The following is a 120654-nucleotide window of genomic DNA, read 5'->3' as shown; positions in this document are numbered from 1 at the left end:
GCAATCATTGACGAAATTGAATGTCTCATATCTCCCATCCAGGTAATCTGCTTCAATTCCTAGCCGTGACTCCCCGTTCCACATCTGCAATGACGTTCCATGCTGACGCTCCTTTCTTCTCATTGGTGCCTCCTCAAGCCATGCATCCATCTGCAGACCGTCCAACAGCACTTAGCTCTCCGCTGAACAAAGTGGAGCTGTGAAAAATGCTGCCCATTACAGGCGCAAAAAACACAAGCGCAGTCTCAATGGCACCGACATTCCTCCTAATCAAAAAGAGTGCTGGTATACCCATGCTGCCGAAAAGGCCGAAAACCTCTTTGATTGCATTACATTGGATTTGCCTTTATTAGTCTCGCAGTGGAGAAATTTACATTTCACAGCAACAAAGTTATGAAAGGAATGAAAGTAGAAAAACAAAATACAGGAGCAGCCACTTTTGCGGCGCCGTCTTGAAGTCAAAAGAACAAAAAAAAAAAAAATAACTAACAAATAACATGACAACACAAAGACAGAGAGAGTCATTCATTCTTAAGCACTTTCTGAACCCTCTTTGTTACATGAAACAGTTCTAGATGAAAGAGGAGAGGATCAAAGCGTCTTTCCACAAGTGGATCAGGGACATCATGGTGGAATGTGCACATTGACTACAAGCTAAATGTTGAAAGCAAACAGGCAGCTGTAGCATCCATTGACGAAAAGAGATTGTCTCACATCTCCTGTCCCACATAAATCCGCTTCAATTCCAAGCCACGACAGTTCCACATACGCATCAGTGCACTGCGCTGACGCCCCTTCTTATTGCGGCCTCCCCAAGCCATGCATCCATCCAGCCGCAGACTGTCCAACAGCACCAACCTTTCCGCTGAACAAAGCGGGGCTGTGAAGATGCTGCCCATTACAGGCACAAAAAAGCACAATGACCCCAGAGCTGTCCAGGAATGATAGTCAAATGGCACCGACATTTCTCCCATTCAAAAACAGCACTGGCATATTCATGCTGCCAAAAAGGCGCAACCGCTCAGCACAGTCTCCTCCTTAATGAATGTTTTAAAGCCAAAAATGCTGAAAAACAAGCCGTATCCATTCCACATGACGCACAACAACACAAAGTGACAAAGGAAAACACAAAAACAACAAAAAAAGCAAGGCTCATGAGAGCACTTACTGATGGCTGCCTACTCGGGCGCCAACTTGGACTCCTTTTGATGAGTGTTGTCGCCAAAAAAAGGCTGAAAAACAATCCATATCTGGTACAGGTGGCACAAAAACAGAACAAAGTGACAAAACACAAAATAACAATTAAAAAAAAAGCAAGGCACACTCCAACGTCTGCTTACTTGGGTGCCATCTTGGACTTTCTAAGTAAATAAAATTATTCTCGTCTATTTCAACATACACGTGGACAATCACATCCTTTTTCTTTGTTTTGGCTTGTAACAGTTTGCAGACCTCCTCCCTCACATTAAAGATCATACCCTGGACCTGATTTGCTGCTCTGGTCTCAATCCTCTAAGACCACTGCTGATGAACCACAGATAACGGATCACTTCTACATGTTTACTTTTCCCTTTCACACTCTATCATCAAACCACCTCATATCATCTCTTACCGCGAAATATTCAAGACATCAGCATTGTCTCTCTCACTACAAGGATTTCCACACTGACTCAGAACTCAGACTTCTCTCCATATGAGTTAGATTTCCAATAGAACGCAAACCTCACCAACATGCTCAATACACTCGCTCTTGTCAAGTCCTGTTCTTTTACTCAGTCTGCCCTCTGGTTGATCTCTCTCCTCCGTTCCTTTAAATATGAAATGCGGCAACTTCAAGGACTACAGAAAAATCGTCTGACTGTACACAGGAACATCTACACAGCTCAACGTTACCATTACAAGGACTCTATATCACAAGCAAAATCACATTATTAATCTTGATCCATCTCCCTAATACTGTAAATACTCTGACTCTCTTTTCACTCTGGAACAAAATCAATAACCCCCCTCCCCCACACACAGACACACACTTTTATTCCTCAGACACCTGCAACAACCTGCTATATTTTTTTTTGTGAAAAAAGTAAACAAAATCCACCAGCACCTGGGTTGTACCCCTACAATGACCCCTCCTTCCCTTGTAAACTGGTATCCCCTTTTGAACTCCCTCAACTTTCAATAATCTCAGGCTTCATCATCAAATCCAAGACTGCTTCCTGTCAGCTAGATCCCCTCCCTACACCCTATTTGTCGACGACTGCTTCCAGTCATTTCAGTCATTATTCATTCTTCACTATCCACTGGAATTGGATTGGATTGGAATGGATGAGCCTTTCTTAGTCTCACAGTGGAGAAAAATAAATGTCATCAGAATCAGAATCGTCTTTATTGCCAAGTATGTAGAACACGCAAGGAATTTATAGTTGTGTTAAATTAATCCTGTCTACTTGATATCTAATTTACAACAGATTATTTTCTTACAGACAGTGTCTTTCAGGTGTTCAATTAGGTCACATGTTTTGGTGTATGTCTTCGTCAGAGTGTCCGCAAGTATACGCCAAAACATGTCAGGTATACTGAACATCTAAAAAACACTGTCTGTAAGAAAATAATCTGTTGTAAATTCATCTCATCTCATCTCATTTTCCGTACCGCTTATTCCGAACCGACTTTTTGATTGCTTTGGGCATTTCTTCAACGCCTTAAAATACACTTGCAGCGAGTCAAAATATTAATAAAGTACGCCGTTGCTCAAGTTGACCGAGGAGTTCTGCAGACGTGTTTCTTACTCCATGACCCGGAAGTCCAATCAGGCCCAGTATGTTACTTTTTAACACTGTTTTATAGACTACTCTGTCTTTTTATGGAGTTTAAGTATGGTACATTTTAACACAATTTTACATTTCATCTGTGCTGTATTGGATTGGATTGGATTTGCCTTTATTCGTCTCACAGTGGAGATTTACCAATCGAGGTATGGAAGTGTGTTGGAGAGGTGGCGGTGGTGTTCCTGACTGGGTTATTCAACAAGATCTTAGATGGTGAACAGATGCCTGAAGAATGGAGACGAAGTGTACTCATGCCCATTTTTAAGAACAAAGGAGATGTGCAGAGGTGTACTAACTACAGAGGAATAAAGTTGATGAGCCATACAATGAAACTCTGGGAAAGAGTAGTTGAAGCTAGACTAAGAGCAGAAGTGAACATTCGTGAGCAGCAGTATGGCTTCATGCCAAAAACGAGTACGACGGATGCAGTGTTTGCTTTAAGAATGCTGATAAAGAAATACAGAGAAGGTCAGAAAGAATTGCATTGTGTCTTTGTAGATCTGGAGAAAGCGTACGACAAGGTGCCCAGAGAAGAGCTGTGGTATTGCATGAGGAAGTCTGGAGTGACAGAAAAGTATGTCAGAGCAGTGCAAGACATGTATCATGACTGTAAGACAGTTGTGAGGTGTGCTGTCGGTGTGACGGAGGAATTCAAGGTGGAGGTGGGACTCCACCAGGGGTCATCTCTAATCCCCTTCTTATTTGCTATGGTGATGGACAGGCTGACAGACGATGTTAGACAAGAATCTCCTTGGACCATGATGTTTGCAGATGACATTGTGATGTGTAGCGAGAACGGGGAACAGGTGGCGGAGAAACTAGAGATGTGGAGATATGCCCTGGAAAGCAGAGGAATGAAGATCAGTCGCAGCATACATGTGTGTGAATGAGAGGGATCCAACTGCAAGAGTGATGCTACAGGGAGAAGAAATAAAGAAGGTGGAAGATTTTAAGTACTTGGGGTCAACTGTCCAGAGCAATGGAGAGTGTGGAAAACAGGTGAAGAAGGCAGGCTGGAGCGGCTGGAGAAAAATGTCAGGTGTGTTGTGTGATAGAAGGGTTTCAGCTAGGATGAAAGGAAAAGTGTGTAAAACGGTGGTGAGACCAGCCATGATGTTTGGACTGGAGACAGTGCCACTGAAGAAAAGACAGGAATCAGAGCTGGAGGTAGCAGAGCTGAAGATGTTATGGTTTTCTTTGGGAGTGACCAGGTTGGATAGGGTCAGGAATGAGTACATTAGAGGGACAACTCATATTAGTGGTTTTGGGGAAAAAGTCAGAGAGACCAGACTGAGATGGTTTGGACATGTCCAGAGGAGAGAGAATGACTATATCGGGAGAAGGATGCTGAGCCTTGAACTGCCAGGCAGGAGACCGAGAGGAAGACCGAAGAGGAGGTTTATGGATGTGGTCAAAGAGGACATGAAGGTAGCTGGTGTGAGAGAAGAGGATGCACAAACCCCGGATAGATGGAGGACATTGATTCGCTGTGGCAAACCCTGAAGGGAAAAACCAAGAGGAAAAAAAGAGGAGGAGTCTCACAGTGGAGAAATTTACATTTCACAGCAGCAAAGCGATGAAAGGAATGAAAGTAGAAAAACAAAATACATGAGCTGCTGGAAAGGCTTCCACTCTCGCGGCTCCGCCTTGAAGTCAAAAGAATTTTAAAAAGTACATAACAAATAATATGACAGCACAAAGACAATATGACAACACAAAGACACAGAGAGTCATTCATTCTTAAGCACTTTCTGTACCCTCTTTGTTACATGAAGCAGTTCTAGATGAAAGAGGAGAGGATCAAGTTATGTCATGCATATTAGCATATTTGACAATAAAGCTGACTTTGACTTTGAAATGCATTATAACTTTTAAAATAATTCTAGCAGATCCTCTCGACAGGAAATTGCTTTAAGAGCTCTCAGTTAAACCATGTGGAATGCTAGGTTCGAGGACAGGCTGAAAATCCCAGATGGTAAATGCTCAGGCAACACAGGTCGGATTAAAACCGGACATAAAATTGCTTTATGTAACACATGGCAGTGCAGATGACAACTAGCAGCAGTTGTTATGCAACTGGCTACATTACTTGGAATCAACACATGCACGCAAACACGTGGCAGCAGGCGCACACAAGTGCCCTCATATGCACACACGCACACAAAAACACTCTCACACACATGCATGCACACTCACACTCATAAACAAATACAGACACACACAAAATAGATGAGAGAAGGACACAAAATCACACAAATAAAAAGATTAGAGGGTGCTCAATTAAACAACAATCAGATGACCACTGGATAGCACTCAAAAAGCCAACACTTTCTTCAAATGGAGACCACAAAAACAGTTTTTAATGCAGATTTCAAAAATGTCATCAGATTTTTGAGCAGTACAAAAATCTCCTTTGTGCTTAGTCTTATTCTTTCATTCATTATTCCCCAAAAAATACTAAAATAAAATAAAATCTGCTGGGTCAAAAATATACATAGAGCAGCACTAATATTGGTAACTCGTCCCTTGGCCATCTCATCTCTCATCTCATTTTCCGTACCGCTTATTCCTCATTAGGGTCGCGGGGGGTGCTGGAGCCTATCTCAGCTGTCTTCGGGCACGACGCGGGAGACACCCTGAATTGGTTGCCAGCCAATCGCAGGGCACACAAAGACATACAACAGTCACTCTCACACTCACACCTAGGGACAATCTGCCTGCCATGCATGTTTTTGGAGTGTGGGAGGAAACCGGAGGACCCGGAGAAAACCCACGCGGGTCCGGGGAGAACATGCAAACTCCACACAGGGAGTACGGACCTGGACGCGAACCGGCGACCTCTGCACTGTGAAGCCGGTGTGCTAACCACTCGACTACCGGGCCGCCCTTGGCCATGTTTACTTTAATTAGGCGCTTTTGGTAGCCATCCAAAAGCTTCTGGCAAGCTTCTGGTTGAATCTTTGACCTCTCCTCTTGATGGAATTGGTGCAGTTCAGTTAAATTTGATGGCTTTCTGACATGGACTTGTTTCTTCAGCATTGTCCACAAGTTCTCAATGGCTTTAAGTCAGGACTTTGGGAAGGTCATTCGAAAACTTTAATTCTAGCCCGATTTAGCTATTCCATTTCCACTTTTGATGCATGTTTGGCGTTATTGTCCTATTGGAACACCCAACAGCGCCTAATACACTATCTCCGGGCTGATGACTTTAGGTTATCTTGAAGAATTTGAAGGTAATCCTCCTTCTTCATGATCCCATTTACTCTGTGTAAAGCACCAATTCCATTGGCAGCAATACAGTCCCACAGTATAATACTACCACCACCGTGCTTGACGGTAGGCATGGTATACTTGGGGTTAAAGGCCTCACCTTTTCTGCTCCAAACATATTGCTGGGCATTGTGGCCAGACAGTTCGATTTTTGTTTCTTCTGACCACACAACTTTGCTCCAGAAGGTCTTATCTTTGTCCATGTGATCAGCAGCAAACTTCAGTCGAGCCTTATGGTGCTGCTTTTGGAACAAGGGCTTCCTTCTTGCATGGCAGCCTCTCAGTCCATGGGGATGCAAAACACGCTTGACTGTGGACACTGACACCTGTGTTCCAGCAGCTTCTAAGTCTAGGCAGATCTGGTCTTTGGTGATTCTCGGTTGAATCTTCACCCTCCTGACCAATTTTCTATCAGGAGTAGGTGATAGCTTGCATTTTCATCTTGATCGTGGCAGTGACGAGAGTGCAGTGCACTTTATAGTTACAAACAATTGTTTGCACTGTTGCTCTTGGGACCTGCAGACAGGGGACCACTGCTTTAAACCAGAATTTGCCATTGATTACAATGTCCGCACTCTGTGATTAAAAAAAACACATCTCAAACTATTCCCTTGGGTCAAAAGCCAGGTCACTGTGAGATTATTTTGATTGAGCAGTTTACATACAGAAGTGGAAAAAGGAGATGGAGTGCAAAGTTCACATTGGCCATCTCTGATCATAATCCTGTCGGATGAAAATATTTTTAAAATGAATCATCAAAAGCATTAAGTGTTAATAAACAGTGATTGTGTGTGGGGGGGTTTAGTGTCCGTCTGTGTCTGTGTGTGAGTCTCTCTCTCTCTCTCTCTCGCTCTCTCTCTCTCTCTCTCTCTCTCTCTCTCTCTCTCTCTCTCTCTCCTCCTCTCTCTCTCTCTTCTCTCTCTCCTCCCTCTCTCTCTCTCACTGACTTTCTCTCTCTCTCTCTCTCTCTCTCTCTCTCTCTCTCTCTCTCTCTCTCTCTCTCTCTCTCTCTCTCTCTCTCTCTCTCTCTCTCTCTCTCTCTTTCTCCCGCTTTCTCTGAACCCCAGGGTCCCACCCCCTCTAATTTGTGAGACATTATAACATCTGCCATCCTTTCAGGACACGTGCGTGTGCGTGTGTGCGTGTTTGTGTGTGTGTGTGTGTGTGTGTGGGGGGAGGGGGGGGCAGGGGGGGTGTGCGCGCACATGTGTGTGAGCGTGAAATTTTAATCATTGCCGGCGAATGTTTGTATATTTTGTTGATTGAACACACAAACACTCTCCTATAAGACAAATGCCTTTGCATATTTACATAGGGGATGTTTGAAGTCTGTGACAATAGTTTCTTGCTTGTCTGACTGGTCATTTCTCCATCGGACAGCCATGGAAAGAAGATTTGAATTTGAGGAGGCATTTGCTGCAGTCTTGCAGTCCTTTGAGAAGGGTGACAAAACGTTTCTGAGTTTATCAAGAAGAAAAACCATCGATCAATTATCCGTAACGCTGAATGCATGATCAGGAGGGTCGCAGGGGGAGGGGTGTCCTGGAGCATATCAGAACAGTCTTCAGGCACTCGACAGGGGACAGCCCAAATAGGTTACCAGCCAATTGCAGGGCTAATCGACAGGGCGGTGAATGTGACACTTGACTCCCAAACCAAAAATAAAAATGACAATTGGTCCCTTTAGTTTGTAATGGCTGTTGGAGTATGTACAAATAGAAGAACAAGCAGTGAAACTGGGTGAGAGTTTTTTTCAACTGAGAAAGGGTATCCTCTGCAAAACATGCAGCAAAGCTATATAGTTGTCAGTGAATTTGCTGGTGGAAAAAGGACTAAATGCAGTAGAAGCCTGTCACAGAAAAATCAGAACCTGAGCAAGTTAAAGTTCTAATTGATTATATTTTTCTAGCTATTAAGGCGAATACACAAAATACTGGATTGTTGATTCCAATTCAATTTGTTAAAATTGTTTATTAATGTTAAAGAAACGCTTATCGTAACAATATAACACTTAATTGTTCTAGTAAGTGTTTTTCACATTGTCAGATTGTGGCTTGTTGTGGGATTTTTCCAATGAAAGAGATGTGCTTTGGCTCAGAAAAGATTGAGAAACACTGGTGTCATCCCATGATCCTGGTGTGACATCTAGCATTAGGCCTCGGCAACAACAGCAGCACTATCTGAAGGCAAAAATCAAATCAATGCTCCATTGACTCTGTCAGCACACAATGGAAACCCAATTGAAGAACCCCCGCCCCTCTCACACGCCAGCAGTGCCAACTCTTACCAGCACCATCAATACTCCCTCTCTGACAGAAAGCTGTGAGTGTTTATGGTTCATCTTTCACATGCAATACAATCGTCATCTAATGGCGAGAACATTGGCACAGTTAGAAATGAGATCAGTGAAGCTGATTCTCTTCATCATTATGATGTTCTTATTTGTCTACAAATAGAGTCTTGATTTCATTTGCATTTGATTTCTTTGTAGAAATTAAGACATTGATCATGAAAAAAAGACCAAAGAATCAGAATCAGAATCAGAATCATCTTTATTGCCAAGTATGTAGGACACACAAGGAATTTGTTTCCGGTAGAACACGCTGCACTAGTATCGTTGTCAAAAAAACTGCTAAGTGGCACTATACAGTTCCATTTTGGAAAAGTAAGCTATATCCCAATCAAATGAGGCAAGGATGCAATGAAACAATTAATGTATGCTATTTGTAATTCAAACTGACACGAGATACAATGCCATTACTTTTTTAATTTCCTGTTGTAAATTGATAATGTTATACTCACGCCACGTTTTGTGATTTGTTTTGTAAAAAAACAAATAAAAAACGTTTTGGTTTTGAGCAAAGATCATTTTTTGGTTTCCTAAAATGATCAATTAAAATAGGAGCATCATATATCGCCCGGTGGTTAAGCACATCAACATCACAGTGCAGAGGTTCCGGGTACCTTTCCATCTACGGCCTCCATGTGTGGAGTTTGCATGTTCTTAGCGTGCCTGCGAAAGTGTTCTCTGGATATTCCAGTTTCCTCCCACACTCAAAAAACAAATGTGGCAGGTTCATGGAACACTCAAAATCACATGTGTCCAACTCCGGTCCTCAAGGGCCACTGTACTACATGTTTTACAAGTCTCTCTGTAGCAACACATCTGATTCAAATGAACATTTTCAATGTCAGGCTTCTGCAGAGCAGCTGATGATTTTCTGATGATCTGATCATTTGCATGAAGTGTGTTGCAACTGGGAGACTTGGAAAACACGCAGGACAGCGGCCGTCCAGGACCTGAGTTTGACACCCCTGCTTTAAATTGTCAAAGTGTGTGAGTGTGAGCGAGTCTGCTCCAAGCAAATATACTTTACATTACATGACATTCGATGGGTCTTTTATTGGACTCACAGTGTAGAAATTTAAATTTCACAGCAGAAAAACCAACATGCAGGAGCTGCTGTAAAGGCATTCACGCTCACGGCGCCATCTTGTAATCAAACACAAACAAAAAGATATAGAATAATAAATAATGTGACACAACACAAAATACACAGAAAGTCATTAGTGGGAGTATGCATGTCCCGTGCAACGTAGCTCTACAGATTCCATGAAAGTAAGGCAGCAGTAGCTGTTATTGGCTTGATTTAAGACGCACGGTAGCTTCATCAAATGACCAGCTGTGCCTGGGGGACATTGTCCCATTGAGATGCAATCAATGCACACATCCTGTAAGCCTCGCAACTAGGAAGAGCACTGCCAGCCTGCACTCTGCAATCACAAACACGATTGCATGGGCACGCACACACACACACACACACACACTCACGCAAGAACACGCAAGCACACACACACAAACACACATGGACACACACTAACGGTGAGCAAGAAGCAAGGAGCAAAATATTGTGGATTTTTACTTAACATCAACAAATTTTGATCTCCATGGACTAGCGATACAGATGCATTGGATTCCTTGGATTTTGAAATGATCATCATGATGTACAGCAAGAGGCAAAAGGGACCCCATAGATTTGTAAGTACAATTGAAAAATGGTTGGTTACGATTGTTTAGTAGCTGAGAGAAACGTCATTTTACCGTTGATCATCCATACATTTTCACCACCCCTTATACACTACAATACAATACATCCTAATTTATGTAGCGCTCTGACAACAGCCGCAGCTGTTATGCTGATACTGAAGAGGGTCATGCTGATAGTTGTATTAAGTTCATCCTGTCTACTTGATATCTAATTTAAAACAGATTCTTATATTACAGACAGTGTAATGTAGGTGTTTCAATACACTGTTTGTAAGATAAGAATCTGTTTTAAATTAGGGTCATGCTGAATTCAGGTGAAGGGCAGACAAACCCTGAACAGTCCTCCAGTCAGCCACAGGGCAGATGTCGAACAACCACTCACACCCACATCTCACTGAGTGTACCAATCCGAAAAGAAAAGGAAAACTAAATTTTAACAAATGCTTTCACTGTATGTGTGTGATAGTCATCGATTCATACAAACTTTGGTCTTTATAGGGCAGGTGACTCCTTCCCTTGACAGACCAAAGGCAACCTAAAATGTAAAAAAAACTAGCATTGGACCAAAAACAAAAAAACAAATCAGAATCAGAATCAGAATTTGTTTCCGGTCGAACACGCTGCACCAGTATCATCAGCAAAAAAATTGCGAAGAGGCACTATACAATTCCATTTGGGCTACTGTTCAAAGAGTTAATGGCTTGGGGAAGAAGCTGTTTAAATGTCTGCTGGATTTGGTGCGCAAATCTGTATGAAGCTGCAAAAAACTAAACAAAAAAGCATTATATAAGCCTTATAGAGGCAACATATGTGGAGTGTATCTATATTAGTTATGTTCGTCTCCTATCAAAGTTATTTCCAAATACAAAATGAGACTTCATCATTAAATTAAATCAATAAATGTGTGCATCGCCTGATAACTCTGTTGTAGGATGCCTCACGTTCAACTACATAATGAATGAATTACTGTATGTTTCATTGCTTTGAAATCATAATAAAATGCAATAAGAAATATTTTTCAATGTAATTTTTATTTTGATGATTAGAAAAAACAATAATAAAATGGAACATGTGCAACGTGCGCGTACATCTTGCAGGCAGAAAACACGCTTTTGAGTTTTAATAGTCTAATGCCGTGGGTTGTCAGCATATATAATAATAATAATAATAATAATAATAATAATAATAATAATAATAATAATAATAATAATAATAATAATAATAATAATACATTACAATTGAAGTGCCTTTCAAAACTCTCAAGGACACTTTACAGTCACAGACAAGCCTAGGTACTATAATAAATAAAATACAATCACAAATAGAATGCAATAAATAACATAAAATCATAAATAGAAACAAGAGAGAGAGCTACACAGAAAATTCAATTTTAAATAGGTGGGTAAGATCTCGTCTGTTAGGGTCATTATTAATGAAGCAGGAATCAAAAGTAAGAACAATGGAAGAAGAAGAAGGGGAAAAAGCCAAGACAGAAAATGAGGGGGGCTTTTATAAAGACGGACAGCGTGTGACGTCATGACAGGAAGTCAGAGAAAATAAAACGATGTAAAGACGAACAGAATGTGACATGAGCACAGGATGTCCGAGAAAATAAAAAAATGTGTAAGGAAATACAAAAGATGTTTAAAATGTGTTTGTATCGCGAATTGCCCGAACATCGTCTTTTATCGAATAGCTGCTTGTAAACAGCACTTTAGAAAAAAAAAATGCTGAAAGTGATGGTTCCGAGTGTTACGAAGTGAGAATTGGACTAAGGCAGGGCTGTCAAAGTCAAATGGACTGCGGCCCAAATAAAACATTTTGCCATAAGCCGAGGGCCGGACTGATTGAAGGTTCATTGATTATTTTTTTAAAATGACACATATAGTCTAGTGCAGGGGTGGGCAAACTTTTTGACTCGCGGGCCGCATTTAGTTCTAAAATTTGACAGAGGGGCCGGGCCAGGAGCATTTGGAGGGAGTGTTTGGGCCGAAAATACTCTGAACAAGTTACGTCCATAATTTATAAAATCACTTCAAATGACTTCGACTAAGCGTATTTTACAAAGATTCCACAGCATATAGCTATAGTATACGTTTTAAGACTTGCGCTGAATATTCATGAAGTCTTGTTTTCGAGTTGATGACGATCCCCATGTGACGTCACGTTTGGACCGCCCCTGACCGAGAAAGCGACATACAATGCATTTTGGGTACTTTGTTTGGTCTGAAAACTTCGTATTGATCCGTGTTGATGGCGAAAGGAAAAGGAAAACACATAAATAACGCCATGGTGAATCGTTGTGTGTTGCACCAAGACAACTATTTGATATTCTCTGACACACATTCCCAGCTGACAAATCAGCCCATTTCCAACGGAGCTTGGGTGCCATCTTCTGCATTTTCTGGGTGCTACATTGCTGGCCTTGACGGCTCGAATTGATATGGGAGGACTCCTTGAATCAATTGCAAACATTTATGCTTTCCTCTTCAGAACTATTTGAATCATATTCATAACTGGATGAGTAACAAGAAAACATCTTCTCCAAATCTGAAGCCATTGTTTTGATTCTCGAGCAAGGCAAGACGTCTTGGCGTGACGTCACAAACAGGGGGGTGGGACCTTCTGAAACTGACCATTTCCGGATTCATTTTGAAGTCATTTTTATTGGTGTTTTTCATTTAACTAAAAATATTAGCCTGCCTGATTTGGGTATTTTAGATGCTATAAAACGTTTTTCTAATGTCAGTGGGAAACAAAAACAAAAAATGGTGTCGGTTGTCCTTTAAATGTAGTATGTACAAACCTCATAGCAGAGTAAGAACACTACAACCCAATTTGTTAACTGTCTTTCAAATGTGAAAAATATCCCTGATCAGTTAATAAATTTGTCTCAAGGAATATGGCGTTTACATACTATTTCGCAGATACTTGGAGGAGGAAATGGAAATAGATTAAAATAACATATGCACTGTGATTTATCAAGATTGCGTCTGTTTTTAATAAGTTTCCATCAAAGGGGCAAAGTTAAAGAAATCAACATTTATCGAAAAATTGAATCACTTTCAACATTCAAAACATATTATTACAAACCGAAATATTCAAGCTCAATAATACCTACTTGTGTTAAATTCCGCCAAATCATAGATGGTTTGTCCTGACCGCGCGCTCAACAAACTCCTCACTGACGCCCTCGCCTTCACGCGCAAACAGTACACGTGTACCGTCGCCGAGCACTGAAACATAGACTACCTGCAGTGAAATTTGCATACTCGGCACGGCAGCCAATCAGAAGCCTGCTTCTTTCTTCCAGACTTTCGCAAGCGTTATAAAGTCGTGCAATTGCATGTCATTTTCCAAAATAGATGCACAGAACCTCAGCCCAGAGGAAAGATTCAAAAGAAGCTAACAACATATGCGACGCTACAAAACGCAAATTTACATTAAACCGTGACTGTAAAGTGTACTTGAGACTTATGAAAGAGGCTTAGTGGCTCGTAGGAAGCAATGCAAACGTTGCATTGTGCACCGCAATGACAATCGACTACTGCAGCAAAATCTACAGCCATGCACATTTACCAAAAAATTAGCAAGGTAGCATTTGATTAAAAAAAAAAAACTTTATACTTTGTGACAATGTTTTTTAATGGGATTAGTTGTCTCATTGTGCTTCAAGTTGTGAAAAATGGGGCAAGCAACTTTTCGGTTATCTGCCTGTTGTTCGCTAACTTTTTGTCATGAGTTTTAGACACTGTTAGTACTATAATTTGGGCAAGTTCGGCGGGCCGGATTAAAAAGCCTAAAGGGCCGTATGTGGCCCGCGGGCCGTAGTTTGCCCATGTCTGGTCTAGTGCAATGGTCCCCAACCTTCTTTGTGCCACAGACCGGTTTAATGTCAGACAATATTTTCACGGACCGGCGGAAAAAGAAACTTTCCAAAGATATTTGTTTTTTACTCATTTTGCTAGTTTACGGTGGGCTAATTTTAGCAGTATGTATCACGTGACCTAGACAAGCTTTTTGACATGCGTCAAGAGTAAGTCATTGTCGGATGTAATCTGGTATTTTTTCATTTTTCATTCATGAAAATTATTTATTCTTTCTGCACGGCCCAGTACCAAATGACCCACGGACCGCTACCGGTCGGCGGCCCAGGGCTTGGGGACCTCTGGTCTAGTGAACCTTATTGAACCGACTGAAAACTTAACAAATATATTCCAATATGATGAGATAAATAAAGCAATATTTTCTTATGTCTCTGTCAGTAATCTTTAATTTTCAACAGACACAAGAAACAAATTTACTTCATATAAAAATCCCCATAACATGACCATTAAATGAAAGAAACTGGTATTATTCAAGGTACCAACAGTAGCCTATATTTTCTAATTTGGCAGAAGTGGGCAAAATTTACTTCAAAGAAAAACAAATTAATATCAATTTTCTGAGAGAGGAAGAGCGAGGAAGTGATACCAAAAGAAAAAGATGGCGATGGAGATGAAATTGAGAAGAAAGAGGAGTCAGATAACTGCCGCACTGACTCACAGCTCATCTACTCTAACATGAAAATCACAAAGTTGCCATCTTGCTTTTTATTTATCTAGCTTTCCAGTTGTATATCTATGTAGCTAGCTATCTGGCTATTTAGCTAGCTATCTATTTGCTATCTATTAGCTATCTAGCTGGCTCGCTGGCTATCTAGCTGACTATCTATTCGCTATCTATGTGTGTAAGCTCTCAGTCGTACAGGAATGGTCCATCGATGAAAAGGTTTCTTCAGCCGTCATCTGTACTTCTTTGAAGGTGTCTTCAGTTTGCTGACGAAGTTTCTTGCGGAACGTCCAACACCTTCAAAGAAGTACAGATGACGGCTGAAGAAACCTTTTCATCAATATTCGCTATCTACTTACCGATCTAATAACTATCTATTAGCTAGCTAGCTTTATATCTATTTGAGTTACTTCCCGGTTGAGTGAACGCTGGCGCATGTGGCTGCGGCTCCTCACCCACAGAAAAGCGTATCCTGTGACTGTAAGTGCCATGCATGCTGGGTCCGAGAGGACAGTAATTTCATATGTGCTGTATGTCATGCATATTAGCATATTTGACAATAAAGCTGACTTTGACTTAGACTTTAAAGTGACCTTGAGAGTTTTGAGAGGCACTTAGAAATGAAATGCATTATTATTATTATTATTATTATTATTATTATTATTATTATTATTATTATTATTATTATTATTATTATTATCATCCACTCAACTGAAATATTTTCCAAATATAATTCGATTGAAATACAATAAAATAAAGAGCAAAAATCTGTTCATAAAAACACTCTCTTCAAGAAGTAACATTCAGTGAAAACAAATATTAAACTTTAATTTTTAAACTAGAAGTGAGTAAAAGCTCAAAATATGTGATTGCACAGTAATGTTCACTTGTTTGAGGTTGAGGCTGGGTGGTGTCCCATCTTTTCCATAAATTCATCAATGTTCGGGGTGAGGCTCTGAGCTGAGGAAATCCTCAGAACTGAGAAGGTGTTTGGCAGTAAGTCGACTTCTGTGTGATGTTCTCTTCCAGTTCATTAAAGAAAACAGTTGTTCACACAGGTATGTGCTGCCTAACATAGACAACATCTGAGCAGCCTGGATGCGCAGCTGGGGCATTGTGTCGGGCAGGAAACGGGCAAACTCCGCAGCACCCACTGCCGCATATTCATTGCATTCATATTCATTAAATTGGAGGTCAATTAACTCCATTTGGAAGTTTGGTGGTGAGCTTTGAACGTAAACAGCAAATTGATTACCAAGCAGTTTAAACCTGCTTTTTTGTGTCAGCAAATCTGCGTCGGAATTCGATGGCGAGCATACCTATATCAGCAAACGGTGCGCTGGGGAACGCAGTGGTAGAGAGCCTCTCTTTCACGGTCTGGCATTTGGGAAAGTGGCTCAAACGTTCTTATATTCTTGTTTTTGTCCACGTGATATGCTTCATAATGTCGTACAGCCGCACTTTCTCAATACAGAAGACACACAGGTTTTCCAGTGACCTCCGTGAACATAGACTCGGACTCCCACCTTATTTGAAACCCCCGGTTATCAGCGTCCACCTTCTGTTTCGCCATTTTTGATGGGTATCTGACAGTTTATTTTACTGAGAACCAACACAATTCTGGCCCTGCTAATACAGCTTGTATTGAAATGAAGCGGCCTACTGTTCGGTGTGTCACCGTTGCATTGTGGGAAATGTAGTATACGGTATATGTCCTGAATGAACGTCCAAGTATGTACCCAACAGATGTGTTACAACACAAGCAACAAAGTGCTCTGTTGCCCAAAAACTATAGCATACAGTACAAGTGTATAAAAATAAAATGCTATCCAAAATATAACAGAGTTAGGATTGTTTTCAACAAAACGAGATGAGTAAGTGCAGTCTAGTAGTTTTCTTTCCAGTCCAAACTTTATAGACCCACGATTCACACTGAGCATGGACATTGTCACAATCGGACTGAGCAAGTCTCACTTGTTTTTCAAAGTCTCGTAGATTTGAGTTGTAGATTTGAGTCGTTCCGACTCAAAGTATCTCCTGAATGTTTCGTACTTTGTAACCCGCTTCATTTAATCAGATATATCCCCCTTTCTCTTCTGCTTAATTACTGTTTTTCGTTTGGATACCAGGATCTACACGATGTAAATGTACATTAATGAAATTAAGAATATTTGCAATCACTGCAATCAATAATCACTTACTTGTCACCGTTTTGGTTGTATGGAGGGGGAGTTCCAATCGGCTGGCACTACTGCGGGCTTCCTTACAGCATCCAGAACTTTTATTGTTATTAATCAATCGTTAATGTAATGTAATAGTCGAAATTATAATGCATATATATTTTATAAACCTGGTTCAAAAATTCCCATATGTCAAAGGCCTACAAGAGGTTAGTCAATAAGATGTCTTCCTCGATCAATCTCCCTTTCTCCCTCCCTCTCTGTGCTCTGCAACTTGAAGTAACTCCGCCATCTGGCGTTGAAATGGCGGTCATTACAAGTCCAAATTAAATGAATGTAGTAATTCACATCGAACCTCAGTTGTGGACCAACCTTTGGTGGGCATTATCCGGCCCACGGGCCGTAGTTTGTCCACCTCTGTCCTATGATATTTCGTATCAAAATCCACAGTCTTTTTTGGATCTAGAAAAATTCTAACAGTAATTCTTTATCAATTCTAGTGGCTATTGCATCCACAAATTTCATTGTTGCCATTGAGGTGGTCCGTTTTTCTGTGAAGCTATTTTGATTTTGACAGCATATGTTTCTCAATAAATTTATCAGGTCGCACAACTGACAACTGTTGGAGAAGTAATATTGGACTATGTTTAGTGAACAGGTGTCTCTCTCCAGATTTAGGAATAGCCTGATAGTCCAGTGGTTAGTGTATCAAACTCACATTGCAAAGGTCGTAAGTTCAGTCCCGGCATTCCTGTGTGGCTTTTGCATCCTCCGTTTGCCTGCCTGTGTATGTTTTCTCCAGGTACTCTGCTTTTCTCCCACGTTCCAAAAAACATGCATGACAAGCTAATTGAAAACTCAAAATGGTTTGCGAGGTGTGTCTGGGTGAATGCTAGTCAATGTGAGCTGGTTTCAATGTGGGATAGGCTCCGGCACCCCTTGTGAGGATGAAGCGGATCGAAAGGTAAATGAATGGACTTTAGCCGTGTTAATTTTTCAAGGGAAGTTACCTGCTTTGAATGACAAGTTGAATTTACAGCAGAGGTCTCAAACTCGCGGCCCACGGGCCAACTGCGGCCCCCGAAAGAATATTTTGCTGCCCGCCTTGATATGAAAGATTAATGTTAGTGCGGCCCACATGATTGATACGAATGAAACTTGTGTGTGAAGCTGAACAAGTAGGCAAGAGAAGCCATGTTTAGGACAGTTCATGTTCAATATTTTATTTATGTTAAGACAGCTAAAGGTTCAATAACTGTTCATACAGACATTTGAAACTTTATTAAAATAATTAGTTTTCCTGTGGTTTTCTCAGTCGTCTGTATGTGGCTTATGACCATTATAATTATTTTATTTATTTATTACTGGTTAATTTATTTTTTATTGATTTTTTCATTTATTCAATTCATTCATTTTTTTGTGTGTAAAAAATAAAGATTTTGAGAACATTGGAATGTTTTATCTATGCTTTTCTTGTGGAAATCATGATGCGGCCCAGCGTCACCCAGACTCTGCCTCCAACGCCCCCCGGGTAAATTGAGTTTGAGACCCCTGATTTACAGTATACGTGAAAGGTCACCCTATGTCTTCTGTCATGTTTTACTAATGCCATTTCAATATTAAATCAATATTTGTATTACAGTAAAGTCTCGTTATATCGATATTCAAGGGAGTCAGAAAAAATATCGATATAACCGGGACTATCGATATATCCGACCCTGTTTGCATGTAATTTTCTCCGTGCGTGCATAGAAATAGTATCGATATAACCGGGACTATCGATATATCCGATATCGATATAACGAGACTTTACTGTATTTTTAATGTTTTCACAGTGTTTAACACTTCTCTCTGATTGACAAACCAAATGAATTTTTTATGTGTCTATTTCAAACGTGTTCATTGGCTCATGCTTTGCAAGGTTACAAACAATATTGACAAAATACTTCTTGAGCTATTTCTGTCCTTTTCGCAAATATCCATCCATATTCCGTACCGCTTATTCCTCATTAGGGTCGCCGGGGAGGGGGGTGTTGGAGCCTATCTCAGCTGTCTTCGGGCACGACGCGGGGTACACCCTGAATTGGTTGCCTGCCAATCGCAGGGCACACAAAGACGTACAGCAGTCACTCTCACACTCACCCCGAGGGACAATTTACAGTGGTCAATCAGCCTGCCATGCATGTTTTTGGAGTGTGGGAGGAAACCGGAGGACCCGGAGAAAACCCACATGCAAACTCCACACAGGGAGGCCGGACCGTGATGCAAACCGGCAACCTCTGCACTGTGAAGCCGGTGTGCTAACCACTCGACTACCGCGCCACCTTTTAGTAAATATTGTATTTTTGTCTTTAATGAAGAATTCTGGGCCATCTACTTTTTACAACTATTTCTTATTCTGTGCGTCTTGCTTTTAAACTGGTGTCATAATGCATGATAATGATCTCCCTTGTTCTCATAATATTTATGGGTCTTATCCTTTATTTCAGTGTCTTTAAAGCTTAATTTTATAAACATTTTAAATACAATGTTTTTCATGGTCCTGCGTTCTCCTTCCCTTTTGTTATACATAGCTTACTTTGGACTTTATACTTCCTGGTCACGTTAGTTAATACAAAATGTTTATTATATGAGGAGAGTTTAGTCGACTGAAATGGTATCATGCACAGTATTTGAGTGTTCGTTTGAGTAGACCTCGTCGCAGTTATCTTTGATCTTCGTCTCGGTTAAAAAAAACAGCACAGACACATTGTGTTCTATATACTCACATACATTGCCATAAAAATTCCTGGGTGTTGGGGGGGTAAACCCTACTTCGCGTTTTTTACCTTATCGCGACTGGGTCTCAGTCCCCATTTAACTGTGATAAGTGAGGGGTGACTGTACATGTGTAAAGGCTGATGAATATCTCAATCCCTCGTCTCCTCAGCTTGAAGACATGTGGCCATAAAGTGGTGAAAACCTTACGATGGGTGACTGGAACCTACTGGGCACCATCCTGGAGGAGGTCCACATTCATTCAACCATCGTGGGCAAGATCTGGCTCACCATTCTATTCATTTTTCGCATGCTGATCCTGGGGGCAGCTGCTGAGGATGTATGGGTTGATGAGCAGTCTGAATTTGTCTGCAACACTGACCAACCAGGTTGCAAGGCAGCCTGCTATGATCATGCCTTCCCCATCTCGCTTATTCGCTTCTGGGTCTTGCAGGTTATCTTCGTCTCTGCACCCTCACTGGTCTACATGGCCCATGCCCTCTACTGCATCCGAGCACTGGAGAAGGAGCGCCAGAGGAAAAGGATACATCTGAAGGAGGAGATGGATGAAGCTGAATTGCCATTGGATGAACATAAACGAAAAGAAAGGGAGCTGAGGAAGCTGGATGAACAGAGAAAGGTAAAAAAGGCACCTCTTCGAGGATCCCTCTTGAGAACCTACATCATTCATATCCTTGCACGTTCTGTGGTGGAGGTATTCTTCATACTTGGACAATACATTCTATATGGTGTCCAACTTGACCCACTGTATAAATGTGAAAGGATGCCTTGCCCTAACAGTGTGGACTGCTATATCTCAAGGCCCACCGAGAAAACAATTTTCATGGTTTTCATGATAGCCATTGCTGGTGTCTCACTTTCCCTCAACATTCTGGAAATATCCCACCTTGGCATCAGGAAGATCAAAATGACCATCACTGCAGAAAGATACACAGAAGATGACAGTTTAATTTTGAAGTGCAGGAGGAAAGTATCCTCGTCACATCATTGTGTGATTACCAATCCATTGCCTTACAATGGACCTTTGACTCAGACCTTCAACATAATAGCAGAAGAAGATGTAAAGCCTCCACATTATCCTGGGCTCAAAACGAGCCACAGGTCTCAAAGGAATGACAGTTTGGATCATCTGGGACACATTCAGACCAACTTCATCTGCCCCCAACCCGTAATACAATCAACCCACAACTGTGTTATTTCACAAAATCATCAAGGTCCAGAGGGACCCACAGCAACAGTTGACAACCATTATTGTTTGGACACAGTGATGTTTCCAGCAGAGGGAAGCACATCAAGCCCTGGCAAAGGTACCCATCAGAGAAAATATAGTGATGCCAGCCATTTGGAGGCTTTTCTGCATAGCAGGGCAATGACTAACCTGGAGGATGACCGAGACTCAGTGGGAAGCGGGGTCCTTCTACCCAAACCTAGAAAAAACAGCTTCATGTTCAGTCCACCATCTGAAAGCTTGTCATCAGTCAGTCATTCCACAAGTTCCTCCTTACATTCCTCAGAGGAATCAGATAAACTGGGCTCACTTCAGGGTGACATGCTCATGATGCCGCCTGCCGGGGGGCGAAGAATGTCAATGGCAAGTAACAGAGACTACACATTCCACATGTTGAACTATTTGAATATGAATGCCAGTTTCAAGCAGTGTCTTGTAGATGAACGAAATCTATAAACGTAAATGGGATAACAACTCTGACTGAGATTAAAAGTTATAAATCAAGGATGTAGTATGAGAAACACAGTCCATCTAAACATATGGAAGGCTCCATTAATTGATTTAAATGGGTCTTTGACGGAAAAACAAAATCATTGTTTGGGACCGTGGCAGCAGACAGCTCGCCCTGGAGCTGTTGTTGTTCTTGGAGGATTCTGGTCATGCTGACAAGCAAAAAAGAACATTTAAGAGCATTAAATTTGTGATGTTTTAGGAATAAAATATATTGATTGGGCTTAGTTGTTAAAAATAAACGATTAAAAGGACAGTACAAATGTGGACAGTACAAAGGTGCACAGTTCAGTGCAAACTTCCTGTGTGGAGTTTGCATCGATCCCCCATCGATTCCCGCATTTCGAAAATACGTATGACAGGTTGTTTGAACACGTTATTGTATGTGTTATTTATTTGTTTTCCTTCTAATTTCGCCATCAACACGGAGTTTTCAGACCAAACAAAGTACCCAAAATGCTTTGTGTGTCGCTTTCTCGGTCAGGGATGTTCGAGTCACGTCAGGCATCGTCATCAACTCGAAAACAAGACTTCCTGAATATTCAGCGCAAGTCTTAAAACGTAAAATATTGCTATATGCTGTGGAATCTTCGTAAAATACGCTCATTAGAAGTTATTTGAAGTGATTTTGCAAATTATGGACACAACTTGACGGTTGTCCTTTAATTATAAAAAAAATCATTTTCAATGTGTGATATCTGATTAATACCTGTGATATCTGAATAATACATGTATAATACTATAACTGTGCTATTTTCTTTCATAGAGTGTGTTTCTGGATATTTCATCAATTATGAAGAAATAAAGAAAGTGGGTGAAGCTACAGGAATGGTGTACAACACCCCAGCACCATCAAAACTGATTATCAAGATTGATCTATCAACGACAATGCACAACTCAGGTCACATGGGACTGCAAGAGTCAGTCATGTTGACGCTGTGTCTGCACATTTGATAAAATGTGGTATTTGGGATGAGAAGCACCTTAAATGCTTCTACAGATTTGTCTACCCCTACCCCACATGTTTTTTTCTGTGCCAAACAAACAAACAAACAAACAGTGTGGATTTTAAAGCACAGTTTCAAAATGATGTTTGACTGCTTCTGTAGCATGGACTATTTTTTCTGAATAAGACTGACTCATAAGCCCTTTGTAATTGCGTCCAAGCTTTTTCATACAGTCGATCCATAAAAAATTAATAAGACAAAATGCTTCCTAATGGCTTCTCAAATGGCAAATGCATCAAAATACACACTTACTACACCATAAGTATCATGCTTTTTTGTTTTATTTCTAAAAAAAGACTGCCTAGACAAAACAGTTGGTTCATCTTCAAAACATGGTTGCATATCAAATAAATATGACAGGTTTCATATTTTCATCGACAAAGAAACAAAAAAAACTCTAACCTGAATGTGTCATTTGAACATTCAGAGGTACAAAATTAAATGAACAACATAGAATCTGCATATAACAGTCGTGTGGTATGTAGTAAAAAAACACGTAAAAATGTCCCACCAAAATCTACAAATGCAATAAAGTTTGAATTGTAAAAAGTTAGAAATAACTCCACAGACACTACATGTCTATCATACAGTTCTTACCCACAAAAAGAGGTATGCTGAATTATACAGGTAGATAAGTTTTAAGTCAGTTCAACTGAGGTTTTCAGAAATCCCCAAAGCCACTGTCCGAGAAATCATTGAATCTGCTGGAATGGACCCCGGTTGGTGTAACAGTTTCTATTCCACCCTGGTTTGTCACCACCAAGAGAAAGGCAAAAGAAAGAGCAAACATTTGAAGCGTTCACAATTTTTTGCGGAAGCTGCATTCAAGAGGTGTTCGCCGTTTCCAATTAAATCTGTTTTGTAGATGACATGAATATTGGTATGGCTCACCACAGTAAGAAAAACAAAGAGGGTGTGCGGAGGAGTGGGAATACTGCCCTTATGAAAGCAATCAAAATTAAGCCATTTTTTTCAAGGGAGATTTAAGAATAATTACAGAAACTTGGGTGCGCCCAGTCCACTTGAACATTGATCGAAACACAACGAGGACAGGAATGCATACAGAGGGGCATGCAAGTGTTTTATAGAAGGAATCACAACGTTTACAATTTTGCGGCAGCAGTTGCTCTTTAACAGACTTAATAATCAAAACAAAACACTCAAAGCAGACATTGAAATAAGTCATGGTTTCTCCAGGGTGCGGAAACGCAATAATGTGAAATTAAGTCTTTCAGAAGTGCCAATTTAAGATCCTCCATATTTTATTAAGCGCAATTTGAGTCAATTTTCTTGAGCTCAGTCAATGTTATGGCGACATTGGAGTAGCGTCCCCATTGTCGTTTATATGGAGAAGCAAAATTGTAAAAATGAAATGAATAAAGCTATTCTGGTGTTTTTAGCTTTTACCGTCTTGTGTAAATAAAACGTGAACAACATAGATACTAATAGAAATGTCTTTATCCAATATCTACCACGTATTCTACCGTCTGTGTCAGTGGCGGACAGTTTCAAGGCGGAAAATGCATTTTCAAGGTAAGCATAAGTGCTTCATTTGGATTGAATGATTAGATTATTTATTGGCTGTTGAACAATCATGTTCTTCATATCAACACAAAGGAATATGTATGGTAATACAGCCTGTAGTTAGAGGTTCCCTTTTTCCAGTGGCCTCAGCTCAAGCATTTCATGAGTATCATGAAGCAACTGACATGAAATCCCATATTTAACCTGAGCTGCACTGAGCTGCCAAATTCACCAATTTTTAGCTAATTTAGTGTAACAAAAAAAATAAAAACAACAAAAACATTTACTTAATAATGTGGCGGCGGGACTTTCACAAAACAAAATAAAACTCAATACAGTAAAATTGTAAACATCCTCACTCGTCTTCATAATAATATTAAAATTTACACATAACTAGGAAATAAAGATCAAACTACAACCCCCCATGCCTCCATTATGTAATTTTAATGATAACAGTGGTGTCCAAATATCCAGCCTCCATTTTTGTTTCACCTGATTCAAATGATCGGAATTTGTCATCAGACTCCTAGCTGATGAGTTGCAGCTGGGAGACATCAAACACTTGTTGAATAATCGGCCTTCTAGGACGGGGTAGAGCACCCATGACCTACACCAGACTTTATCACCAAATAAATAAAGTTCACATTTAAGAAGTCAATGACACAGTATGATATGAAGTCAATCCAAACAACTCACATGTCCAAAATTGAGCTTCACATGGTCTTAATGGGGACTCTGGAGCAGTTCATTCTAAATGCAGTGTGAAGGGGAACACTTTCATTGAGTCAGTATCTACAACTGCCGCGATTACGCCCTGAAACCATTGAACCATTCATTCCAGACTAAACACACTTGGATGCATTGCCGCCTGAGCGACACAGCGGACTGTGGAGACACTCAGCCATGCCACGTGTCCCCATTGACTTTTCAAGCAGATGAATGTGGCATGACCCTAATTTAATCACGCGCCACTGTATTTGTTATTACTGTAGCTTTGAACTGCACAACATACACTATTTGGGATGAAGATTACTACATTGGCATCAATACTTTTGTTCGGTGTCTTCAAAAAGGTTTTTTGAGGTGCGGTATGGATAACATAAGCCTCTGTCATACACGTTGTGTTGCAAACTCGTTCATTATGGCTCTTTTCACACTATGAAAAAAAAACAATGGCAAATATAGCTGCCAGAAGTTGTGTTGTAGACATGTATAGTCACATTGGATATTTCCATCACTTATTACATTTATTTGACTCTATTTCTGCTCTTATCAAACACGTTTGATGAAACCCCCCCACTCTATAAAGTATCTCAACATTTTAGAGGCCTGAAGTGGGAAGACGAATTAATCATTTTGGATACTAAATGTTTTGTGAATATTAAAAAACGAACATACAGCAATACACCTCAGTACCGTTTGTTGCTTACATGTTTCATTTCCGGCTCAATGAACAAATAATAACTAATTACATCTTGAATTGTTGATATGATCCGGCGAGTGGAAATTTCAGATTTTGTGGATTGCAAGCAATTGTGACTGTGCATATATTTCATATTAAGCAAAGTGCGTCAACACAAAATGGAGTATATTTTGGTAAATATTTGATTATGTCCTTTTATATGAAAACACTGAAGTAATGAGACTTGGCTTGACATGTGCAGTGGATTTCCCCTGAATCCAAACACGAGAATATTTGCCAGTGAAATTATTCTACCCTTGGAGGTACACACCCTTCTACTGGAGTTGACATCTCATATGCCTTTTGCTTTTTGGCTTGCAGAACAAATTTTATGCAAAGTTGTATCAAGATTGCTTTTGATTTTCTTTGCCCTTTAGGTGAGTCAAGCATCGGTTGCTACCTCAACAATCATGCAGGGCACAAGAATTTTACTGAAGGTTTCTCCTGCCATGCATTCCACTACTGTTTTTGAAAGTGACACTCAAGGAACCAAATCTTCTTTTCAACTAGATACGACGAGTCCCCAAATCAATATTCTGTTCATGGAATAAGAAATGAGCCAGAATAATGGAATCATTTTCATCAAACTCCTAACACTGCCATTTTGTCCTGCACTGCCCTCTGCTGTCAGCAACTCTACAGTTAGAGCTGTTTGACACAAATACCTGCACTTCAATTTCAGTTGAATGTATGTATTTGTAATCCATCAACAAGTCTCCTGATACCAGGCGAGTAAAATGCCGAATATGGACATTTTCATTGTGTTGAGTTCTTTTGAAGAGAATTTACACTCTCCTACACGTCACTGTCACAAAGTGTCATTTCTTCAGCTTTGTCTTGATGAGAATACATCGTCAAAACACTAATATAAATGGGAGGAGTGCAGTGTTTGTGAGACACTTTCAATAAATGAAACCACCAGGGAACTTTTGCATAATTTGTGAGATGCATCGTAGAAATAATGAGATGGGCAACATCTTTCATATGTGGGAAGCCCAAATCTTAGGATGAAGTGCCATTGTTCTGCATTTGTTCAGTATCAGTGCCAAATTCATCTTTTAGAAGTGCTTTGCAGTGCTCAAACTTGGTGTGCCCATGTTATGTCTTCGCATACATATGAGAAAAAAATAAAGAAATAGACACATCCATCGAATGGTACACAACAAATGGAGCTAGATATATCTGAGTATGTATATCTATGAGCTGCACCATTTCATCTAATGTAAACACATCAAATGTATAAATAACACTGACAGTCTCGTGTCATTCAACAAAATACAGCAAGATTGAGATATATTCTGCCCAAAGAAAAGATATAAAAAGTTTCACCGTTTGATGAGTTATGAGGAGTTTAAGTAAGACTATTAGGGGGTCTCATTTAACACAGAGGGAACATTCCAACGTTGATTGCATGAAAAACGGAGATAGAAATTGGTTGATGAACTAGGTGCACCTAAAGACGGCATCTGCTCAGTGTGCAACATTTGCTCGGTTCATTTTAAATGTTCTGCGAAGTGAATATGCAAATAGATAACTGTGGCAGACACAATGGGATTTATCTAATTTATGACAAATTGTGGTTGCCTGTGTGTCTTCAAATGACGCATCTGCACATCAGTTGCAAACCAGTGTGCAATACAGTGCCAGAATATCAAAAATAAAATGGGAAATGGCAGCGAGAACTTTTCCATTCGGGTAAACATATTTGAAATTCCAGAAGCAAGAATTATTGGAGCACATTATCAATTCAGCAATTGCATTTTACAGTGAATAAAAATATGCCCTAATTGGAGCCACTCACAAGAAGGAATGGCACCATATTACAAAACTTGTTTCAACTCTGCATTCTCTCGCAAGGTAAGACAAATTAGCCCTATGATAAAAACAAACCAAAAAACACACATGCATGCTTTATTCTGCCTCACATATGTTAAAAAAGTGAAAATGAAAAGGATATGTGGAGTATTATATACAAATGGACACAGTGCGATACAAGTCAAACTCCACCGCTCTTTTGGCAAGGCTGATATATGACTGTATTTCTGGACCAAGAAAAAAAAGAATGGCCTCTTCGTAACAGGCTTGTGAGCACGGCCAGGTAGGCTTAGTTTGGTGTAATACACAACGCAAAATGCAAAATTATTTACCTTTGTGGAAGAAATGATGAGGATCCTATCAGATTTCACACTGTGACAGTAACCTGCAATGGCAAAATTAAAATTAAAATGCTTCATATCCTCCTGGGTTTGCATTTATTTAGGTTCAACTGTTGGGTTGACCACTACTTAAAGTATGCAAATTCAGTCAAGCATGCTGAGCCCAACAACGATCCTGATGGTCATAATAAAATGACAAAGAGTTTCCATAGGCTCAGCAGTGTGTTTTATGCAGTCAAGTTGCCAGATTTGTTGTCAAAAGGTGAAATATGGATTCTAAAAATGTTAAGAAGGACTTGAGTGAACATTCCGAGAAATTCCTGAGTTTAACCTCCAACAATGCAATTGAGGGTGTGTGGGGAGGGAATCTAACAGGAAGAAACAGGAAAGATGAAATAAGCTTGACAGAAAAAGCTGTAGGTATTTTTTTTAACCAATCTGAAAAATACCTGTGCAATAGTATTGCTGGGCGGACAATTTTAACGTCCATTCCAAAACCTCTTTTAATGAAATATGGACAAGTATGAATGTGTAACAAAGACAACACGACTGAACTTTTAAGTGCAATCATGTCTCCTCTTATGTTGTGCATTTCTTAATCATGTCCTGACAGAAATCCACCGTTACAGTGGGACTAAGTATTTCCTCTGTTGTTTCAAACAGCAGTGGGCCTTTTGGGATCCTCTGACTTGTGACCTCCACCCAAAGCTGCCCATCCTTCAGCTCCCCCGCCTTAGGGCCAGCATCTGGCACACTTGCAACTTGCTTTCCTTGAGTTGACCTTGGGTGGTTTGAGGCCTCAATGGCAGGTGAAGATGGTTGGTTGGAAATCAGGTCAATGCTGGTGGAGATGGGAGGTGAATGACTGTCCTGAACGTCTCTGCAGACTTGCTGGGAGAGGAAGGAGAGGTTCTGCCACAGTTCGGACATACACAGCTTCAGTTGATTGCGCTCACAAAGCAGTTTTTCTTTCTCGCAAACCTGCGGGAGAAGAATATGGCCAATAAGTTGGACACTGTCGTGCAAAGTTTGAAAGGTGCTGCTTATTCAATGACAGAAAATTAACATTTCACGAGGATGATGTGGGTTATTCAGTTTGGGGAAACATAGTGTGTGTGACCCACTGTGGGAATCAAGGTGAATTTTGGAGGAACTTGTTATATTCCACTGGTGATGTCCGTGGGTCTTTTATTTTGGGATCTACAGTAAATTGTATGTGGACCAAAACAGGCCCAATTGAAATTAAACCGCACAAAAAGATTAACCACCAGAGGGTGGTGGAACTGCAAAAATGAAAGACAATCTGGAGTACAGTATTCTGAATCGCTGTTTGTCAATCCATCCATGAATCCAGTGTTTTTCAATGTTTTTCATTGAAAAGTTTCTGTGGCACACCAATACTTTAAAATTTAGGAAAAAAGCTTATTTTAACAATACTATACTACTATAAGTGTTTTTTAACATTGAAAAATAATGCAATAATATAACACATTAAATAGGAATCAAATCAACACCAATCTAATATTATGTGCATTCATTTTTATGGCAAGGAAAATATAGTCAATTAGAAATTAAACTTGCTCAGGGTCTGATGTTTTTCTGTGTGGCAGACGTTTTATTTTTCGACGAGTCCTTTGCACTCTCCCATCATTTTGTCCCAATAACTTTGAACCATCTTGAGTCCTTGTATAATTCAAATATCATTCAAACGAGTTTTTACTGACTAAATGTTGCTTGAGGTTGTCCAACGTCCATTGACAGGGATGACTCTGGGAAATGTGCCCCATTGTGTCTCAAAAGGGGGCCAAATTCTAAACTTGATGGGCCCAAATTAACTAGATTGCCAAGTATACTGATTGAAATAAACCAAAATACATTGGAGCATGATATTTCTAAATTGCGAAAACAACATTATTTGACTAAAATCTATTTTTCTAGATATAAACAATTTTAATTCAAGTCAAATAATTTGTTCATATATAAAATAAACAACATTTTTCTATTTTCTTTAGTTACTACACAATCAATCCTGATCTATTTTTGTTATTCTATGATATTCCAGAGAAGACAAAGAGAACAGACTTAGAACAATATTTCTTTGCTGTGAAGATTTCCATGTGCTGCAACAGTTCTGAAATAATTTCCATTATCCACTAAATTTGAATTACAGTAAAGTCTCGTTATATCGATATCGGATATATCGATAGTCCCGGTTATATCGATACTATTTCTATGCACGCACTGAGAAAATTACATGCAAACAGGGTCGGATATATCGATAGTCCCGGTTATATCGATATTTTTTTCGGACTCCCTTGAATATCGATATAATGAGACATTACTGTATTAAGATTTAGAGTTTTACTCCTGTTCTCTCGCTCCATATTGCAACCATGGGTAAACAAATATTCGATTATCTCTTTCGGCAGTTTCCGGCGGATCACGACAAAGTTAAAACCTCTGAACAGTTTTCAATTGCTGTTTAACTAAATTTGTTTCTTTAGCTACTTTAACAGAAGTATGTCATATGCGGCGCAGATGATGTAGCAATATGCGGCAATCGTGATAGCCTGACATGCGTGTTTTTTTGGAATGTGGGAGGGAAACATACGAACTCAAAACAATGGCTTCAGATTCGGAGAAGATGCTTTCTTGTTACTTATCCAGTTCTGAATATGATTCAAATAGTTCTGAAGAGGAAACCATAAACGTTTGCAATCGATTAAAGAAGTCCTTTTGTATCAATTCGAGCCATCAGGACGCCAATGTAGCGTCCAAGAAAATGCATAAGATCGCGCCCAAGCTCCGTTGGAAATGGGTTCATTTGTCTGCTGGGAATTTCTGTCAACTCGAATGAAATAGTAGTCTTGGTGCAACACACAACAATTCACCATCGCATTATTTATGTGTTTTCCTTCAAATTTCACCATCAACATGGATCAACACGAAATTTTCAGACCAAACAATGTACCCAAAATGCATTGTGTGTCGCTTTCTTGGTCAGGGGCGTTCCTTCAGTGACATAGGGTGAGGATTCGTTACCAACTCAAAAACAAGACTTCCGTAATATTCAGCGCGACTCTTAAAACGTAAAATATAGCTATATGCGGTGGAATCTTTGTAAAATACAATCAGTAGAAGTCATCTGAAGCCATTTTACAAATTATGGACACAACTTGTCCGATATGTCGGTTGTCCTTTAAAACGTAAAATATAGCTATACGCCATGGAATCTTTGTAAAATACGCCTCAGTAGAAGTCATTTGAAGTGATTATGGACACAACTTGCCCGGAGGTGTCGGTTGTCCTTTAAATTGGAATAATGAAAAAAAGTATCACAACAGTTGTGATTGCAAGCTGCAATTGCGGACTGCTGATTGCTAATAACCTTTGCTGATGCTGATCACGTGCTACCATAGGTTAAAGTTGACCTACTTTTTAGATTTTATTTAATATACAGTAAAGTCTCGTTATATCGTTATCGGATATATCGATAGTCCCGGTTATATCGATACTATTTCTATGCACGCACGGAGAAAATTACATGTAAACAGGGTCGGATATATCGATAGTCCCGGTTATATCGATATTTTTTCGGACTCCCTTGAATATCGATATAACGAGACTTCACTGTAAATAATTTGGGGAGAAAGTGTGACTTGATAGGATCATCAGGTGTAGTGTGTGCTAACACTCACACACTCACAGACACACAAATGTTTTGGGTTGTTTTTTTTTCCCTTCCCTTCCACACACCTCGTGATCGATATGGGATAATTCCTAGACCTAGAGGTACCAGTCGATGACAATTTATATATTGCAAATCCCTGTGTAAAGCTATTAAACTCTTCATAGACAGATACATAGACAGAGTACCCAAATCGATGGATCCCGCCTGCCCATCCCGACCGACCGCCCGCCTGTCCGTCCACCCGTCCATCCATCCAGCCATCTGTCTGTCTATCTGTCTGTCTAGCTAACCATCTAACCTTCTATCTACTTGTTTGTTTGTTTTTTGGGGGTACCATTTTTTTTGCAAAATGTTGACAACACTATTTTTGGGTCTATATTTTAGGAGGTTAATTAATAAATGAATTTATAATTGCCATCATCAGTAAATAGTACAGTTGGCAATACATTATATGTGGAGAATTGGTTAAAAAATAAATAAAAACAGGTTATGTAAAGTAATATCCACCTTTAATGAATAGTATAGAGTGCTCCAGTCGGTGGTGAAAGGACAAAACAACTATACGCACTACCTTTGAGAATACTGTGAATTGATATTAGTATGGTACCCTCAAATACACAGCATTTACTGATAAGAGTCAGATTTTACTTTTTGGACCAGGTAAAAGTAAAGTTTAAGGTACTACAATAAGTCTGAGTGTTACCTTGAGGAATGAAAAAAAAAACACATTACAGCTGCTGTAGCGTTATTTCTGTAAGGATACGGATGGTGCTTTCCATATGATGAATGAGGCGTAAAAGGTTGGTTGTGCATACCAACTTGCAGATCTCGCTCTCCAGGTTCTGAATGCAGTCCAGCTTTCTCTTACGACAGCGCTGAGCAGCGATGCGGTTTTTACTTCGACGCCGAATGTCATGTATGAACTCCAACTGTTCTGAGGTTAGTTTGTGCATCTTGATGAGAATTTGGAAGTCATTGCGTGGCAAGTTGGTGATCTGGCCCACGGGAAAAGGTAGCTTTACCTAAATGCAAAAATAATTTCAGGTTATGACATTTTTGGGCGGTAAAATAACAGTAAAGCCATAATGTAATCACTGCTGTAAAAATGTAATCAGATAAAATGCAATTAGTCAGACAATTTCTACCAAATGAAGCCAGCTGATCAGACGCTTTGTGTGACCTGATGTTGGCTCAGATTACGATGGCATCCACCGAGCCACATAGAGGAGGGCAAGGCAATGTTGTCTAGCATCCACAAGATGATGGTGTGGTTCGATTTAGAGGCTTTTTTTTTCGCCCAAATATAGAATTTGTGAATGACTGGTTTAGTTTCCATCAAAGTTGTTTGGGATTTTAATGCAGTTTATTTAGTTTCCTTTCACTGAGGAAAAGGTAATCCAGGGGAAGAAACTAAAATTATAGGGTTTGGACTTCATAATACAATGCTTCAAATCAGTGTCACTTTCCATTTATAAAGTCAAAGTCAGCTTTATTGTCAAATATGCTAATATGCATGACATACAGCACAGATGAAATTAATGTCCTCTCGGACCCAGCGTGCAAGACATGCAAGGCACTTATAACGTGGCTAAAAAAGACATACAATTGACAACAGACAATACATGTAATTTCTGTATGTAAAGTGAGGTAGTGTCGTATGGAAAGTGAGGCAGTGACGTATGTAAAGTGAGGTAGTGACATATGTAAAGTGAGGAAGTGACGTACATAAAGTGACGTAATGTCGTAATTGCAAAACAAACAACTAGAAAGGGTTGAAGTGAGGTCTTGTCTAATGAGAAATAACAAAAAAAATAGAGTTCAGGATGATCGTACAGCATGTAGCGTGTACTCAGAGTTCGGTGAGTGTGGCAGTGGGAAGGGGCAGGCTGGGCAGGGCTGGGAGGGAGTTGAGTCTCCGGACTGCCTGGTGGCAGAAACTGTCCTTGAGCCTGCTGGTCTTGGCTCGGAGACTCCGCAGTCTCCGACCCGATGGCAGCAGGCTGAAGAGGCTGTGGGAGGGGTGGGTGGGATCGCCAGCGATCCGGATGGCTCTGCGGGTGAGGCGGGTGTTGTAGATGTCCTGAAGGGGGGGGAGAGAGACACCGATGATCTTCTCAGCTGTCCTCACGATGCGCTGCAGAGTCTTACGGCAGGACACGGTGCAGGCGCCGTACCACACAGTGATACAGCTGGTCAGGATGCTCTCTATGGTACCGCGGTAGAAGGAGGTCGTGATGGGGGTCGGGGCTCTAACTCTTTTGAGCTTGCGGAGGAAGTACAGGCGCTGGTGGGCTCTCTTGGCCATTGATGCCGTGTTGTGGCTCCAGGACAGGTCATCGGATATGTGCACTCCCAGGAACTTGGTGCTGCTCACTCTCTCCACTGCAGCACCGTCGATGGTTAGTGGAGCATGCTGGGGGCGCACTCTCCTGAAGTCCACAACAATCTCCTTCGTCTTCTCCACATTCAGACGGAGATTGTTGTCCTTGCACCACGTGGCCAGGCGGCTGACCTCGTCCCTGTAGGCTGTCTCCTCGTCGTTGTTGATGAGGCCCACCACAGTCGTGTCATCCGCAAACTTTATGAAGAGGTTGGAGCTGGGTGATGAAGGTGAGCAGTCGTGCGTGAGCAGAGTGAAGAGGAGGGGGCTCAGCACACACCCCTGGGGGGCCCCTGTGTTCAGCGTGATGGTGCTGGAAGTGTTGTCGCCAACTCTGACTGCCTGTGGTCTCCCCGTCAGGAAGTCCAGCAGCCAGTTGCACAGGGAGGTGCTGACCCCCTATAAACTTGGTAGTAATAATCCTGATTGACTACAAATTAGCAGTCCGTTATTTTCCGCACTACAAGACACACAGACAAGCATTCACTTTCTCAAAAACTGACAGTGCGCTTTATAATCCAATGGACTTCATACACTAAATGTATGGATCAATATTCTTCTTTGTTGGACATATAATTTTAAATGTTCTGGGAACCATTTTGTGACTGCTGCATGGTTGTGAAGGATTTATATTACTAAAGCTGTATTGTATAGCATCCTCTTAGGCGTAGCTCTATCTAGTATTGGCTCCTATTCTGTACACCTCATAATGTGGTGCACTCTATACAATCATACCTTGATTTTCAACTATAATCCGTTCCAGAAACCTGTTCGAAAATTGATTTGTTTGAAAACCGAAACATTTTCTATTATAAACAATAAGTATAATCATCAAACTTTTTTAATCTGTTCCAAGTCTATAAAACAACATTTGAAACAATTTTTAATTATTTTATATCATAACCTCTGCACACACATTGTAATAGAGAAGTTCATGTGTGAAATACTGTAAAAACAAACTGTCATGAAAAACAATATTTTCATTAAAAAAAAAACCTCTCTTTCTCACTCTCTGTTTGTTGAGGGCCGTGTTAGAGCCTAAACACGCTGTCTTTGGCAGTTGGCGAGGGACTCCCGGCACTAGTTGCAAGCCAAGTGCAGGGCACACCAAATTTTCAAAACCATCCTCTTGCTTTGCTTTGCCACGAATTGTATGTTGCTCATACTGTCTCCTGTCAGCTGTTTGCCATTGATGAAAAATAATAAAGGTTTCTCCATTTCTAATATTTGTGGGGTTGTTTCCTTTAGTCTCGATCCTTGAGCCAAATCACTGACTTTATCTTGTCTTTCTTTTATCGGATGCTGCTGATGGTCAATTTCGGCATCTCTTAGCCAACACAGACACATATACAGGTGACTTATATTCGTCACATCTTCGTCGCCGTCAGGAGCGTGCCCCTCCCCTCCTGTCTCCTCCCCCGCTGCTCACCTGTTCCCCATTCCTGTAATTGTGCCTTCTGGCTATAAAAGCCACACCTTCCGTACGGTTGTTGTCGGAGTATTCTAGGAAGTTCCCCGCTACTACCACACCACCAGGTCTGTTCAGTTATCGCCCTCATTGTCACCTCTTTGTTTGTTATTTTTGTGCATGTCTCAGTAAAGACTTTTTATTGGAACTCTGTCTCACCGTGTATTTTGGATCCAACCCTTACCTTCTTCCATCGTCCCTCGAGTCTGTCACTACGCCTCGAGTGGACGTGACATAATACTCCGACCACCTATGAATCCCGCTGGTGGAGACAGATTCATTGCCGCATACGCCCAAGAGGCGGACCGTTCGAGCCAGCTGGCCCAAGCTATCGCGGAAGTCCGCCATATTATGTCCACACTGGCTCAACGATTAAAAGAGGTAGAGAAACGCCTCGCCACCCTCACGGCCCCTTCCTCCCCGCCCGTGGGTAGGCGCGAGCCGCAGCTACCTCACCCCTCATGCTACGCAGGCGAAACCGGGCGCTGCACTCAGTTTTTAATGCAGTGCGCGCTCGTCTTCGAGCAACAACCATACACCTACGTTAGCGATGAGACTAAGGTAGCCTTCATCACCAGCCTGCTCACGGGCCAGGCTGAGACCTGGGTGTTGGCCGTCCGGGAGTCCCGGCCGGAGCTGTGTGCCTCGTACCCGGACTTTGTGGCCGAGCTGCGCCAGGCCTTCCACCATCCAGTGACGGAAGTCGAGGCAGAGGGGCGACTCCTCGACTGCGTCCATGGGTCCCGCTCGGCCGCGGAATACTCAGTCGCCTTCCGCATTCAGGCCGCTGGCAGTGGCTATAACGACCGAGCGCTGAGGGGAGTGTTTCGTCGCGGTTTGAGCGCCGCTCTCAAGGACGAGTTCACCACCCGCGACGCTGGCACCACCCTCAACGATATGATCGACGTTGTCATCGGCCTGGATCACTGTCTTCGGGAGAGGGAGCAGAGCAGCCAGCGGTCCAATGAACCCGGAAGCCGGCCCAGGATGACCACACCCGGCGGCAGCGAGCGAGTGCAGTGCCTGGAGAGGTCCCCCGAACCCATGCAGATGGGAGGGAGAAACGATCGCACCAACCCCGGGGCTCATCGCACCCAAGGCCCCCAGCCAAAGACCTCCAGTTCCTGTAAGTCCCCGTCAAAACGGCGACCGCGGCGACCTCTGGAGGCGAGTTCCACGACACCCGTTACGCGATTGGAGCTGGACGGCGACGTAATTGGCCCTTCCAGCTCCCAAACTGTGCGGGCGCTAGTGGACTCTGGGGCCGATGGGTGCTTCATCAATCCCAGGCTGGCCGACTCTTTGGGCTGCGAACTCGTCGATCTTCCCCCCCGCAAGGAGATTCTCGACCTTGATGGCCGACTTCTGGCCAAGGTCACCCACGTCGCGGCCCCGCTAAAACTGAAGTTAGCGGGTAACCATACTGAACACCGACAATTCTTAGTCATACCCTCCCGTAACGTGCCGTTGGTACTGGGCCTTCCTTGGCTCAGTACCCATGACCCGTCCATTTCCTGGGAGGGCCCCACCATACAGGGCTGGAGCCCCTACTGCTACGCCAACTGCCTGCGGTCTGCGACGGCAGGGCGAGATCCCTCCCACGGTGGCCCGCCCGAGATGATCTGCCTCAAGGGCGTGCCAATCCCTGCCGCTCCACCGACCGTATGACTGCGCCATCGAACTGCAGCCAGGGGCTCCGTTACCGGACTCCAGACTTTATCACATTTCTCAACCGGAACAAGAAGCCCTGAGCACATACCTAGACTCTTCCCTCGCGGCGGGACTCATTCGACCCTCGCGTTCCCCGCTCGGCGCAGGGTTCTTCTTTATCGACAAGAAAGATGGAACCCTGCGTCCGTGCGTTGATTATCGGGGTCTGAACGACATCACCATCCGCAATAAGTACACTCTTCCCCTCATGGATTCAGCCTTTGCGCCGCTCCAATCTGCCACCATCTTCTCTAAACTAGACCTGCGAAATGCTTACCACTTGATTCGCATCAATGAGGGGGACGAGTGGAAAACCGCTTTCAAGACTCCCTTAGGGCATTTTGAATATTTGGTGATGCCGTTCGGACTCACTAACGCTCCCGCCGTATTCCAGAACCTCATTAATAATGTGCTCAGGGACTTTATCAATGTGTTTGTCTTTGTGTATTTAGATGATATCCTCTCGTTTCTCTAAATCTCCAGAACAACACAGGCAGCACGTCCGACGGGTCCTGGCGCGGCTCCTGCAAAACCGGCTCTACGTGAAGGCAGAGAAGTGCGAGTTCCATGTCTGCTCTCTGTCTTTTCTGGGGTTCGTCGTGGAGCAGGGGCAGCTCAGTGCCGACCCCGCCAAAACCAAAGCGGTGGTAGATTGGCCCACCCCGAAGACGCGCAAGCAGCTCCAACGGTTTCTGAGGTTTGCCAATTTCTAACCGCTTTGTTCGCGGTTATATTCAGAAGGCACTCCCCCTCACTAACCTCACATCCACCAAGGTCCCCTTCAGGTGGACACCCGACGGGGAGAGGGCGTTCAACCGCCTCCGCCAAGCCTTTTCCAATCCCCCAGTGCTACGTCATCCCGACCCGGACCTCACATTCACGGTCGAGATCGAAGCATCCGAGTCCGGAGTGGGGGCTGTCCTGTCCCAGCGATCCCCTACCGACCAGAAACTTCACCCATGCGCCTTCTTCTCCCGCCGGCTCAGCCCCGCAGAAGCCAACTACGATGTAGGCAACCAGGAACTGTTGGCGGTCATCCTGGCGCTGCAAGAGTAGACACTGGCGTGAGGGGGCCAAACACCCCTTCACCGTATATACCGACCACAAGAACCTGGCTGCCATCCGGTCGGCCAAGAGACTCAACTCTCGGCAGGCCCGATGGGCACTCTTCCTCACACGATTTAACTTTTCTCTCACCTACTGCCCAGGGTCACAGAATACTAAGCCTGACGCCCTATCTCGCATCCACGAGCCGGCAGAGAAGAAGGAAACAATCGCCAACGTCCTGTCGGCCCAACATATCCTGAGCGCCCTGCGGTGGGAAGTTGAGAGGAAGGTCCACGAAGACCAGGGGAGTAACACCATCCCCAGGGGTTGCCCGGTGGATCGCTTGTTCGCCCCCCCCCCCCCCACGCTACGCACCGAGGTGCTACTCTGGGGACACACCTCCAAAGTAGCCTGTCACCCGGGGGTCAACAGGACGATCCAACTCATCGCCCAGCGGTTCTGGTGGCCGGAGTACAGGAAGGACGTGATGGAGTTCGTGAAGGCGTGCCCGGCCTGCGCTCGTGGGAAGTCCTCCCACCAACCCCCGGCAGGACTCCTCCAGCCACTACCTGTCTCCTACCGACCCTGGTCCCACATCTCCGTCGACTTTGTTACAGGTCTCCCCCCCTCCCGTGGCAAGACGGTCGTCCTTACAGTGGTGGACCGCTTCTCGAAGTCGGCCCACTTCGTCCCGTTAATCAGGTTGCCGTCAGCCATCGAGACGGCTCAACTTCTGGTTAACCACGTCGTCCGTCTGCACGGGATTCCGACGGACATCGTGTCGGACCGGGGGCCACAGTTTGTGTCCAAGGTATAGAAACGTTTCTGTCGGCCCCTAGGGGCGTCAGCGAGCCTGTCGTCTGGGTACCATCCCCAGACCAACGGCCAGACGGAGATGAAGAACCAGGACCTGGAGGCGGCCCTCCGGTGCGTGTGCCTTCACAGTCCTGCGTCGTGGGCCCTCCACTTACCATGGGTGGAGTACGCCCACAATACTCTGGTCTCCACAGCCACAGGTCAGTCCCCGTTCATGTCCGCCTGTGGCTATCAGCCACCTCTGTTCCCCACCGAGGAGGGCCAGGTGGAGGTCCCGTCCATTGAACACCCCCTGAGACAGGTCCCTTCCCTATCGAGGCCATCCTCAGCCCGGTCTCGGTGAGGCTCCGGCTGCCACCCACGATGCGGATCCACACCCGCCCCCCCACCTCCCCCCCGGATGTTGGATGACGGCCCGGTCGGTCTACACCGTGCGGGAGATACTGAACTTCAGGCGCATGGGCAGGGGAGTGCAGTACCTGGTCGACTGGGAGGGCTATGGGCCGGAGGAACGTCAGTGGATCCCCAGGATCCTCGACCCATCGCTCACCCAAGCATTCCATTCGGCTTACCCCTCCAAACCTGGTGGGCCGCTAAGAGGCGTCTGTTGAGGGGGGGGGGGGGGCACTGTCACATCTTCGTCGGCGTCAGGAGCGCGCCCCTCCCCTCCTGTCTCCTCCTCCGCTGCTCCTCTGAAACTGCCCCTCCCTTCCTGGCTCACCTGGCTCACGCACATGTTCCCCATTCCCGTAATTGTGCCTTCTGGCTATAAAAGCCACACCTTCCGTACGGTCGTTGTCGGAGTATTCTAGGAAGTTCCCCGCTACTACCACACCACCAGGTCTGTTCAGTTATCGCCCTCATTGTCACCTCTTTGTTATTTTTTTGCATGTCTCAGTAAAGACTCTTTATTGGAACTCTGTCTCACCGTGTATTTTGGATCCAAAATGTAATTTTGGAACCTTCTTCCGTCGTCCCTCGAGTATGTCACCACCCCTCGAGTGGACGTGACAATATTTTGCGATCAAATCGTTCTTGATTATACACTTTTGCATATATCTCAACCAGTGTCCTTGAGAGCTTGGAAAGGCGCTTGAAATATAATTTATTATTATTATTAGTATTATTATTATTATTATCAACCAGAAATGTCTGCTTTTTTTTTAAATCGTGATGTAACAATACAACCTCGCCTACTCACAGTGGAACGCCACACAAAGATAATGTCAAATTTGCGGAGATCTCTGCCAAATATGTCTGCTTTTTAATGAACATAGAAGTGACGTACATAAAGTGACGTAATGTCGTAATTGCAAAACAAACAACTAGAAAGGGTTGAAGTGAGGTCTTGTCTAATGAGAAATAACAAAAAAAATAGAGTTCAGGATGATCGTACAGCATGTAGCGTGTACTCAGAGTTCGGTGAGTGTGGCAGTGGGAAGGGGCAGGCTGGGCAGGGCTGGGAGGGAGTTGAGTCTCCGGACTGCCTGGTGGCAGAAACTGTCCTTGAGCCTGCTGGTCTTGGCTCGGAGACTCCGCAGTCTCCGACCCGATGGCAGCAGGCTGAAATTGATGCTTGGTAGTAATAATCCTGATTGACTACAAATTAGCAGTCCGTTATTTTCCGCACTACAAGACACACAGACAAGCATTCACTTTCTCAAAAACTGACAGTGCGCTTTATAATCCAATGGACTTCATACACTAAATGTATGGATCAATATTCTTCTTTGTTGGACATATAATTTTAAATGTTCTGGGAACCATTTTGTGACTGCTGCATGGTTGTGAAGGATTTATATTACTAAAGCTGTATTGTATAGCATCCTCTTAGGCGTAGCTCTATCTAGTATTGGCTCCTATTCTGTACACCTCATAATGTGGTGCACTCTATACAATCATACCTTGATTTTCAACTATAATCCGTTCCAGAAACCTGTTCGAAAACTGATTTGTTTGAAAACCGAAACATTTTCTATTATAAACAATAAGTATAATCATCAAACTTTTTTAATCTGTTCCAAGTCTATAAAACAACATTTGAAACATTTTTTAATTATTTTATATCATAACCTCTGCACACACATTGTAATAGAGAAGTTCATGTGTGAAATACTGTAAAAACAAACTGTCATGAAAAACAATATTTTCATTAAAAAAAAACCTCTCTTTCTCACTCTGTGTTTGTTGAGGGCCGTGTTAGCGCCTAAACACGCTGTCTTTGGCAGTTGGCGAGGGACTCCCGGCACTAGTTGCAAGCCAAGTGCAGGGCACACCAAATTTTCAAAACCATCCTCTTGCTTTGCTTTGCCACAAATTGTATGTTGCTCATACTGTCTCCTGTCAGCTGTTTGCCATTGATGAAAAATAATAAATGTTTCTCCATTTCTAATATTTGTGGGGTTGTTTCCTTTAGTCTCGATCCGTGAGCCAAATCACTGACTTTATCTTGTCTTTCTTTTATCGGATGCTGCTGATGGTCAATTTCGGCATCTCTTAGCCAACACAGACACATATACAGGTGACTTATATTCGTCACATCTTCGTCGCCGTCAGGAGCGTGCCCCTCCCCTCCTGTCTCCTCCTCCGCTGCTCACCTGTTCCCCATTCCTGTAATTGTGTCTTCTGGCTATAAAAGCCACACCTTCCGTACGGTTGTTGTCGGAGTATTCTAGGAAGTTCCCCGCGACTACCACACCACCAGGTCTGTTCAGTTATCGCCCTCATTGTCACCTCTTTGTTTGTTATTTTTGTGCATGTCTCAGTAAAGACTTTTTATTGGAACTCTGTCTCACCGTGTATTTTGGATCCAACCCTTACCTTCTTCCATCGTCCCTCGAGTCTGTCACTATGCCTCGAGTGGACGTGACATAATACTCCGACCACCTATGAATCCCGCTGGTGGAGACAGATTCATTGCCGCATTCGCCCAAGAGGCGGACCGTTCGAGCCAGCTGGCCCAATTATGTCCACACTGGCTCAACGATTAAAAGAGGTAGAGAAACGCCTCGCCACCCTCACGGCCCCTTCCTCCCCGCCCGTGGGTAGGCGCGAGCCGCAGCTACCTCACCCCTCATGCTACGCAGACGAAACCGGGCGCTGTGCTCAGTTTTTAATGCAGTGCGCACTCGTCTTCGAGCAACAACCATACGCCTATGTTAGCGATGAGACTAAGGTAGCCTTCATCACCAGCCTGCTCACGGGCCAGGCTGAGACCTGGGTGTTGGCCGTCCGGGAGTCCCGGCCGGAGCTGTATGCCTCGTACCCGGACTTCGTGGCCGAGCTGCACCAGGCCTTCCACCATCCAGTGACGGAAGTCGAGGTAGAGGGGCGACTCCTCGACTGCGTCCATGGGTCCCGCTCGGCCGCGGAATACTCAGTCGCCTTCCGCATTCAGGCCGCTGGCAGTGGCTATAACGACCGAGCGCTGAGGGGAGTGTTTCGTCGCGGTTTGAGCGCCGCTCTCAAGGACGAGTTGACCACCCGCGACGCTGGCACCACCCTCAACGATATGATCGACGTTGTCATCGGCCTGGATCACTGTCTTCGGGAGAGGGAGCAGAGCAGCCAGCGGTCCAATGAACCCGGAAGCCGGCCCAGGACGACCACACCCGGCGGCAGCGAGCGAGTGCGGTGCCTGGAGGGGTCCCCCGAACCCATGCAGATGGGAGGGAGAAACGATCGCACCAACCCCGAGGCTCATCGCACTCAAGGCCCCCAGCCAAAGACCTCCAGTTCCTGTAAGTCCCCGTCAAAACGGCGACCGCGGCGACCTCTGGAGGCGAGTTCCACGACACCCGTTACGCGATTGGAGCTGGACGGCGACGTAATTGGCCCTTCCAGCTCCCAAACTGTGCGGGCGCTAGTGGACTCTGGGGCCGATGGGTGCTTCATCAATCCCAGGCTGGCCGACTCTTTGGGCTGCGAACTCGTCGATCTCCTCTCCCGCAAGGAGATTCTCGACCTTGATGGCCGACTTCTGGCCAAGGTCACCTACGTCGCGGCCCCGCTAAAACTGAAGTTAGCGGGTAACCATACTGAACACAGACAATTCTTAGTCATACCCTCCCGTAACGTGCCGTTGGTACTGGGCCTTCCTTGGCTCAGTACCCATGACCCGTCCATTTCCTGGGAGGGCCCCACCATACAGGGCTGGAGCCCCTACTGCTACGCCAACTGCCTGCGGTCTGCGACGGCAGGGCGAGATCCCTCCCACGGTGGCCCGCCCGAGATGATCTGCCTCAAGGGCGTGCCAATCCCTGCCGCTCCACCGACCGTATGACTGCGCCACTGAACTGCAGCCAGGGGCTCCGTTACCGGACTCCAGACTTTATAACATTTCTCAACCGGAACAAGAAGCCCTGAGCACATACCTAGACTCTTCCCTCGCGGCGGTACTCATTCGACCCTCGCGTTCCCCGCTCGGCGCAGGGTTCTTCTTTATCGACAAGAAAGATGGAACCCTGCGTCCGTGCGTTGATTATCGGGGTCTGAACGACATCACCATCCGCAATAAGTACACTCTTCCCCTCATGGATTCAGCCTTTGCGCCGCTCCAATCTGCCACCATCTTCTCGAAACTAGACCTGCGAAATGCTTACTACTTGATTCGCATCAATGAGGGGGACGAGTGGAAAACCGCTTTCAAGACTCCCTTAGGGCATTTTGAATATTTGGTGATGCCGTTCGGACTCACTAACGCTCCCGCCGTATTCCAGAACCTCATTAATAATGTGCTCAGGGACTTTATCAATGTGTTTGTCTTTGTGTATTTAGATGATATCCTCTCTTTTCTCTAAATCTCCAGAACAACACAGGCAGCACGTCCGACGGGTCCTGGCGCGGCTCCTGCAAAACCGGCTCTACGTGAAGGCAGAGAAGTGCGAGTTCCATGTCTGCTCTCTGTCTTTTCTGGGGTTCGTCGTGGAGCAGGGGCAGCTCAGTGCCGACCCCGCCAAAACCAAAGCGGTGGTAGATTGGCCCACCCCGAAGACGCGCAAGCAGCTCCAACGGTTTCTGAGGTTTGCCAATTTCTAACCGCTTTGTTTGCGGTTATATTCAGAAGGCACTCCCCCTCACTAACCTCACATCCACCAAGGTCCCCTTCAGGTGGACACCCGACGCGGAGGTGGCGTTCAACCGCCTCCGCCAAGCCTTTTCCAATCCCCCAGTGCTACGTCATCCCGACCCGGACCTCACATTCACGGTCGAGGTCGAAGCATCCGAGTCCGGAGTGGGGGCTGTCCTGTCCCAGCGATCCCCTACCGACCAGAAACTTCACCCATGCGCCTTCTTCTCCCGCCGGCTCAGCCCCGCAGAAGCCAACTACGATGTAGGCAACCAGGAACTGTTGGCGGTCATCCTGGCGCTGCAAGAGTAGACACTGGCGTGAGGGGGCCAAACACCCCTTCACCGTATATACCGACCAAAAGAACCTGGCTGCCATCCGGTCGGCCAAGAGACTCAACTCTCGGCAGGCCCGATGGGCACTCTTCCTCACACGATTTAACTTTTCTCTCACCTACTGCCCAGGGTCACAGAATACTAAGCCTGACGCCCTATCTCGCATCCACGAGCCGGCAGAGAAGAAGGAAACAATCGCCAACGTCCTGTCGGCCCAACATATCCTGGGCGCCCTGCGGTGGGAGGTTGAGAGGAAGGTCCACGAAGACCAGGGGAGTAACACCATCCCCAGGGGTTGCCCGGTGGATCGCTTGTTCGTCACCTCCCCCACGCTACGCACCGAGGTGCTACTCTGAGGACACACCTCCAAAGTAGCCTGTCACCCGGGGGTCAACAGGACGATCCAACTCATCGCCCAGCGGTTCTGGTGGCCGGAGTACAGGAAGGACGTGATGGAGTTCGTGAAGGCGTGCCCGGCCTGCGCTCGTGGGAAGTCCTCCCACCAACCCCCGGCAGGACTCCTCCAGCCACTACCTGTCTCCTACCGACCCTGGTCCCACATCTCCGTCGACTTTGTTACAGGTCTCCCCCCCTCCCGTGGCAAGACGGTCGTCCTTACAGTGGTGGACCGCTTCTCGAAGTCGGCCCACTTCGTCCCGTTAATCAGGTTGCCGTCAGCCATCGAGACGGCTCAACTTCTGGTTAACCACGTCGTCCGTCTGCACGGGATTCCGACGGACATCGTGTCGGACCGGGGGCCACAGTTTGTATCCAAGGTATAGAAGGTATAGTTTCTGTCGGCCCCTAGGGGTGTCAGCGAGCCTGTCGTCTGGGTACCATCCCCAGACCAACGGCCAGACGGAGATGAAGAACCAGGACCTGGAGGCGGCCCTCCAGTGCGTGTGCCTTCACAGTCCTGCGTCGTGGGCCCTCCACTTACCATGGGTGGAGTACGCCCACAATACTCTGGTCTCCACAGCCACAGGTCAGTCCCCGTTCATGTCCGCCTGTGGCTATCAGCCACCTCTGTTCCCCACCGAGGAGGGCCAGGTGGAGGTCCCGTCCATTGAACACCCCCTGAGACAGGTCCCTTCCCTATCGAGGCCATCCTCAGCCCGGTCTCGGTGAGGCTCCGGCTGCCCACGATGCGGATCCACGCCCGCCCCCCCACCTCCCCCCCGGATGTTGGACGACGGCCCGGTCTACACCGTGCGGGAGATACTGAACTTCAGGCGCATGGGCAGGGGAGTGCAGTACCTGGTCGACTGGGAGGGCTATGGGCCGGAGGAACGTCAGTGGATCCCCCGTCCCCCAGGATCCTCGACCCATCGCTCACCCAAGCATTCCATTCGGCTTACCCCTCCAAACCTGGTGGGCCGCTAAGAGGCGTCTGTTGAGGGGGGGGCACTGTCACATCTTCGTCGGCGTCAGGAGCGCGCCCCTCCCCTTCTGTCTCCTCCTCCGCTGCTCCTCTGAAACTGCCCCTCCCTTCCTGGCTCACCTGGCTCACGCACATGTTCCCCATTCCCGTAATTGTGCCTTCTGGCTATAAAAGCCACACCTTCCGTACGGTCGTTGTCGGAGTATTCTAGGAAGTTCCCCGCTACTACCACACCACCAGGTCTGTTCAGTTAACGCCCTCATTGTCACCTCTTTGTTATTTTTTTGCATGTCTCAGTAAAGACTCTTTATTGGAACTCTGTCTCACCGTGTATTTTGGATCCAAAATGTAATTTTGGAACCTTCTTCCGTCGTCCCTCGAGTATGTCACCACCCCTCGAGTGGACGTGACAATATTTTGCGATCAAATCGTTCTTGATTATACACTTTTGCATATATCTCAACCAGTGTCCTTGAGAGCTTGGAAAGGCGCTTGAAATATAATTTATTATTATTATTAGTATTATTATTATTATTATTATTATTATCAACCAGAAATGTCTGCTTTTTTTTTAAATCGTGATGTAACAATACAACCTCGCCTACTCACAGTGGAACGCCACACAAAGATAATGTCAAATTTGCAGAGATCTCTGCCAAATATGTCTGCTTTTTAATGAACATATTTATTGAAGAATGCTAATGTGCTGGTCACAATGAGACGCAACACGAGGAAGTGGTGTATAAGGAAGGAGAGAGGAGTCTGGTTGTGCCTAGTTTAGTTGAGAACAAATTTTCGGTTGTTCACTGACGTATAAAAAAACCCAAAGTTTTTGGTCAAAAACAAAATTGGTCCAGAATCGAGAAGTTAAAAAACCGAGGTTTGACTGTATATGTAAACATATTTAAAAAAACAGGCATTTATTGAAGGTGTGACCTCTACTCCAAAGTACGGAAAGTACGGTACGTGGCTCTCTTTGCTTTGCTGCTAATATTTACCTCACACGGACATGCTGTGTCTTAATTTATTGAAAATGTGTTTTGTTTTTGGGCCAATATGGACTCATGGAATTCAGGATGGTCATTTAAACATAAATGTAGTATATGCCACACTGCCACATGACGTCGCGGCAGTGTCTTAAAGCAGGGTTGTTGACGGCAACAAGTTGAGAATGACGCAGTTGTAAATAAATACCTTTCACAGGCAAGTCGTCTCCTCTCGTTCCTCCGACACAACATTGGGTTGGCCATGAGAGGAGATGACTTGCCTGTGAAAGGTATTTATTTACAATTGTGTCATTCTCAACTTGTTGCCGTCAACAACCCTGCTTTACAACACTGCCATGAAGTCATGTAGCAGTGTGGCATATACTATATTTACCCCCGCCCGTGGCAGTGTGGCATATACGACAATAAAGGTTGTCTCACTCCTGAAAAATACCTTCCCCTCCACTTCCGATATTATGGATACTGTATGTACCTATCCCTGGATATGTTTGTTAGTCGTGACAGCAATACCATGTACACCTTTGTCTAGCCGGTTTTGTTTTTTAACTTGTCTCGTTGGTTTTGTCAGTATTGTTATTTACTTTCAGAATCAGAATTATAATCATCTTTATTGGCCAAGTATGGAGAACACACAAGAAAGTTGTCTTCGGTAGTAACATCACAAACAAGTAATTTGTGAGACATGAGAAATAAGTATGAAAGAGCATTCCATAATGTCAGTGGTTCCTCTCAGTAACAACTGTGAGACAACGTGCAAAGTATCAAGCAGAGGTAATGTGATCAGTGGTACAATAAAATTTGATAACAGTTGGACAGTTGGTGCAATCATTGAACTAATTTAGAGTGATCAGTCTCTGTATTTGTAGTACAAGTGTGCAATTATGCAAATGTCTTTGAGCGCCTCAAAGTGTCTGGTGTTGGACATTACCGTTTATACAGTAGATCAGTGACAGTAGTTCAAGTGAGTGAGCTGGAGCGACAATGACTATCACGGGATGCCGTTCCGTACGTTTGTGCAAAATTGCAAAGAGGCACTATACAGTTATATTTGGGTTACTGATTACAGTTCATGGCTAGGGGGAAGAAGCTGTTTTAATCTCTGCTGGATTTGGTGCGCATGGATCTGTAGTGCCTAAATGAGGGGAGTAGCTGGAAAAGTTGGTGGGTATGGTGCGGAGTGTTCAGTAGGATTTTCCATGCTCTTGTCTTGATTATTACACTGTACTAGTCCTCAAGAGTGGCGGTGCCAATGATTTTTTTCAGCCATCCTAACTTTCCGCTGAAGTCGTATTTTGTCCATTTTTGTGGTGGCCCCAATTCATTCACACCGGATTCATTTGATGACTGCTGTGTAGAATTGTTGTAGCACCTCCTGTGGCAGGCCATGCTTCTTCAGCAGCCTCAGGAAGTACATCCTTTTTTCGACCTTCCTCAGGATGGAGTTGGTGTTGACCTCCCACCTGTCCTGGGACACTGTGATTCCCAGGAACTTGAAGGCTTCAACAGATGACACCGAGCAGTTAGATAGTGTAAGGGGCAGCTGTGGTGATGGATGTTTCCTGAAGTACACGATCGTCTCACCGTCTTGAGCGTGTTCAGCTCTAGGTTGTGTTGGCTGCACCAGAGCTCCAACTGCTCCACTTGTTATTAGTATACGCACTTGTCATAGTCTTTGATGAGGCAGATGACCGTGGTGTCGTCTGCCGAATTTATGAGTTTGACGGCTGGGTGTGTTTAGGTGCAATCATTCATATAGAGTACATGTGTCAAATCTGGCCCGTCACATCATTTTATTCGGCCAGTGAAAGCAAATAAAACTTCCCAGGTCTGATCCAAAATTTGAAATTGTCATATGTAAACCACAATAACACTCATTATTTTTACTTCAAATTTGAAAACTTCATTTTTTCCTTTCGGGTTTTCCCTTCAGGGGTTGCCACAGCGAATTAGTGTCCTCCATCTAACCCGGTTTTGTGGATCCTCTTCTCTGACACCAGCTACCTTCATGTCCTCTTTGACAACATCCATAAAGCTCCTCTTTGGTCTTCCTCTCGGTCTTCTGCCTAGCAGTTCAAGGCTCAGCATCATTCCCTCGATAGAGTCGTCACCCCTCCCCTGGACATGTCCAAACCATTTCGGTCTGGCCTCACTGACTTTGTCTCCAAAGCCTCAAATATGGGTTGTCCCTCTGATATATTCATTCCTGATCCTATCCAACCAGGTCACTCCCAAAGAAAACCTCAACATCTTCATCTCTGCTACCTCCAGCTTTGCATCCTGTCTTTTCTTCAGTGGTACTGTCTCCAGTCCAAACATCATGGCTGGTCTCATCAGTTGTATACACCTTTCCTTTCATCCAAGCTGAAACCTTTCTCTCACACATCACACCTGACATTTTCTCCAGCCGTTCCAGCCTGCATGGGCATGCTTCTTCACCTCTTTTCCACACTCTCCTCTGCTCGGGACAGTTGACCCCAAGGTCTTAAAATCCTCCACCTTCTTTATCTCTTCTCCCTGTAGCATCACTCTTGCACTTTCATTGACACATATATTGCTTGCTGCGACTGATCTTCATTCCTCTCCCTTCCACGGCAAACCTCCACCTCTCTGGTTTCTCCCCCACATGTACCCTGCTCTTGCTACAGATCACAATGTCATCTGCAAACATCAAGGAGATTCTTGTCTAACATTGTCTGTCAGCCTGTCCATCACCATTGCGAATAAGAAGGGCCTCAGAGCTGACCCTTGGTGGAGTGCCACCTCCACCTTGATTTCCTCCATCACAACGGCAGCACACCTCACGACTGTCTTACAGTCATGATACGTCTTGTACCACTCCGACATACTTTTCTGTCACTCCAGACTTCCTCATACAATACCACAGCTCTTCTCTGGGCACCCTGTCAGATGCTTTCTCCAGATTTACAAAGACACAATGCAATTCCTTCTGACCTTCACTGTACTTCTCTTTCAGCATTCTTAAAGCAAACACTGCATCTGCCGTACTCTTTTTTGGCATGAAGCCATACTGCTGCTCACAAATGTTCACTTCACTACTGGCGCCTGTTTGAAAACTAGTAATTCATAATTTGTTGTGCACTCTATATGTAATATGTGGAGGGGATTAAAAATGCTAATGGCTTCCCCAAATTCATAATGGCCCTCAAAAGGAAACTGTAACTACAATGCGGCCCGTGGTAAAAAAAATGAGTTTGACACCCTTGATGTAGAGCAGTGGAGCGAGGACGCATTCCTGTGGGCCTCCAGAGCTAGTGGTGCATGTTGATGTTGATGTTGTAGCCAGCCTCACCTGTTGTTTCCATCCCGTCAGGAAGCTGAGGCTTAACTGGCAGATCATTGGGTACACACCGATCTGGATAAGTTTTGGGGTGAAGAGTTCCAGGATGATGATGTTGAACGCAGAGCTGAAATCTTCAAACAGGATCCTGTCTTGTCAAAGTGCTCAAGGATGACTGCATCCTCCACAGACCTGTTTGTCTGGTAGGCAAACTGAAGAGGATTCAAGAGGTGTCCGGTGATGTTGTTTTGGTGGTTCAGCACAAGGCAATCAAAGGATTTGATGTCACATACGACCCCGGATGGCAGAGTAACAGGCCTTTTGTCATTCAATTCTTATGTTGCCGGTTTCTTGGGAACTGAGATGATGGTAGACAGTTTGAAGCAGGATGGAACCTCACACTGCTACAGGGATATGTTGAATATTTGTGTGAAGACCGAAGACAGCTGGTCAGCGCTTGCTTTCAGGCAGGAGGGTCTTCTGCTGCTTGAAGAGCCGTCTCACTTCCAGTTTGTGGATGTGTCGGGCAGAGAATGGGGGTTGGGGCGTAGATACAGTAGTTTCTGGTAGTGGTGGGCAGATGTGGGAAATGGGGGTGTCTTTTTCGAATCTGCAAAAAAAATCTGTTCAGCTCATCAGCCAGACCCTTATTGTTCACTGCTTGGGGGATATCGATTGATACTGGGGGGATATTGATTGACTGCTTTCAGGTCATTCCACATAGATGCAGACCTGTTTTGTAAGCCTCTCCACATAGCCTCTCTTTGCCCAGCTAATTTCTTTTGTCAGTTTGTTTCTGGCGTGTTTGTACAGTACTCGATCTCCAAAATACGGCCTCTTCCTGTTTTCTAAGCTGCCCGTGTTTGCGAATGAACCATGGCTTATTATTGTTGAAGGAGTAGAAGGACTTTGTTGGTACACACATGTTCTCGCAGAAACTAATGTATGATGTTGCAGTGACTGTGTATTCATCCAGTGTGCTCATATAAGTTTCAAAGACGCTCCAATCAGTGCAGTCTGAGCGTTCTTGTCGAGCTTACTTTGATTTCGGTCCATTTTCTCGACTTAACAACCGCTTTAACACACTTTAGTTTCTGTCTGTATGTAGGAATTAAGTGAAGACCCAGTGCTGCATGGTCAACTCATCGGTATGCACCTTTTTCTTCTCAGAGCATTCCATGTTTTTTTCCTTCTCAAACAGTGAAGAGCACAACAACGGAAAAGGGGTAAAATGTTAATGCAATCTGTAGTGCTTGACTTTTACTATCTTTCCCAATGTATGGTTCTACAACTAGCTGGATGTGTCTCAACAGCCACACAATAAGCTTGAGATGACAGAGTAGTAGATGGCCATTAATCCACTGAACAGCCAACCGCAAATTATTTATTTGATTCAAGAGCGGATCACTTTCCATTTGTGACACTATGTTTTATAAGCTAGAACTGGGCCAGGGTTTGCTGAATATAAATGCATGTTCAAAGCATTCAATCCACCAATTCATCAATTTTCTTAATCACATATCCTGCCAGAAACTGAAAACATGGAACACGTGTCTTGCCAGTGGCCCCTCAGCTTCCTGACAGGACGGACATGCCAGTGGACCCTCAGCTTCCTGACAGGACGGACACAACAGGTCAGACTGGGAAATATATCATCCACAACACGAACCACGAGCACTGGAGCCCCGCAGGGATGCGTCCTCTCTCCATTGCTCTTCTCTCTCTACACGAACGACTGCACCTCAACGCACCCAGCTGTCAAATTCATAAAGTTCGCAGACGACACCACGGTCATCGGTCTCATCAAAGACGGCGACGAGTCTGCGTACCGACAACAAGTGGAGCAGCTGGAGCTCTGGTGCAGCCGTCACAACCTGGAGCTGAACACGCTCAAGACAGTTGAGATGATCGTGGACTTCAGGAAACATCCATCACCACAGCTACCCCTCACACTATCCAACTGCCTGGTGTCAACCGTTGAGACCTTCAAGTTCCTGGGAATCACAGTCTCCCAGGACATGAAGTGGGAGGTCAACACCAAATCTATCCTGAAAAAGGCCCAACAGAGAATGTACTTCCTGAGGCTGCTAAAGAAGCATGGCCTGCCACAGGAGGTGCTGCAACATTTGTACACGGCTGTCATCGAATCCATCCTGTGTTCTTCCATCACCGTTTGGTTCGGGGCCGCCACAAAAATGGACAAAATCCGACTTCAACGGACAGTTAGGACGGCGGAAAAAATCATTGGCACCGCCCTACCCACTCTCGAGGACTTGCACACTGCAAGAATCCAAACTAGGGCACGGAAAATCGTACTGGACCCTCCGCACCCTGCCCACCACCTTTTCCAGCTACTCCCCTCAGGCAGGCGCTACCGATCCATGCGCACCAAATCCAGCAGACATTTAAACAGCTTCTTCCCCCAAGCCATTAACTCTTTGAACTCTTTCAACAGTAGCCAAAATGGAACTGTATAGTGCCACTTAGCAGTTTTTTTTTTTTTTTTTTTTGACGACGATACTAGTGCAGCGTGTTCTACCGGAAACAAATTCCTTGTGTGTTCTACATACATGGCAATAAAGATGATTCTGATTCTGATTTAAAAATGTACTCCCAATAAATCCTACTTGGATAAATATTAAAGATCACTGATTTTGAGGTAATTTTGAATACAGCAAACAGAGAAAACACTTAATCCTGAGAGTTTTGATTGCTTACTTTGATCAGACAAGATGATTGCTTGACTCACAGTCAAGCAATCATAATACAGTAAAGTCTCGTTATATCGATATCGGATATATCGATAGTCCCAGTTATATCGATACTATTTCTATGCACGCACGGAGAAAATTACATGCAAACAGGGTCGGATATATCGATAGTCCCGGTTATATCGATATTTTTTTGGACTCCCTTGAATATCGATATAACGAGACTTTACTGTAATATACTAATACATTTCATTTACAAGCGCCTTTCAGAACACCCAAGGACACTTTTCAATTAAAAGAACAATACACAGAACAATAACACCATAAATAAATGATAAATAATAAAAGAGCTGATTAAACTAAACTGTGAATGCAATTTTAAACAGATGGGTTTCGAGGTAGGATTCGAAAGTGGGAAGAGAGTCAATATTACGGATTTTGGGTGGAAGTGAGTTCCAGAGTGAAAGCTCTGCACCCTATCGTGGTGAGATGGGCAGAGGGCACACAGAGGTGGAGGGTGGATAAGGATCTGAGGGACGGAGAGGGAACAGAAATTTCTACTAAAGGACACAAATGGCCCACCTTTCAATTGAGGTTCTAAGCAGCTCCTTTGGTGCATGTTCAATTCATGAGACAACCAGGTCAGGGCACACAATTGGGACAGGCAAACACAAACACACACAAAGAAAGCGAGCTGCTTTTCATCACAGACTCCTCGTCAGGAGGATGTTTCTATGTGAACATTGGATCGCAGGTCAGCTTGGTTGATTGACGCTATCTCCTTCGCCACTTTTCCGTGTGAGGCTAGGGGGCTCGGACCATTAACGCACACAAATTATTTAGCGTCAGGTAACGTTTATCAATGTCTGCTGACCGATTTTCCGTCGCTAACAACTCCCGTCTTTTCCAATGCCGATACGAAGCACGGGGTGGAGGAATTCATCCGCACACTCGGCCCGCCAGTTTTTGCTCGTGCTTGTTGCCCCGCGCGGCAAAATTGTCAAGTTCGCAACAATCCAACAGCCTGTGGGCCTCACTATTACATATGGTGCCTAAAAGTGACAGTTAATGGCGGCCTTGCAGTGATTTCAGTCGACTTAACAATATAACCACGTATGACTGCTACCCCATTCTGCATATCCAACATTTTTTCTGCGTGTTTTCCACTATCTTTTGGATTGGATTGGATTGGATTGGATTTGCCTTTATTAGTCTCACAGTGGAGAAATTTACATTTCACAGCAGCAAAGTGATGAAAGGAATGAAAGTAGAAAAACAAAATACATGATTGGTTGATGGTTTTCTGAAGTGGATTTAGTCTGTGGTTATCGCCAGGTGCCTGTACAGGCGGAAGATGTGCCTAAAACTGCGGTGATAACCCCTTCGGGTTATTGAATTCCTTCGCATGCCTTTTAGACTGAAGGGGGGGGGCGGCACAGACTTTTCAAAGACTGATGGACTCCATATTACGTGGCCACGATCTTGTGTTCACCTAACTCGATGACATTCTAGTGGCCAGTCCTTCACCAGAGTAACACCTGTACCACTTAACGATGGTTTTCAAGCGTCTGAATTCACACGCTCTTATCATTAACCCTGTAAAATACCAATTTGGTCTGTCCGACATGCCCTTATCATTAACCCTGCAAAATACCAATTTGGTCTGTCCGAGATCAATTTCTTGGGGCACCATATTTCTGCAAAGGGTGCCATCCCCTTTCCCGCCTAAATGTAGGCAGTGGTGGATTTCCCCCGCCCAGCCACAGTTAAGGCTCTGCAGGAGTTTTTAGGCATCGTTAGTTTTTAAAAACGGTTCCATCCTCGCGCAGCTCACCTCCTGAAACCCCTCTAGGGCGCCTTGAAAAGAAGGAGGCTAATGATCCCGTCGAGTGGTCTCTGCAATGGGCACAGGCTTTTCAACAAACTAAAGACGCACTCGTGAGTGCAGCTCTTCTGGTCCAAATGATCACAACCGCATAAGTATGTTTGACTCCCAATATGTCTGATATTGCTGTGTGGGCAGTCGTTGAGCAGCCGGTGGAGAACATATGGCAGCCCTGTGTATTTTTCAGTGGGAAGTTGCAGAGTTGTCGAAAGTACACTTACATTCGCTATGTCAAAGGTGCCTGAACCGTGGTCGGCCCGACAGCAATGGCACTTAGCGGTCATTTCTTAGTTCACAACGGACATTCAGCATGTGGCTGTAAAATGCAACCTGTGGCTGACTGTCACGCGCAATCGTATGTCTGGCCCAGCTCCCGTTTTTTTTTTTTTTTTTTTTTTTTTTTTTTTTTTTTTTTTTTTTCAGAAATGGCCGCTGCCCAATCTGAGAATCCGGATATCCACAAACTCAAGAGAGCAGGTGCGGTGGTGCCAACGTGCAAAGACTTACAGACCCTAATCGGCGATGTGTCCCGTAATTCCACTGGAATGGCGTTGACAATTTTTTAATTCAATTAATTCCTTCTCACATCCTGGCATTCGGGTGTCAGTCAGGCTGCTTGGGGCCAAGTTTGTCTGGCCCGGTTTACGAAGGGACGTCAGGAGGGGGCCCCTTCCTCCTTCACAGGGTTGCACACATCTACTCACTATGGTCGATCGGACCACTAGATGGCCGGAAGCATTTTCACTGTCTTCCTTGACCTTGGCAGATTTCGCCTGCACGTTTCTGTTGTCCTGGGTTGTGTGTTTCGGCATGCCATCTGTTATCACCTCAGACAGGGGCCCCCAGTTTGTGTCCGAGCTTGGGTGTGCAGGTACACCGCACTATGGCCAAACCACCAAAAGGCTAATGGGTTGTGCGAATGTTTTCACTGGTCGCTTAAAGCTGCGCAATAGGCCGGGCTATCAAATGGTAACTGAGTCGACCGTCTTCCGTGGGTCTGGCCTGGGCTATGTTAGCCTCTGAAGGAAGACTATAACGCCGCTCCCGCAGAGTTAATGGTCGGTTAGCCACTCTGCGTTCCCGGTGAATTTTTGCCTGACGTTTCAGGTGCACCTTCTTTCTCCTTTTCGTCAGAAGAGCCGCTGACTCCCGTACTGGTTCACCATTGTGTTTATAAAGTGTTTGTACCGCCTGCATTTGGGTCAGCCCAGTTTGTTTTTGAACATCATGATGCCCACCCCTCCCCCCTCCAGCCACCGTATGATGGCCTGATTAGAGTCCTTGAACACGGCGAAAATAGTTTTGTGCTCGATATGGGCGAAGGGAGTGCATTTTGTGAGATATGCTCAAACCAGCTCATTTGGTTGCAGGTGAGGACCTTTTGCCAGCGCAGGTCCCACCCCGCGGACACCCTCCGAAACCTCCAGCCTCACTTCAGTATTGCAGGGTTGAGTGTCATTCCCTACTCGTGTCTCGCCTGGGCCACCTGTGACAAAGTTCACCTGCGCCACCGAAAGAGGGACTGCGTAGTCGTTGTGGCAGGCTGGTAAAGCTCCCTGAGAAGTTTTCATTTTGATTGTCCTTCTGGGTGTTCAAGGGGGGCTGTATGGTGGGCATTAGCAGCAGGCATACAGCAGGGGATATATTGAAGTTAAATATGTTTTGGTGCACTTCCCGATGCTTGTTCAGATCCACTTTTTAGCAGTGCAAAATAAAGACGTGCCTCCAGTCAGTTGTGCGCGCTTCTTTTTGATTGCTACTATATACTGTGTGTGTATATATATCTGCCACTGTGATGGTAACTGGGTTCTATTCAGGAACGTTGCTGTGCTCCGCTTTCAGAGTCACCAGTCATTGTGCACTGCTGTTATGTGTACTGACCATATGCCTATCCATATCTTTCAGTTTCCAGCCTTTCAGGGTCTGCTCTGAAGTTGATCCCTGCCGCTGAGCGTACACTTTCTTTCATTCTTTTTTGTGTATCTCCTTAGGCAACTGGACAAGGCATTTTTTGGGCAGTTTTCAGTGCATGGTTATCTGGGTGTACCTTTTGGGTTTTGGTCTTTTATTCACAACTCTTTGGGCCTCCATCAATTGACTCACGTCAATCCGAGCCGCATTGTTCTTAGCCTCCAACCGTCTTTTCCATGGTGGTTAACATATCTGATGGATCTTATGGTTGCTCTTATAGTCAAGCATCTCAAGGATCACTGATGCTGAAGTGTATATCAGCTGATTATTTATTGCCCGGGTCTTGGTCTTGCCATTGTGCTGGCTTCTTAGATCTTGCCTCTCCCACTTAGTGCTTCATTCAGTTTTATGAGACTTTCAGGTGGTCCTTCACATAGACGTTAAAAGAAATAAAATAAAAATCAAATCATGTCTTGTATATGTAAAAAGTCATACTTTTGTTTTTCACCAATGAAGGGTTCAGTGAATGTGCATATGAAATTGTGGGGTTCGGTGCCTCTCACAGTTGAAGAACCAGTGTTCTGGACTGATTCTTCCACATTGGAAAGTATGCTATTGAACCAAAAAACGCCCTATATAAACCATGATGAAAACCCTGCCTACAAAAATGTGTTGGTTTGCATATCATTTGCGAAAATACCACAATCGGAAATGTATGAGAACAATTAAAAGATATATTCCAATGCAAAGAAAAGAAAAACAAAGTTTAAAGTATTCAATAGAAGAGAATATGACAAACCTCAGGTCCAGATACCCGGATGCCACTTTCGCTGTCTCCCTCTGAGTACGATCCCGACTCGTCGCTGGAGTTTTCACCACTGGCTCCAAATCGCTGCTCACTTTTGATCTTAGTGCAACCCTGAGTCAGGACAACCTCGCGATTATGGAGCCCCCTAGGCTCTTCGCTGTCCCCGAGGCACTGGGAAAGTCGAGAGATGCAGCCAGAGTGTCGGGATAGGGAGAAGTCAAATTGTTGCAGGTTGCAAGTTGGACTGCCACTTCCTCCGTCTTCTGCATATGACAATGAAGAACCGGAGCTGGAAGTCTGAGTTTGGGGGTCAGAGGGAAAAAGGGAATAGGTTGTTGCCTTGGCAGGAGCACGGCAGCTAGTAATAAGACATGTGCTCCCAGACGAGGCTGCATCAGTCTGGATTAAGCCCGGGACCTTTTCACTGAACTTTCCGTCCGTGTTGTGGGTCATCATTTCATGATGATCACTTTCAGCTGAAGAGAAAATCACACTCCGTCTGTCTAGCTCCCCTTTGTGTTTGGATGAGGAGGCTTTCGGCACAGGACTGTCAATGTTGCTCAATGGTACATCTAAAATGCCGCTTTTGAGGTTCACAATTGCCTCCCTTTTGTCCTTATCTCCATGTTTGACTAGTTCCCGGTCGTGGTTGAGGGAGAGTCTGTTGGAGAGAAGCTGCTCAATGGTGGTGCTTGGCATGCTGCAAAAATCCAGCCCTCCTCTTTGGAGGTAGGAGCGTAAACAGGATGAAGGTGAGTTCCCACTTGGAAAATGCTCAACTGTTACAGGAACTCCTTCTACTTCTAACTCCATCTCCAGCACTTCTTCGGTTGACACATTTTGGTTGAATCCACGGCGATTATCTCCTTCATCATCAAAGAGGGGTTCCACTTTGATACTGGAGGGGATACCAAGTGTTTGTGTGACATAGCTGCAGTCTGTCAGCTGTGAGTTCACCGGGCTGGTGGAGGTATGGTTGGCCAAGACAGAATTATCATCACCATCATCATTGTCATCATCATTATCCTCATCATCATCCTCATCACCGTCGTCTTCATCACCATCATGAGTTTCACTGTTGTGGTGATATTGATATTTCCTGTATTTAGTGCATTGAGGAAGGTCAGAGGGAAGCGGCTTTGTGGTTGCTACAATGCTGGTGTGCAGTGTGTTGTCTGTCGAATGATCTGTGTATGCTGTCTTAGAAAAGGCAGCATTATCATATTCCTTCTTGCAATTCATGCTCAGTTGGCTGTCATTCTGTAGCTGAGCTTGAAGGAATCGGAAACAAGAATCTTCCAAATTGTGGACACCCAGGAAGTCAGCGCATAGGATTACCTCATGGATATTCTCGCTGCTTAAAACAAGCTTAGCTGTGTAGGCAAATTGGAGCAGTGGGGCGAAACCCTTGGCAGTCACCTGGAGGAACAGCGGTTGCAGTAGATGTGACATCTGTTGTATACACAATAACATTTTTCACAAACATGAACAATGTTCCAATCTAATCACATCAGCAGCGGTGTGAACTAAATGTTGGCAAAATTTCATATTTAACATGAATTTGACCAGCAAATCAGTGCCGTTGTTCAGGACAGCTTCTTTCAATTGAGGCTGGATAACTGTATTGAATTTTACTTTGGGGTAAGCCAATCCTCCATTAATCGTCTCCAGTTGGTCTAGAATGCTACTGCTCGGCTCTTCACCGATAGCACCTATTCTGGCATAACTTCACTGGCTCCCTATACATTTTAGTTCTTTTTAAGAGTCTACTATCTTTGTGACTACCTTATTCCCTGCATGTGATAACTGTTCATGTTAAGCACTTTGTTACAGCTTCAGATGATGTCATAGCGTGAAATAAATCAATATATATTGTACTGTATTTTATTTTTTATAATCCTAAAATGGAACTCTGAGCTCCTCCGCCTCACACAGGTGTCTAGTGCCCCAGGTCTGCGGATCAGACATTATGAGAGGTACAAAGAACTAAGCAGAGACTCAGCAGAGATCAAGCCTTTTCGATTGACCGCCCACTGAACTTTCGGCAAGCCCCCACTTTTAAAACAATGTATTCATTATTTGGCTTTTCTCTCAACATGGGACTTGGTTTTTAGGTTTATTGTTTTTGTGCCTTCTACTGTCTTCGTTACTTATTGTTTATAGTCGGAAACATAATATTTGCTCCATGCACAGCACTTTGTATGCAGCAGTACAGATTTGGAATTCACATGTAGGTGAAACTCTGGTGTCCCTTCCTCCGATGCCTGCACTTCTCCTGACCCTGCTTTCAAGTGAGCCCATGCTACCAAATGATCAAAAAGTCCTAATTTGAAGGCCTGATCCAACTAATTTCAGTAAATATGTTTAGGAAGTGTGTTCCAAGTTTACCTTATCGGGGAGGTTAATGATGGGTTCCCCTGGTGGCCCACAGTATCCTAGCAGAGCTTGTAGGAAGTAGCGGCTACTCGCAGCGAGGATGGCCCTATGTGCACGTACCTCACTGCCCTCCACCAACACAGTGACATCACACAGGATGCCTTGTCTCTGCTGCTCCTCAAGACTTAACAACACATTGAAACAGTGGACTTTGGACTCATACACATATACAGGCACTACCGCCTCACCCTCCTGCTCGTTGCCTGTCGACATCACTTCAAGTCGCAACCTGGACAAATGAAACACGAAGAATCAAGGTTCAGCAAAACTTTGTAGTTGTTGAAACAAGAATATTTTCCAGTGTATGAGGCGTACCGAAGTACAAGACACACCTCCAATGGATGGCATCATTTCAAACTTTTTCCATATACAGTGATACCTCGTCTCACGAACGCTTTAGTTTATGAACCTTTCACCTCACGAACATTAAATTTGTGAGAATATAATCTTGGCATACGAACTCGTTTTCGGCAAACAAACCATGCCACACGGAGCGCCTCGGTGGCTGGCGAACTAGTATTCGGCAGAAGAACATCAAACCACACGGTCGAACAGCGCTACGGTGGCTGGCGGACTAGTTTTTACACCCCAGACGTGGTTTGTTATAGAGTGCAGTACTTTTGCTATTATGGGACCGAAAAAGACCCCACCACAGGCTAGTGTTAAGGCGAAGAGGACACAAAAGAAAATTACGGTAAAGCAGAAGGAGATCATCAAAAAACACGAATGAGGTGTGCATTCAGTACGGGCATGCTAAATCGCCCATTGATAGTGTGGCTAAGGGTGTTTCTGTGTTGTATAAGCAACGGTCTCAGGCAATAGAAGACGTTGAAAGACTTCTGTTAGCAAGTGTTAAGCCTAAAAAGACATAAGAGAAAATTACGATCGAGCAGAAGAAGGAGATCACGGTGGCTGGTGGACTAGTTTTTGTCACCCCGTGGTTTGTTATATAGTGGAGTACTTTTGCTACTTTTGCTATTATGGGACCGAAAAGGACCCCGACACAGGCTAGTGTTAAGCCGAAGAGGACACAAGAGAAAATTATGGTCGAGTAGATGAAGGAGATCATCGAAAAACACGAACGAGGTGTGCGTATGTGATTTAGCTGTCCAAGCACCATTACGCTAAGTCGACCATTGCTACCATCCATTGACAACTACCATCACAAAGGTAAATAAAACGACTTTATTATACAGTACAGTTTATTTCTTTAAATACAATACAATAGCAGATTTATTATACATAAAATAAGGTACATTTTGTGTAGTTTTAAGGCTTATTTAGTCGAAAATTGTGTTTTGTGGTTTCTTATGGTGAATAAATGTTTGGCAGACGAACCTTTCGCCTTACACACACTTTCTGGGAACCAATTAAGTTTGTAAGCTGAGGTATCACTGAACTGTATAAGGCGCACCATCAATAAATGAAAAACATTTTCAAAATATAATATATAAATACCTAAAAAAATAATATAAGGCACACCATATTATAGGGTGATATAGTAGGGGCTGTGGTTTTGCATTATGTCTTCCACAGGGGGAAATATGGCTGCTGACATGAGTTGCAAGACATGTTGTGGGTCAATATTACTTCACATATAAGGTGCATCTGTGTATAAAGTGCAGGATCATCTTTTGAAGAATATTAAGACTTTTGGGTGAAAATACACATTTATTTATTTATTTATTTATTTATTTATTTATTTATTTATTTATTTATTTATTTGTCTCGGGCATTGTCATCAAATTGATGAAAAGCGATTAAGAATGAATGACTCTTTGTGTCTTTGTGTTGTCATGTTATTTGTCATTTAGTTTTTTTTTTTGTTCTTTTGACTTCAAGACGGCGACGCCAGAGTGGCTGCCTTTCCAGCACCTCCTGTATTTTGAAAATGGCTTCAACATTATATCTAGAACCAAATCAATTTCTTCTCCTCCTTCAACCATTGTGGGTTGACAAAACCGCTATGAAATCAACACAACAATATATTTGTTTTATCCAGCTCGCTACAGACACAGTGTGCTGGCCCTGGCCAATATCATATCACTAGCGGCTAGTGATACTATGATTGGCTCGTGACTCGCCAATCATAGTTTGCGAAAACTCTGATGTACCCCACGCCAGCCAGAAGACCTTTGGTTCCCCAACTCCAAATAACACTTTTTCATGCAACAGGGCCCACAGAACTGATTATGAGTGTCGAGGTAGATTTCTGAGCCTGGCAACAAATGATGATTAAAATGTGATTGGTTGAATGCTTAAATATGATATACACATCTGGAAGCAGGGGAAACACAATGAAAGTAAGATGAGTAGTAAAAGTAATGTAAATATTCATAATTTCAAATTCCAATGTATTCGTCAAATGGTTAGCACGAGAACTTCACAGTGCAGTGGTTATGAGTTAAAATCCTGCTGCGGTCTCCCAGTTTGGAGTTTGCATGTTCTCCCCAGGCACGTGTGGGTTTTCTCTGGGTCTTCCGGTTTCCTCCCATATTCCAAAATCATGTGTGGCAGGCTGATTGAACATCCTAAACTGTCCCTCGTGTGAGAGTGAATGGTTGTTTGTCTCTGTGTGCCCTGCGATTGGCTGGCAACCAATTCAAGGTGTCCCCCACCTCGCGCTTGAAGACAGCTGGGATAGGGTCCGACAACCCCTGCGACCCTCGTGAGGATTAAGCGGACCGGAAAATGAATGAATGAATTTAGTTTTAAAATGAGTTGAATTGAAACAGCATTTGATCCAATCATTGTTTGCTTGCGCGTGAGATTTCTCATGTTACCAACGCGGAGTCGTTGTAATTCTGTACAGCGTGAAGTGTGGGGAAATGAAACGTAAAATTTAAATGAATTAAAAATCATCGCATTCTTATGCTTCTGCGGTGGCCGTTGAATGAACTGAGTTCTCCGCAACGGAGGGCGGGAATAAGATGATAAGAGGGGCGGGGGGAGGCTTTGCTAAGCTCCTTTGTCCATTACCTAGCGCCTTTCTGCCCCACGATGACAGCAGGGAAAGCGGAGAAGCAAAGCCATTTCGTTTATTCGACGCAATATTAACATGGACTCAACACACCTTGTAAAATTTCCATCCGCCTGTGGTTTGCTATGCCACAAACCGGGTCAGTCGCAGTCTGCCATAAGGTACCATGGAACTACAACCCGCCCCTTTATTTTCAGCCAAGACTTGTTTCACTCTCCGGTAGAAAATACAAACAAAAGGAACAAAGCACACGCCATTTGGAGCTCCCGAGTAGCTCAGACGGCAACTCACGGGAAGGAGTTTTGATTTGAAACACTTCATGCCACTGTAATATCGGCATGACTGCTAACCACAACCCGAACAGCGGCAAAAATCACACAAGCCTCACAACGAACTCCAACACAGTGGTTTAGCCGACGAGAGGATCGCTATGACAAAATCAAATGAATGAAGGCAGCAAACAGATGTCAATTCTCAAATCCAGGACGCTTTTTTTACACTGAGAACTCGCCGTGCTCGATCATTGTAAACGGAACGTGGCGACAAACTCACTTTTTGCTGCTCGTCCACGGTTAGCTCTCAGAAACAAAAGTACGTCTCCATGATGATTAATTCCCCTTGTCCTAGAATAACAAGACTCGTGATTTTAATGTGTTGAAAGAATCCATCGGCGCGTCGTGGGCGGCTTTATGTTCGTGTTAAATTGTAACGCCTTTCTCCAGCAAGGGCTGCATTGTTGACATTGGTTTGCTGACGTCATGGTAGACTCATTCACAAGGACCCCCTCCCCTGCACCGAAGATGAAGCTGATGACGATGGTGGTGATGATGATGATGATGATGATGATGATGATGATGATGATGATGATGATGATGATGATGATGATGATGATGATGATGATGATGATGATGATGATGATGATGATGTCCACCTGCCTTTACTGCACTCAAAAATGCAGACACTTTCACCCAGACCCCACTTTGTACAGTTATTGGTCCAAGTGAAAGACAGACCTCAGTAAAAGGGGTGCCGCTCCCTATGGGCACATAACTGCGTAGGGTACAGTGTACCATGTGGTGTAGCCTGACCATGTGGTGTACCCATTGTGTACAGTGAGCACCACAGTAAGTTTTTAAGCAGTATACAAATGTTGTGTGGGTGTGTGTTTGTGTGTGTGTCTGTGCGTGCGTCTGTCCGTGCGTGCGTGTGTGTGTGCGTGTGTGTGTGTGTGTGTGTGTGTGTGTGTGTGTGTGTGTGTGTGTGTGTGTGTGTGTGTGTGTGTGCTCTTGTTCATACAATAAACTGCCCAGTAAATATAAAAAATAAATACAAATCAGTTTTCATTCGCCTTGTTCTCTCCTATCACAGTGAAGGGATGTCACAACAATTTTCATGTGGTGCTCGGACGAGGTAACTAAATATTTTAAAGCCAATTCATATGGAGCGATATATTTGGGAATGACCTTCGCACAAACATGAACACCATGGCTTGATGGCAACCAAATTATGGTGTCCTCTGCTGACTGCACGAAGAAAGGTGGGTGAGGCTCCATACACCCACGGCCCTCGTGAAGATGAAGTGATGCAGGTAAAAGATTGATTGATTTATGGATGAATGGATGGCATGAAAAAATATAAAGAATCAGGTTCTTTATATCTTTATAACCCCCCTCCACCACACACACACATGCACACAAGTGAGAACCCAGGACGGCCCGAGCTGATGTGGCACCCTTGGCCATATTTTATTTGGTGCGCCCCACCACCGACAATATACATGCACTCAGAAAGTTCTAAAATTACACAAACAAAATACAGCAAAATATAAACAATCTGAGACAACAATATCATTGCAGTCCTTGGGACCGATAGGCATGCCACACAGCCAGCTTCTTGCATCACCCGGACATCACCATCGATTCGTTTATGCCAAGTTTACGTGCAGCAGCTCTGTTTCCTTCTTTATCTGACAGATCAATTGCTTTTGGCTTGAAAGCTGCGTCATATGCCTTTCATTTTGCATTTTCCATGATGAGGGTATGTTCACACTATTTTCATTTATGCACAAGACAAGAAGTTGCAGTCTTCCTCGATGCATATATTCCACCAGTCTTAATCTTACCTTTTCTACCCGAGCGCCCCTGGCGGCCGTTAAAAAAAAATACATAAATTGGCTGGATCACTGAATAAGCCGCAGGTTTGAATGTTTGGGGAAAAAAGTAGCGGTTTATAGTCCGGAATTTACGGTAAGCAGATTAACCTATGCTATTCAAATGTTTAGAAAAACAGCGTTGCAAAAAGTGCATTGAACGACAATCCAAACTATTTTGCAGCAGAGATGGGCAGAGTAAGCATGCAACACATAGAAATTCCATACTTTCCGCCATATCTGGGTTTGTGGTATCAGTGCTGTCCTCATCAATCTTGTCCAATTGGGACTTTGATCGTCACATGTGTCGAGGTGTTTCCAGAAAGACTTGCAACAAGTACACTATGAATATGAACCACACCCACCACATCGATATTGGCCTGAACGAAGCAAGTGCACCAAAGGACAATGAAAAGTGCTGTCTGCTCAAATTTAAAATTATATTCCAATTTGATCACGTTGTATATTATGTATTTATCATGTGTTCATAGACATATTATATTAATGCACATAGTCTAATCTTTTAACACTAGAGCAGGACTTTGACTGTCCCATTGATATACAGCATTCAGATCCTCAGTGACACGTCATTGATTTAGTTTTGGTGTTGCTCTTTCCCGATTGTTGTTGGCACCCTCTTGTCGGCGATGTTTTTTGCGAATCATTCTGGAAAGATTCTTATCAAACACTTCACCGGAGCGAAGTGCAGACACCAGGTCATCAAATTCACCTCCTTCATCTCCTTTCACATTTATTTGCGCTTTCTCTGCCTTCAGTTCCCGGTCTCGTTTCATCTGTAGAGGGAAAAAAAACAAAGACATTGAACTTTATTTCATGATTAAATAATTATATATTTATGCTTTATTATATCTAATTATTTATTCTAATTGTACATTCGACTACATGTGTAATATTTGTCTATAGTTTAACCATTTAACCTTTTTGAAAGCAAGTCATAAACTCTTGAAATCTCGTCCTAAAACAAAGTGTTAAAACATTGCATGTAGACTGGATGGTGTGGTCTAATGGAGCGGTCCCAAACATTACTTCTGTTTTATTCATTTTGGAAACTGAAAGAGGTTATATATTGAAAAATGTCCAGATACTCTCTTACATCTGTCCACAGCATATCACTCTTGACACAAGCCAACACAATGAAAATAAAACACAGCGAGCAAAATGAGTAAAAGGTGCGTTGGGAAGAGAAAAGGCTCAGGCAGGAGACAGAAGAGTAGCCTATTGCTTCCAAGAAAAAGCAAGATACTTTTAATATACACTGTCAGGAGTCCCTACTCAAAATATGAATTCATGTCAACGGGAGATTCCCACGCAAGCAGTCCACATTGCTTAATATGCAGCAATTGCGAGTGGTATTTTTCATGCATTCCCCTCCTCCCCCAGTGTATCTTGTTTTGAAGGCACATTCAAACGTAGACCTTGTGACCAAAGAGTGTTGCGGCAACGAAGGATATCATAATACCTTGATTTTTATGCAGGTCATATTATATTGTTTTATTTTATTTTGCAGCAACACCTTCAAGGCCGGTGCCTGAAAATATTGTGTGACATTATACCAGTCTGTGGAGCAAAAAGGTTTGTGGACTGCTAGTCGAATGTATTCAAATGTTGTGTAAGCGAAAAACACAGTAGCGACAGTAAATAATAACGATCTCCAACCTTGGCCTCCAAAAGTGCCCGTTTTTCTTCCTCCTCCTTACGTCTAGCCATATCCTGATTGGCCTGTTTAGCCTCTGAGAAAGAGGAGATGAAAGTGTCGAAGATCCCAAAGAATTCATCAGGCTGAAGCTTGGATGAGTCTTCGCCAAAGTGTTGCAGCGCATGGCCAAGCTTTAAGCATGTAAAATGCAAACAGATGTGAGTTAGCCAAAGACTTTGTGGAAAATCATTTGTCTAATTGAAAAAATCAATCCTCCCCACTGTGTGTTTGTGTGTGTGTATATATATATATATATATATATATATATATATATATATATATATATATATATATATATATATATATATATTTACTGATAATGATGTTGTTGTACTACAGTAGGTGTGAATTTATTTTACGACTAAAGCGTCTAGATGAGGGTGTCTGTGCTTTATACTTCCCCTTTTAGTGTTTGACGTAAACATACATTCCATACAAAATATAGCACTGAAGCCACTTAAGAACAAATTCACCTTACGAACGCACGCTCGAAACATATCTCGTTCGTAAAATGGGGAGCATCTGTAATCAGCAACTGTTGTCAAAGTGTTATATCATATAAATCAATATAATAATAATAATAATAATAATAATAATAATAATAATAATAATAATACATTACAATTTAAGCACCTTTCAAAGCTCTCAAGGACACTTTACAGTCACAGACAAGCATAGGTACTATAATAAATAAAATACAATCACAAATAGAATGCAATAAATAAAATACTATTATAAATAGAAACAAGAGAGAGAGAGAGCTACACAGAAAATGCAATTTTAACTATGTATTATATTGTATTGTATATCACCTTTCTTTCAATCTTGAGACTCTCATGACGTTTTAATGTCAACATCTTTACAAAAATATCATGCAGTGAATAGGGTGCTTCCTTACCAAAATTTTGGCCTCAAGAAAATAATCCTCAACTTCAGACAAGCTGAAGGATGCAACAGTGAGAAACTGCCTGACGACAGGAACAAATTTATCATTTGGGCCGAGAGATGTTTGATCTTGTTGGTACCCTAGTTCCTGGAAGTTGAAGTACACACATACTTTAAACTTTAATACACTTTAATGTACTATTTGTTACATTTAGCATTATGCACCATTTTAACTTTAAATCAATGAATGAAGTATTTTCAACAGACCGTATTTTCCGGAGTATAAGGCGCACCGGGGTAAAAGGCGCAACCTCAATAATTGATGTGTATTTTCAAACGTTTTCCAAAACGTTTTCCAAATCCAATATATTAATAGGTAAAAGTTGCTAAAGAAGAGACTGAGGTTATACACAACTTCTTCTGGGTGTACGGGGGGAGGGGTGCAGTGGGTGGCTGCTGACAGTAGTTGCCAGACCTGTTGTGTCTCAATATTACTTCACATATAAGGTGCACCAAATTATAAGGCAGAGTGTCATTTTTTTCAAGAAAATGAAGGCTGTTGGATGCACCCTATATACTAGAAAAAAACATTTTGGATTGGATTTGGATTGGATATGCCTTTATTAGTCTCACAGTGGAGAAATTTACATTTCACAGCAGCAAAGTGATGAAAGGAATGAAAGTAGAAAAACGAAATACATGAGCTGCTGGAAAGGCAGCCACTCTTGCGGCGCCGTCTTGAAGTCAAAAGAACAAAAAAAAAACCTAAATAACAAATAATATGACAGCATAGAGACAATATGACAAAACAAAGACACAGAGAGACATTCATTCTTCAGGACTTGCTGTACCCTCTTTGTGATGACATGAAGCATTTCCAGATGAAAGAGGAGAGGATTTTGTTTTAGTTCTTAGTGACTCACAACTTAAAGAAAAGAACCTCACGCGTTACTTATTTTGTCCTTAGGCAATACAAGTAAACAATGACACCTACACTTCTCCCTTCTTTTTTACCATTAGCAATCCAACCACGCACCCCTTTTATCTTGCTCATTTCTTAACTGCTCACAAAAAAGACAAAAAAAGTCCTCTTACCACTTCCATGCTTTTGATACCAGTTCTCAAATTGGTAATGTCTTTCTCCAATTCCATCATACTAAAGATATGATAAAAAGAAACAGATAATGCAGAAAGCAAGTGACATGATCAATCATCAAAGGTCAATTCAATGTTTGTAAAAAAACATCACATTCTTTTACATTTATTCGGATCTGCAAGTGCTGGTGATGGATTTTTTTTTTTTACAAAGATTATTTATTATTTTTATTTTTTATTTTTTTTCGTGGGAGATTCCCACGATTTAGGAGCTGGTTCGCTCTTGCTGTCCGTGGTTTTCTACTAACCCCTTTCCCATGTGAACAAGGGAGTTGGTTCGACTTGTTGGCTATCTCTCATCTTCTGGCAGCCTGTGATGGATCCTGCTCAACCCACTCATGTGCTGCCACTGCCATCCTTGTATTGTTAATGGTGATTTAAAGATTTAAAAACTGCCTCAATCCATCAATATTTTGCCTTTGCCTCAAATGTAACACATCCAGTGTTACATAGTTAATTAAAGGACAACTGACACCTCCGGACAAGTTGTGTTCATAATTTGTAAAATCACTTCAAATTACTTCTACTGAGTGCATTTCACAAAGATTTCACCGCATATAGCTATATTTTACGTTTTTAGACTCACGCTGAATATTCATGAAGTCTTGTTTTCGAGTTGATGACGATGCCCAAAGTGACGTCACATTTGGAACGCCCCTGACCGAGAAAGCGACACACAATGCATTTTGGGTACTTTTTTCATCCGAAAACGCTGTGTTGATCGCGAGATTAGAAGGAAAACTACATAAATAACGCGATGGTGAATATTAGTGGAGCAAACCAATCGGACAAACATCCACAATAAACAAAAACAAACATGACATTTGCTCCATTTGTATTAACAGACAACACGGACACACTTAAAAAATGCAAACAAATATGTATATATATATATACAGTAAAGTCTCGTTATATCGATATTCTCGGGAGTCGGAAAAAATATCGATATAACCGTACTATCGATATATCCGATCCTGCGGCATGTAAATTTTCTCCTTGCGTTCATAGAAATAGTATCGTAATAAGAAGTACTATCGATATAACCGATATCAATATAACGAGACTTTACTGTATATGTATATATATATATATATATATATATATATATATATATATATATATATATATATATATATATATATATATATATATATATATATATATATATATATATATATATATATACAGTAAAGTCTCGTTATATCGATATTCAAGGGAGTCCGAAAAAATATCGATATAACCGGGACTATCGATATATCCGACCCTGTTTGCATGTAATTTTCTCTGTGCGTGCATAGAAATAGTATGTTACATCTCATATATATATATATATATAGTAAAGTCTCGTTATATCGATATACAAGGGAGTCCGAAAAAATATCGATATAACCGGGACTATCGATATATCCGACCCTGTTTTCATGTAATTTTCTCCGTGCGTGCATAGAAATAGTATCGATATAACCGGGACTATCGATATATCCGATATCGATATAACGAGACTTTACTGTATACATATACAGTAAAGTCTCGTTATATCAATATCGGTTATATCGATAGTACCGCTTATTACGATACTATTTTCATTTCCCTTGCACATTTCTAGTCTTTTTATGTATATTTAGTACCGTTTAGTACGATACCCGGTTATTACGATAATCCGGTTATTACGGTGCTCCTTTTCATCCCCCGCCGGCCATTTTTGTTGTTTATATCGATATATCCGTCGCGCCATTGGTCAACTTGGTCACGTGTCTTGTTACGTGAGCCGCCATCGGTCGCGCCATTGGTCGACTTGGTCACATGAGCCGCCATCGGTCGCGCTATTGGTCGACTTGGCCGTGTGACTGTCACGTGACACGCCATCGGTCGCGCCATTGGTCAACTTGGTCACGTGTCTTGGTTACGTGTCACGCCATCAGTCGCGCCATTGGTCGACTTGGTCAGGTGACTTGGTTACGTGCCCAGCACCCGTGTAGCAGAGCCATTTTCATTTTCAGACGCTAGCTCGTGTGTAGCAGACGAGATTGAAGTGTTTGTGTTAAAAGGTAAAAATGGGAAGCAGAAGAAGATTGATGACTTTTTTAAATTGTATACATAATACAGATGCAGAAGAAACCTTTTCATCGATCACAACATGAAATACCAAGGTGATGATCCATTACGCATTATTAAAAAAAATTGGATTTATACTTACTTGACTTTTGCAGCGTCTTCCACATTTTTCAATTCTTCGCTCAGGGCCATTACCATCGGGAACTTCTTCTCCAATACAGTGACAGTATAGTTGAGCAGAGTGATGTTTCTATAAATGGAAAATTAACCCACTTTCATTGACGATATCTCTGTGTGCTCTATGGATGGGTTTGGCCTTGTGCTAAAAATTGCAATACATCCCACAATAGTATGCATTTGACCAAAGTAAAAGGCTGTCTCACCTTTTAATCACAAGTGTAAAGATCTTGATTATTTTATGCCGAGAATCTTTTAGTGGACTTTGTCAACATGTAGCAATGAAGGAATACACAGAAATTGTGTGGATTTTCTCCGGGTTTTTTGGTTTCCTCGCACACTGCATAAGTAAGCATGGGATGCTCAGGGTTGCTCAATACATCAATTGCGACTGACCAGTCGATCTCCAAGGTATCATTGGTCGATTGCATGACAAGGTGATGTGACATTGTCATGAACTGACAATATACAAATAAAGTTGAGTTGTTTTGAAAAAAAAAACTAGACGTCAGCCTATCAGCCATCCCTTTACTTGATTGATACACCGCACAACCAGCCAGATGGCATTTCATTATTAGGTGCACTGTGCCTGCTCAAACAGTGTGGCGTTCGAGTTGTTCTAAAGCATAAAATTTCCGGGCTTTCAATTAGCTCATCGACCGGTAGTCTTGGATAGCCGTCAAACTCCAACAACTTCATTGACGTTCCAAAAGTTGTTACAAAAATGTATTATGTTGTCTGTTTTATTTGCCAGTAGTATAGGACTTGACTAGCCATACTTAGATGTTTCATTACACTTAACGGACAACCGACGTCTCCGGACAAGTTGTGTCCATAATTTGTAAAATCTTCTACCGAGCGTATTTTACAAAGATTCCACCGCATATAGCTATATTTTACGTTTTAAGACTCGCGCTGAATATTCCGGAAGTCTTTTTTGAGGGTGGTGACGAGTCCTCACCCTACGTCACTGAAGGAACGCCCCTCACCGAGAAAGGACATACCTTGCATCACCTCAATTCGTTTTGCGGTACTTTGTTTGGTCTGAAAACTTCGTGTTGATCCGTGTTGATGGCGAAATTACAAGAGAAACACATAAATAACGCGATGGTGAATCGTTGTGTGTTGCACCAAGACTTCTACAGTGTATTTGATGTTCGCTTACAAAACTTCCTAGGAGACAATTTACATGGAGCTTTGTCGTCCTCTTCTGCCTTTTTTTGGGTACTGTGAGTACTAAAGAGTTTGTCACTACATTTCTCTGCAGATGCATCAAAATGACTGGAATACATTCTTTAATCGATTGCAAACATCTATGCTTCCCTCTTCAGAACTATTTGAATCATATTCATAACTGGATGAGTAACAAGAAAGCATATTTTCCGAATCTGAAGCCATTGTTTTGATTCTCCAGTAAGGCAAGATGTCTTGGGGTGACACCATGAATAAGGGGGCAGGACCTTCTGAAACTGGACACTTCCGGGTTCAATTTGAAGTAATGGATAGACGGATGGATAATAAGTAATTCCAAACTTTCTTTTCTGCCTCGGATAATAAATTAACAAAATTACTGTAAATGTGACATGCTTTCATCTGTGCGGACTGACTCTCAGCTAGTTAAGAAGCACTGCTACTTTTTTAGACAGCATTTCCAACCATCCATACTGCTTAATCCTCATTAGGGTTGCGGGGGGTGCTGGAGCCTACCCCAGCCATCTTCGGGCATGAGGCGGGGGACACGCTGAATCTGTTGCTAGCCAATTGCAGGGCACACAAAAACAAACAACTCTCTCACACTCACACCATGGGACAATTTCGAGTGTTCAATCAGCCTGCCATACATGTTTTTAAAATGTGTCAGGAAACCGGAGGACCTGGAGAAAAGTTACACGAGCCCGGGGAGAGCAATGTTGAAAAAAATTACTGGATTAAGCAATCCAAAATGGATTACATCAGTGGTTCTTCAATTTTCCAATAGATTATTAACACATACTTTATTTTAGAATGTCAATCATACTTGTCAATGCTTGACTTGGTGTCAGCAATCTTGTTTAGACTTGAAACTTTAAATCCATAAGCATTTCCCCTCTGTCCTTTATTCATGTAGTTCCCGAAGGCTAGAACCACCTCTAAGAGTTGACGTAGTGCTTGGCTCTTCATTACCTCCGTGGATGCAAGACATAAAGCTGAAAAGACAAACACACAAATGCAATGTTACAGCTTTTGAACCAAAGTTTTATCCGATAAAGCCAATGATGAGAGGCCATGTGGCCAAAAACTGATCTCAATGTCTTCTCAAATTTTTGCTTGTAGTGGAATGCTAAGTGCCCTTTGGGCCACGTTTGGTCAGCAGAACTGGCACGGTGGGATGAACCGAGTTCGCCACTCATTGGGATAGGGATTGAAGGAACTGCTACCAATTGTCATAATTATGTATTATTTAAACATATGTCATCTGAATGCAGAATCTGTTTTTATCCGGTGCAATCAAATTCTCTAAAATTGCATTACACCACTCGTGTCACATCTTTGACCTGCTCCAAACGGGTCTAGTCGAACCGAATTCACTTGTCAGCAAATTGTCAGATGTACTGCAGGCGTGTAAAAAGAAAATGGACTCAGCATGGCTCAACATAATCTGCCAAATTTCCAAACACGCTAAACTAGACTACATGTCTCTCTCCGAAAAAAATAGCACAGAGCTCAGAGGGGTTATCCTACTCATTTTTGACTGAAAAGGAACTGAGGATATTGCAAATACTCCTCAGCTTCTCTGGTAAGGTCTATATGAGTGTGCTGATGCATAGCCACTATCAGGAAATAGATCCATATTTTAGGGTTAATCGTCTTTTTCAGTGTTCTCATTGTGGCCAAGAAACATCGGACAACCTTTACATTTGGAGACTTGGACACTTGGAGGTTTCATGAAATTTCTTTTGACTGTGACCACTTTGTGGTTAGGGGACCTTGTGATTTGTGGCCAGGGAAAAAAAGTTATTTAGTTCCTGTCAGAGTTTGGGCACGGTTGTCGGTTGAGGTGTCCGCTTCTTCTTGTTGCCCCCCAGCTGACCCCATCATTCTGCTGGAAGATTTAAATAGGCAATGTGGGTATTGAGTGTGAGACCTGGAAAGGCATTATTTGGAGATGTATCATACATGTGGCTGAAATGAATTTGCTTTGCAGGGTGTCCAAGCTCTCCCTTAGATACATGGTGAGAGGAACAATCATGAAGATGTTGCTTTTCCGCATTGAGGGGAGCCAGATGAGGTGGTATGAATGCCACATTACACTACATCTCGGATGCCACCTGGTAAGATGTTAGGGTCATGTATACACTGTAACTTTGATAAGGCCTTAGGGATGACCAAGGATACTTTGGAAATATCTCCTGGAACTGAGCACGACTCCGGAAATGGGCTGAAGGTGCTGGGGAAAGAGAAATATGGGCTTCCTCGCTGAAGTTACTACCATTGTGAAACAACAAGCAGGGGAAAAAATTGATGTCTTGATCAACGACAACATTTCTTTCCAACAGGTCTACACCTTTACAAATTTTAGAAGCAAATGCACTTGATGTGACACTGGCATTGAAAACAACCATGCACAGTTTTAAACTGATCATTGTTCCCACTTTGATATGTTCTTGATAATTTAGTAGATATTTATTTGAAACACTTTTGGGGGAAAAATTGCTTGTTTACTATTGTAGAATGAGGGAAAACAACCAGGAAAATCCAGAAGTGCAAATACAAATCAGCACATTAGACTTTTATATATACTGTTGATATATCAGAAAAAAAGGGAGATGGTAGAAATAATTGAGAATTTACCCTGATTTACCTTTGATTTTTGGTTTGACATCAGTCACTCTTTCGGCAAACTTTTTCTTGAAGTAAAGAGACAATAGTCTCTGTTGATAGTGGTTGATCCTGCATGGAAATTGTCGGACATACAGTATTAAAAGAGAACAAAAATAAACATATTAATGTGAAATAACGTGCAGCACGATAAATGATGATGCCTGTTAAATATTTTAATCTTGGCTTGTTTGCGTATACACTGGAGACACATTTTCTACCAAAAATACAAAAACTTACATGTTTTTTTTTATTTTAATTAGAAACACTTACCCGTCCATCTTATTTTTATTCATTTTTTTAGACTACAAAAACATGTGAAACTGAGAAGTTTCCAAATATTTTCATAAACCATATTATTAACTCATACACTGCCATTCCCTAATTTATTCAGGAATTGAAAAGCATGACGTGGAGCGCCATTCCCATTTTTGTGAGGGTTTTGGTTTTCCTTGCGGAGCGGGGGTGCTGATAAAGAGCTGGTCAGACCTCTGGCAATGTTTTTCCCTCCCACGGAAGGGCAGCATTTGCCTTTTGTACAGCCGCCCCCATTTCAAGCTCAGATAACTCCAGACACACGTAACTTTGGAATTAACTCTTTTTTTCTGATGCAAGAAGAGAGTTTATTGAATGTTTATGTTGTCCTAAAACTCAATATTCTGTGGGTCCTTCAATTTGAGTGCAAAGTAAAAAAAAACCTGACACTGGAGGGGGCAAATTTTTGCACATCGTCTGGTAGTGAATGAGTTAAATTTCAGCATTTAGGTCCCAACCAAAATAAGCGGATCGATTGATTAAGTAGGCCAAGGATGGCCAATTTTGTATTAAAAAGGCAGACGTGTTTGGAGAAAACTGTGTAATATCATACTGTTGTTTTTGCATCAGCCCCTAATCACGGCACCATAAAAAAAACAAGTGGAAGTGGTAAACGAGGTGAAGAAAAGAGCAAATATGAGAAATAGCTGGCAGGAGATAGTCTGAGCCGACAACCAATTTGTGGCAAACCAAAGCAAATGCTGAAAGTTTTGAGGAAAAAAAGATCTTAGCATTGGTCCTGAAGAGTATGATGTTAAAGCAAGCAGAGGATGGGTTGAAAAGTTGGTGTACCCTGCGATTGGCTCGCAACTGGTCCAGGATGTCCCTACTACCCAAAGACAGCTGGGGTAGGTGCCAAGCAAGAGAGAGAGAGAGATAGAGAGAAAGAGAGAGATGTTTATATATGTTTATATACAGTAAAGTCTTGTTACATCGATATTCAAGGGAGTCCGAAAAAATATCGATATAACCGGGACTATCGATATATCCGACCCTGTTTGCATGTAATTTTCTCCGTGCGTGCATAGAAATAGTATCGATATAACCGGGACTATCGATATATCAGATATCGATATAACGAGACTTTACTGTATTTTTTTATGTTCCAATATTGTTGCTGATGTTAAAATAGAAAAATATGAAAATAACATACATTACCATTTGTTTTATAGTATTTTATACATGGCCTAATCTACTATTACGTTTGAAATTGTATTTAAAAAAGTTGTTTTCTACACTTGGAAAGGACTGAATTTGATTTTCTTTTTTGGAACAAATTGGTTTTTGAACAGGTTGGTTGGTTGAAACCGTAGTTTGCTTATATGTGCCGCTGTGTGTGGCTCTGTACTAAAGAAGTAAAAAATTGTTGGTTCTTTGTCTCTGACTGTTTGGCCAGCCCTGAAGTTATTGTGCCACTCATGACGTGTACTTTGTTACAAAGTCATGGTCAGAGACATTTCCATAATCTGTGGTCAGTTGTGTTTTACTGCATACCTGCTCATCTCAAACAGAAAGCGATCCGCTTTGGCCATACGCTCAAGATCATGCTTGTGCTCCTCCAACAGTTCGACGTCACTTTTTTCAGGGACAAACTTTAGAAGCTTTATCACATAAAAACACAGAATTAGATGTCAAATAATGTGTTAAATCTTAACAGACAGGAGAAAGTTTTAGGGTACCCCAATACTTTTCAGTTTTTCTTAATTGAAAACCATACCATTCAAGGTTTCATCCGTATAAAGTTAAAGCATCAAGCAAACAATTAGATTTACAAAAGAAGCTTGTGCAAGATCATGCTTGTGCTCCTCCAACAGTTCTATGTCACTATTTCTCAGGAACAAACTTTAGAAGCTTTATCACATAAAAGCACACAATTAAATGTCAACTAATGTGTTCAATTTTAACTGGCAGTACGAAGTTTTAGCATACCACAATATTTTTCAGTTGTTCTGAATTGAAATCCATATCATTCAATATTTCATCAAAGTGTAAAGTTAAAGCATCAAGCAAACAATTTGATTTACAAAAGAAGGCAGGGAATCTATTCAAAACCCAAATGTAATGCAAATACATCTAAACCTTTGGCATTTACTCTTTGGAAATAATTTTTTTCTGAAAATCTGTACATTCTGATGCAAATTTGGCACTTTCAGGTGGCTTTGTTTTCAATCGTTTTCCATTTCATCCCAAACCACCCTGTTTTTTAAGCCTGGAGACTGTGCTGGGCCCTAATCTTGCTCTAGATCAGGGATCGGGAACCTATGGCTCGCGAGCCATATATGGCTCTTTTGATGATTGCATATGGCTCGCCGATAAAACTAAATACATATTCTCGTTTTTTTTTGTGCCGTTCATTTCCCGTTGGGGCTGCAGTTGGCGGAAAGCACAATTTTGATTGGATGACACTGACCTAGTATGGCCGAAAGCGCCATTTTGATGGATGATAGTGGCCGTCATGTTGAAACAGGTAAACGGCCCTTTAAATGAGCCCAACGAGTGCACTTCAGCGTGAATGCACCGGAGCATTAGAGGAGAGAAAATGTTCTGATTCTAATTTGCAACGAAACAATACCATCGATGAAACAGTCAAATGTCAGTGACATTTTAACAAGCCCTATGTTAACGTTAGCATCAACATACTTCTGCGAGAAGTAGATTGCAGATAGCAAGTGTGGAAGCTTATGAGCCGTGTGCAGGCTAGCTAGCAGTAACTTCGCCTCCGGACCGGCAAGTTGAATTTCATTCCGATCGTTTGCCTGGATTTTTACCAATCACGAGGAACGGAAAACCATTCATGTTAACGGTGAGTGCTATCAAGTTATTTTAAATAATACATTCTGATATTTTGTTGAAAAGTAGCCGCGCGTGCGTGCGTGCGTGCGTGTGTGTGTGTGTGTGTGTGTGTGTGTGTGTGTGTGTGTGTGTGTGTGTGTGTGTGTGTGTGTGTGTGTGTGTGTGCGTGCGCGCGCGCGTGAGTGTGGCTCTCACTGAAAACCATTTCTAAATATTTCACTTTTATGACTCTCTTAGTCAAAAAGGTTCCCGACCCCTGCTCTAGATACTTGACCATGACCAGCTGACTGGTTTATTTTAAGTATGCTAATGGTGACCAGCAAAAGGTTAACTATACCCTGGACTGGTCACTAGTCAGTTGCAAGACATATTGTAGAATCACAAGGGGACATTTAGTGGAAGGACATGTCCTTCACTTTAAGAAATACAGACAACTTTTTTTTTTCTTTCCCATTCTTGTGCATTTGTTTGATTTGTTTGTTTTGTAGTTTGGAGTTAACACAATTTAAAAGCATTCATGGTGTGTTTCCCAGTAATCCTTTCTGAATATACAATACATATCCAATTTAAATTTTTCAGAGAGATTTCTGCCCCAATATCTTATTTCTGTTGGACGTGTCTCTTTACTCTGAATAGAGTTTGCTGTTGCCCATCTCACTGCAACCGAAGGGTACCAGAAATTGAATAAATTTGAATAATTTGATCAATTTGCAAGTTATTTATTTGCTATTTTACACCTTAATACAGAATTGGGCAACTCCGCTACAAGAGAGCCACAGTCCTGCTTGATTTCAAAGTTCCCTCTTCCAACACACCAGATTCAAATGATCAGAATCATGATTAGGCTTTGATAGATCTTGCTGATGTGTGTTGCTGCAGGGAGAGCCGGAAAACATGCTGGAATGGAGCTCACAAGGACTGGAGTTGCCAACCCGTGATTTAGTAGAAGGGTGACATGAAATAACTACTTTAGTGGTTGTTGCATTTGCAGATAACCCTTAATGGTTGTGGTTTGCTGTTAAACTTGGTGAAATTATTTATAATCAAGACTCTGGTGTCTTTGTTTGCACACAGTTGAAGACAAGCGGAGTTGTTTTCATTGATTATATTTCAAAACACTTTGCGGCTCCTGTACAGCCCAGACATGGCATGAGTGATGGCCTGGCAGACCGATGAATTTCACAGACGAAATAGTTAACAAATAAACCCGACTGAACTGATGTTTTTGTTTGGATTATAGGTGCTGACAAATAACAGACCATTATAATTTTGTAAAATGTCACTTCTGCATTTTTTATAAAACTCTTACACATGATGTATTACCTGTTCGAGCATATCTTTTGGCAAATCTTCTTGTTCATCCATGGACAGGACTGCTGAGCGAATTTCACCATTTGTTAGTTTCAACCTATGGCCCCGAAAAACAAACACAAAAAAGAGAAACACACGCACACGCACACACACACACACACGCACACGCACACACACACACACACACACACACACACACACACACACACACACACACACACACACACACACACACACACAGACACACGCGCACACACACGCACACACGCGCGCACACTCACACACAGACACACATATACACAATGTGTTTATTTATTTATTTTAAGTGCTCAACCTGTAGACATTAACAAAAGACAATAACACATACCCTACAATATGTCTTTGTCCCGCCCCAATTCCATCATCCCCGTTCACTGCACCAATGTTTTTCAAACTCTGAGATATTGTTAGCTGTGCTGTGGGAAAATCATTCTTTATGTATGTCTGTGCGGTCAATCGCCTGACATTGTAATCATGTACAGTTCTCTTATATACCCATAGGGAGGAGCAGCACATAGCTAATTGCTGTATTCTTTGAGACAAGCGAAGTTTGGGGTGCAAGGCAATACAACGAAAAGTATATTTCATTCAAATTTACGTTTACCAGAGATGCAACAGCACCTCTAAGTTGCGCAACTGTGCTTTGGTCGCAAACTTTCACTGCACAAGAAAAGTTATCCAGTGCAGTGAATGCAGTGCAAATGCAGTAGATATTTTTTTTCTGTATCAAGTTGCTGAGTAATTCAGTGAGTGACAGGTGTCAAACAAATCACACAATGTGATGAAATTATGTTATGCAGCCAATAATGGAATTGACAGTAGTTGCTCACCATCTCTGCCCCATAACAATAACACTGTGACAGCAATAACTGACGCAAATGCTAACCTTTTATAATGGCGAAACAACCGTGCAGTGAACCGCCTCCCCAACACAAAATAAGAATGAACTGCAGTGTTTATGTGATTCGAATTCTATGTGTTATAGCACAGGTGTCAAAGTCAAAAAAGTCCAAATCTGGCCCGCCACATCGAAAGCAAATTCAGCATGTCAAGTGCCACGCTGCTTGCTGAAATCCGAACCAAATTTTCAATTTGTCCCTTGTAAACCAAGAAAACGGGCATTATTTTTTACTTCATATTTTAAAACTAGTTATTCATTCATTTGCTCTGCGGTCTATATGTAATATGTGTAGGGGATTAAGAATGCTAATGGCTTTGCCAAATTCATAACGGCCCTCCAAGAGGAAACTGTAACGACAATGTGGCCCACCGCAAACAAATAAATTTGACAGCCCTGTATTATAGTATTGTGTTATTTTTCAATTAAAAAAACGCTGACATGAATAATATAACACTTAAAATGAGTTTTTTTTTTACAATGAAAGAAATGTGCCTTGGCTCAAAAAATGTATGCTACACACTGAGGCTCTTTTCATGTGCTCAAACCATGCTCCTACTACAGAATGTATTAAGTCTGCATTTCCCCCCCTGCTTGTTTACTCTTCACATCAGCGATATTGGTGCGCTTAAGAGCGAACCACCAGGCTTTCTGTTCTGTCTCCCCCTGTTGGTCATGGTTTTGCTTATGTTCATCCGGACAGGTTGTAATGGGTAAATTCTCTGTTTGTGTCTTACATAGTTGGCCAATAAATTTGATTCTGATATATTTTCATGGATAAACCTGTAGAAATGGCACTATGCTACACTGCAACATAATGCAGTCAGTGTACAGTTTGTATGTGAGTGTAAATTCAACTCAAAATAACTCAAAACACAGCCACAAATGACAAAACCATTTGTAACAAGAGTGATTCTCCTCCCTGGTATCATGCGGCTCTTAACTCATTGAATCCCAGGCATTGGAGCAAACCCCCTCAATCACCTCCTTTTTTGACTGTTTTGACAGCCCCACTGATAATTGTGTTCTCTTTCTTGCATCATAAACCGGTCAGCAACCAATCGTAGGGCCCACAGAGAAGAACAACCATTCACACTCACTCTCAAATTTAGGAACAATTTTGAGTATTCCATTCATGTTAGTGGAATGTGGGAGAAAGCAGTGGACCCATAGAAAACCCACACAGGCACGGGGAGAATGTGCAAACCTCATGGAGCTAGGATCAAACCCACATTTTCTGTACAGAGAGGTTGATGCAGGTTGATTGGGTACAGACACTCCCCAGCTTATGAACATTCGAGTTACGACAAACCTGTCCATACGAACATTTTTGAGGGTACTGTATGTACAAAATTTTGGGACAGAGATGCTGTAAGTTAGATTTTGGACTGGGAACCTTTTTCCGTCCGACCTCACTTGTGATTGCCGGCGTACTGTGCTTCACGCACACGCACGCACACAGACGCATTGGAGGTTTCAAGGGATGCACGTTTACGCGACAGACACCAATTAGCGCCCGGTTATGCTGAAGTGTTGCAAACGAGTTCAAGCCCCTATCTGCTGAGCTCGCTTACGATTTGCTGCATAAAGTATGTGGGTGGGGAGTAAATTCCTCTTCCCATTTGAGGCTCTGAGGAGGAGGTGAATTGCGATGCGTAACAAAACATTACGGTAATTACATGTCAGCAGCTTCAGTAATGGCTTACTGAAGACACAAGGATATATGTCGTTGTACTACATAGGTTATAATTTATTTTACGAATGTTAGAGCGTCTGTGTTTTATACTTCCCCGCTTAGTGTTTGACGTAAACATAGATTTCATACAAAATATAACACTGAAGCAACTTACGACCAAATTCCCCTTACGAACGACTGCTCGGAATGTATCTCGTTCATAAGGTGGGGAGTGTCTGTACTCTAAATTGTCCCGAGGTATGAGTGTCGATGTGTGCCCTGCAATTCGCTGACATCCGATTCACAGCTACGGCCCAACACTGGAAAGGCTCCAGCTTGCCCCATGACCCTTCTGAGGATAAATGGATCAGAAAATGACTGTATGCATGGTAGAACTCAAATAGCATTTCACAAAAAGAAATTCACCCCTTTTGATAAGTCCTCTTTCAACATAAATTTGAACGAGAAATGTCAGTTCATACAAAACTCACTTTAGCAGCTTGATTTTATTTTCATCAGTCAGCTGAGCTTTGAGAAAGCACTTTAGTCGACACACGGCTGGTGTGCATGACACGTGGTTGTGCCACAAGTTATTGGTGTGGGAAATAAACTATTTAAATGTTTCTGTGTTTCCCCCATCAATTAACTCGTGTATCCAGAGGGTTACATGCACCCCTGATTGGGATACACGGTATTTAAGTTCGTCAACTATTATAATCGCAGACTGATGTTAATGTCCCCATTGTGGGACGATTAAAGGTTTTCTGATTCTGATGATATTTTGTCCACAAATACTTTTTAAATAATTCCCAAATGTCTTTCAGCTTCCTTTAATTGTTTTTCCCCTGTTGTGCTGCTTCCAGCTGCTTAAGCATTTAACCAACCGCATTTCAGCCATCATTTGGTACCAGGTTCAAAAATTTACCTGGACGACTTCACAAGCCGTTCTGCGGGCCCTGTCGCATCAAATGAGGTGATCAAACTGTTGCTTTAACCAATCAGATTTCGAGTTGGCAAACCAAAAGTTTACCACCGCCTGCTAGCAGGCGGTGGTACATGTCAGAATTTGCGCACATTTTGATTGGCTGGTCACTTGCCAATCACAGTTTGCAAAAACTTTTCTTATCACTGGCCACTAGTAACAAGAGCATACTGGCAATAGCTAGCACATTTAATCTTCAGGGCATTGCATAAGCAAATATGGGTATATTGTTGTGTTGATTTAATAGAGGTTTTGTCAACCCAGAATGGCTGAAGGAGAAGAAATGGATTTGGTTGCAGTTACTGTTAAAGCCATTTTCGAGACAGACATTTTAAGAAAAGATGGACATCATTAAGAAAGGTCAGATAATTATTTCCTGGCTAACAGTACCATCTACTGGACTTAAATAACACCACACTTTTTACAGTCACAGCTATGGATTGATTCAGTTGTCACACTACTGAAGGCTTTGCGATTAAATCTACAGCTTACCACTTATTAAAGTTCGAGCAGTATAAAATAACTATTTCTCATTATCTAGTTGTTTTTTTCATTAATACACATACTGACCGTGAGAGCAGAATGTTGCAGTTCTGTGCTCTGCGACCATCGATCACAGAAAGCTCTTTGGCTCTCCTTACAATGACGTTGTCATCATCGGTTTCTTTCTGGTTTACAGGGAAATTGTTCAATGTTAAAATATTTTTGTATGTTGCTGCCGAAACGATGTCATGTTGTAAAGTACTGAAGCGTCAAATTACTTGTGGTCTTTGGTAAGCTGAGAACGTCTGCTGGAATTCGTCAAGATCCAGAACTTTGAATGCACGGACATCATCAATGTCTGCCCAGACAGTACCCTTTAGTTTGCTCTGCGGAGAGAAAATAAATAAAATCATCTGTTAGGTGCAATTACAAAGTCACTGCTCATCTTATATACAGTGAAACCTCGATTTACGAACCCCTTGGCTTACGAACTTTTCGGTTTATGAACGTTACATTTATGAAAATTTTACCTTGGCATACAAACTATTTTTCGGGATACACACGGAGCTGCCGCAATGATTGATGTGTCGTTCGCGAACGAGGCCGTTCTCCGAACAAGAAAATGGTGGCCACTGTTGTTGTCCTCTATTCCCCACCCCCAGTCTTCGGTTAAAGCCACGTGATTGGTCAAGAACGCAGCAGTGGGGATTGGGGTTACAGACAGAGAGAGAGTGAGGCAGTTTTCCAAAAAACAAAATGGTGTCTCCGGTGAAAGCCACGTGATTGGTCAAGAACCCAGCAGTGAGGGGGAGGTTAAACTTTAAAGAGACAGGCAGACAAAGAGAGTGAAAAAACACACACACGAAAGGGAGATGACAGATCTTGAAACAAAAAAAAAAACAAGTGTGAGAGTGTGAGAATAGTGAAAAAATAGTGAAAAAAATTTCCCATCAATCAGGCTCCACAAATAACCCGCACAAGTCATCTGTACACTTGATGCAAAAAGCTATCAACCCAGCTAAACAGATCACAATTGATGAAGAACTAGATACAATTATCACAGAGAAAGCACCTACAAGGGATCATTCCTCAAGATGGTGAAAGAAGCCTGTGTTCCTTATCAAGTGTTTAATGCTGAGGAAACCAGACACTCCATTCCATCAAGCCATTAACGACCATCACAAAGGTAAATAAAATGACTTTATTGTATAGTACAGTTTATTTCCTTAATCATAATACTATAGCACATTTATTATGTTTTATGTTTTCATTTCATCACTTTGCTGCTGTGAAATGTAAATTTCTCCACTGTGACACTAATAAAGGCAAATCCAATCCAATTCAATCCAATATGGGGACCTGGGAGCGGATTATTGTCATTTTAATGGTTTCCTATGGGAAATTAATTTTTGGGATACACACTTTTCGCCTGACACACTCTGTCTCGGAACCAATTAAGTTTGTAAGCCAAGGTCCCACTGTATATATATACAGTAAAGTCTCGTTATATCGATATTCAAGGGAGTCCGAAAAAATATCGATATAACCGGGACTATCGATATATCCGACCCTGTTTGCATGTAATTTTCTCCGTGCGTGCATAGAAATAGTATCGATATAACTGGGACTACCGATATATCCGATATCGATATAACGAGACTTTACTGTATATAAAAAAAAAAAAAAATCCTCGTCTCACCCACCATGGGTGGTGTCTGTCCCCATTTCAGCTCGGGTCCTCTACCAGAGGCCAGGAAGCTTGAGGGTTCTGCGCAGTATCCGTGCTGTTCCCAGCACTGCGCTTTTCTGGACCGAGATATCCGATGTTGTTCCCGGGATCTGTTGCAACCACTCGTCGAGTTTGGGGGTCACTGCCCCAAGTGCTCCGACCACCACAGGCACGACTGTCACCTTTACCTTCCAGGCTCTCTCCAGCTCCTCTCTGAGCCCTTGGTATTTCTCGATTTTCTCATGTTCCTTCTTTCTGATGTTCCCATCACTCGGGACCGCTACATCCACGACAACGGCTTTCCTTTCCCCTTTATCTATGACCACGATATCTGGTTGGTTGGCCATTACCATCTTGTCAGTCTGTATCTGGAAGTCCCACAGGATTTTTGCTCGGTCATTCTCCACCACCTTGGGGGGTGTTTCCCATTTTGACATTGGGGTTTCCAGTCCATACTCCGCACAGATGTTTCGGTAGACTATGCCAGCCACCTGGTTATGGCGCTCCATGTAGGCTTTCCCTGCCAGCATCTTACACCCTGCAGTTACGTGTTGGATTGTCTCAGGTGCCTCTTTGCACAACTTACACCTTGGGTCTTGTCTGGTGTGGTATATCCCTGCCTCTATGGCTCTGGTGTTCAGGGCCTGCTCTTGGGCAGCCAGGATGAGTGCCTCTGTGCTGTCCTTTAGGCCAGCCCTCTCTAGCCACTGATAGGACTTCTTGAGATCAGCCACTTCTGCTATGGTTCGGTGGTACATCCCGTGTAGGGGCTTTTCCTCCCATGATTGTCCCTCTTCCAGCACCTCATTCTCTGTTCCCCATTGACATTCTCTGAGTACATCATCCGTTGGAGCCTTCTCTTTGATGTATTCATGGAGCTTGGATGTTTCATCCTGGACAGTGGCTCTCACACTCACTAGTCCCCGGCCTCCTTCCTTACGGCTTGTGTACAGTCTCAGGGTGCTGGACTTGGGATGGAACCCTCCGTGCATGGTGAGGAGTTTTCGCGTCTTAACATCCGTGGTCTGAATCTGCAGGGTATCTGATCACTGGCAGGGCATAGCTGTTTATTGCCCGGGTCTTGTTCTTGCCATTGAGCTGGCTTCTGAGGACTTGCCTCACCCGCTGGAGGTATTTGGTCGTAGCCGCTTTCCTTGTTGCTAATTCGAGGTTGCCATTGGCCTGTGGTATACCGAGGTACTTGTAGCTGTTTTCAATGTCTGCTATTGTTCCTTCAGTGAGTGAGACCCCTTCAGTGTGGACTACCTTGCCCCTCTTAGTCACCATCCGACTACATTTCTCCAGCCCGAATGACATTCCGATATCACTGCTGTAGATCCTGGTTGTGTGGATCAGGGAGTCTATGTCCCTTTCGCTCTTAGCATACAGCTTGATGTCATCCATGTAGAGGAGGTGACTGATCGTAGCTCCATTTCTGAGGCGGTATCCATAGCCTGTCTTGGCGATTATCTGGCTGAGGGGGTTCAGTCCTATGCAGAACAGCAGTGGGGAGAGTGCATCACCTTGGTATATGCCACATTTGATGGACACTTGCGTTAGTGGCTTGCCATTGGCTTCAAGTGTGGTTTTCCACATCCTCATCGAGTTTGCAAGCGAAGGCTCTCAGGGTCCTGTTGACCTTATACAACTCCAAGCATTCATTGATCCATGTGTGTGGCATCGAGTCGTATGCTTTCTTGTAATCAATCCAGGCTGTGCACAGGTTGGTATGTCGGGACCTGCAGTCTTGAGCGACTGTTCTGTCAACCAGCAGCTGATGTTTGGCACCTCTAGTATCTCTACTAATGCCTTTCTGTGCTTTGCTCATGTATTGATCCATGTGTCCACTTATCTTAGCCGCAATGATGCCTGACATGAGCTTCCATGTTGTGGAGAGACAGGTTATTGGCCGATAGTTGGAAGGAACTGCACCCTTTGAGGAATCCTTCATGATCAGGATTGTTCGCCCTTCGGTTAGCCATCCTGGGTGAGTCCCATCCATCAGCAGCTGGTTCATTTGTGCTGCTAGGCGCTCGTGGAGAGCTGTGAGTTTCTTTAGCCAGTTGGTGTGGACCATATCCGGGCCTGGTGCCGTCCAGTTTTTCATACCTGAGACTCTTCCTTGTATATCTGCCGCTGTGATGGTAACTGGGTTCTGTTCAGGGAGGTTGCTGTGCTCCTCTTTCAGAGTCACCAGCCATTGTGCACTGCTGTTATGTGCGACCTCCTTCTCCCATATGCCTTTCCAGTATCTTTCAGTTTCCAGCCTTGGAGGGTCTGCTCTGCTGTTAGAACCCTGCCACTGAGCGTACACTTTCGCAGGTTGTGATGCGAACAGCCTGTTTATTCTTCTGGCCTCATTCTCTTTCGTGTACCTCTTTAGGCGACTGGCCAAGGCCTGGAGCCTTTGTTTGGCAGTTTCGAGTGCTTCAGGTATGGTTATCTGCATGTACCTCTTGGGTATTGGCCTTTTATTCACACCTCTCTGGGTCTCCGTCAATTGACTCACATCTTTCCGAGCCGCCTTGATCTTGGCCTCCAACCGTCTTTTCCATGGTGGGTAATGAATCTCGTGGCTCCCATGGTTGCTCTTGTAGCCAAGCATGTCTAGGATCACTGATGCTGAGGTGTATATCAGCTCATTGGTTTCCGTGATCGTTCCGGTCGGGATCGTTCTCAGTGCTGCATTCACAGTTTCCATGAGACTTTCAGGTGGTACTTCACATAGCCGTTGTAATCGGTGCCTTCGTTGCCCAGTTTTCATTCTTGCCATGATCTTATCTCTCAGGTCATTTGCTGCCTCGCTCAGCATTTCATTTATTGGGGCTGGCTTCCCAATCTCATTATTCATTGGGGCTTGCCTACCAATCTCTGGTTGAACCTCTTCCTGTGATGTGGCAGCCTGGGGCCCTTCACCTCGGAATTTGTGTTGTACCTCATCAATCTCAAGTTGTGATAGCAATTGCCGTTTGTGGATATTGGAACACTGAGCTACTAGTTGTTTCGTGGTCAACCGTGACTGTGGGTTTCGAAGTAACCATTCAGCCCCCATTCTCCGCATGTAACCCCTCTGACTAGGGTTGCTTGAGTAGTAGCATTCCAACAGAGCCATGTTATCACATCTCGTCCATCTCCGCTTTGTTCCAGTAGCCCATTTTTCATCAGGGTGCTCTGGTTCCCCAGCACCTGACGCAGACCTTGTTTGGCCGGGCGACGTCTGAGCCGGCATGTCATTCCATTTATTGTCTCTCATCATTGTATGAGGTAGGCATTAGCGTGAAGGGTATATATATATATATATATATATATATATATATATATATATATATATATATATATATATATATATATATATATATATATATATATATATATATATATATATATATATATATATACATTTTCCGTACAGCTAATTCCCCATTAGCCTGCCCCAGCTGTCTTCTGGCACTAGGCGGGGGACACCCTAAATTGGTTGCCAGCCAATCGCAGGGCACACAAAGACATGCAACAGTCACTCTCACTCTCACACCTAGGGATAATTTGGAGTGTTCCGTCTTCCTGCCATTCGTGTTTTTGGAATGTGGGAGGAAACCAGAAAACCCGGAGAAAACCCACGCAGGAGAACATACAATCTCCACTAACCACTCAACTAGCAGCACCGCGAGAGGGCAGCCAGGACGGAATTTCGGCGTTTCTTTTGTTAGCACTGGCAGCGGGGCCACAGCTGGAAAAAAATTGTGCCCAAGGAAGGCGCGCCACAAGGGGTGCATTTGGGGAGAGGCTGCGCCCCTAGTAGACCCACACAGGGCGTCAGCGGAGGTCTCAAAGCCACAAGGGAAGCACCACGGATGTGCAGCCAGGGCGGAATTTCATCCTCTATTTTATTCATATTTTCTAAGTGCCTAGTCGCGCGTCCCAGGAGCTGTCAAGTCCGCCAGGGAAGTACCACGGGCAGGCAGGCCAGACTGAATTTTGGCCTCTCTTCTATTCATATTTTTTAAGTGCCAAGCCGGGCGTCCCAGGAGCTGTAAAGTCCGCCAGGGAAGCACCACGGGCAGGTAGCTAGAGCGGCATTTCGGCCTCTACTTTATTAATATTTTCTAAGTGCCAAGCCGGGCGTCCACGGAGCTATCTAAGTCGCGGACAAGCACCACTGGTGGGCAGCCCAGGCAGGATCCATCATCCATCCATCCATCGAGAGAGAGAGAGAGAGAGAGAGAGAGAGAGAGAGAGAGAGAGAGAGAGAGAGAGAGAGAGAGAGAGAGAGAGAGAGAGAGAGAGAGAGAGAGATCAAGTTAGCAAATTTTGTACCTCTGGTAGCTTGCTCCAGTTGAATGACTTCATTGGGTTTGTTGGCTGAGGAATATTTTTCTGCGTAATACTTCCAAGAGGAACCCCTGGAGGAGGAGGTGGAGGTGGAGGTGGTGGAGCAAATGGAGTGATGCCAAACGCTTGCCCTCCCCCTAGTGGGGGAGGAGGTGGAGGAAGAGCAGAAGATGGAAAAGGATGAAGAGGAACTACATTGCCTCTTGTCACCGGAGGTCCCCCCGAAACACCAGATGCCTAATTAGAGCAGTAAATAATTAATCACTCATTGAAATCGATTGCTTCGATTCAAATGGACAATACATGCTAATAAAAGAAAATGAAAACAAGAAATAACAGAAAAAAATAATTGCAATTAATTAATTTTCTTAAATTCCCCTTTTTGAAAATCATGGGGAATAATATAATTAATTAAAAAACAAAATAATTCTATTTTAGCAAATGTGGCTCTGCCTTGAATTAATTTGATGAATTTATGGTTATGTAAACCCCTTACCTTAATTATACAACACATGGTGAATGATGTTTTTCTTTTTGGTCTACATTTGTTTTGATTTTGTACATCTCGCATGCATTTTCAAATGCATAACCCCATTTTATATTGCATATCACAATATTGCCGATCATATGCATAGCATGTCACTGCTATATTGTGCTAAACTGCACCCAGGATTATTTCAGTGTGAAATGCAGACGCCTTGGTTTTAACTATTTGATAAATATTTTATCGTTGTATTGTAAACATACAGAATCAAGTTGTTGCAGCCGAGCAGAGAGTTCCACTAGTTGTTGTTTGGCCTGTTTGTGGTCATTGCATTCTCGCTCCAGTTTGTCTTTCATCTTGGTCAGCATTGCCATCAAGTCTTCCTTTTCCTTATTCTTGGCCTCGCACTCCCTTTCTTTCTTTTCAAAACGTTGTTTCAGTTCCTGATGATCTAGGGGAGCGGCAGGGGGGATTATCTTGACATTTTTCATTTATTATACATTTGGCAGTTGAAATTGTGCGGAAAAGTAAACGTTATAAGCGCGTCAAAACGCAAAAAAGTGTAGCAATTGTATTACAGTGATCGCTCGCTATTTCCAAAGTACATGTACTCTATTCAGAGAAAAAAATGCTGACTCAGAGGTTCCCAGCTCTGTGTGTGCACATGCGTCTATGTATGTGTGTATGTGTGAGCGTTTGAGTGTGTGTTTGTGTGTGTGTGTGTGTGTGTGTGTGTGTGGCTGAGGGAAGTGAGTGTGAGAGAGTGATTAAGAGAGAGAGAGAGAGAGAGAGAGAGAGAGAGAGAGAGAGAGAGAGAGAGAGAGAGAGAGAGAGAGAGAGAGAGAGAAAGTACTAGTGTTAGACAGTGATCGGGCTTGTACGAAAAAAGCAGTACTTCTTGTTATGTCCGGAGGAACGAGAGGAGACAACTTGCTTGTCTTTATTGTGTCGCCATGTTTGTCAACTCGCTGACGTCATCACCCCCTGCTTTACGACACTGGCGTGACGTTATGTAGCATGTGGCATATGCTATATTTAACCCCCTACCTGAAGGAACCAGAAAAACTCTGGTCCCACGGGCACAGCTGGTTTACTACACTCTTCAAGGCGTCCCACCTGTGTTCTCGGATGTGTGACAGGAAAGTCAGCAGTCTTTGTCTGAGAAATCCATATCTGAGACTGCCTTTTCGCTCAAAGGGGTTGATGATGCCACCCTCCTTAGGCGGCTGGCATGCCAACGCGACCCGTCAGCCAGACAGAAGGTGGTCGGTCTGAGTAATCTGGACTGCTGCTGTCCAAAATGAGTCCAATTTGTGTGAGCGGCTGGGCCGGCGAATGCGGCCCCGGTCCAACACAATAAGTGTGGGTGAATTATGGTGCCCACATTGTCAGTGATAGAAAACCAGAGTGCACAAAACAAGTCGAAGCCCAGGAGGTTGGCGCCATGACGGGATACTTGAAAGATGAAAGTAGGGAGAGTTCTAGAGCCAGAGCGCACTGTGAAGCTGGCAGTGCCTACACCATGCCAATTTTTGTGTAGTCATTGCCAAACAAGTCTACAGTGCTGGCCTTGATCCGGAGACGAGGAAATAGGCGTCTAACTGTAGACACGCTCAATAGTGACCTGGAGGCTGCAGTATCGAGCCGGAGTGGTAAGCTCACTCCATCCAGTTCCGTCTATTGCGGGTGTTCCCCATTAACCGCAAAAAGCTGAGGGATCACTTACAGTACGTAAGCATGATACATGATAACATTACATTACAACCGCAAAATAATTGTGTAGTGGTAGTTTTTTTTATCCTAAAGTATGTATTAATTTCTCATATTTGATGATATTCCACAAATGTAACTGTCTGTATGCTACACTTTAATGTGGCCAATGTGTGAACATGTTCAGAAGAAATGTGTGGTTTGTTTCTTACCTTTTCGCATTAAATCTGCTTGATCTTTCCAATGCCTGGTTTCATTTTCCTTGACGAGCCTTTTGAGCGAAATATAAGCAGACAATTTAAGGATTTTTTTAAATACGTATCTTGTATATGTTATATATACATCATTGTTTTTCAACCAAGTGCCGCAGCACAGCGGTGTATTGTCAGTTGTGCCGTGTGAAGTCATCCAATATGTATGCCTCTGCAGTCGATCACCTGGAAGAATAATCATGTAGTACGTCTCTCTAAGCTCTCAGTCGTACAGGAGTGGTCCATCGATGAGAAGGTTTCTTCAGCCGTCATCTGTACTTCTTTGAAGGTGTCAGACGTTTTGCTTATGATCCAAGAGGCTTCGTCAGCGAACTAAAATCTTTTGCTGGTAGTTTTGGCCCTATATATATCTCTACTGTCCAGACGTGGCGGTGCCAGACTCTGCTATGATTGGTCCCTGCTCTCAGGTAGGGGGGAGCAGAGGACTATTCCCTGCGGCTACACTGATTACCTCTATTGTCCTGACTGATTACTTCTATTGTCCTGCCTGAGTATGAGGTCTATGACCTTCCATGCATGGTTAGGAGCTTTCGAGTTTTAATATCCATAGTTTGAACCTCTTCCCATTATTCCTGCAGAGTATCTGATCACTGGTTTATTGCCCGGTCTTGTTCTTGCCATTGAGCTGGCTTCTTCGGACTTGCCTCTCCCGCTGGAGATATTCGGCCATAGCCACTTTCTTGTTGCCTGTTCGAAGTTGCCATTGGCTTGCGGCTTACCAAGGTACTTGTAGATGTTCTCAATGTCTGCTATTGTTCCTTCAATGAGTCAGAATCATTCAGTGTCTAATACCTTGCACCTTTTAGTCACTATTCGACTGCATTTTTCAAGCAATGTAGATCGTGTTTGTGTGGATCAGGGGTCTATGTCAATTTTGCTCTTCACATACAGCTTTATGTCACCTATCTCTAGAGGAGGTGACTGACCGTAACTCCATTTCTGAGCCAGTATCTATAGACTGTCTTGGAGATTACTTGCCTTCGGGGGTTCAGTCCGATGCATAACAGCAGTGGGGAGGATGCATCACCTTGATATATGCTACATTTGATGGAGACTAGAGTAAGTGACTTGCCATTGGCTTCAAGTGTGGTTTTCCACATCTTCATCAAGTTTGCAATGAAGGCTCTTAGTCTTAGGGTCATGTGTGGTCATGGTGACCTTATACACGTTGGTAGGTCGGGACTTGCGGTCTTGTGTGACTGTTTTCTCAACCAGGTGCTGATGTTTGGCTCCTCTGGTATCTCTACCAATGCCCTCCTGTGCTTTGCTCATGTGTTAATCCATGTGTCCACTTATCTTAGTGGTGATGGCTGACATGAGTTTCCATTTGGTGGAGAGATAGATTAATGGCCAATAGTTGGATGAGAATACAACCTTTGAGGGATCTTTCATGATCAGTATAGTTTGTCATCCTGTTGGCAATCTTGGATGAGTCCCATCCCTCAGCAACTGGTTCATTTGTGCTCTGAGGCGCTCATGGAGTGTTGTGAGTTCTTTAGCCAGGTGTGGACATGGTACCATCCAGTTTTTGTTTCTTTTTTTCAGACGCTTTCCTGTATGTCTGCAACTGTTATCGTAACTTGGTTCTGTTCAGGGAGGTTTGTTGTTTTACTTTCTTTGGGTCATAAGCCATTTTGCACTGCTGCTTACAGCAACACTTTCCAGAACCTTTCAGTTTCCAGCCTTGGTGGTTCTGCTCTAATGTTAGAAGCATGCCTCTTTCACAGGTTGTGTTGCCTGTTTATTCGTCTGTTCACTTTCGTATACCTCTTTCGGTGACTGAACAAGCCCTGGAGCCTTTTCTTTTGCAGTTGTTACGAGATCAGTACAACTTTGTTAACCAGGTTGCTCCACGGCTGGGATCCATTTTTATTTGGGCTACCATGAATTAAACGTGTTGATGGGATCTACTATCTCCGCTTCAGTGTCCAGACAGCTTGCGGTCAATGTGCTGTTGGCTGAGGCCAATGGATTGTGTGCATCGTTCGGTGAACAGAGCTATTCAACCCTGGATTGAGGGCCCTGCACACTGAACCGTATCATTCTGCTGTGACCAGGCCCTTGTCCTCAGAGATATGTAGTAAGACTTTTGTCACATAAAATATTGGTGTGTTATATCATAATCTCTCTTGCATTTTATTTTTTCAGCTCTCTTGGCATTGTGTGGATGTTGTTGTACAAGTTCTCTGTCTCAAAAGCTCTGCGTATCCAATTTATTACTAAGGGCATTGCACCTACAATGTCTAAAGTGAATAGACAACCCAAAACATCGGTGATACTTACATTCGAACAATATTTTTAACATTGAAGTCTTCCAGAGGAGCAACATCTGGGTTTTCACCTTTGTCTGTCTGCAGAACCAGCTGCTGAACTATCCGATCTAACAGTACCCAATATTGAACCATGGTACTATTTTGCTTAACTGTGAGCAGAAAACAAGAAGTGAGAAATTTGTATCAAACACAAGTTGAACCAGTTTGCATTGTTCATACAGACATCGACAGTTAGAGAGCCTTACATGGCATCATGAGACAATGCTGCAATGCAGACAGGAGGTGTGGGTAAGCTTCAGTGTAGGATAGACGTTTCCTGATCAACTCAAACATCTGGCTTGCACTTCTTGTTTCAATATGAACCTGAAATTAGTTACCATCTCATGTATTATTATAATTATTTTTATTATTATTAATGATGGGCAGGGCAGCCCAGTAGTCAAGTGGTTAGCACGGCGACTTCACAGTGTAGAGGTCGTGAGTTCAAGACCTGGTCCGGCCTCCCTGTGTGGAGTTTGCATGTTTTCCCCAGGCCTGGGAGGGTTTTCTCCCGGTCCTCCAATTTCCTCCCATATTCCAAAAACATGCATGTCAGGCTGATTGAACACTGCAAATTGTCCCAAGGTGTGAGTGTGAGCGTGGATGTTTGTTTGCCTCTGTGTGCCCCGCGATTGGCTGGCAACCAATGCAAGGTGTACCCCACATATTCCGCGAAGACGGCTAGGATAGGCTCCAGCACGCCACGCAACCCTAATTAGGATTAATTGTTTTGGAAATGGATGGATGGATGATGATGGGCGACCAGCACGCTGATTTTACAGGGAAGACATCATTGCCGTAATTTCCAGACTAAAAAGCGTACCTGCTTATAAGCCTCACCCAGCACATTTTTAAAGGACAAACCATTTTGTAATAGACCGCACCTGTCTATAAGCCACATGTTTATAAAGAAAGACGGTACACAGAAAAAGTGCCTGTTACACGGCAGCAACACAACATGCATTACCGGAGTAACACGGCGCGAACAGGGCTAGTAAAAAAAAACAACAACAACAAAAAACATGCCGGTTCAAGTGAGTCAAGGCAGCTACACGTTAGCACTCGCTAACAGGTCTGGGTACAAAAACATACCAAGTCACTGAGACATGGAAGAAATAAGTTAGCAGACAAAAGTTGCCAGTTTTTTTAAACAATTTCTCGCCGCTGGTTATCCAAACCTCCCATTCAACTTGGTGGGCCACTTTAAATGCACGATTCACAGGCGTAATTACTGGAGTTAAATTAACTTGTGTCTTCCTCGGCACATATATTCGCTGTGTCTCACTCTGACCTTTAGTGATCGAGCGCCCCATGGCCGCATCGTTGCATAAACTTTGACAAAAGTCACAGCTTATTGTCCGGAGATTACAGTCGTTCAAATCCCGCTCCGGCCTCCATGTGTTGAAATTGCATTTTCACCCCGGGCCCGCGTGGGTTTCCTGTGTCCTCCGCTTTCCTCCCACTTCCCAAAAACTTGCATGGTACGCTGATTGAACACTCCCAATTGTCTCAAAGTGTGAGTGTGAGTGTGAGGGCGGATGGTTTTTTTGTCTCTGTGTGCCCCGTGATTGACTGGAAATATATTTCGGGTGTCCCCCGTCTCGTGCCTGAAGATGGCTGGGATAGAGTCCAGCACGACCTAATGAGGTCTGTAAAATGAATAAATATTATATATAATAATACATTTCATTTATAAACGCCTTATTATTGATAAAACCGTGATCTCTTGCGATATTTTCTCTTGAATGTCCTCACGAGTAAATTTAATGTTGAAGTCTACAGAGTTGAGATGATCTGTGAAGGATTGAATTTCTTGTTTCTTAATTATGACAAAAGTATCGTCCACATATCTAAACCAGTGTCTAGGTTTTGTCCCTGGGAAGGATGTGAGGGCCTGTTTCTCCATCTCTTCCATGTAAAGATTAGCCACTATGGGTGAAACTGGTGAGCCCATAGCACAACCATGGATTTGTTTATAAAATTTTTCCCGAAATTGAAAATACGTAGTATTAAGGCAGATTTCTAATAATTGGCAGATGTGATCCGGTTTCAGTTTGGTTCTTTCATGCAGAGAAACATCCGCCAGCAGCCTCGTCCTCACCACTGAGACTGCTGCTGGGGTTGGGACAGATGTAAAGAGAGAAGTCACATCGTATGATGCCAAAGTTTCCTCAGGTTCCAATATGAGGTCTTTGATCCTCTCTACAAACCCTGTGGTGTTCTCTACGTGGTATTCTGTGTTACCAACCAACGGAGCTAAAATAGTTTTTAAATATTTGGCTACATTGTATGTAGAGGAGTCAATGCTACAAACAATGGGTCGGAGGGGGAACCCTTCTTTATGTATTTTTGGCAGGCCATAGATACATGGCGTGGCCTCTCCCGGGTATAATCTAAAATACATCTGTTTATCTATATGTTTTCCTTTCTCTAGCTTTTGGAGACAGTCAATCATTTCTTTCTTGTATCTATTGGAAGGGTCCCTTTTTAGTTGCTCATACGTGTTAGAATCACTGATTAACCTATTTATTTTGTCTTCATAATCCAATGTGTTGAGCAGCACTGTGCATCTGCCCTTGTCTGCTGGCAAAATAGTAATATTTTTGTCTTTTTGTAGAGTAGTTAACGCCTTTCTCTCTTCTAATGTTATGTTGGACGGAGGAAGTTTGGCACTACTGAGAAGAGCTGATATTTTAATGCGTAGATCATCTGCCTCTGCATACGAAAGTTTGTTATTTTTAATAGCCGATTCAGTAGCTGTGATATAATCTATTGTAGGTATAGTTTTAGGAGTCACTGAGAAATTTAAACCTTTGGTAAGTACTGCCTTTTCTGTCTCTGAGAGATCTCTGTCTGACAAATTTTTGATCCAATTCTCCCTTGCAAACTGTTCATACCTAATTTTACGCGTGTTTACCAGTAGCTGAGATTGTTTCAGTAAAAGTAATTTTTGAAATTTACCCTTTTGTCTCTCTTTGGTTTTGCTGTGGTGCCTCATATAACCGGATTTAGTAAATTCACACACTTCCTGATAGATTTTGTGGGTAAGATTAGTTTGTAATCGCTGATAATAAGTTTCTATTTCTGACTGTTTGTTTTTTATCTCTATGTTAAGTCTCCTAATTCGCAAATTTAGAATTTTCCTAGTATAATTTTGTTGCATTTTATCGGCTAAGTATCCGGGTTCCAGGGGTGCTTGCTTCAAGCATTTAGGAATTAACCGGCTCTGTCTACATCTAAGATTGAATCTGAGGTGGTTCTTTAAATCAGCTAATTTAAAGGTGGCCTTTTCTAAGTTACGTACCAGCAGAAGGATGTCTCTCCCAAAGTTGGCAGCAATACGTCTGTGTAAGCTCTCAGTCGTACAGGAGTGATCCATCGATGAGAAGGTTTCTTCAGCCGTCATCTGTACAAAAGTGAAGGTTTCGGACGTTTCGCCTCCTATCCAAGAGACTTCGTCAGCGAACTAAAGTCTGACTGGTCGTATCGGCCCCATTTATATATCCCTAATGTCCAGACCTAGTGGCGCCGGACACAGCTATGATAGGTCCCTACTCTCAGGTTGGGGGGGGCGCGGGACCCCCCCCTGTGGCCCCACTGATTGTTCCTACATTCCTGACTAACGATTGGCCTATTACCCCCACTCCCCCCGGTATCACCTCATCAGCATAACGACCCTCATCAGCATTGCGAAAGTTGCCTAACCTGTTTTGCCTGAGCAGGCTATTGTATGAACGATCCAAATTGAACCTCACACCACCAGACCGGTTTAATGAAGGATTTTGTTGTTTTATAAGAATCGCCTCTTTTACCCCCCTTTCAAACCATCTATGTTCTTTCGCTAAGATTTTAACCTCATTGTCGTCAAATGAGTGGTTAGTAGCTTTTAGGTGCAAATGTACTGCCGATTGAGGCCCACTAGTATTATCCCTGCGATGTTGATAAAGTCTTTTTTTGAGAATTTGTTGAGTCTCCCCAATGTACTGCTCTTTACAATTTTCATTCTTACAATGTATGGAATAAACTACATTACTTTGTTTTTCATTTGGTAGCCTATCTTTTGGATGCACTAATTTTTGCCTTAACGTGTTTATCGGTTTGAAATAAGTAGGAATTTTATGTTGCCAACGGCAACATAAAAACTATACCTACAATAGATTATATCACAGCTACTGAATCGGCTATTAAAAATAACAAACTTTCGTATGCAGAGGCAGATGATCTACGCATTAAAATATCAGCTCTTCTCAGTAGTGCCAAACTTCCTCCGTCCAACATAACATTAGAAGAGAGAAAGGCGTTAACTACTCTACAAAAAGACAAAAATATTACTATTTTGCCAGCAGACAAGGGCAGATGCACAGTGCTGCTCAACACATTGGATTATGAAGACAAAATAAATAGGTTAATCAGTGATTCTAACACGTATGAGCAACTAAAAAGGGACCCTTCCAATAGATACAAGAAAGAAATGATTGACTGTCTCCAAAAGCTAGAGAAAGGAAAACATATAGATAAACAGATGTATTTTAGATTATACCCGGGAGAGGCCACGCCATGTATCTATGGCCTGCCAAAAATACATAAAGAAGGGTTCCCCCTCCGACCCATTGTTTGTAGCATTGACTCCTCTACATACAATGTAGCCAAATATTTAAAAACTATTTTAGCTCCGTTGGTTGGTAACACAGAATACCACGTAGAGAACACCACAGGGTTTGTAGAGAGGATCAAAGACCTCATATTGGAACCTGAGGAAACTTTGGCATCATACGATGTGACTTCTCTCTTTACATCTGTCCCAACCCCAGCAGCAGTCTCAGTGGTGAGGACGAGGCTGCTGGCGGATGTTTCTCTGCATGAAAGAACAAAACTGAAACCGGATCACATCTGCCAATTATTAGAAATCTGCCTTAATACTACGTATTTTCAATTTCGGGAAAAATTTTATAAACAAATCCATGGTTGTGCTATGGGCTCACCAGTTTCACCCATAGTGGCTAATCTTTACATGGAAGAGATGGAGAAACAGGCCCTCACATCCTTCCCAGGGACAAAACCTAGACACTGGTTTAGATATGTGGACGATACTTTTGTCATAATTAAGAAACAAGAAATTCAATCCTTCACAGATCATCTCAACTCTGTAGACTTCAACATTAAATTTACTCGTGAGGACATTCAAGAGAACCAACTAGCCTTCTTGGATTGTAAAGTAATTATAAAAGAGGACAGAGCGCTAAAAACAGAAGTCTTTAGGAAGGCTACGCACACTGACCAATACTTACTTTTTGACTCTAACCACCCTTTACAACATAAACTAGGAGTTATCAGAACCCTCCAGCATAGGGCTAAACTAATACCAACTAGCACTGAAGGTAGAGAAAAGGAGTCAAAACATATCAGGAGAGCACTCACTAACTGTGGGTACCCTCAGTGGTCATTCAACAAATGTCAGAAAGAAAGAATAGCGAACGAAACCAATAATTCTCAAGATTCTAAAAGGAGAGGAGTAGCAGTACCGTACATTGCAGGAGTTTCTGAAAAATTACAAAGAGTCCTTTGGCAACATAAAATTCCTACTTATTTCAAACCGATAAACACGTTAAGGCAAAAATTAGTGCATCCAAAAGATAGGCTACCAAATGAAAAACAAAGTAATGTAGTTTATTCCATACATTGTAAGAATGAAAATTGTAAAGAGCAGTACATTGGGGAGACTCAACAAATTCTCAAAAAAAGACTTTATCAACATCGCAGGGATAATACTAGTGGGCCTCAATCGGCAGTACATTTGCACCTAAAAGCTACTAACCACTCATTTGACGACAATGAGGTTAAAATCTTAGCGAAAGAACATAGATGGTTTGAAAGGGGGGTAAAAGAGGCGATTCTTATAAAACAACAAAATCCTTCATTAAACCGGTCTGGTGGTGTGAGGTTCAATTTGGATCGTTCATACAATAGCCTGCTCAGGCAAAACAGGTTAGGCAACTTTCGCAATGCTGATGAGGGTCGTTATGCTGATGAGGTGATACCGGGGGGAGTGGGGGTAATAGGCCAATCGTTAGTCAGGAATGTAGGAACAATCAGTGGGGCCACAGGGGGGGGTCCCGCGCCCCCCCCCAACCTGAGAGTAGGGACCTATCATAGCTGTGTCCGTGCTTCATTTCTGGAAACGCTACACTGACAGTTGGAGAGCCCTGCTGGAAGGCCACAGCAGTACCACATCATCTGCAAAAATCAGAGATGCTATACTGAGGCCACCAAAACGGAGCACTTCAATGTTTCGAATGTGCATAGAAATTCTGTCCGCAAAGGTTATTATGAGAATCAGTGACAAAGGGATGCCTTTGCGAAGCCCAACCCTGACTGGAAACAATTCCGTCTTGCAATGCTGACCAAACTCCGATATTGATCAAAGAGGGACCGACTGGCCCCAATTACGGGTAACCCCACACTCCCAAAGCACCACCCACAGAACTTCCCAAGGGACATGGTAAAACGCCTTCTCTCAGGTCCACAAAGCACATGTAGACTGCTTGGGTGAATTCCCATGCACCCTCGAGGACTCCGCTAAAGGTGTAGGCTTGGTCCACTGTTCCACGGCCGGTATGAAAACGAGAGTCCTCCTCATCAATCTGAGGTTTGACTTCTCAACCCTCTCCTCCACCCTTAGAACACACCCTCTGGCCCCCCTTTTAAAATGGGGGGGCACCATCAGAGTTCTGCCAATCCAGAGGCACTCTCCCCGATGACCATGGAATGTTGCAGAGGCGTGTCAAACAACAATACCCCACAACATCCAGAGCCTTGAGGAGGTCCATTCGGAATCAAAGTCCCCCATCTCCTTTGGAACAAGGGAATACTCTGACAAAGGTGGGAGTTGAAACTCCTTCTGACAGGGGATTTCGCTGTGCGTGGAGGCAAGTCCAGCTATATCTAGTCAGAACTTTTCTACATCAAACACCAGCTTGAGCTCCTTCCCTGCAAGAGAGCTGACATTCCACATTCCAAGAGTTTGCTTCTGTAGCCGAGGATAGGACCGCCAGGGTCCCCGCCTTTGGCTACCGCCCAGCTCACGTAGCATCCGACCCCTTTGGTCCCTCCCATGGGTGGTGAGCCCTTGAGAATCGAGATACACATTGCTTCTTCGAGCTTCTGTCGGCCCGGCCACCATGCGCTCGCCAACAAGCCCCATCTCCAGGTTTGGACCCACGTGCAGGCAAGCACGAAAAAACTTGGTTCCATTCATTTTATTCTTCATAAGGGGGTGATTGAGCGGTGCTTTGTCTGGACCCTCACCTCGGACCTGCTTGCCATGGGTGACCCTACCATAGGAATAAAGCCCCTCGAATCATTGGGACACACAAACCCCTTCCGTCATATTAAGGCTTCACTAAATCACGTTTTTTTTACAGCATTCAGGAAAAAAGCACAATGACTCAGGTTTTGTACATGACTGCACGCATGATTGGTTCGGACCAATGACAGCACGAGTACATACAGTATGTACCGTCAGCAGATTTGCTGCATATCTTCCCAGCACTATGTAGCACCTTCACCTGTGTCTCCACATGCTCTTGGAATTCATTCTCTCACTCCGAAGGCAATGCTGATAAGTTTTAATTACCTTATATGGTTTTATCACTAAAGATATCAGTATATATGTGTTCTGTTGTAGTCTTTGTCGCAAATATTCATTCATTCATGCATTTTCCGATCCGCATTATCCAAAATGTTTTTCTCCTTTTTTCATTCCTTTCACCTTCCTTTCATAACTTTGATGCTGTCAAATGTAAATTTCTCCACTGCGAGACGAATAAAGGTAAATCCAATCCAATCACACTTAGGTACAATTTCTAGTGTTTAATCAGCCTGCCACAGAAAATCCACACAGCCCCAGGGCACCTGAGATCATCTATCAATCCATCAGTACATTTTCAAATCCATTTATTCTCACCAGGGTGCCTCAGATTAGAGTTATTTTTATTTGAGGAAAGACTTACACGGTCAAAGCGTTTGGACAACAGAAGCTCATCCTCACTTCTCAACATTTCAAAAAAGTCCAGATGTCTGAAAGATAACAGATGCAATGTATGAGAATGTTGCCTTCCACAATATTCTGTTTCAATGACTTGCGCGGATTATGCACCTGTCCAGTGTTGCATTATCATGGGAGCGAAGCTTATCGATGATTGTCTGAATGCCCAACATCAGGAACTCATAGCGTAAGTGGATACGAAACTCCAGATTGGTCTGAAAATGCACACATTCATACCACAATACAAATTAAAACACACATTTATACAACGAGAGATGCATTGTGCAAGTGGTGCTGCACAGAACTGAGAATGTGGGCACCCCTCCAGAGCCTTTCTCCAACACTCGTTGGAGACTCGAATCTCTCTAGTGAATAGTGGGACTTTGTTTAGTTAGAGTGGGACTCACTGGCTCCAAAATACAAGTCTTTACCAGTAACCCACTTTCACCCAAAATACGACGACGAGAAATTAAAGAAAACGGGTAGAGAAGTGAGGAAAGTAATTTTAACATTTACAGTATATTTCGTGTGTACAATCAAATAATTGTCAGAGATCAGTAGAATACAATAACAAAACATGTCAAAATATCCTTCAAAATGACAAATAGGAGAATCTCTACCTCGCCTGGTCCTTGGCTCAGCACTGCATTAATGAAGGACATAATGGCAGTCTTGAGATTCACTTCATCTCGAAAGCGACCCGTGGCTCTATCCAGGTCCGTCACAAGAGTCTGCACACAAAACAGAAAATAGAGACCATGGCACATCGTGCAAGCAAAACATACGGGTGTGTGTGCGCGCGTGTGTGTGTGAGCGTGTGCATGTCTTGCTTCCAAAGGAGGATAAACATTTGTGTTTACATGTGTGTCTTCCAAAAGTAATAAAGTGGTGAAACATTAGAACAGGGGTATCAAACATCCATCCATCCATCCATCCATCCATCTTCTGCCACTTATCCGGGGTCGGGTCGCGGGGGCAGCAGCTTCAGTAGGGAAGCCCAGATTCCCTCTTCTTCCAGCTCGTCCTGGCAGATCCCGAGGTGTTCTCAGGCCAGCTGGGAGACATGGTCTCTCCAGCCTGTCCTTTGCCGTCCTTTTGCCAGTGGGGCATGCCCGGAATATCTCACCAGGGAAGCGTCCAGGAGGCATCCTAATCAGATGCCCGAGCCACCTCATCTGGCACCTCTCTATGTAGAGGAGAAGCGGCTCGACTCTGAGCCCCTCCCAGATGATCAGGCTTCTCACCTTATCTCGAAGAGAACTGCTTTATCCTCACTAAGGGGGATGCTTGAATCTATTCCAGCCATCTTCGGGCACCAGGTGGGGGACACCCTGAATTGGTTGCAAGCCAATCGCAGGGCACACAGACACAAACAACCATCCACACTCATACTCGCACGTGGAGACAATTGGGAGTGTTCAATCAGACTGCCATTTATGTTTTTGAAATGTGGGAGGAAACCAGTGTACCCAGAGAAAATCAATGCAACCATGGGAAGAACATACAGTATAAACTCGACACAGGATGAAATTTAACCCGGTTCCTCTGCACTGTCGACGTCCTAAGCAATCAACTCTCTGGCCGCCCAGTATTATTTCTATTTTTGACTAACTCATTTTGAATGAAAAAAAGTTACTAGTCATGATTGAACTTGGAATAGGTAAGTATCAAATATTGTCGTGTCGAGGAATTATGATTTACCGCCTCCGATGTTTGTCTGTGTCAGCTTTCAGTCGTACAGGAGTAGTCCATCGATGTAAAGGTTTCTTCAGACGTCATCTGTACTTCTTTGAAGGTGTCGCACGGTTCGCTTCTCATCCAAGAAGCTTCGTCAGCGAACTACCAGCAAAATTTTAGTTCACTGACAAAGCCTCTTGGATGAGAAGCAAATCGTCGGACACCTTCAAAGAAGTACAGATGACGGCTGAAGAAACCTTTTCATTGACATCCCCGTTGTTGTTGGCTGTTCCAAGTCTCGAAAGAAAATGAGGTAGGACACGGTTTCAAATTTGTCCTGCTTAATGTGATTCACTCTCTCCTTTATTGTTCCTTACCACGATTGCTTTTGTAAGGACTTCACATTGAAAAAGTTCAACATAAAAAAGGAACTGTTTACTCTAATATGTATGTTGCTGGAATCACATGAAGACTGCAAGAAGGGGTTGGGGTATTGGTCTATATTTGTGTAAAATAGAGTACAAGTTGTAATCTGACCTGGAAGCGTGTTCTTTCTGAAGCAAACGTCTGGTAGTTCAGCATGGCTTCAAGTACTTTCTTATGGCCTCCAGGGACCAGGCAAACTGCACCGAGAATCTCAAGGACAGCAACCTTGAAGAGAGACGAGTAAACTAATTCAAGGAGGGACTGGGCTAGATTCTCAAATATGTGTCTAAAATTTGTCTTCATTTTTCTTCAGTCTTATTTAAAAATAAAGAAAGTGAGATTTACAAAGCATTTAGTGAATGGCATTTCATTCTAATGAAGGTGATATAAGTTCATATTCATAAAGTGACTCAAGACTCAATTATCATTGAATATGTGAGAATTTGATGTATTAGGCCATTTGTAAATAGTATTTCTGATCATATCTGACTCCTAAAGAAGGAAGTTTAAAAGAAATGTCTGTGAAAGGTTGAAAGAAACTCCAAATTATCTGACTTGTAAAGAGCACAAAACGCTGCAGTAAACTTGCCTCGGTTGCTGGAGCAATTTCCCATAGTTTCCATAATTGAATTTGATTGATTTAGAGTTTCTCCATGATCACGAAAAGAAAAACAATAGGAAGGAAAACATTTAAATCTCCGGTCTTTCCTTTAAATGCACGTCCCTTTCAAACAATCATTAATCCAAATGCTTCACGTCAAATATTGTTGATATTGTTTTAGAATGTATTTCCTTGTTGTTTGTGTGTGTGTGTGTGTGTGTGTGTGTGTGTGTGTGTGTGTGTGTGTGTGTGTGTGTGTGTGTGTGTGTGTGTGTGTGTGTGTGTGTGCGCGCGCGCGCGTGCGTGTGTGTGTGCGTGTGTGGGCTGGTGTGCATGAGCGTGTGTGTATGTGTGTTTGTGTGCGTTTGTGTGTGTTTTGTGTGCGTTTGTGTGTGAAAATAAGTAATAAATAGTGTGTGATGCTTGCATACGTGTACCTTGGTTTTAATGTTTTCTGTGGTAAGACTTTGTGCAATGATGTTGATGCTCTCACGATGTCCCAAGACATGAGCTCTGCCTTTTGAATTATTCATTAAAGCCTTGATGCATCCAATAAGTGATGTGTGGATCGGAGACTCTGTTGTCTCGTAGTCCATTGACTTGAGAAAGTTCAACACACACGATAGGCCATCTAAGTCGATAAACCTTCTGACAAACCTGTGAGAGATCAATCAGAAATGTACATACATATAGTACATATAGTTTGATGACATGATGCAGAGAAGGAAAGTCGACATACTGTGTGTCCAGGAGACCAGGTGGAAAGGGAGCATGACTAGAAGCTTAGGGTCAGGGTTCAAGTTGTTCTATCATGGTGAAGACAGAAAGAGAAACAGAGTTGGGATTATCTTGAAAGAAGAGTTTGTTAGGAATGCCTTAGAAGTAAAATGAGAATCAGATACAATGATGAGTCTGAACCTAGAAATTGAAAGTGTGATGTTAAATGCTAGTGGGTATGCCCCACAAGTAGAATGTAAGTTGGCAGAGAAGGAGAAACTTTGGTTGGACTTTGAGGAAGTCATACAGAATATCCCTAGAAGTGAGAGGGTTGTAATTGGTGAAGACTTCAATGAACATGTTGGCACAGGAAACAAAGATGATGAGGAGGTGATGGGCAGGTTTGGACTCCAGATGAAGAACCCTGAAGGACAGATCTTGGTTGACTTTGCTAAGAGGATGGAAATGGCTATTGTGAATACTTTCAGAAGAGACAGGAACATAGAGTGACCTATAAGAGTGGTGAAAGGAGGACACAGGTAGACTACATTTTTTTATCAACGGTGCCATTTCAAGGAAATCACTGATTAAAAAGTAGTGGTTGGTGAGAGTGTAGCCAGACAGCATAAGATGGTTGTGTGTAGGATGACGCTGGTCATGAGGAAGATGAAGAAACCAAAGGCAGAACTGAGGACAAAATGGTGGAATTTGAAAACTACAGCTAACATAATCAGAGAGACAGGTCAGAAAGTACTTGGTGTATCGACTGAAAGAAGGGAAGATAAGGAGACTTGGTGGTGGAATGGGGCGGTGCAGGAGTGTATAAAGAGAAAGCGGTTCACAAAGAAGAAGTGGGACACTAAGAGGACGGAAGAGAGTAGACAAGCAGTACAAGGAGCTGCATCGCACGGTTAAAGTAAAGGCGGAAAAGGCCAAACAAGAGGCCCATGATGACTTGTATGCTAGGCTGGACAGCAAAAAAGGCGATACTGATCTTTACAGGCTGGCAAAACAGAGAGACAAAGATGGTAAGGACCTGCAGCAGGTTAGAGTGATTAAGGATAGGGGTGGCAATGTATTAACAGGTGCCAGTAGTGTGATGGCATGATGGAAAGAATACTTTGAGGAACTGATGAATGAGGAAAATGAGAAGGAACAAAGAGTAGAAGACCACAACAGTCACTGTGGACCAAGACGTTTCGCAAACATTAGCAAGGATGAAGTGAGGAGGGCGTTGATGAGGATGAAAGGGGGAAAGGCACTCGGGCCTGATGGTTTACCAATCAAGGTATGAAAGTGTCTCGGAGAGGTGGCAGTGGTGTTCCTAACTGGGTTGTTCAACAAGATCTTAGATGGTGAGCAGATGCCTGAAGAATGGAGACGAAGTGTACTGGTGCCCATTTTTAAGACCAAGGGAGATGTGCAGAGTTGTAGTAACAACAGAGGATTAAAGTTGATGAGCCAGAAAATGAAACTATGGGAAAAAATAGTTGAAGCGAGACTAATAGCAGAAATGAACATTTGTGATCAGCAGTATGGTTTCAGGCCAAAAAAGAGTTCGGCGGATTCAGTGTTTGCTTTAAAGGACAACCGACGTCTCCCGACAAGTTGTGTCCATAATTTGTAAAATGGCTTCACATGACTTCTACTGAGCGTATTTGACAAAGATTCGACCGCATGTAGCTATATTTTACGGTTTAAGACTCGCGCTAAATATTCCAGAAGTCTTGTTTCTGAGTTGGTGACGAGTCCTCACCCTACGTCACTGAAGGAACGCCGTTGACTGAAAAAAGGACACAGTGTAGCAGTCCTTCCATCACGTCAATGCATTTTGCTGTACTTTGGTCTGAAAATGTCGTGTAGGACCAAAAACAGTCAGATGAAGCTCCATGTAAGGAATTAATCAGCCTGTGGAAACAGGCTGATTAATTCCTTACACGGCTTTGTCGCCATGTTCTGCCTTTTTTTGGGTGCGACATTTCCCACCCCTGATGCCTCAAAATGGCACAGAATAAATTCTTCAGTCGATCACAAACATGTATGCTTTCTTCTTCAGAACTATTTGAATCATATTCATAACTGGATGAGTAACAAGAAAGCATATTCTCCGAATCTGAAGTCATTGTTTTGATTCTCGAGAAGGCAAGACGTCTTGCCGTGACACCACGAACAGGGGGGCGGGACCTTTTGAAACTGGCCACTTCCGGTTTCAAATTGAAGTACTTTTTACACCCTTTAAGTCATCTTTATTGGTGTTTTGCATTTGACTAAAAATATCATACTGCGTGTTTTGGGTATTTTAGATGCTATAAAACGTTTTTCTGATGTCATTTGGGAAACAAAAAAGTGAAGTCGATTGTCCTTTAAGTATGCTGATAGAGAAGTACAGAGAAGGTCAGAAGGAATTGCACTGTATCTTTGTAGATCTGGAGAAAGCGTATGACAGGGTGCCCAGAGAAGAACTGGTATTGCATGAGGAAGCCTGGAGTGACAGAAAAGTATTTCAGAGTGGTAAAAGACATGCATCATGACTGTAAAACAATCGTGAGGTGTGCTGTCGGTGTGAAGGAGTGTGATTCAATTGAAGTGAGATGCAAAAGCACACTGTTATAAAGTTTACAGATTGACCAGCAGATGTTTTACGAGCAGCATTCATACTGTAGACGCATTGTATACATAACTAATATTCACATTCAAAAGAGGCTGTTGTCGATTTTGAAAAAAAATATCTGAATCACACTGTTCACATCACATAATATTTGCTGCATGTAAAATAGCATTTTTGAACTGGCCTCATGATATCCTGATGTCAACAACAAAAACAAAATATACCTCAATCAATACCCCAATATATCAAAATCACATACAATATGTAAATACAGTGTGCATGTCAGAAATGTTTTTGATGTACCTCATGGGTTGTGTCCTCAGAGCAGTTTTAAGGCTTTCAACAACCCTTTGTCTTTCTTGGTCTTCGTCGTCCTCCACATCCAGCATGGTCTTTCTCTGACAAGACAAAAGTAATATTTAGATAAATGTATCTATCTATCTATACATATAGATCTATGTATTGGCATCTATATATCTACCATAATTTCCAGACTATAAGACGCGACTTTTGTGACAAGCTTTCAACCCTGCGGCTTATGCAACGAGGCGGCCAATGTATGCATTTTTTTTTAACAGTGGCTCTTGAGCACTAAACGTAAGAGTGAAAAAGGGTGAATACATGTGTCGAGGAAGATGCCTTCCTCGGCAGGAAGTTTAATGTAACTTCACGGGTGAATCGTTCATGTAAAGTGGTCCTCTGAGTTGGCTTTGATGACCAGAGACAAGAAATCACTTACAAAAACTGGTAAAACCTGTCAGCGTGGCGCAGTGTGAAAAAAATAATCAACCATCACCTACGGGTTTCGAAATGCCGGTCATCTGTGTGACGGAGAGGACAGCACAAGCTCGGTAGTGACTTTACCTCAGGATGAAAGTGACACTGAATGTGACAACTAAAGTAAGAATGAGAGCGTCTGTGGCGAGGAATATCTGACGCTATTCCAATCCGACACGCAGGGGGAAGACTTCCATGGTTTCAGTTTATGGGAAGAAGATCAAGTCAAAGTCAAAGTCAGCTTTATTGACAAATATGCTAATATGAGATGATATGATAAGATGAGGACGGCTCTCAGCGACTTGCTATGTTTTTGTAACCAGCTTCGTTAAGTGAGTGCGAACTACATTTCTTTCGTGTCTCAGTGACTTGGTATGTGTTCTTAACTAGCCCTGTTCGGGCGATGTTACGACCGTAATGCTGGTTGTGTTGGTGCCGCATACAGGCAGTGTTTTGAAAGAAAGGTTAAGGTATATTATTTAAACTTTGATTTTTTTTACTGTGTGCTACGTTTCTTTATAAACATGCGGTTTATAGACAGGTGCAGTCTATGTATGTATGTAAATCGATGAAAAGGTTTCTTCAGCCGTCATCTGTACTTTGAAGATATCGGACGTTTCGCTTCTAATCCAAGAAACTTCGTCAGCAAACTAAAGTCTTACTGGTTGTTTAGGCCCTATATATATATATTCCTACTGTCCAGACATGGCGGTGCCGGACTCTGCTATGATAGGTCCCTGCTCTCAGGTTGGGGGGAGCAGAGGACTACTCCCTGCAGCTGCTCCACTGATAGTTCCTAGTGTTCTGACTAACGACTGACCACTCCTGTAATTATAATAAGAATACTAGTAATAATAACAATAACAATAATAATACATTTATTTTCATCTAATCTTCTTTTATGCATCCTCTTCTCTGACACCAGCTACCTTCATGTCCTCTTTCACAACATCCATAAACCTCCTCTTTGGTCTTCCTCTCGGCCTTCTGCATGTCAGCTCAATGCTCAGCATCCTTCTCCCAATATATTCACTATCTCTCTCTTCTGGACATGTCCAAACCATCTCAGGCTGGACTCTCTTACTTTCTCTCCAAAACGTCTCAGATGAGTTCTCCCTCTGATATATTCGTTCTTGATCCTATCGAACCTAGTTGCTCCCAAAGAAAACCTCACCATCTTTGCTAACTCCAGCTCTGATTCCTGCCTTTTCTTCAATTGCACTGTCTCCAGTCCAAACATCATGGCTGGTCTCCCTACAGTTTTATACACCTTTTTTTCATCTGAAACTCTTTTATCACACATCACACCTGACAGGCCGTTCAAGGCTGCCTGAACACGCATATTCACCTCTTTTCCACACTCTCCATTGCTCTAGATAGTTTGAATACTTTGAATCCACCACCTTCTTTATCTCTTTTTTCTGTAACCTCACTCTTCTACTTCAGTCCCTGTCATTGACAAATGTATTCTGTCTTGCTGCAACTGAGGAGTTTACTGTCAAATATCGTCTGTTATCAAGTCCATCACCATAGCGAATAAAAAGGGGCTCAGAGCTGACCCATGGTGAAGTCGCACCTCCACGTTGAATTCCTCTGTCACACGGACAGCACACCTCACAACTGTCTTCGTCACCGTACATGTCCTGCATACTCTGACATACTTCTCTGTCACGCCAAACTTCCTCATGCAATTCGACAGTTCTTGTCTGGGGACCCTGTAATCCGTTTTATCAAGATCAACAAACACACAATGCAGTTCCCTCTGACCTTCTCTGTACTTCTCTATCAGCATCCTTAAAATAAACACTACATCTGCCATACTCTTTTTTTGGCATGAAACCATACTGTTGTTCACAAATGCTTAATTCTACTCTTAGTCTAGATTCAACTACTCGTTCCCATAGTGTCATTGTACGGCTCATCAACTTTATTCCTCTGTAGTTACTACCACTCTGCACATCTCCCTTGTTCTTAAAATTGGGCATGAGTACACTTTGCCTCCATTCTTCAGGCATCTTCTCACCATCTAAGATCTTGTTGAACAACCTAGTCAGAAGCACCACTGCCACATCTCCTCGACACTTCCATACCTCGATTGGTTAACCATCAGGCCCAAGACCCTTTCCATCTTCATCCCCTTCAGCGCCCTCCTCACTTTATCCTTGCTAATCTTTGCTACGTCTTGGTCCACAACAGTCACATCTTCAACTATTTGTTCTTTCTCATTTTCCTCATTCATGAAATTCTACAAAGTACTCTTTCCATCTTGCCATCACACGCCTGGCACCTGTTAATACATTGCCATCTCAATCCTTAATCACCCTAACCTGCTGCAGGTCCATACTATCTTTGTCTCTCTGTCTCTCCAACCTGTAAAGATCAGCCTCTCCTTCCTTGCTGTTTAGCCTAGCATACAAGTCAAAGTAGGCCCCTTGTTTGGCCTTTGCCACCTTTACTTTCACTGTGCACTGCATTTCCCTGTGCTCCTCTCTACTCTCTTCTGTCCTCTCAGTATCCCACTTTTTCTTTGCAGGAGTGTGTATAGAGAAATAAGTTACTCTTTGTCTGTATACAAAACTGCACCTCGTCATTACACCACCAAGTCTACTTATCTAGTTTTCTTCCAGCTGATATGGCATTTATTTTCCAACCTGTTTTTTGAGCACATTCACTGTAGTTTGGAAGGCCATTGCTATCCAACTCCTTCCTGAAAGTCATTGGTGCACTCTTCCTTTTTCAACTTCCACCATTTTGTCCTCACTCTGCTTTTGGTTTCTTCATCTTCCTCACCATCGGGGTCATCCTACGCAGCACCAACCTATGCTGTCTGGCTACACTCTCACCAACCACTACTTTGCAGTCACCGATTTCCTTCAGATGCCAACATCTATCCAAAATGTAGTCTACCTTTATACTTCTGCCTCCACTCTTATAAGTCATCCTATATTCCTGTCTCTTCTGAAAAAAGGTATTCACAATAGCATTTCCATCCTCATAGCAATCATCATCATCATCATCATCATCATCATCATTATCATCATCATCATCATCATTATCATCATCATCCAGCACCCCCCGCAACCTGAAACAATACCGGTTTCGGGAAAATGGATGAATATGAATAATAACAATAATAACAGCAATAATTGTAATAATTGTAATAAATGTAATAATAGTAATAATAGTAATAATCGTAATAATAAGAACAAGAACAAGAATAAGAATAAGAATAAGAATAAGAATAAGAATAAGAACAAGAACAAGAACAAGAACAAGAATAAGAATAAGAATAAGATATGTGGCTCCTCAGTAGTCAAGTGGTTAACACGCTGACTTCACAGTGAAGAGGTTGTGAGTTCAAATCCCACTCTGGCCTCCCTGTGTGGAGTTTGCATGTTGTCCCCAGGCCCGCGTGGGTTTTCTCTGGGTCATTCGGTTTCCTCCCACATTCTAAAGAACATGCATGGCAGGCTGAATGCACACTCTAAATTACCGCTTGGTGTGAGCACAGATGGTTGTATGTCTGTGAGTGTGCACTGCGATTGACTGTCAACCAATTCAGGGTGTCTCCTGCATGACGCCAAAAGATGGCTGGGATAAGCTCCAGAACCTCTGGCGACCCTCGTGAGGATAAATGCGTCTGGAAAATGTAATTTAAAGAGAACAGACATCTGATGTGTACTTACCGCGGCCATTGAACGTAGCTGGTCAATATAATACTCTGGCCAGCTTGCTGCTCCTTTATCCTCTTCTGCTTCCTGGGATGCAAAACACATACAGTTTGGTCATGGTAGAGAGCTCATGCACCAAAAAAGACCCCACCACAGGCTCGTGTTCAGCCGAAGAAGACACAAATCAAAATTGCAGTCGAGGAGAAGAAGGAGATCATTGAAAAACACGAACGATGTGTGCATTTGTCTGAATTAACAGCCCAATACCGATATGCTCAGTCCACCATTGCTACCATCCTTCGCAACAAAGAAGCCATTAAGGATGCTAGAGTTGCTAAAGGTGTTTCCGTGCTGTCAAAGCAACAGTCTCGGGCAATAGAAGAAGTTGAAAAAATTAATTGGGATTAACGAAAAGCAGCTATCCGGCGAATGCGTGAATTAAGCAATTATATGCGAGAAAGCACGGCAAATTCACTATGATATCGCCATGCGGCAACCTGGAAGTTTGGCGCTTATTGATGGTTTTTAAGCCAGCAACCGATGGTTCGAGAACTTTAAGCGCCGAACTGGGATTCACTGCGTTTCTTGTCATGGTGAAGTAGCCAGTTCTGACAGTAAATCTGCCGAAGCCTTCAAGAGATCATTCCTCGAACTGGTGAAAGAAGAAGGGTACGTTCCTCAGCAAGTATTTAAGGCAGATGAGACCGGCCTTTTTTGGAAAATGATGCCTAACCGGACTTTCATAACACAGGAAGAGAAGTGGGAACCCCATTCCATCAAGCCATCAACGACCATCACAAAGGTAAATAAAATGACTTTATTAAACAGTGCAGTGTATTTCTTTCATTACAATACAATAGTACATTTATTATACATAGAATAAGGTACAGTAAAGTCTCGTTATATCAATATCGGTTATATCGATAGTACCGCTTATTACGATACTATTTTCATTTCCCTTGCACATTTCTAGTCTTTTTATGTATAATTAGTACCGTTTAGTACGATACCCGGTTATTACGATGATCCGGTTATTACGGTGCTCCTTTTCATCCCCCGCCGGCCATTTTTGTTGTTTATATCGATATATCCGTCGCGCCATTGGTCAACTTGGTCACGTGTCTTGTTACGTGAGCCGCCATCGGTCGCGCCATTGGTCGACTTGGTCACATGAGCCGCCATCGGTCGCGCTATTGGTCGGCTTGGCCGTGTGACTTTGTCACGTGACACGCCATCGGTCGCGCCATTGGTCAACTTGGTCACGTGTCTTGGTTACGTGTCACGCCATCAGTCGCGCCATTGGTCGACTTGGTCAGGTGACTTGGTTACGTGCCCAGCACCCGTGTAGCAGAGCCATTTTCATTTTCAGACGCTAGCTCGTGTGTAGCAGACGAGATTGAAGTGTTTGTGTTAAAAGGTAAAAATGGGAAGCAGAAGAAGATTGATGACTTTTTTAAATTGTATACATAATACAGTAAGATGTAAGTGTTGCAGTTTCCCTGTTGTGTTATGTACATGCCCACTGTACTGTATATGAATGCAATCGTTTTTTGCAACAATGTTTCTTGTTTTGTCTGCTGAAGCGCGATGATTTTGAAAATTATTAACATTCCATACTGTGTATTAAAGGACAGCCGATGTCACTTTTTATTCAAATGCAAATAAAAATGACTTCATGCCAAGACGTCTTGCATTGCTTGTGAATCCAAACAATGGCTTCAGATTCGGATAATATGCTTTCTTGTTACACATCCAGTTATGAATATGTTTCAAATACACTGTAGTTCTGAAGATTAAAGCATACATGTTTACAATCATTAAAGAATTATATGTGCCATTTTGAGGCAACATTGGGGGAACATCTCTCACCCAAAAAAAAAGGGAGCTAATGGCCAGCTCCGTTTCTTATATGGCGCTTGGCTGCCCTCTTTTGGCGGCTTTTGTTTAATGCAGTTCAGCGCAGGATCGGATATATCGATAGTCCCGGTTATATCGATATTTTTTCGGACTCCCTTGAATATCGATATAACGAGACTTTACTGTATATTGTTTGTAGTTTTAAGGTTTCTTTAGTTGAATATAATATTTTATGGAGACCTGGGAACGGATTATTCTCATTTTAATGGTTTCCGATGGGAAATTCATTTTTGGGATAGACACTTTTCGCCTTACACACTCTGTCTTGGAACCAATTAAGTGCGTAAGCCAAGGTCACACAGGTAACATCCGATTTACGACCGGTGCAAGTTACGATCACCCGCACTTACGACGACGACCGCCAGACTCTTTACTTTTTCTACGGCTGGGACCGCTATGGTGGCAGAACGGCAACTCTGCAGTGTGTCTGCGATGCATTTAGTAAAATAAAGTCTCCAGACTTAAAGGGTCCCAAAACTGCCACAAAATGAGCTCGGAACTGGACGGTTTCAGAAAGTCCCGGCCCCTTGTTCGTGACGTCACTATTGGTCACACACTGCATTGCTCCAGAATCAAAACAATGGCTTCAGAGAGTTCAGATTCGGAAAATATGCTTTCTTGTTACTCATCCAGTTATGAATATATTCAAATAGTTATTCCGTTATTCAAATACAGTAAAGTCTCATTATATCGATATCGGTTATATCGATAGTACTGCTTATTACGATACTATTTCAATGAACGCAAGGAGAAAATTTACATGCCACAGGATTGGATATATCGATAGTCCGGTTATATCGATATTTTTTCCGACTCCCGAGAATATCGATATAACGAGACTTTACTGTAGTTATTTACCACGAGACATAGCTGTACAACATGGATACGCTCCTTACCATCTTTTTACTCCAGTAAAGCTTCCATTTTTTCTCTGCTGGCAATGCAAACATCCCTTCTCTGTGTTCCTCTGTGAGGTCCAGTTCATCCTTCAAGAGAGGTTGAGCAGAAGAAAGGATCTTCATCAATTTTGAGTTTCACACATATAGAGCAAGCATCGAGTTGTGCACTCACCACCAACTCAGTGAACAACAAGTCCAGGTCTTCATGAGGGGGCATCGGTAAGGTGGGCTCCAACACTGCAGTACTGATATTATCATGGAAGTGGGTGATTTCCGACTCGTCGTTATTCTTGAAACAGCAAGGAAACAAGGTCGCGAAGAGTTGCCCCTGACGATGTGCTCCCTGGAATGTCATGTTCGCTGCCACCAACTTAGAGAATTGCTGCCAAAGGATGAAATAGCAACACTTAATACTTATTCAAGATGTGTTATTGTAATTTCCGGAACATATAACACAACTGATTATAAGCCCATCCACTATATTTCAAAGCTTTTTAACAAAACATACTTATACAGTGCTTGCAATGTGTCAAGAAAATGTCTTGGTAATTATGAGGGTAAAATGGTTCATAATGAAATAGTCTATTGTAACTTATGATTTATTCACAAGTTTATTAAGCTTTTAATGTGCAACAAACAACAAATGTCTTCTTACATTTGCTTAGTAATATTTTTACGTTGCCAAATCAAATACAATGAATCTCCACTTGAAACTCCACTGCGCACAACTTGACACATATGATGAATGTCGGTCTGATTCTCAAAAGACACCTGAATATATTCCTAATTGCACTGGGTGTGTATCAAGTTGTGGCTCTTTCAGCCAATTCTGCGTTAATCTCCATTAATGGTTTAAAATTTTCTATACCGCACCCAAGTCGAGCTCAACAAAACGTACCTGCTTTCTCCGCTTCTCAGGCAAAAAAAAGTGACTTAACACATGTTTAACTGAACTTTTTGGAATTTGCTTTTTAAAACGCATTGAAATAGAAATAATCAACTATGATTATTTGGAGGGGGACCCAGTAGCCGAGTGGTTCGCATGTCGACCTCACAGAGGTTGTGGGTTCAATCTCCGCTTTAGACTCCTTGTGTGGAATTTGCCTGCTCTCCCCGCACAGTTGGCCTTTCAGGGACTGCAAGGCTTTCTCAGCTGGCCTAAAATTATCTGAATCACAAAATGATGTTAATTATATTTTGTCCATAAATTCTGATTAAATAATTTCAAATTGTCTTTCTAGTTACTCATCCAGTTATAAATATGATTCAAATAGTTCTGAAGAGGAAAGTATAAATGTTTGCAATCAATTAAAGAATTTATTCAGTGTCATTTTGAGAAATCTGGACTGAAATGTAGCATCCCAGAAAATGCACAAGATGGCGCCCAAGCTCCGTTGGATATGGGCTGATGTGTATGCTGGGAATTTGTGTCAGCTCGTATCAAATACGTAGTAGTCTTGGTGCAACGCACAACGATTCACCATCACGTTATTTATGTTTTTTCCTTCTAATTTCCACATCAACACGGATCAACACAAAGTTTTCAGACCAAACAAAGTTCCCAAAATGGAACTTTGGAATGTGTCGCTTTCAGTGACAATACCAACCGTGACGTCACGGGAGGTATCGTCACCAACTCCAAAACAAGAATTCCTGAATATTCAGCACGAGTCTTAAAATGTAAAATATAGCTATAGGCGGTGGAATCTTTGCAAAACACGCTCAGTAGAAGTCATTTGAAGTGATTTTACAAATTATGGACCCAACTTGTCCGGAGGCGTCGGTTGTCCATTAACTAATCTCTGTTGCATTTACCAGTCAGATTTCGATTTGGTGACCCGCCACGCTTGCTCGCAGGTCTGGGTAACATCAGTTTTCGCAAACTATGATTGATTGGATGTAATCAGTCAATCATAGTATCACTTGCCACTTGTGACTGGCCACAGCTAGCACACTGTATCTGGAGCGAGCTGCATAAGCAAATACTTTGTTGTGTTGATTGAATTGCGGTTTTGTCAACCCACAATAGCTGAAGGAGGAGAAGAAATTGCTGCAACCCTTGTGAAGATAAAGCAGATCATAAAATGAAAAAAAAAAAATGATTAATTGCAAACCAGCCCTGGTTCCTTCCACAACTTTTGCTCAATCATCTGAGTTTACCGATTACACCAGATGAGAAAACAGATGGTGGGTGGGATTATTCAGTAAAAAAAAATGCACAATTTGAGCTTGTAAATTTTGTTTCTGTGATTTGTCCAGTCGAGCAATTTGTCATTCATAGTTGAATATAAATATACTTTTGCCCAGGGAAAACTATGATTTATAACAGGCCTCAGAGGGGTTAATAAAATTCATACAACCACATTTCTGCATAACACTGTCAGGTTTCATCCCACATTCCAAAAACATGCATGGCAGGCTGATTGAACACTCCAAATTGTGCCTAGATGTGAGTGTGAGCGATGTTGGTTGTTTGTCTCTGTGTGGCTTGCAATTGCCTGGCAACCAACGCAGGGTGTCCCCTGCCTCGTGCCCGAAGACAGCTGGGATAGGTTCTAGCATCCCCGTGACCTTAATGAGGAATAAGCGGTACGGAAAATGGATGGATGGATAGATGGATTTAAATGGATATCTATCATCTATCTGGCTTGATAACTAATTCGTTAGCTAGTTATGTATGCATTTATCCAACAACAACAAATGTATCCATCAACAACAAATGTGGCATTATATTACTTTATGCTAAGTGTTTTGTTAAGCGCTTTGTTACTGCTTGAGCTTTTGTGAAAGCGCTATATGCATGAAAACTGCCGTTTAGCATAAACTTACCAAAGAAAATTGAAGACGATGTAGTGCTGTGACAAAAAAATAATAATAATAATAATAATAATCTACAAAATGTGCAGTTTTGAAATTCAAACTAAAACACAATAACTCTATTTTTGCGACTGCTTTATTTCCTGTATATGATAGCTGTCCATGTTATGTGCCTTGTTACAGCTTCAGCTGGTCTTAAAGGACAACTGACGTCTCCGGACAAGTTGTGTCCATAAGTTGTAAAATGGCTTCAAATGACTTCTACTGAGCGTATTTTAATAAGAATCAACCGCATATAGCTATATTTTACGTTTTAAGACTCGCGCTGAATATTCAGGAAGTCTTGTTTTTGAGTTGGCGACGAGTCCGTACGTGACGTCACTCAAGGAACGCCCCTGACCGAAAAAAGACACATTGTAGCAGTCCTTCCATCATGTCAATGTATTTTGCTATACTCGTTTGGTCTGAAAACCTCGTGTTGCACCCAAAAGCCGCCAGAAGAGGGCGTCCAAGCTCCATGGAAGGAATTTATCAGCCTGTGGAAACGGGCTGATTCATTCCTCACAGGAGCTGGTCGCCATTTTTCTGCCTCTTTTCTGGGACGCTACATTGCAGACCAGATGCCTCAAAATGACACGGAATAAATTATTTAATCGATTGCAAACATGTATGCTTTCCTCTTCAGAACTATTTGAATCATCATCATTGAATCATAACTGGATGTGTAACAAGAAAGCATATTCTCCGAATCTGAAACCATTGTTTTGATTCTCCAGCAATGCAAGACGTCTTGGTGTCACGTCACAAACTGGGGGCGGGACTTTCTGAAAATGCCCAATTCGCAGCTCAATTTTTTTGCAGATTTTGGACACTTTAAGTCATTTTTATTGATGTTTTGCATTTGACTAAAAATATCACACTGCGTGTTTTGGGTATTTTAGATAATACTAGGCTATAAAACGTTTTTCTGATGTCAGTTAAAAAACAAAAAAGTGATGTCGGTTGTCCTTTAAAGCACTATATAAATCAATATGTATTACATTGCATTGTATGTGCTTCATTTACCTAGTTTCAAAAATGAAGCAAGTGCTGCTGTTTCTCTGGAGTGAAGAATTGTGACTGACATGACATTCTTTTAGAAATGTCATATGGGAAGGTCATAAAAACATAACCCCGATCTCTGTTTAAACCGTTTAAAAGGTTTGGTCAAGAAAAACTCAACGTTTTTCATTCCACAAGTTTGAAAGTGGCAGTTCTTTTGTGGAGAGTTCAACTAAAACAGGACATTTTTTAAGATCCTCAATTAAAGTGCCAGTCAAGCATGCTGGGTCATGTGCGCACCTTTCTTGAAATTCCTTACCTTCATGCAATCAGACTTGCTCCAGTGTCATGCGGTGTGTTGCCATATTTAAATTCAGCATTCGGGACGTCTCACAGGTTGTGAGATGATGTCATTGCTCTGTATTCCAATGTCTTAAATCATTTGACTGAAAGCTGATCACTTTCCAATATCTGAGAACATTTTCGTGTGTTGTTTAACCGATGCACTAAAAGTCTTCCAATGTTACCCAATCATCAACTTTCAACAAACAATTCCGGTGTAAAGCAAAATGTGTGAAAGCAAATGATTGAAGATAATCCAAATCTATTTCGTGATGTTAATAGTTTGAATGTAATCCTTGCACGGGCCTTCTTCCAGGTCCAGTGATTTGATGTTGTCTAGAAGAAAAACACAAAATCCTCTCCACAGGTCGGCACAACCTCGACAATCCTCAGCCCTCTTTGAGTGAAACTAGACACACTGTTTCTTTTCCAACATTGAGAGAACCTTACCGAAGAGGCAGGTTGACAGTGCGAGTATGTGCAGAGCCCAAAAAAAACACATACAACTGCATTCCTGGTTGGGGCAGTCACACCCCGACCTCACCCACTACATTTTTTGTACGATTGTGTGTTTAAATTCAGGAGAGAGAAGCGCGTTGGCCTGCTTCACCACTTAAATCACTGCTCTTATAATACATATTATAATATGTACTTTATTTCTTTCGTGAAATATTTCTTCTTGTGGCCTGACTGATGCAAAAATACAAGATTTGTATGTATCAATGACATAATTCACCCTACTTCCTCATTACGCAACGCCAAAATATCATGCATACATCATGAGGTCAATTTGCAGAATTCAATTTGTTACATGGAAAAATATAATTCAGCATTTAAGTCTTGGGTATCTTGGCTTGAAGTACAGATTGCATTAAATATTGATGTCCACCAGCAATACTGTTACTTTTTAATGATACATTGATTCATTTTCTGATTCACTTTCCGCTCGTATGAGTTGCAGGTATGCTGCAACCAATTTGAGCGACTCTATCTCCGGTGTAGTAGGCGGGGTAGACCATCAACTGTATGCCACTGAATCTGAATCGCAGGACACACATAGACAAACAATCATATGCACTCATACACCAGGATTTTACTGTCAGATATTGCAACAAAATCAAAACTGGCCATACATTAAATCAACTGTTTTTCAATGATTTATTCATTTATTTTCCTGTTTGTTGAAGTGAGCTCTTTGTTGGCAGTCCATCATGGTTAAGCAGTGGGCGGAGTCACAAAGCTGCACCGATTGCAATCACTCACGTGTTTCTAATCAGTAGCAGATGGTATTATGGTTCTGCTCCAAATTAAGTAT

At 42.9% G+C, this 120654-nt stretch overlaps 4 protein-coding genes and 1 pseudogene across 6 annotated transcripts; 1 reads left to right on the top strand and 4 right to left on the bottom strand.

Moving 5' to 3' along the window:
• The first annotated feature begins 9699 nt into the window (after window positions 1-9699).
• On the top strand, window positions 9700-22542 carry LOC148893877 (gap junction alpha-10 protein-like). 3 transcript variants are annotated; one of them, XM_089004010.1, is made up of 4 exons: window positions 9700-10137; window positions 19807-19974; window positions 20089-21246; window positions 22160-22542. In XM_089004010.1, the coding sequence occupies exons 2-4, from the start codon at window positions 19846-19848 to the stop codon at window positions 22196-22198; spliced, it is 1326 nt and encodes a 441-aa protein (XP_088860136.1). In that variant the 5' UTR covers window positions 9700-10137; window positions 19807-19845; the 3' UTR covers window positions 22199-22542. The 3 variants fall into 3 exon arrangements, with proteins under 3 accessions (XP_088860136.1, XP_088860134.1, XP_088860135.1); XM_089004008.1 differs by having other exon boundaries at window positions 19807-21246; XM_089004009.1 differs by lacking the exon at window positions 9700-10137 and having other exon boundaries at window positions 19724-21246.
• A 118-nt stretch (window positions 22543-22660) lies between these two features.
• LOC148893876 (transcription regulator protein BACH2-like) lies at window positions 22661-63342 on the bottom strand. Its single transcript, XM_089004007.1, has 5 exons — window positions 63027-63342; window positions 59447-59723; window positions 57050-58477; window positions 32049-32255; window positions 22661-28523 (listed from the first exon to the last, which is right to left on the bottom strand). The coding sequence occupies exons 2-5, from the start codon at window positions 59705-59707 to the stop codon at window positions 28122-28124; spliced, it is 2298 nt and encodes a 765-aa protein (XP_088860133.1). The 5' UTR covers window positions 59708-59723; window positions 63027-63342; the 3' UTR covers window positions 22661-28121.
• An 851-nt stretch (window positions 63343-64193) lies between these two features.
• Window positions 64194-119804, bottom strand: LOC148893873 (disheveled-associated activator of morphogenesis 1-like). Its single transcript, XM_089004421.1, has 26 exons — window positions 119317-119804; window positions 115312-115521; window positions 115137-115226; window positions 112339-112410; window positions 108179-108273; window positions 104988-105207; window positions 104061-104174; window positions 102467-102577; window positions 101958-102061; window positions 101812-101878; window positions 94009-94126; window positions 93774-93912; window positions 91431-91489; window positions 89772-89959; window positions 89010-89261; window positions 83245-83352; window positions 83054-83151; window positions 78902-78986; window positions 76280-76386; window positions 74454-74542; window positions 72630-72798; window positions 70578-70685; window positions 68321-68381; window positions 67239-67373; window positions 66301-66471; window positions 64194-65417 (listed from the first exon to the last, which is right to left on the bottom strand). The coding sequence occupies exons 1-26, from the start codon at window positions 119320-119322 to the stop codon at window positions 65211-65213; spliced, it is 3183 nt and encodes a 1060-aa protein (XP_088860547.1). The 5' UTR covers window positions 119323-119804; the 3' UTR covers window positions 64194-65210.
• LOC148893875 (uncharacterized) lies at window positions 85707-87959 on the bottom strand. Its single transcript, XM_089004871.1, is given in 2 exon segments — window positions 85707-86309; window positions 86311-87959. Coding segments are annotated over 2 exon segments (2244 nt in total). The 5' UTR covers window positions 87952-87959.
• Window positions 110151-111463, bottom strand: LOC148893874 (uncharacterized; annotated as a pseudogene).
• Window positions 119805-120654: the final 850 nt, after the last annotated feature.

The sequence above is a fragment of the Hippocampus bargibanti genome, linkage group LG09 (assembly GCF_051943395.1).
Source record: "Hippocampus bargibanti isolate YZ-2025 linkage group LG09, ASM5194339v1, whole genome shotgun sequence".
Lineage (NCBI taxonomy): Eukaryota > Metazoa > Chordata > Actinopteri > Syngnathiformes > Syngnathidae > Hippocampus > Hippocampus bargibanti.
This window is presented reverse-complemented; position numbering and strand designations above follow the sequence as displayed.

Bases quoted from the DNA above. Each gene is read 5' to 3' on its own strand.
- LOC148893877 (XM_089004008.1), top strand. From the start codon at position 19,846: ATGGGTGACTGGAACCTACTGGGCACCATCCTGGAGGAGGTCCACATT. The intron at 21,247-22,159 runs GCAAGTAACAGA...TTTCTTTCATAG, and splicing joins GGGGGCGAAGAATGTCAATG to AGTGTGTTTCTGGATATTTC.
- LOC148893876 (XM_089004007.1), bottom strand. From the start codon at position 59,707: ATGTCGACAGGCAACGAGCAGGAGGGTGAGGCGGTAGTGCCTGTATAT. The intron at 58,478-59,446 runs GTAAACTTGGAA...CTGTTCCTCCAG, and splicing joins TCATTAACCTCCCCGATAAG to GTGACTGCCAAGGGTTTCGC. The intron at 28,524-32,048 runs GTATGCACAACC...CTTCTCCCGCAG, and splicing joins AGAGCGAGATCTGCAAGTTG to GTTTGCGAGAAAGAAAAACT.
- LOC148893873 (XM_089004421.1), bottom strand. The intron at 67,374-68,320 runs GTAAGAGGACTT...TTCAACTTCCAG, and splicing joins GTATCAAAAGCATGGAAGTG to GAACTAGGGTACCAACAAGA. The intron at 65,418-66,300 runs GTTGGAGATCGT...TTCCCTCTACAG, and splicing joins GGGCACTTTTGGAGGCCAAG to ATGAAACGAGACCGGGAACT.